At 37.9% G+C, this 129794-nt stretch overlaps 3 protein-coding genes and 2 long non-coding RNA genes across 12 annotated transcripts; 3 read left to right on the top strand and 2 right to left on the bottom strand.

Moving 5' to 3' along the window:
• Positions 1-4715: 4715 nt before the first annotated feature.
• Positions 4716-37898, top strand: Toy (paired box 6 protein twin of eyeless). Of its 5 annotated transcripts, none has more exons than XM_083096226.1 (11): positions 4716-5733; positions 11051-11336; positions 11816-11953; positions 18062-18314; positions 18880-19060; positions 22156-22432; positions 24224-24388; positions 24793-24875; positions 29210-29436; positions 29710-29972; positions 32813-37898. In XM_083096226.1, exons 2-11 carry the CDS (start codon positions 11324-11326, stop codon positions 32899-32901), a joined length of 1689 nt encoding a protein of 562 aa, XP_082952352.1. In that variant the 5' UTR covers positions 4716-5733; positions 11051-11323; the 3' UTR covers positions 32902-37898. The 5 variants fall into 5 exon arrangements, with proteins under 5 accessions (XP_082952352.1, XP_082952353.1, XP_082952354.1 ...); XM_083096227.1 differs by having other exon boundaries at positions 24793-24863; XM_083096228.1 differs by lacking the exon at positions 11816-11953.
• Positions 37899-38344: 446 nt separating this feature from the next.
• Positions 38345-44457, bottom strand: LOC145969905 (transmembrane 7 superfamily member 3). Its single transcript, XM_083096225.1, has 8 exons — positions 43618-44457; positions 42434-42775; positions 41717-41985; positions 40933-41101; positions 40402-40569; positions 40153-40290; positions 38927-39190; positions 38345-38857 (listed from the first exon to the last, which is right to left on the bottom strand). The coding sequence occupies exons 1-8, from the start codon at positions 43712-43714 to the stop codon at positions 38613-38615; spliced, it is 1692 nt and encodes a 563-aa protein (XP_082952351.1). The 5' UTR covers positions 43715-44457; the 3' UTR covers positions 38345-38612.
• LOC145969904 (ankyrin repeat and SAM domain-containing protein 1A) lies at positions 44021-91071 on the top strand. Of its 2 annotated transcripts, XM_083096223.1 has the most exons (18): positions 44021-44260; positions 52315-52395; positions 52539-52695; positions 52971-53116; positions 53273-53395; positions 56125-56351; positions 57281-57488; positions 59250-59459; positions 59829-60105; positions 60305-60988; positions 63917-64091; positions 77917-78237; positions 78517-78644; positions 78722-79102; positions 81575-81889; positions 82581-82736; positions 82821-82958; positions 83064-91071. In XM_083096223.1, exons 1-18 carry the CDS (start codon positions 44157-44159, stop codon positions 83667-83669), a joined length of 4437 nt encoding a protein of 1478 aa, XP_082952349.1. In that variant the 5' UTR covers positions 44021-44156; the 3' UTR covers positions 83670-91071. The 2 variants fall into 2 exon arrangements, with proteins under 2 accessions (XP_082952349.1, XP_082952350.1); XM_083096224.1 differs by lacking the exon at positions 59250-59459 and having other exon boundaries at positions 44022-44260.
• Positions 70826-72900, bottom strand: LOC145969907 (uncharacterized). The gene is made up of 2 exons (XR_014438264.1): positions 71554-72900; positions 70826-71139 (listed from the first exon to the last, which is right to left on the bottom strand). It is a non-coding gene; the product is annotated as an uncharacterized LOC145969907 (long non-coding RNA).
• Positions 91072-101391: 10320 nt separating the features above from the next.
• On the top strand, positions 101392-115354 carry LOC145970532 (uncharacterized). Of its 3 annotated transcripts, XR_014438523.1 has the most exons (5): positions 101392-101538; positions 101622-101911; positions 112150-112288; positions 112656-113053; positions 113573-115354. It is a non-coding gene; the product is annotated as an uncharacterized LOC145970532 (long non-coding RNA). The 3 variants fall into 3 exon arrangements; XR_014438521.1 differs by having other exon boundaries at positions 101392-101911; XR_014438522.1 differs by lacking the exons at positions 101392-101538; positions 101622-101911; positions 112150-112288 and adding an exon at positions 112335-112470.
• The last annotated feature ends 14440 nt before the right edge of the window (positions 115355-129794 follow it).

Raw genomic sequence — 129794 nt, forward strand, 5'->3', positions numbered from 1 at the left:
CTATTTCGGCAAAGTTGGCCATTGAAGAGCGCCGATATCGTTGGCGCAACTTATACTCGTGCATGAATAGCTGATTGACATTACGGTATTCGAATGTGTACATATATCCACGCTCGTTATCTCCTCGCTATTGTTTATACGAAATATCTCGTTATATATAACTTGCGTATTATTTATTTATATTTACATCATTGTATTCTTTTTTTCAAACGACGAGTGTGCGTACGCGATGAAAGCAGATATCGCGTTTGTAGTAAATTGCTCGATTGTTACCGCTGTTGTTATTATACGTACATGGCTAAATCAATTACTGGCAAATTGTAATTATTATTCTCGGCGGCGTATCTTTGTCCCGCGTAATTTTTTTTGTTTCGATAATCACATTGCGCCGATCTCTTTTTGTCGTGGAACGACACATTTAAAGCCCGCGAGTGCATAATCCATTGTTCACACGGATAATTTTATTAATGTACGTTAATCCGCGTGTTCCATGCGTTCAAATGCCCGTATTGCAGTTCGTTAACTTAATGGCGATTATCAGGATGAAATACAACTCGTAAATGCGCGAGGCGCAATCCGGATAAGCCGAAAGGCAATAAAGAGGAATTGTAAATGCTTCGGATGAAAATGCTGCCAACAATGCGACCTCGATAGTATTCTGTTCGTGTTAAACGTTCGAATAACACTGTTGCGTATGAAATCGGTTCGATTAAAAATACCGCTAAGCGTTTTAGTTGTTTTGTATAATATTCGATACAATAATAGGCAGAAATATATACGAAGTTCGCGTACATAAATTTGCGAACGATACTGCGAAAAATTGGCGAGGAAAGAATATAAGTTTGGAATAATATTACGATAATGGAGATAGAAAGAGAAAAAAAGATTCATTTATATTATTCCACTTTTTCACTGTTTTTAAATATATTTGGACAATCGTATCAATAAGAAAAAAACTATATAAATTCTAATTAACTTAGTTTTGCACCAACGACTATCCGAAATGTCAATGTTGTATATCGCGGACAAACGCACGTATACATGGGATTTGTCGCGTTTCGATTCCGACTTGATAAATCCAATTGTACGCGGTGGCTAAAGCCGAAAGATACACGAGAACCGTGTCGAAAGACACGCTACTGAACTTTGACAACGATTTGCTATCCCGTATTTCATGGTTATCAACCGGAGGCTACACCTATATTAGCTGCAGGAAATATTAGCGTAGCTATAGCACATAAAGACGTTATTATCCTAATGATTTTCGCATATTCACCGATCGATATCGTTCTTGCAATTTTCCGAATCCGATTGGAAAAAGTGCAGTACGTTAAAAATTTCTTGCTAAATGATTTCTCGGAATGTGATATAAATATTTATGTTATAAATAAATCGTACAAATTTTAAAGTATGACAAATTAAAATAAAATATATATTTTTAAATATCTTATACAAGAGTAGAAGTAAAATGTAAGCAGTAGTAAAATTAAGATGCAATTAAAACCTTCAGATTTGATTTAAGTCATTTTCAAAATAAAAGTAGCCACGCAAAAAGTGAAATTAACTAATAAATGTAGGAAGTTTTTTCGCTAAAAAATTCAGACATATTACTTTAAGGATTTAAAACCTTATCTCTTCCGCCTTAATTTTCCTATCATTCTATACTATATGTTCGTATCATTTCTGCATTTTTATTTTGCAACCTTCGCCGAATCGCTTATGTTGTCATCCCTCGTTAACTATAATCCTCTCTTTATCGGTTGCTTCGAAGGCCAGACAGGACAGAACTTTCGTTGAACGTTCTACGCACGACACATCGATTCTCGTGCTCCGGCTTCAATTAATTACGCCTGGCTGATTAATTGCATACTCGGTCGGATACACGTATTTAGTGTCGCGAGGGTAGCGAGATGACCTTGTCTGATAATTAAGTACCTATTCTTCGATTACATATTGTCCTTGCATATACGTATATTTGTAATATACGTAATATATTCGTAAATAACGCTTTAATTTTGAAAATTACTGCTACAAATGCATATAAATCCAGTAGATTCTACCACATTTAGATAACTTTGAGTTCTTCCTCTCATTGTTTTATTGTGTAATAATATATATAAAGAAAGAAAATTTACTTGTGAAAATTTAGAGATCTCTTGAAAATAGAAAATAATTGTGTGCGCGAATATTAAAAGAAATTTTCAATTTGAGAATAAGATCTCGTGCGATTTTCTTTTAATTTTTCCCCTGTACTTCAATTTATTTTATTATAAATATCAAATGCTTTTATCGACAGTTATATCAGGCTAATGCAGTTTTTTATTTCCATTCGTACATTACTAATGGCAGGAAACAACGTGTGGGATAAAATCGCATTGTAAAATCAATTTTCCGTCGTATAATACTGGCAATGTGAAGTTATGATTGGTACAAACAATCGGCAAACATATACATGCGCTTTTCGAATACAAAAATAATTGGTAGTCGACGAGAGATTTTTTTTGCGAGCGATGGGGGAGATTTTATACAGCGCGACGAATGATGAAATAATTTGCGCGTCGGCTGGGTGCAACTTTCTCGACAGCTCACATTGTATCTATGTTGCATTTTTTTGCTGAATTATTTCCCCCGAGCGCGTCGTTAATCGCGCCGATTGCCACGCTAGCGAGAAAGAGTTAGATACGCAGGTAATTGGCGCCTAATTGGATCCACCTGTTCCATCCGATCGAGCAAAGGAATCTCGACTTTCCTATGGTATTTATTTTAAGCAAAGGGGTTGATATCTCTCTCTCTCTCTCTCTCTCTCTCTCTCTCTCCACAATCTAGCACTCTCATCCCTTTGACGACAAATCTCAAATTCCATTTTTAATCGCGTATAGAAAAATGCCTATTGATTATTCATTTAATAAATTCACAGATTAGGAATAATGATTACATTTTTATTGTAATGTATTCCAAGTTTTACATTTTCAGAAAGACAATAAACACAATTCTTTTTATTTGCCTTATACTATAAATATTATAATGTCACAAATTATATACATACAGACACACACATACACACATACACACACACACACACACACACACACACACACACACACACACACACACACACACACACACACACACACACACACACACACACACACATATATATATATATATATATATATATATATATATATATATATATATATAATAGACATAAAAAATAGCTACTATAAAATAAATTAAAAAATAAATATTACCTTTCAACTCAACCATCAGCTTTAGCTGCTAAATATATATTACAAAAATGCATTTGTTTTAATTCCGCGCGACTGTTTCTTGCGACTTGCTTTGTATGCGAGGTAATCGTTTTAAAGCGCGCGCTAATTCTCAAAGAAAGAGCAAACGCTGGTTTTTACTCGCAGCTGCCATTATCTCTCATTAGAGTGGGTTCTTTTAGCAAAATCCTACCGCGTCTCTCTTATGTCAACCCGTATATATAGACGGAGAAAACGTAAAAGATAAAATAAAGACGAGAAAAACGGGGTGCGAAAAAAGGACTGGAGTTACATGTATTAGCACAAGTTACATGTACTAACACAATGGATATATGCGACTGTGTATACAGATAGACTCAGAGATAAAAAAAATTGGACAGATTGTGCCGAAAGCAGATAAATCAGAGAGTGGATTATGACGATGATTCCATGATGGACGCTACGTGTGAAAACGGCATCAGAATGTCAAATTCAATGTCTATCCATATCAAACTATTCTTTCCATCTTGTATTCAAAATATGTGAAGGGTAAAATCGTGAAGAAAATTAAGCTCAACAAAATTAACAAATTAAAATTCATTCATATTACTTATAATTATACAGAAATAAATTATTCAACACTGTGCAAATAATCTATCCGATAAAAAACTCATTTCAGACGTAATTCTTTATTGTTAAAGAAGATAATAACAATTTTCTTTATTAATTTAATAAATTATATAGTGGAATCAAATAATTAAATATCCAGTAAGAAATCAATAAGTGTTAAAATATTTCTCGATATTTCAAATGCATGATATCTACACATATTGCTACATCGATTTATGCTGATCAATAATTCTAATATCAAGCAGCTAAAAATGAATTAAAAATTTTCGAGTAAATGTTTCAATTACCCCTCTATAACATTATAATACGTCACTTTGACAAGAGCAATAGCAAAGGAGGAAAAAGTAAAGGAACCGGAGTCGCACGCGCGGAGAAAAGAAGAAATTTACGCGAGACTCAAGTAGCATCGTAATTTCGCATATTTTTCACACATTCACGCGTGTACACAACAACAGACTTACCTCGTCGACGTGAAAAATCCTGGTGGAACATCTCGGCGGAGATAGATAGAGAAAGAGACGGACGACGGGGACGACGGCGACGACGGGCGACGGCCGGCGACGGCGTTGCGTGCGAGAGTGGCGTCGCGACGCCGGGCGTCGGCGTGAACCTCGCACGCGCTGCGTTCCGCAGCATCCCGCGCCGAAAACAATGGCGTCGTCGAGGTTCCCCGATCCGACCGGGGAACGGAGCACCGCCCATGACAGGCGCCGCCTCCGGTAGAATGTCAGATCGTGGTGATCGGGCCGCATCAAAAGCGCCGCTCGGAGTTGCGCGACGCCGAGCCGAGTCGAGCTGCGCGGCACGATTGTAGTTTATCCCCACTGTCGGCGAGCACGACGAGCCGCGGCCACACCACCGCTGGTATGGCTCCACCCAGATACCAGCGCTGGTCCTGGTCGAGAAGCCTCGTCAGGGGCAACGTTGCCCGGAGGCAAGGCAACTGCCTGGTCGGCACTCGGCTCGCACAGGACGAAGAAGAGAGAAGGAGCGCGAACGGGGGAGGAAGGAGAAAGGATGAGGAACGGAGACGGCGTGAAGCGCAGCAGGGCAGAGAACAGGGACAACACCGGCCGAAGGGAGACGGTGTGTACGAGGGAACGCGCTTAGGGGTGGGGGCGCCGAAATCGTGCGGCAGGGATCTCCGCATGCGGGAAGGCAGACTCTGATGGTCAATCGGGCGCCGCGCACCGCAGCAGCGACGCGTCACTGCACCCCTGTTTTGGGAGTCGGGCACGTGCTTCTTTCCTCTCCACCGACGCCGCGCGTTCAACTGCACTCCGGCTCGCAGCGTCTCGTCCGCAGTCAGCCAGGCGCGATAAACTCCGATAAACCGCCGAGAAGAGCCGCGCTTCTTCACGCTCCTTGTATCCGGAAAGCGTTACCGTCAAGACACATCCTGGATATTCTTGTTTCTTTTGTACGGCGTTGATTCGAACGTTATTTCGCGCTTGACAAAGAATCTCGTGAGCACCTGCTACGCACCGTGATCTTGAGGGCGTGATCCCCATCTCTCGGATCTGTCATCGGTGCCTCGTTCATAATTGACAGCAATAATCCGCGTTTAATAGTCAACAGTGTGGATTCATCGACGTGGCGAGATTCGATGCACTCTCTGCGTTAAACTGTGCAATTCTAGTGTATCAGTGAGATCAGAAGTTGAGCCGCGGCATATCCACATTCGTCGGCAGCTGATTCCTTGAGGTTCCTTCATCGGCGCGGCAAACTGAGGAGCGCGAGAGCTCCGATCTACGGGAGCCGTGCCGAGAAAGTATCGTGAGCAGAGCAACGTCGTCGCGGATTGTGCTTTCAGCTGGTGGCTGGATCCGGCCTGACCACGGCCATTCTCGACACGGTACGTTCGCATTGAGTTTATAATAAAAAAATTCGAAATTTCTTAACATTTTAGCTCTGTGTAAATTTAAGATTCTTATTTATAAACATAGACTTTTCTTGAAGCATATGGTTAGTAAAATGTTAAGAACATAGCTTATATTACAGTTAGCTAATTGATCTATATTCGAATTTCATAAATTGTAGATATGATTATCCATTGTCAAGTGTAATACTTTATTTCTATTTATTAGTAATTGTATAATGATTCTATGAAAAAAGTGAGTCAAGAGTGGTTCTCTATATTTCCTTTTTTAATCATATTCTCGTTTTTAATGGGTGAATATTTCTCTTCATTTTTAAAGTACTTTATACTTGCAAGTAACCGTCGGACTTTCTATGTTATCGATATATCAATTTCTAACAACTGATTGCTGATATAATTAAATAATTACTTTTAGGAAAAAGAATTATAAATAAACCGCAATTTAATAAATTCATTTCAACGTTCAGGATTTTATATAATTAATATCACAGATAATGTATGATAAAAAAATTGAATATTAAACAATATTTATGATTTTTTAGTATATTACTTCATTATCGATGTAATATCCTAGTTATATTTTTATTTTATACATTCTTCGTATTATTTTACAATAATATAATTATTATTTTTTGTATTATTTTATATAATTTTTATTCGGTTTGATAATGGTTTTTTTAACGATATCTAAAGGATAAAATCTTCGAGAAGAGTGATGTACTACAAATTACATATGTAAATGTTATCATAATTGTTTTATACTTATAAACAAGTTTATAAGTAAATATGAGCTATTTTCAAGATTAATAATTTTTATCAAGTATGTTTTTTTTATTCAAGCAAGACTTGATTTATATAAAAAATTACGAGATTCTTTTATTTTATTTATATAATAAGTACAGAGGGAAATATATTTTGTTGCTCGAAAACGACAGCAAAGAAACGAATTGAATTTTCCTGCAGAATTGCCTCTTACTGTCTATAGAAAACTGTAATAAACCGAAATAGAGGTAATAACTTGGACGCGCGGCGCGATGCGACGGTTAGCTACAAATTGCGCGTGGCACAATGGCGTTGTTAACGCCCGAGTACCTCTTTATGATCGCGAAAAAAAGCTGTCGATTGCAAGCAGAATGCATCGTACTTGTTTACCGAAAGTGCGAGAGGCAATATTGCGGTGCCTTTTATGAAAGCTTCGATTTTTTAATATCCAAGAGACTCTATTTATGTTCTGATCTCGTTCTAGAATCAATTTGAATTTGAGTTATTGTGTAACTTGATGATAAAACAATGAAATTACGTTTTAGATAGAACGAAAAAACGAAAGAAAAATTCTTATTGTCATCTTCTTATTGTTATTCTCCCTCTTATATTTTTCGTCTTCTTTATCATTATATATAATTATATCTTAATCATTATATATTTTACAATTGTATACAGAATCTTATTTTTTATCGCAATTATATAAAAAATTTTATTATAAATGTGATTTTAGTATTTTGTGCAACTTTTAACATTTTGCATATTTTGCAGTCTCTCTCTTTCTCTTATTATTCTTTATATTTAAATTTCAATGAATAAATAATAACATTTTTATTATCTTCTTCGTAAACAGCACTTGTAATTTTTAAAGGGGAATTATAAAAGAAGATCGTTAAATTATTTTTCATCAAAAGTAATTTTATGTAGCTGTAGAATTCCACATGAAATGCAATATCTTTTTTACATCGTTTCAGCTTGTATATTTATTCGAGAGACATATTGTTGATATTATTTCTAGATGAAAGAAGCGAACACGTTTTGCTCATTGAAAATGATACAATCTCGGAAAATAACAGATGTCTCTCCTCGAGTGCTTGACAAAGAAAGCGTTCGCGTACTTCAGAGATTTCGTGAAAAGCCCTTTGTCGTGCCTAAAGCGCTGAAGGCCGAAGGGAAAAAGGATAAACCTGAGAAAAATCTTAATCTCAATTGTTTACTAATTTTGAGTCTCTTCTCTAGTAGTTTTTCTGTTAAATCGATTAAACCGATGTCAACGTTTCATGTTTTTTCGTGCGCAAAAGTGTCAAATTAATTTTCTCTTTAATTACGTGATGCATAATTATAAATCTTTATCTCATCAAAAATATATTTATAATATATATTGGATAGAATTTTGGGGTACACAGAATATTATTAATCAAAAGATATATATATTAATTTCAATAAATTGTCTTAATTTAAGACTTGCATTTCTTTTTTTCTCTCTGTCCAGAGAAAATCAAGTTATGTAGAGAAATGTGATATATTTGATAGAGTAATTGTAATGCACGTATGGAGTGCGTCGGAGAATTAAAAACGATTAACTTGCGTATCCGATTCGAATTAGTGCGAGGATACGCGCTCGCAGGGACTGCCGGCATTCTAATTGGCGCAAATTAATGCATCGTGCTTAAACTTTCGCTTTTCGCGCTCGACGGGACGCAGGTCGTCTGCGAGATATTCCGCTTTTGTGCCGAAAAGGTAGCGCGATGTCGTGTCGTTTTAACGAGACTAAACACAGCTCGTTCTTCAGATCTCCGTCGCGTTCTGCACGTCGCGTTCCCCAGCTGTCCGGATACTTCCGAGGCAGTAATTTCATCTTGCGCCTCGCTAGCTAAAAGTCCCGTAGCGCGCGTGTGAAATAGCCTACTATTCCTACATCCCCTTGTATTTTTTAATAATTGATAATTAAAAAATCTTGTAATTATAGTTGCCATCAGTCTTCGTTTTCGATACATATATTTGTTGACGAAAAAGAAAATATTTATTGTTGTTATTGAAACGTGCAAATTTTCTAAACGATGCTTATATCATTAATATTGTGTCTCAGAAAGAAATGCGAAATTTATTTAAATATCACAAATCAATCATTAATATATGATGTAGGATAAGTACATTTTATAACATGTATTTTGCGTGTTTGTTTACGATAATATTTATGCATTTTTTGCTATTTATTTTTATTCTTTCATCAAGTGACATAGATTGCTACCGCGAGGAAACATACTCGTAATATCAAATATGCATAATGTACGCATGTATATATACACATACAAGTATCAAAGATTAAATTATTTATCCTTCTGCCAATCGCGCGGAATCGCGTTTTGACAGCGGGATCCAATCGAGATCTCGTAACGAGTACGACTTCTCTCTCTCTTTCCATCCTAAGAAGTAGCATCTCGAGAATAAGTCGCGACGAGAAGCGGAATGATCTCGCGGTCGACCACGTTTAACGACCCTTGGCTCGCCGCTTTACAGCTTGCACTTTTCGATCCGGTCAGGCGCGGGTATTGATGTCCCCCGCTTTGCCGTCGGCCGTCGTGACGTTACCGCGACTGGGCTTGAAAGGAGCTAATGATCTACGAGCCGCGCCGAATGACAATTAACGCTCGTCTCGACACACGCCGGCGTGTGATGATTAACCGTGATGAGACGAGGGGCACGCAAGAATGCGCATAGATGCGCTGCGCTCGCGCGTACATGTCGGATTTCTCGATCGTCAGGATATTGTCTCGGTGGCACTATAGGTGCTATTCGATAATTCAGTGGTGAGATTAGATTATTTCTCTTCGTAGCGATTTGTTCGTGACACTTTTCGGGAATAATTTTAAATAATTTGCATTAATTATTTTTGTTTATGAAATATACATCGTTTTGTTTATGTAATACATCGTTTAATTATCGGAAAATTTTGCCTATTTTGACAAAACAGGTAGGAGTGCAGGTAAATTGTACTGCTATTCATTTCTCATATACATACGTACAATATAAAAATTTCCGGGTGCAGTTGCAAAAATAGAATAACTACTGATAATTATGCGTTATTTCCAAGTCAAAATATACATACAATTACTTTCAAGGAGCAATAATAATGTATATTTATTACTCTCTTATGAATACAGTGATTTATTGTTACAAAAAATATGAAATACTTTGCAACATGTCAATAATTTATTCGCGATTATGTTACTTCATTAATTATGTTGCAAGTGAAAAAAATAAGGGAATGAAAAACATTTGTTTTCGAAAAAAATATATTAAAATTTAATTCAAATTTTTCCGATTATATATCCTAATTGCGTTATTTTTATGATAACATGAAAAAAATCTTTCCGCCAGCATTTTGACACTGTACACATTCTCGTTAGATCTATCGTGCGTGAAGTAATACGGACAAATTTATGCGGGATGTAATCAACCTTGGAAAAATTCGAAAATTTACCGCCGACACGGCAATGTTTATTATTTGTTCGAGTGCTATTTATTTTTTGGCGCACTTTGAAATTTGCTTTTGGCGAACCAGTTTCGACGGCGCCAATATTTACCGCGTTTCGCAGGCGATAATCCCCCGAATTATGTTCTTTGAAGCCGCGTTATTTACGGGCACGCGTCGCGGAAAGGTACAGGAATCAATCGAGTTTCTGTAATTGTCATGAATTTATATAAAATCGTTGTAAAAACATACGTGAAATAATTTCGGCACGCGATTATCGTTAACAACGTTCCCTATGCTGTAGGCTAAGTGATTCGCCGTCGGGCGTCTGTTGGCGGGTGCCCCTTTCCTCACCAAGTAAAAATTTCATAATACGATTAAGAACGACGTGAAATCGAAACGCGTTCGCATCTGTTAATAATCCATGCTGTCGATACGTTATGTCGTTACGCTCGAAATTGGTTTTTGATCGCGCTCTGCACTAAATAATCATCGCGCCGCGATATATTCCCCATGAGAGTTACGGCATTATCGGTGATATTATCCAGTTCCGATAATACGATATCGGTGTTATAGCATGTTATACGTATTTTAACGTGTTTACGTGCAACATGTTTTTTTTTTTTTTTTTTGTGAAAACGATGATGGATTTTTCATCCTTTAGTTTTTGCTCTGAATAAAACGCGATTATTACATCCTCTTTTTTCATTTTTAAAATTTGGTTTGTATAATTATGTTAGTATATTGTGTACTATATACTCTTCATTTAATAAAATAAAATTGTGCATTTTTGGTTTAAGATAGTTAAAATAGATTGTGTAAAGCTATCCATAAAAAATATATCTATCAAATAGGTGTATTTAACGAATGATTATTAGCTCTTGATTTCTGCTGTATCATTATTTAAATAGTTACAACAGGTATACATCTATTTATACAAAAATGAATAACATTGTGTGCAAGTAATGCTTTGACGTAAATGTCAATAGTCAGTCTCGAGTTAGAAGCAAATTATACAGGAAAAATTTGACCGAGCCATCCGGAATATGATTTTAGCACTGTGTTAGCGTGGCCGGAGGTGGCGGCGGTGGAGACGGCGGCGGCGGAGGCAGCAGTGGCGGCGGTCGGCTGAGCCTGCACCTTCGTCCTTGCGGAGGTAGCGGTGGCGGCGGAATTGCCGAAAGTGACAGCGCTCCGGATTATCCGCCGAGCGCTGCGGCAGCGCGGAGCAGGGAGGCTGCGGCGGCGGCGCTGCACGCGGCAAGAACCCTGTTGGGCGCGGGGGTGGCCAACCCTTGCTCGCCTACCCCCGAGCCGCCCTTCTGGAAGATGCCGCATAAAGGTCGGTCGAATCAATTTACTTAATTTTACGCGAGCGGACGCGAGAAGAGACGGGATGTTTGGTGATTGTGATTTGGAATAGTACCGAGAGCGGATAATCGATAAGTTGACTTTTCAAAAGTTTGATCGGTAGTCGATGGATGTGCCTTTTGTCGAGAGAAACTCTTGTCGGACGGATGGAGTTATTTACAAGACCTATAATTGATTTATTCCGTGACAAAAAGATATCAATTAAAGTATTAATTATGAAATACTTTGTATATTAATTAGAGGTGTGAATAGAATGAAAAAGTAAAACTTGCGATCCTATAAATTGTAACAATCGAATAATTTCCTATTCCAATTGAAGAAGTATATTGTATTGAAACGAAACAGAATGTATAGATGAGCAAATTTTTCGATCTCTCTATTGCACAGGGTTTAATGATACTAGAATGTTTACTTTAACGACAAAAAATCGACTCTTTCTATAAATTCCAGAACTGCCGTATATTTTTGCGGATGCTCCAATTACCGCGGTTGCTTGCAAACTATCCGACTATCACTCGGCAAACCAGACGATTATAGAAAGAAGCAACTGTCAACACTGTCTACTCGCTGGTAATTTCGATGCGATCAGTACGTACAGGTCCAGCAACTAACTCGCAAGTACACGCACTTTATAGTCCCTAATTAAGTTAAAGATCTATAGCGTGTATTTTCAATAAGTTCAACAATAAGACAACAAACATGAATAATATAGCAGATTATGCTAAAAACTTTAAGAATCGTACATTATTGTGTAGATATTAAAAATGTTGTAATGTCATGTTTAATCATAATGTGTCAAATTTGGCAATTACAATAGTTTGGCTAATGGCTCTTTATTTTATAATAATAAATCTTGACGCATTATCGCTCCCGGTTCAAAGTTTTATTGAGCAGGTAGATGGTTTCATTAGAAACTCGCGGTTCTTCCAGTAAAGTAACGATCTCGCGATCAGTTATAGAGAAAGGAACAAGTAAATATACGTACGCTTATGGGCTTAGGTGGGCTCGCGGTTACCCTCGGGGGTTAGTCGGTAATTTGACACGCCTTTGGCCGGCTTCTGTCGGGCCAGTGGCCCCTTCGCTGGCGACTCCGAAGGGTGGCGAAGAGTGGAGGCCCTCTTGCACCTCGAAAGATTCGTCCGCGCGACCCGCCAGCACACCCGGTAACAATCGGTTCGAGCCTCCCTTTCGTAATAAGGGGTAAAGGAGGGGTTGGGCACGCTTACACTGCCAATTTGTCTCGATGCAACGTAATCTTTCTCCGTTCGAGAGCGGAGGCGCGGGATCGCGTTACGCAACTATGGCCCATGCAGGATTATAATGGGACTTGTAGAAGAATATAAGTGCTTCCCCCCTCACTCTTTCTCTCTCTTTCTCGCTTTCCATCGGTCCCCTCCTCGAAGTATTCATGTATAGCTCCAAGGCGGGCAATGCTTGCGTGGCACGAGCGCGCCCCTCTTTCATCTGTCCAACCACTAATCTACCCCCTCTGCGCTCTCTCTCTCTCTTTTTTATGCGTACTATATATATATCAGAAAACGAACTGCCTCTTCGATTCTCTATAAAATCCCCGGTAGCTATTTGAATCAAACGCCCGATTCATGAGAGCGCTGTATTTCGTTCTAGTCGTTACGCGAGATTTGTTAATGGTTATGGGCGCCAGGCCCTATGCGTTGGTTACGGGATCGGATCTCGCGCGTGCCAGGGTTCGGAGACTGCGGAGATTACCTGCTTCCGTTGCTCCAAGAGGATAATAAATGTCGGCGGTGCAGGATTATCCCCGCGACCAATCAATAGGCTATGGCTCTGCGATACGTCTGCGAGATTCACCGATAACTTTTGCTAGTAGATAGACATATGTGAAGGATTTGGAATATACCGATATTTCTTCGGATTGCATGGCTGCTATATCGGGAAGAAAAAATATGTACAAATTATTCAATCAGTTTGAAAGCAGCTGCATGTGAACTCTGGGATGCCTTACGCGAGACATTAATTAATCCTTTCGCAACATATTTGCGACATATTTCACAACCGGAGCATTAAACAGAGAATATTGCGTCAAAGATAACTTTATTTATATGTGCAAAAAATTTAAAGATCAATAAAATTTAATGGTGCGATTGAGAAACTGTATACGCAAACAATAAAATAGATTTATTTATTTTCATGATATTAAGAGGATTGCTGTTGTCTTTTTTTCGTTCATTGGTAATGGTTCGTTTAATATGATGAGCGTTAAGTATCAAGTCAGGATTTTGCGGTCCGTTACCTGACGCAAAATTACTGACGCAAAATTTATTTAATCGTACTGTGGCTGGGCCCGCGGCGTCGAGATTATCGTGTTATCTCGCGCATTCTCACGCAAAGCATCTTGTTATCCGTGAATAGTAACTAGCACGAATGAATAGTAACTAACTCCGCTGTGGTGCAATTTCAGTATTTACAGTAAAAAGCTGTGCGGAGAAAAAAGAGAGAGAAAGAGAAGGAGGGAGGGAGAAAATGATCTGCCTTACGCACGGTGTCAATAATAACGGGCGCGGTAATGAGTGTGCGCTGTCGGAGACGGTGGCTGCTAATACTGCGCCGCCGCCTCTTAACACCGTCCGTAATGAATTCGTCGCTCGGAAAGCAGCGAGAGCGTCCCCGCTCTTACCGCGATTCAACTCATTAGAGAGCGTATGCCTGGCATGCCATCTTTGATGTCGCTGAAGGGCCCCCACGAGATGAAGTTCTCTCTCGGCGGTGCCATGAGTTTATCACGAAACGCTCGGAGGCTATGTCGCGCGCAGGTTTGCTCATCCGTCGAGATCATCCTCACGTGATAATAACATTTAGCCAGTGATACTCGAACACGTCGATTTCAGAAGCGTCCTGCATCCGTTATGCCGCTCATAGATGCTCAACTGTTGCCGGAAATAAGCGGGATCGAACCATCGCAATCGTTAACGCGATGACAAGTCTGGAGTAAATATCTTGAAACTTCCCTTACATTATGAATTACTTAGATAAATAAATCATTTTGTCGTTTATCTTAATTTTCTACGTAAATGGTTTGCCAACTGAATTGTTAAATCGTTAATAATCAATTGCTGTGTGCTTGCAAGTTTGTCAAACTGGCTGACCCCATGTATCTTTTTTTCACTAGCAATGCAATAACACTTTATATACTTTTACAATCACACAATATTTTCTTTCGTAATTGTTTCTATTATATTAATGTTGGAAGTTGGATAGTTTATTCTATTGAATCTCACTAATGCGCGGTCGTATTATCAATGCTAAATATGGCGCACATAATTAAATTATTTAACGTACGCGCGACGCGACGACGACAGGTGAAAGTAATTTCAGCCGCGAAAGCGAGATATTTTTTATGGATGCCGACGAATAAACAGCAATTCGTTAAATGAATTCGGAACTGACACACTCTGTAACTGATTACGTTCGGCCGGTTTCGAGTCGCAACGCGGGACTAATTACCCGCAAACTATTATTACATCCCATTAAACAACTATTCCGCTGCAAACTTTCTGTCATCGTTGGAAATTGGAGTGGCGTATTAGCCGCTTCGCTGAGCTGTTTTGTTTCTATTATCGGGTAACGATCAATCGTTTCTTTCCAATGGGTTTAATGTTTGCTCGTCTAGGATATAAACGCAATGGCTCAAACAAAATTAATCAAGTGTTTCAAAAATTTTAATATCATAATACATATACTCTATTTCCGGTCATTATTAAATAGACTTTACAAAAATTCGATGAAAGATCCAATTGGTCCATAGGTTCACGTAAAACGTTTCTACATCGATTTTCATCGCGTTTATTCGCGCATCTTAAATACCGACGATTGTTTCTGCGCTTAAAGACTTTTGCTCAGAGCGCAGAGATTCGGGAGATGTTTGGCGAGGACGGTAAAGGATGGCTCGACCAAGCGGACTGAGCGAGCTGGCGCGGGTGGGAGGAAAGCGTCAGGGAGGACGAGGGTGTCGCGACGCCGTGCGCCGGGGTTGCACAGGATGGGATTTAATCTGTGTCCCGTTTCACGCTTAGCCAAGTGGAACCTTTTTGCCTCACTTTGCGGCGCGACTTGCTTTTACGCCGCACCGCCGCGTAGATTAACGCGAAATTATATATAAAGAATGTGTGCGGCCGGCGGTTGTGTGCACGAGTTGACGATATTCGAGCCCTCTCGCCGACATCATCCCCCTCTGTCGGGGGTGGCCGCCCTCCGGCATGAGGCGAAAGACGATGAACGTAAAGGGTGTATCTCGTGCGCGCGTACATGTGCAGCTAAGTCATGCACACTTGTCCCCTTTGTAACGAATTAAACTTGTGAAAAACAGCACAGACTCGTGCACCGTCCCTTCAAAGAACAGAACCGTCGACGACGCGTTCTCACTTTGACCGCCTATTTTTAAGATAAACCATTCAGCTGAAAGGATGAAGCGATTCGGAAGAATACCAAGCATCTTTGAATCAGATTTGTAATTTAGATAATTTTTAATTAAAATATGGCAAATATCATTTCAATGTATAAATCGATATATTGTTGCGAGGGGCTTTAGTTTTACGAATAATAAATACTGATAATATTGAGATAATTAATTACTCATGAGCGAAAAAATACTCATGAGCGAAAAAAAAAATATATATATATATATATATATATATATATATAATAAAACAAATTATAAAATAATCTATTTTGACATAATCTAATCGCACGTAACTCAAGACTTATTATACATATGATAATGCAACCACGATCTTATGCGTTCGCTAGTGCTCTTATTAATTTGAGCAGCACAAATATTTATTAATCATGAAAGAAATTGCCGAAAGTATCGTAAAGAAAAATTGACTCGAAGAAAATGTTTTCCCTCGTGATTGTCTACTTTATGTCGCGCGCATAATTAAGAAACGCATTAAGAAACTTTATAAACTCGTCGATATAAGTTTGCGGAAAGTGGCAACTATGATCAACAAATCGATAATGAGAATCAATCTTTGTTGTATAAAATTATATTAATTGTATCCCGATGTTCCTAATTCATGAACAATTAGATCGAATATTCCTTTAAATATTTTATAAGATATTTGTCAGTGTGTTTCATATAAAAGTTTCCATTATGAAACGAAATTAAAAATGCCTACAAGATCATGTTCTAAAAAGAGATCGAATTATTTGTTTCTTCTCGGATTCCCGAATTGCTATCGCTATAAAAAGATATAAGAAGCACCTCCTTGAAAATTTCTTCGGCGCCGTGGATTTACTTATAATAAGACTCTCAACTTCAATTTCTCGCTCCTCATTCTCTATCATTATATTTGTTATTTCTTTTACTCGGAGCTCGCTTAAAAAGCTTCGGTTATAATGTGATTGAAGCTAAAAAACTTTTTATGATAGACACAGAGTTGTATATTAAGGAACGAGTGATTATCAACTGATATCGCGGATAAAAAAAATATTTTTTTCTAGAGATAGATTTATAGAAATTAATTTTTGTTTCTCTCAGAATCTTAACTACCGTGTCCCAAAATTCGTTATAATTTTGTTTTGAAATAAATGTCATTAATTTAAAATTGATGATCGTGTAATAATAAGTGTTTCAACGCATTCGCGATGCACGAAATATTAAAAGTTACGTTAAAGATTAATTTTTGAATAGTCGCCATCTCTGTTCTTGATATTTTTATACGGAATATCGAATAATGGCGAGAGGAGTGTGAGATTTCATATCTTCTCGCGTCGGCGAAAACGAGGCACAACAGAAGTGGTGTAAGAACGGAAGAAAGCGACAAGCGGAGGAACAGCAAGCGAGAAAACCACTTCGTGTTGTTATACGAAGTGGTTTCGCACAGCGACGGAGGCGACGCGGACCATCCAAGATTACATTCCAATTATTTCTTGTCGCTTTGCGCGGTGCAAAAGCGGGAATTAATTAAATTTGTTAATTGCAAGATGCATTTAGCAACGCTGGCTCCCGTCGTCTGTGCGCCATCACGATGTCTTCTCGTTGGGAGAACTTCTCCTTTTGCCCACGATTCACCATAGAAATTTAACAAAGTGACAAGAGGAAAGCTGAGAGGTTCACTTTTGCATCAAGATACATGTATTAAAAAGCAAAAGAGCTTTTGTTCACCGTGAAATCTAATACTTTTCCAATTGCCTTCATTGACATTTTATCTCTTGAGCAAATTAACTTTCAATTTAGTACATTATAAGCTTTATCGCAAATATTACAGTTTCTCTTGCATAATTATTGAATGACACAATGTATTGTGTAGATATCTATTTGTTACACTTGCCATTGTGTCCCTTTGCGTCACAATTACCGCTATCGTCAATATCAGACGTATCTACACGATATATTTCCATTTCGGCGCTTCCTCCGCGCGTGATGCACCATACGCAATACATGTAACATATCGTAATAAGGCACACGGGAGCGAATTAATCGGCGCGCAAGGGTCAAACTGATCTTCGTTACGTGACATCCGCTGAGCGTCGAAGCGTGTGATCGCGACGCAAACATCTCCCTTGGTGTTCAATCTGACGCTTCGGATTCGTGCGACAGGCGCGAGCGCTAATTAGACTAATAAGAACGCGTTCAGCGCGCGTACTCTCTCCGCTGTTTACCAATCAGATGTTCTAGCGAAGTGACGTACACGTTGCGCGCGTTTTGATTCACAGAGGAAGACTTGATGCACGGGGGTGGTGCGGGTATTGGCGGGGGTTCTATGGTCGGACAGAACTCAATATTTGGATGCTCGGCTGCAGGACACAGCGGGGTTAACCAGCTCGGCGGCGTTTACGTCAATGGCCGACCGTTGCCGGACTCCACGAGGCAGAAGATCGTCGAGCTGGCCCACAGCGGGGCCAGACCGTGCGATATATCACGCATACTGCAAGTCAGCAATGGATGTGTCTCCAAGATCCTTGGCAGGTAAACATATTGATCTATCTCTCTCTATCTCTTTCTCTTTCTCTTTCGAAATCATGAGCGAGACCGTTCAAGAAATTAAGTCGTTATATATGACGTTTGAATAATAATAAAATGTATGATTGCTGTCTAAATCCAATTAGTCAGATTCAATAGTTATAAAACGCAACTGCTGCATTTTTTTGATACAATTAGTAATAAAGCCACTTGATACAATTGTGATAAAATTTATAATATAATGTAAATAATAAATAAATTTTTCTTCTATTTTTAATAATTTTGTTTTGATGTTGAGATTTTAAAATAATTGGATATGCGATAACAAGCTAATTTTATATTAATTTCAAGTTTTTACGTTACATTTTACGTTATATTTACATGATCGTCACGTCACGATCTCTCGCAGAAATTGCAGGATATTAATAAAGTTAGAGCTTTCATCCAATGAGATGTCCCCCTTTTATAAAGTTTCTCACATTTTTTTCAATAACCATATCATGTTCAAAAGGCTCGCCACGACGTAACGTTAACATGCATCAAGTGAAAATAACAATATCCTCTTTCGCAGGTATTACGAGACTGGCTCGATCAAGCCACGGGCGATCGGTGGTAGCAAGCCACGGGTGGCGACAACACCTGTGGTCAACAAAATCGCCGACTATAAACGAGAATGTCCCTCGATCTTTGCCTGGGAAATTCGCGATCGACTTTTGCAGGAGGGCGTATGCAATAACGACAATATACCCAGCGTAAGTGAAAATGTTGAATGAAGAAATTTGCTTAATCTAATTAAGTCCGATAGCTAATTAATATGCTAAATTTCTTTATATTAAATCCTTTGAGTAAATATCGATGGTAGAATCATATATTAGAACAAGTATAGAATCAGCTTAAACGCGCATGTTGCATAAATTCCAACTTTTCAAGATTGCGAGCCACGACTTGCATAGATTTATCGTACTTACCGTGATGCGTGCGAATAAATTTCCCTGTCGGCGTCATATTGGGCCATTGATTGGACACGGTATAAGTTTACGCGTAATCCGCCGTCGACTTATCGTGGCGTGCAGCCGGTCGGGTGTACTTACCCATCGGATCCGGCCACTCGACCCTAATCAAAGTCTCGTCAATGCGATCGGCTGGGTGGGGTAATCGGTCCATTACGCGGACCTCGGCATTGTCCACCCTCCCGGGCGCTGATCGCCCTTCTCCGAACTCGAAGAATCTTCTCCGGTCGTACGTCTATCCGTCTACCAAACATCCTGCCCAAACCCTGCGATCCCTTCTGTCGATCGACCTACGAGAATATTTCGCGCGGTCGATCGTCCTCGTCTGGCTTCTTCGAGAACATTCTCCCTCCCGGTAATACTCTCCCTATATCGGATACCGTCAGGAATACCGAGGGGGATGGCACGCGTACAAGTCGTTATCCATCGGCTCGTGGAGGAACCTCGCTCTTATCGGCGTGTTCCTAGGAACTGCCGAGTGAAGAAAGTTGGTGGGAGATGTAGGAGGTTCCAGGATGATCAATCAGAGCGTCTAGCACGTGTCGTTCTGTCGTCGAGCATGTAATGCATCGGCCAGTAGCGATGTTACATTTGAGAGAACATCATTCTATAGTATATCTTTATTTCTTATCACTTCACTAGATTTAATCTTTATCATTCTGTCATTATATTCTCTTTTTGGAACATGAGGCGCTATTTTATTAATAATAGTTTTGTAATTTTTAAATTTTCTACCGTGAGATCTAGTATCAAAAATCAATATACAAAACTTTCGGGATTATTGGTGGGCTAAGAATAACTTTAGAATTGTTCTCGAAACATTAACCGAAGATATGAGAAGGAGAAAAGACGTAATTTGACTGACAGCAATTTCTTTCAATTTCGTTTCGATCCTCTCTCGAGTACTAGTGGATCGCTGGTAGCATCGGCAGTGACGTTGGCTGTTGCGGCTGGTACACATCGCGCCGAGGGTGATGCCGAGGGTGCAGCGGGGGTTAGTCGGCGGCGAGAGCGAACGGGAGCGGGTAGAATCAGGGTGAATGGGATCAGTTAAGCGTGTTGCACAATTATTCGTGTCCGGTCGCGCGTGTAATGGCCTGCATCGACGCTGCGGCTGTTGTGCGGCGAGAGTAGAGCGGTGCGGAGCATGGAACCGGGATCTCTCTCTCTCTCTCTCTTTCTCTCTTTCTCTCGTTCTGTCTCGCTCTATCTCTCTCAGCATCCAGGCTGGATAGACGGTCTGATGACGGAGAGCCTGGTCTGGGTTAGCCGGGGCTAACTCATCCCGAAACGTCGCTTCCGCTATCCGCCTGTTATTATCTCACGGCGTCGGGACAAGCCGAGACGGTTGGAATTACGTATGCTCAATGAGCTACGGCATCGTAGATGTCGACCGATAAACTCATCGATATTTTGCAATACTCGAGAAATCGCATTCAAACGAAATCCTGTCTCTTCCCGAATCACTTAATCAACTTGGTCATGTTGTATGATGCGATCGTTGTGTTAAAGATTAAGAGCGTTTACGGAACTCCGATTCGCGACTTGTAACTACGATAGCGAATGCAATAATCAAAAATATATGCAATAACCGAGCATCGAATTCTGCGAAGTCAGGGTACCTCGTCTTTAATCCGGTTCTAATAGACAGCCGTGTCGCTTACTGTTCTAATGACGTTCTCTTGGCGTCACTCGGCCATTATTCCGTCGGTTTTAAGTCAAACTATGCGAGAAGGATCGGCTTTGCGCACACTCATGTCGCTCTTGTCGGAGTTCTCAGTCGACCTCGTAATTAAGAAGCTTCGCTCGATATCCGACATCCACTGCATTAACGGTTGTATATGTATATCTGGTGCATCAAGCTCAGCGCAGGAGGATGTGGAGAACGGATTTGGTGTGCGTATGGAGCGCGCCGAGGACCATTATGTGCAAGTCGAGAGTGCGATGCTTGGATCCCTATGTTATACGCGGGCTCGTTATAACTTTGGAGTTAGCCAGTGGCTCGGTCGTGGACGCAAGATGAAGACGATGACGACGACAAGCGTGCTCGGATTGGAAGGGGACAAAGAGCCGTGGAGACCGTTTTATGTAATAATAATTGGACGGCGGTGTCCTTTCATCTGGATCCCCGCTCCCATTCGCATCCCTCGACCGCGGGAGGACGAAAAAGAGGAAGAAGGATTCCGCGTGAGAGATGGCGAGGGGGTGGACAATCAGTACGCAGCTACGACGACGGAAATGATTCTGAGAGAGCGACGAGTGGCTGCGGTCGCGAGAGTTTACAAAGAGCCGTGTCCCGGCCCGTTTCGCTTCTATGTCTCTCTTTTCCTTGATCCGTCGCGAATGGATGACGGAGGTATTCTGCGCATAGGAATACATGCCGGTCATTAGTGTCAAAAAACAGTGTAAATTTTTCTTTCTAAGAGATATATTTTTTTTCTTTAAATTAAACTTATCGAAAATAAAAACTAGAAAGATAATATTTTATTGTTCCACGATTATATTGTTTCAGATCATTAGAATTATAAGTGATTAAAAATTAAAAAGTATTGATGATTTCAATTTTGATTATTAATCATACATAAATAAATTATAGAGATATTTATTATACGCAATTAAAAATTATGTTGTATACATAATCTATATACATTAAATCTTTACATTTTTTAAATTTATATAAAATTTAAATTAAATATGTTAATTATGTTGCAATAATAAAAAAAATAATTTAATGAAAAATACAGATATTTTACAGTTTTTTCTGGTCTTGATGTAGAATTAAATTAATAAATGATACGAATAATTGATTTTTAGCGGAAATTTCTTTTTCCTCGCAGGTGTCGTCCATTAACAGGGTACTCAGGAACCTGGCCTCGCAGAAGGAGCAACAGGCGGCTGCGGTGCAAGCGCATCAGGGCGCTGAGAGTGTCTACGATAAGCTGAGAATGTTTAACGGACAGGCAGCAGGCTGGCCGCCAGCGTGGTATTCGGCGACACCTTCTCATCATCCCTTGGCCACGGGAATTCCAACGGCGGCAACTCCTGGATCCGGTCAGTCGCTCTTGCCTGGTAGTCAACTTCACGGGCGCGATGATGCTTTATTGAAGCGGAGCGGTAAGTTCTCATTTGTTTTGCATCCATCGTAATAAAATGTAGAAATACTAAGATTAATTGTTAACGTGTTTTGACTATCATTTTTGCAATTATGCAACTTGACATTCATTTAGACAAAAATATTTGCTTTTAAAATATATACAATCTCAATTTTAGAGATATCTTCGAACTACTATATCTTTTTCTACGTATTATTTTATTTGAAATTTGTGTGCGGTTCCAAGTCCTTGACACCTCGTACAATGCATGTGTACATATGCGGTCGAATAGAAAAAAAAGATCCGTATAAGTCTAATAGGATCACAGAAATCGGGCCTGCGGCTTGGTTCTTATAGCCAGAATCAGTCCGCGAATGACAAATCCAGATGCCGTCACTCTCAATAGGTAGATTACGTGAACTGTAGTAAAGTGACAAGTAGAAAAGTGCTTTCATTGCGAACGTATTTTCTATGTACTCGAAAGTATTTCTAAAATCAATTCGATCAAAATATAAGATTTTCTTCAAATATTAATAAATAAATTTAAAATAGAATAATAACTTTTTTATCTTTGCAAATTAATGACATTTATATTTACTAATACATCAATTTAATAAGAATTAACGCTAATAAATAAAGACAAATGAGATAAAAATACATAATCTTAAAATTTATATTAATGAAAGAGCTTCGAACAACATTGCTACTTGTAGATAATGGTTTATACTTCATGCTATACATTCGTTAAATAACGTAGAGTGCACACTTGAATGCACAGGAATGCATCGAACGGTCGATTGCTGCCACTTTGGCCGGAGCGGGCGCATTAAGCGACCGGATCGTAGAGAGCATCGGCTAATCTCCTCTCTTTCTTCGCCGGGTGTGCGTCGTCACCTAGAAAATTAAAGCCAACGATCCGTCTGTAGCGAACCGCCGAGGATCGTTCCTGGTCTGGTCGTTATGCGCAGGGATATTCGCGAGGAGGTGGGTGAGTTCCGCGGGAAGAAGGCGAACAGGGCAGACGGTTAGGGTGACGAGGCAGGCAGGAAGAATGAAGGGGTGGGAGAGAAAGGAAGGGAAAGAAAGAGAAAGAGAGATAGATAGATAGATGCGTGTTTGGGGTGCCGGTATTTCTAGTCGAGGGAGTTTCGTCGGGCCGAGTCCAATTGGGGGTTGCGCGGGGGTTGAGATGAGCGAACGAGAAAGCGAGCAGCTGACGAGCGAATAATATATATATATATATATATGTACATGTATATACGCACACATACCTATGTATGCCAGCGTAAAGGCGTACATATATACGTACATCTCTCCATCGCGCGATACGGAGGGACGAACACAGACAGGAGCAGAGGTACGGAGAGACGTCGGGAAGGTATCGGGAGGAATGGAAAGAGACGAGGGTGCGATGCGCGGAGGCGGAAAGTAATCGCAGCCCACAGGGCTTGACGAGGGGCTACGTTCGCGGGCGTACGAACCGACGCACCAACACGAGATGCGACCTCGAAGACCGGTCACATACGCCTGGACGCGCGGCGGTATCTAGGAATTTCAAGAACGGCGGATCGTGTTACAAGATCGATCGATGATGCACCAAATAGCGGGACCTCCTAATTAGATCGCAATGTTTCTTATAATGGGAGAAAAATGTCAAAGATTTTTCGGTCATCTGTGCGAATGCGATTAATAATTATATTTAATAATCTGTATTGAGGTCAATATTAATTTAATTATAATCGCAAATGAGCGAAGCATATTTAAGACTAATGAAACAATAGGCTAAAATAGAAGCAATTAATTCTTGTTCCAGATACCGGTTCTCTATTGTCGCATCAGCAGGAGACAACTTCGGACGGTAATTCGGAGCACAATTCCTCCGGAGATGAGGACTCGCAGGTGCGGCTGAGGCTGAAAAGGAAATTGCAGCGCAACCGAACTTCCTTCTCTAACGAGCAGATAGACAGCCTCGAGAAAGGTTAGTACAAAATCCAATCAGAAAGTTATCAATCTTGACAATCTGTTCTTGTACAGGATTTCCCATAAATCACGTGTTTTTTTTTTCTATTGCAAATTCTTTATTTTGTCTGATTGATTTTTGCTTTTAATTAAACGTAATATATTTGCGAATAATTTTTTATCTTGCAGTATCTCTACTCAAGCTTCAGATTATAATTTTGTTATATATATACATGTATTATATTCGTTCGCAACATGAAGTCGATATCTCGACGTCAAGATTGTAGTCTTCTCGGTGCAATCTCTGATATTCGTCGGTTGAGAGAAAATGCGCGATGGCCGACAAGCTTCGTGTATCGCGATAATTAATGTCGACGATGCGGCTAAATAACGAGCACTTGTTGCAAACTGGTTTCGTTTCAGAATTCGAGCGGACACATTACCCGGACGTGTTTGCACGGGAGCGTCTCGCCGAGAAGATCGGATTACCTGAGGCACGTATCCAGGTGAGTGTGAATGTTCGAATGCGGCGTGTATGCGCTTCCTCCACCGACACTCGCTCCACCCAACTGTCCCCCTCTCTGCAACCCCTACATCTTCTCTCTCCTCTCTTCCCCGTTTTCCTCGTGGGTGCGTCTTTCTCTCTTCTTATTCCGTTCGTTCTTCCCGGGAGGGTCGACCGGCGTAAGTGCGACGACGCCCTTTCATTAAATGCTTTTAACGTGTGACCACGTGGTTGTACGTGGAGAACATTAAATACCTCCGACGGTAAGCTTGGAGCCGCTCGTGAGACTCCCAATGGGATTTCGTCACCTCTTTCGCTCGCTACTTTGCCATCATTTATGTATTCTTATATGGAATTTACACGCGCTACTTTTCCCATTGATTAACGCGATAGATAGTACGCGATTTATTTATTACGATTTAATTTAGGAAAATGCCAGAATATGTCGAGTACATATATTTCTTAGACAATACATTAATTAATTAATTAATTATAACAATAAGTATATTTCATTGGGTTATGTTTTATTTTTTCTACATCAAATCTGAAAAATACATTTTTCAATGATAATTTGATAAACGACAAAAATATGGAAATACAAATTTAAATGCTCTGGTGAATGGAACATCGTGAGAAGATAGTTAAAGGTCAATGTTCTGAAGAAGTTGGAAAGTTCGACAAATTCGAAGAACCTTTGATTGCATCGACAAAGTCAAGAATCACGGAGAATGAAAGACAGTCTTGATAGATCAGAATCACGTTCATTTAAATTATAAGATCGGAAAAACTCGTGAAACTTTAGTTCGCGTTTAAAGGAAGCGGTGCCACCACAATGATTCCTTGTTCGTATCTTTTCCGCAAATTCTCTATCACTTTTTTTTCATCGCGGAACAACTTCACATTCATATAACATGACAGAAACTGCGATTAACACACGTAAATTTCAATTTCCTGCGATATAAATATAAAACTAAACAGTCCAAGAATTCAAGATATTTCTAAAAAACATGTTTGAAGAGATATCTTTATGTCTTTACAATGTTTTTTATATTTATTTAAATCCTTGCCGAGTTATAATTATTCGCTCAATTGTTATATCATCAGTTCTCTTTTAATCTGCCGTTGTTCGCTGTATTTCGTTCAACAATTTAACAGCTACATCACAATTTTGTTAAAATTATACTCTCGTTACAGTAACCTATTCTAAACGATTATTAGAAATATCGAAATATCGTTATTTTCAATGCCATTAATTGAATATTACGTATGCAAACATTTGTACAATGTTTGTTGACACTTTCTGCTATTTAACAATTCCCATTTTGATAATATCCCTTTTACTTTTTAATCATAAGGGAGATGCAAAATATCATGTTGCATAATTATAATTATAATATCAACATTTTGAGCCGTTAATATATACGTAGCCTTATCGAATATTGTTTGACCGCGCTCACCCTCCTCTCACCTGGACCACCGCGATGAGGAGACGAGAGGGTCGGCGAAGTGGCCGGCGGGGTTCGGTGTGGTGGTAGTAACCGGGCGCGCTGAGCGTTATGTGGACGTACAAACAGTGCAAGACCATGTTGACGCATGTTTTCAAGCCTCGTTGGCTGGTATTGATCTTGCTAAGTGCAGGAAACCGGGAGTTCCGGCGCGAGAGGGAAAAGGAGAAGTTCGACGAGGAGAAGAGGGAGAGGAAAGAGGAATAGAGAGAATGAAGGAAGACCGAGTGAAATCGAAAGAGGGAGATGGTCGAGATAGAAAAAGATGCTCGAGCAAAAGGGAAGAATCGCGGTGATCGCCAAGTTAGACCAATCGTTGCGGACGATCCTCGAATGAAAGACGAAGAGCGAAATGCCCGATACTTTGAGATGGAGCCCAAAATGTAACGCGCGTCGCGGCTTGATATACGGGATGGCGTGGCATGTAAACGCAACCCGAGCCGCGAGGGATCGCGCGGAAGGCCTAAGAGGGTTCTCGGACGCAACCATGGCAACGTCGGGTCCCGAGGGAGGTCGCCCTCCGATTGGCCCTCGGTTTTCCACCTATATACCCCGACCACGGCCACGAGATTCGCCACGTCGTGCTGCTGGCACGTCCGTCGCCGGCCGATTATCGTCCTCGGCGTTCCCTAAGTCGACTTGTGCGAACGCGATGGCCGATACGCTACACGAGGATTAAACGGGGTTTTCCTTCGGCTTTCGAGGGCGCTGAGTAAAAACAAGCGCAAAAAATGAAGCATAAAGTCATTAGGATGTTGCGGGATGTACCTAATAGAGTCACGCCGAGACACTTTTTGAAGAAGAGAATTTTTGTTTCTAACTTCTCGTTTATATCCTTTCTTCCGATCGGAATGAGATACTTCTCGGAGCCGACGCGACAATGTCTTATGTTCCACTAATTTCTTAAAGTACCGGCGAGACGTGCAACCAAACGAATTTCTTGCGCTTCTAGTTGGCGCATCGCGAATATGTCCAAGGTCGGAGGATTCCAAGGTTGGAAACCGGCGTCGAGAACCGGTCCTTGCTACATTTCGGCCATTGACGATCGGCTCGGAGGAGAGACCGTGTTCTTTGAGTAACACCGAGCATGTTCGGATCACAGACTTTCGCACGGATCGATTCGGACGAGTTTTCGGAATGAGGGAGGATGAGTTTACGAGGGACGATGGTATTGGCCGGAAGAAACCCACTGCGGGCGAATGGTAGATATTTGACGGTGGGATGGTCGAACACGATTTGCTGCGCCAACGGGAGGACAGGAGGATGGAATTTATTTTTTGATTCAATCGAGGGACCCTCGTCATGTTCGTAGCGCGTGATGTTATACGTGAGATTGCGGAAGGCTTGTATTTCTACGTTGATGACATTTCTTTCCGTCGCGAAAAACATCCCCCTTTTTTCCGTATCGCACACGCGGTAATTCGTTACACCAAAATCGACAAGAATGGAAATTGCTGTTATTGCTTTGTCCTTTATTTTTAGCCGCGCACAGTAGCAAGCGAAAACATGTAAATTTCTTTTTCGAAAACTTGTGCGCCCCGGTTGTATTAAATATAATTTATTAGAATAGACCTTTCTCTCTCTTCTCTTCGATTGATTGCATGAATAACAGTTGTACGATATTCACCAATTAAATGCAATAATTATGGAATAAAAAATTATAACAATAATATGTTTGATAAAAAAAGTATAGTGTAATTATAGAGGATATTAAAATATTAAAATATTTTTTACACGTAAAAACAATTCGAGAGCGTAGCGAATTAATTGCCTGCCCATGAAATTGACTGCTACAGTATACACATAGAAAAAAGGTCTTACGAAAAAGCCAAATGCATGGTTCATGGATTGTCCTAAGCGCCGACGAGGGAAAACCTATATATCGAAGGGAACAAATCCTCTTATCGCTGAAGAGAATCACAAAAAATCAGAAAATCCGTGTAGGCGTTGCAAGGAATTTATAAGTCTCGATTTATTTTATGAATTTGTGTGTCGTGTCATTTGAGATATCACTATAAATAATAAGGGGATAAATATTGATGACATTATTAATTCTTTATTCTATTTTCATTATTTTTACACAAGTGCATTTATATAATTTTTTGACGTACTCTTTATCTTTTTTTAATTATAATTCTACAAACAGACAAGAAGTCGGTGGGACATGAATATTAAAGTTAATCGACGTTTAAAAGATCTGTAATAGCATTAAATATAGAATAATCAAATCTCTTTTCTAATCGATACGATTAATGTAAGACTCACGCGAGTACAACCGCGTGTTATCTGCAGTACACTTTTTCTCCAATATCGGATTTGATGCGGTTTGTAGTACAATCAAACGCTTGAAAAGAGATACGTATAAGTGTGCGACAGCGAAGGGGTGACAAACAGGAACATGTAGAAAGAATGTACGCGAGAAACTAGAGCGAATGGTGAATGGAAAGAGACCAAGCGAACAAGAGTAAATCAATTTCCTGTCTGACAACTGCTCAATCGCAATTAACAAATTGGAGCGCCTCGTAAACAGTAGCGCGGTCGTTCGTACGAGATATGGAAAAGAAGAGTGTCTAGATTTTCACGCTATCTCGAAAAGTGCACGAGAGATTCGCAGACAAAAAAACAGAGGAGAGAGAAGGAGAGAGCGAGAGACGGCGAGATGGTTCAGGGAGGATGTGAGGGTGTTCTCTTCGGGGAGGAAGCAGGAGAGAATCGTGAAGCGTGAACGAGAGCGAACGAGTGCGGATGATGCGAAATAACGTGTCGGCGGCGCCGAGTGTGCGACTGCACACTTATCGTGACAAAGGCACCGTCATTGTGTCGGTTGCAGGTGTGGTTCAGTAATCGCAGGGCGAAGTGGCGTCGAGAGGAGAAATTACGGAACCAGAGGAGAGCGGCCGTCGATCAGGTGGTGGCTGGCGGTAGCGGCGGAGGTAGCAGCGGCGCCGCGCCTCCCGCGGCCACCCCCGCAACACCACGATTGCCCTTAAACGCCGGATTCAACGCCATGTACTCGTCGATACCGCAACCAATCGCCACTATGCCCGACACGTATAGGTAGGAGAATTTCTATAAAGCATTTTGTTTCACAAATACAAAAATTATATGCAAGAATAGATATCGGACACACACTTGATAACTTGGATAAACGATATTTACTTTTCTTTCTGGAAATGTCAACTTTAAATATCTTGATAAGAGACTTTTCTTCATATTTTTAAGTTTCATTCGGTAAATTTAATTATACACGCGTTGTCGTGAATTAAAATTGATATGTATCAATGATAGCTTTGCGTTGTGTTATCCATCGTTTTCTTTTCTCGCCTGTAGTTCCATGTCAAGCAGCCTGGGCGGATCAATGGGTGGAAGCTGTCTTCAGCAACGCGCCGAAGGCTATCCGGCGTACGTGTTTCACGAGCCTCTTCATTCGCTTACGCAGTCCTATTCTCACGCGCATAGCGCGGCCGCGGCCGCGCACTCGCAACCTCATCGTGGCATCCCGACGTCTCACGGCGGCACCCCCGCGACACCGGGGGGACAACCTACCGGACCAGGTGGAGCACCCTATCAACCGACGACTTCGACCGCGACCGGTGAGTTCTCGATTAATTTATTCTGTACCTCGATTTCAAGGTTATTTAGGAAATAATCTAATATATTTGCGCAAAAAGAACGTTTATCTAATTTAGGGGATGTCCCGCAATATCGATGTATCGATTGTAAAATTATTATAAAAGAATGCATTTTTTATTTAACAAAGAGGTGATATTTTTAATCAAATCTTGTAAAAATATTTTTTCTTAACAAACTTTTCTTTCTGTAGATTAAATTTGTTCAACTATTTTTTATTCATTTTGTTATAGTTTTTTTTCTTAAGATTTTATAATTATCTAGTAAAAGAACTAGAGTGTTTTTTTTTATATACTAGAGCGTTTTTTATATATGAATATTAACGGAATATTTACTGCTAAGATTCTCTCTTATAATTAGCTCGTTAACTACTTATAAATTATATCTTTTGATTATATTTATATGAAATTATTTAAAAATTTTCCGTTTGGCCGTTTGAGAATACAAATACAGAGAGAGCAATAACAAAACGAACGAATCCACGCCGAAAACCGATAGAGGTTTTCGTTTCCAATTTTCGCTTGGCACGGCCGCAGTTTTCTTCCCGTGTTTCTAGTCGGCTCAAAGCGCGAAATAAAGCGTCGAGAATTACCTGGGAGCACCTCTTCACACGCAATCTACATAGTCTTGCTAACAGAAAGAGAGAGATAGAGAGAAAGAGAGAGAATGTAAGAGAGGGATGAAAGAGCGGGCAACGGCGCGGTCGCGGCTCCACGCTCGCCCACGGAATTGTAAAAGGATTTTAAAACAAATCTCGCATGGCGCCGCTGGGCTGAATCGAAGAATGGGATGTTCGGCGGTTTTCCAACCCCGCCGATGTAGCTGGTGAATTTTCCATTTTCTCAACTCCGCTACCCTCCCTCTTTTTACGTACGCTTGGCTCCTCCGCGCTCGGCTCTTTCTTTTCTCTCCCGACTCTCTTCCTCCCTCTCTCCCTATTATCTCTTTTCTTCGTCTATCTCCACGTCTCATCCCCTCGCTTTTCGTTTAGCGAAAGCCACGGAGGGTCGCGCCTCCTCTCGCAGCCTGCGCCGCCTCGTTCTCTCCCTTTCTCTCATCCCTTTCGTCTCTCTACACCCTTTCACCCTCGAGGGTGCATTCACTCTTTCGCGTCTATCCATCTATCCGTCCCTCTCGTCACCCTCCGGGCCCCTTTCGTCTCTTTCTCCGTTTCTCTCTCTCCCTTTCTCTCTCTTGCTTCCTCTCCCTCCTGAGGATATACAGGGGTGAACAGAGGATGTGGATGGGTTGGGTCTCGCCTCGGCTGGGCGAGCGCTCAATAACGTGCGAACCCAAAGGGGAGGAAATACGGGGTGCGCGGCGTATCTACAGGAACGGAGCGGAGCGCAAGCCGGAATGGTGGAATACTGCGAAACACGCGCGCAGCGTGTCCCACCCTCTCCGTCCCTCTCGTCGTTCCGCGCTCTCTTCTCTCGCCGCCTTTCTTCTTTTCCGCTCTTTCACCCTCGTCCCTCTCCTCCTCCCCCCCATGTCTCGCGTCGTTTTCTCACTGTTCCTCTCTACCGCCGCACGTTCTCGCTCCTTACGTGCGGAACGAGCCGCGGGTTATCCATCATAATCGCTTTACGTGCACGAGCGCCGTAAGGACTTTCACCGCGCTCGTTAGCGCCGCGCGGTGTCCCGATGACTCTAACGGCGCCGTTTTCATAGCTAAGTAGCCGTCCCCCGGTTCAACCGCGGAAACGAGCGTAATCGCGCGAGTTGTTCCGCAGCTGGCGGACGTGGACGGTTGAACGAGAGTCACGGATATTCGATTAATCCCTCGCCATCAAAGTGACAGCATTCGTCGGAAGCTGAAGATGAAATTCTGGAGATTATTAAGATGCGATAGAATGTTGTGCGAGGTATCCGGGAATTTAGTCGCGCGATTAAATACGAGTTATTTCGAGACTTTTGAATTAAACGTGATTCGATATTATATGGCGAATTAAATTTCAAAAGCGTAAATATTATAGATATCAAGATTACATCTTTCTTCCTGTTAACCTTATGTATCGATATTCGCGACATGTTAACATCGAATAAGGTAGGTTACGCGGTTAACGTGTAATGGCACGCATCCTCGTTGTAAGGCTCGCCAAATTGCCTGTTTTGCATTTATGTTATAATTATAGCCTACGCGAGGAATGAAGTTACGACGCGAGGTTGCATAGAGTGTAAATGTTTTCGCGGAAGTTTATATTGGTTTAGACGCAGCTCGTTAAGGTGTTTAATTCAAATTGCAGAAGTGTACGAAGCCGCTGTGCGCTATCATAACCGAATCCTATTTACGCAACCGTCGCTATGGACGATACTTGCGAGTGCGTTTTGCCGTCTTCCGTAAATACGTACTTGCTCGTTTTTAGCAAAATTAGTCTCATTGCGTTCCACGCGATTAACGATGCGCTTTATTCGCGGTTATCGCGAGTCGCTGAAATTGATGAATAAATTTCCTTAATCACAGAATGACGATCAACCAGCGATGTTACAAAGAAGAAATGAATTAAATCGTTAAATAGTAAAATACGGACAAGACGAGTGATACGTAATATTAAAGTACAAAGGGGTAATTATATTCCACGCTAGAATAAGGCATTAATTTTGCTAATGACAATATATGGTATATTAATAAAATTAGTAGTTTTTGCCTTTGTACGCCGTACGTTCGTGTCATTCGTTCTTGATACGTTCCACCCGCATTCAGAGGTGCTTCTTATCTCGTCGCTCTATTTCTCAAAGCCTCGATAGAGTTCCCGTTCCGTCGCAACGCGCGCTCAATCCTCCGACGGCTCGATTGTTTCAGGAGTGATATCGGCGGGAGTCTCGGTGCCGGTGCAGATACCCTCGCAGACTCCGGACCTGACGGGCAACTATTGGCCGAGGCTCCAGTGATCCCAGCTCTTCGGGTTCCCGCCCGCGAGTTTGCTCGTAGGCCAGGAGAGCCCGCCGCCACCGCCGAGCGTCACCCCGGGCGCAGTGCCCCGACCGCTCCTCGCCTCCCTCGGGATACCGACGCAGTCGACGCAGCATCAGGCCCCTAGCACCCCGGCGACCACTCCCGTGCACAATTCCGACACCAGTGAGTGAAACGACTGATTTCTCGTGACGTGCTGCGTCGCGCAGTGATCCTTGACAAGGTGTCCTTCTTGCGCTTGGTCACCGACGGCGATGATCGCCGTCGCGACGCCCACGATCAGACTAGTGGAAAGAGAGACGCTACGAAGGGAGGACTCGCTTGACAGTTCGCGCTTGACAGCGTGACGCCGATCGCATCGAAGGCGCGTAGTTAGTGTCGGTTGTGCGTGGAATAAACTTAATCCCGAATGATGACGCAACCGTCTGACATTTCTCTCCGTTGTCTCGTAAGTTGAAAAATTTCGTTTGTTCATTTTCGCGGAGATTTATTTATTAATGAATACTTTTAAATAATGTGGCAAAACAGTTTTATTAGGAACGTTATTAAAATGCATGTTTAATAAATAACTACTTTATGCTAGCATGCTCCGATTTTGGTCGGGGGAATATTTAATTGTTCGTAAAAATGATATTACTAATCGCGTAATTTCCTCGCAAATCGAATTAATAACTCGCGTCCTCGAATGTTTACGACCGTCAATTTTCTGAAAGGCAATACCTATCTATGAAACTATTCCATTAGATTAGGAGATAGAATAGATTCCTTTCCCTCTTGAACAATTTGTAAGTTTGCCAACACCCGCATTGACGATCGTAATGGAATATCACGAAATTTTTGCACGAAAGGAGCAGCAGCTCGTTGCAATTAACTTCTCTTTGAAATCGAACGAAAAGATTTTTTACTAACGATTCGATTACAGAGCGGAATTTTAGGGAGCACAATAAGTTTTATATAATTCGAGCTGGAACCAATCGACTTTTACCCACCTTCCACTTCGTGTCTGATCTAGATTTCGTAGATATATACGCATGACCCGGGTCACGCAGGGTACTTACCTATTCACGATAGTGTGTGTGATTTACGTTACGTTACCATCTTTATATTATGTCAAGGACTTTCGCGTGAAGAACCACCAACAACGGAAGAATCTTCTTAACAAGTATCATAATAATGAAAAATCATTTTTTTTTTTTTTATTTCGACGTGCGCAAATTCTCTTTTTCGTTTTCGAAAGCTCGATCGATGTCAAGAGCGTTCATTAAATTTACAGCCGTTCTCGTTTTTCGGCATCGGCGAGCTTTATTACCGGATTTATTGGATACCACCGAGCGCATATTGTTTGCCGCATGTTGTATCGGTTTCCGGCAAATATTTTCCTTCGTGTAAGGGCGGCCGCGAACCGCGTGGAAATTGAAAGGGAGCCGCAGACACGTAGGCGGGCTCCCGCCGAAATATATTCTCGCGAGAATTTAGGGTGGTAGTTTCCCGATGAGGCTGATTTCGTTGCGGGAGGGAACGGTTGCGAGGGTTGATAGCTGCCTGGAGGGTAGCTTTTTTCGGCGAGGCCGGCCATCGTGTCTGCCGGCAGATATGGCGTCGGAAGACACCACTCTCGAGAGGATGCCGTGGCCCTTGTCTACGTCCATTTGTGAACAGTATATCGATCGACGAACGGCTCGCGAAAATCCCAGAAAGATATATTCCCAGGAAACAATAGCATTTATATATATATTTACTTTGTAATATGTCTTATATATATTTTATTTATATTTTTTTCGAGAAAAACTAAATTTTCTTTTAAATTTTGTAGCTTATTTATTTATTGCACTTAGATATTATTATTGTTATTATTATTAATGTGAATGGTTCTTCACGTTGAGATTCAACGCGTTTTGCAAATGCAATTGGACACGCAAATGCATAAGAGTCGCCATGTGCGCGTTTTGAATTATATTATAAATATAGTGAAACTTCTCGCATTTCTCGAGATCTGTGTGCAGAATATGTCGAAAATAGCAATATTAAAGTTTCAGATCTCCTCGACGTAGCATTACGAATAGCATTTTTCTAAACCTCGCGTAAACTACTTGACAGATTTACGAGCAATTACAGCAAATTGAAATGTTCGATTTAAACTCCTCATTTATAATACATGTCTCTCCATAAGAATGTTTATCCCGATCCAAGATACAGAATTCTAGATTAAGACAATCCAATCCATAGCTTATATCATCGTTATTACCATAATGAAAGCACAGTGACGTATGAATTCATAAAAAATAAACCGACGTAACTATAGAGAGATTTCATAAGTGTCGAAATAACGCCCAAAGGAGGCAAGTAGCATGGACGTTCACGTCGGTATTTATTGTTATTAATGTAAATGTATTGCTGAACTAACGGACCGAAGAGGCAGATTCGTTCTCTCAAACGGATCGCGGAAAATTGGTGCTCGCAGTAACGAGAAATTTCATCGGCATCATACTCGTTAAACGTCGCCGCACACACGATCGAAGCCCATTCTTTCGATTATACTGTATAAAGATGATTGTAAGATAGCATTTGTTACTCTCTTTAGACCAGTACTGTAAATTAGAAATAATTATCGCTGTATATACACGTACGTAAGTCATACAAATTCCAGTTACGTTCGAACGTACCCGTCTTATAGATTATGCAATCTTATCCGTGTATTCAATGTTTTTCCTCATCGAAGTGACAAATCCGTTACTTACACCGTGAAGCAGCAGAACTTTAATAAAATCAAATAATCTGAGCCTACATTTATTCACCTATCATTTTGCGAAACACATTGTATGAATTTTTTATTTAAAAACGAATTTTGGAACGGATTTCAATATATGTATAGAAATGCATATCAACGAGAATGCCAAAAAAATTCAGGAATTTTACGCAATATATCATACATGTATTATTTAAAAGAATAATATAGAAAGTAATCGAATTATATAAGGAGGCAATTGTATTATTTGCTGTTATATAATTACAATTTTTTTACAAGCGACATATTATTCTATTATGAAATTTTTGCAGCAATAATTTTAATAATCAAATTAAATTTAACGATTCCATTATGCACGATAAATTAGATGACGGCATAATTTTGAATTATTAGAAGAGATACCAATCACTTGCGCGGTCTTATTGTATTTCGATAGCTATGTGTGAGCGATACATTTAATCGATGCATTTCGATCACCAGTTGCCAGGGATGTAGCACGTTTTTTAGTAATTGAGTCGCGCCGCACGATTGCGTTGAATAATTAGTCACTGATTCGTAAGTGTGAAAAAACGGCGTGAAAACAGCGAATGACTCGATATTTTCGAATTTTATCGTTCCAGAACTCGACAGGCTTTTTCAGGGGACAGCATTTCCGATATTTCTGTTGCAATGTGAATATTTGCAAGCATTTAATTTTTTTCGATAACGCATAACAATCGTTTTATCAACAATTCTCACGCGCACCGTAATAAATGTAGGTGACGAATTCTACGATTAAACAGCAGCCGACAGATAAACATGGATAATATACATTGTGTTAAACAGTAACGTGTGAAGTATGTAAAGTTACACCACCTAGAGAAGAGCACGGCTCGTTTTTATCGTTGTCGTTTACATGGCCACATAGAGCTCGTGTAAGTTTGTGTAACGTTTGTACGCGAAGAGCATTTAACGAGGAAAGGTGTGTGTACTGTATATTAGTAAATTTATATTTTTGGAAGAAAACGAAAACAAAGCAGCATGAAATTTAAAAGTGGAAAATCTTTGGTGTAGCTAGACGCCGCCGCTTTAAAATCTCGCGATGATAAATTTTCAGTCCGTAACAATTTTTATTTAAAATCTGCCGATGCCACTTCCTTATTATATACCAATTTATTCTCATGTAAAAGAAGTATTTGAAATAATTTTTTTAGTATTAAATTACATGTACAATTTTCTTTCATACGATCTTTTGTTAGATGTATAAAATATTTTATAATTTTGTTGTTTATACAAATTGTTGCTTGTACAACATTGTCACATTATATAACTTTGAAAAATGAGATAGAAAAAGAAAGAGAGAGATAAGAAAAGTGTCCAGTGTTCAGAGAATCCATAAAACGATGAAGGTCCACAGTAGTTGCAATATTTGACGTTTTTTTTTTTTAGAAATTTCGGTATTCTTGTGTTATAATTAATTTATATTATATATATTTAATTTTAAATTATATATATTTATTTCAGACTTTGATTAATTTTTTTCTGTCACTAAAAGCAAAAAATAAAATCTCTCAAACTTGAATATGTCGTATGCAAATATGCTATTTCACGACTTATAATTTTTTTTTTACTGAAATGGGATGAAATTATTAAATCTAAAAAATAAACTCTGAAAATATTAGTAACTTTCATCGACGTTTACTATCATTAGTAAAAAGTACTTTGAAATGAATTCAGTATGCATCTCCACGAATGGTCGCTTATCATACACGTTTTCATGAGGGATTCTCTACAAACAGGAGCTGCACTTGCAACAGGCTGTGCGTTTCGCGTAAAGTAGATTAAAGTGACTCTCATTTATTATGTTACCTTTATGATAGAACTTTTGCGAATTGAACGTTACCGCAATTTTATGCATGTAAAATGCGTTTCAGCGGAATTATGCTTTCATCGTTATGCAACAAACATTATGCGGAAGTGGTTACGCGACTTTCTTATTATCTGTAATAATACTACTCTAATAACAAATACAGTGTACGAGTATTAACAAATTTATTAATGAGAATAATATATTATTACGACAGTATAATCTATGTAAGTGTTGTGAATAATGAGATAATATTGTTGCTGTGATTAATTTTAAGATTGTAAGTAGTAGGAAATAGAGAACTGTTAGGTGTCACTATCTCGATTCAATAAATGTTATTTCATTTTAATGCCAAATCATTTCACTTATTTATTCATAACATTCATATATTCTTATCTATATTCTTATATATATTCTTTATCCTATACAAACATTATACAAACTCTTACATAATATTAACAAAAAGTTATTATAAGTATCTATATATATATATATATATATATATATATATATATATATATATAAAATATACATATTATATATATATATAATATTATATTATTATAATATTATATTATAAAAAAATATTTACAATGATGTACAACTTTATCTTTTACAATTGTCATTTTATTGTTGATTATCACAGTTGTTACTGTTTTAAAGTTATATAAAAAAACATACATTTTGCATATTAAAATGCGAATAAACATCACAATCACTAAACAAAAATAAATTAAAATAAATAAAAAATACAATTTATATGTTAAATGTAAATGTTGTACACATCATTGTTATACAAAATCTTACATTTTAATTAATATATATTACATTGTTTTGTATTTAGCACAAAATGATTTAAACATAGAACAGGTTTGTATTATATACTGATTTATACTTATACATTTATAAGTATTAACTGAAATATGATTTGAGATCAACAGTTAACGAGGATAAACAAAATTGCTACAAATATAATTATTTTTGGCAGCTAATGTAATAAATTTCAACAAATTCGAAAAACTTAAATCTTATAGTTTATATAAACAATATTGATGTGTATATTGTTATATACCATCTTGATTATTTGGTCGATAATATCATATATAAGATTTTTTTCCATGTTTTAACATATCTGACTCTAAGAAATCTGTTTCTGTAGAGTCCTCTGTAGATTCTACAGATATTCTTCTATTCCATAGTTTGGTGCTTCGTATAATTAATAATATATTGTATGTATTGCAGATTCTACCACAACACATACTTTCATTACACCATTTGGCGCACCCTTGTATAATAAACTGTGTTATTATCAGCATAAACCAGATAATTGTCAAGGTTACATCTGAAAATAATCGGTCTTAACAAAATACTGTCAATATCAAATATTTTTACATAAAAGAAAGCAACATACCTGCATCTTGATACGGTGGATATACAAATGCTAAGCGAAATTCAGATATAGTGATTCTTCTGATCAAAGTAAGAATAATATACTTTAAATTACTTCCAGTATAATAATCAATAGCGATAATCATGAAATAAGACCCAAAAACGACCCGCGTGAGTATTTTCGCGAAATAAGGCATCTTTGACAAAAGTATAGCAATCATAAGCATTAAGCTTGCGAACATAGGCCAGAATAACAAATTATTTTCCAGAACATAAAACATCCATGCTACAAAGAAATATATTCCAAATTATAAACTATAATATACTCGTGTTTATCATCATAATTTCAACGTATGCCAATATCGCGCGCGAAAATTTCGGCGATTAACCAACGAGCGGGTGCTTTCTGTTACAACATAATCGTGCGTTTTAACATTGGTCTGCCGAACGGTCGGCTCAAAGTAAACAACGATCGCGATCATCTGTCGACGGGCTAGATCGGCCTGTGCAGTTGCGTATGCACGCATCGTGTAATCTAAATAGGTCCCGGCGCAGAATAAATACGGGGACACAATTAGGTAAATGCGAATCTTCCAAGCTGGTTATACCCTGCCGTGGGAGTTCGCACCGTAGGAGGGAGAGACTGATGTGTGCGTGCAATTCCGCGCGCGGCGGTGAACGCATTTTTGCGTTCGTACTTGAGCGAGGGTGGCGAAGGGTAGTCGTGGCGTTATGGTGAGAAAGGTGGGAGGCAACGTGAATGCGCTATACCGCTTCTGCATGGGGGATTCGACGGGCGAGGTTTCCACATGAGCGGCCAGCATTGATAGAAGCTACGGGGAGAAACTGACTGTGCGCCTCTCATCCCTTCGCCAAACTCGAACTAACTTCGGGGTAGCGGCGGTGCTCCCACCCACGGTCGCGCGCTCTATCCCTCCGCTTTTAAGCCTGGCTTTCATTATTTTCCTATAATTCGCAACAGCCCTTCGCGAGCATCGCGGCGTGGAGAGGCTACGGTTTCCGCCTTCGCTTTTCACGTATGCTATATGCTGAATCATATTTCGTGAAGTTACAAGACTTGTAATATTGAACGATGGTTAAGAAATAAATTAACTATCGCGGAAAAAAAATGGTTCAATACGAAAACCGTCCCCTGGGATCGAGCGCGTAAAATAACTTATTCATTTAATGCTACAAACCTTGTAATCATCTTATGAGAAATACGGTTCTGTTTAAAATATAACTTACCTGGAGCGTAGAGGTATACGATGCATGCACACAGAAATCCTAATGGTAAATTGTACAGGAACGTACAGTTGCAAATTGAACATGAGTACGATAAGGTTACGGCAAGAATGGCAGATATTGAACCTATCAGCATGTTAACTGTAAAAGATAACAGCCATGAGAATGCGTGCACTTCGAGGTAAGTTATATAAATATATTTAATGTTATATTTTATTGAAATTTTTCATATAAAAGTTGATGTATAATTACTTGCAGTGCTGTAATCATTCATGCTTATCGCTAGAGTGTATCCAAAAATACCACCCATCATACAACTCGATATTAAGCGATCTGTGGAAGCATATTTATGTCCGATAATAATTGAGAGAAATCCTATGATTAGAACCAATGCGCAAATCGTCTTTGCAAACGTGTCATCTAAAAAAATGATGAAGCAAGAAACAATTTTACTTTAACAATTTATAGACATACACAATTTCACAATCTCACAGTGTTAATTGAAAATATTTTGTTAGAAAACTAGAGAAAAAATAAAGAAAATCTATTTCCAAAAATAAAGAAAATTTATCTCCCAAAATAATCCATCTATCTTACATTATTGATTTGTAAAAAAAATAATTTTAATTTTAATAATTTTAATTCATCATGAAATATATATGTATGTATACATGTCTCGTACACAGAAATATATAACATTTTAAATATGACTTACTATATTCATCATTATCATAAAAAATATTAATTTATAACTGACACAAAAATTCGTGAAATAAAACGTACTTAAAATTTGACATGTCTCCGGATATACTAATGGACTGCAAGCATATGTAAAAGTCGGAATGTAAGCTGAAGAATAATTGCCATGAGTAACAATTGCGGCATAAACAGATCCTGTACCAGTATATGCACTGTAAATATGTCTCATAGGGTTCATAAGAGCAAGCGGTACCTACCAAAAATATTTTTATTCATACATGTAATTCGATTTACTTAATTATAAAGTGTTTCTTTGAAAATAAAAACTAAGATTCTTTGAAAATAAAGACTAAGACTTGATAATTTTCATTATTAATTTTCTCTATCAGTTAATCGTTATTATATTGCAAATGTTCCCACACACATTTTACACGGAGAAAATATGTTTTACAGTACAAATTGTATGAAAAATTCTCTTTTACAATATTTATTATCGAAATATAACGACATTAAGATATAAAAATTGTAAATTATGTATTTATTTTATCATTTGTTAACGATTATACGTTTGTTTGTGCGTCAAAATATTTAAATAAATAGATATTTCTTTGTAAAATATAATATAATATATTAGTGGATAAAAATATCATAATTTATATAAATCAGTATATATGTGTATGTCTCACGATTACAAAAATTGTATAATAATTTTTACTATAATATTTTCTCCGCGTAATGTATGTAAATCGAAAGAAATTGAATGAGAGGAAATAACGATAACCGTGACGATAATGCTATATGAATTCTACGAATCTCTTAGGACTGAAATTTCATCTCCCCAGGTTAGTATCGTCATATCATGAGATACCTCGTCGCCATTCTGCAAAATGTTTTGCGTGGTCAGCATACTCGCGATCGCCTCGAAGTATGTTTCCGGGGTAAAATCCTGCCTAGGTAGATAAAGACGGTACATTTTGTGTTGCACCAGATTTATTTCGCAAAAAGTCGGCGACATGTTATCAGCGAGTATCGAAGCTGGCTGGGTATCGACTATTATCATTTCATTTTCTATATGCAGCTTTTGATACGGTGCAACCTCAATATCGAATTCCATGTTGCAGCCACCTGGTATCGGTGCTGTGGAGAACAATAATCGACCAATGAACGACATCGGTGAATTCTCTCGATACTCGACCAATTTTACCATTACGTTCACCGTTGAAAACGATTAGCTATTCAACTCATTTACACACGACTGATAATGGAAATGTATCGCAAATTAATCGAATATATATCTTGATATGATTTACGATTTACTCTATCGCATGATCAACATCACGTACACGGCTATTTAATTTACTATAATATGTAATTTTTCGATCTTTATTAAGCAGATAATATTCCCTTGTACACAATTATCTTATAATATAGCAATTAATTTTATATTATTTTAATTGACACCGTTTTATGCCATCGTTAGATTTAATTCGATTAAATGTTGCTCGGAAAAGGAAAATGTGAGAGGAAGATATTCACATATACACATATATATGATATTGAATTCATTAATATTATTTGTACTTACCATTTCGATCGTACGCGACAATCACGAGTAATGCATCGAGGTTGTATATATTATTGTGCTTCAAAAATACCTGTAGTGGGGTTGTTACATTATGTGTTTTTAAGTACAGACCAATGTTTGATCCGAATAAACTTTTGCTTGATACTTTATCAAGCAGCTTTTTGTCGTAAGCTATCGTAGCATTATATTGAAATGTATGAATTTGTAATATAATAAACCAAATATCCAATGGAATATCTGTCACAGTTATGTTTAAATGATTGAATGGAATTAAATTTATTCGTTGCTTGAATGCGTCATTCTTATTATGATTCCATAAAGATACTGTTATTCCAACACTATCTGTAACGCAATATATCAAATTCTATCTTTTTATTCTTATACAGAGAAAAAGAATATTCTTATTTTGAAAATATCTTTAGTTTCAACACAGAAATCTTGAAATGAGAATATATTGCGTTAATTGAACAAAACTTGCTTGAAATGAGCGATATATACAATGAAATATGTATTCTTGCGTATATATGAGAATATTTATATAATTATATAATTTTCTTAATTGAATTATATAAAGTAGTTCATACAAACAAGTTTTCTCCAGTGAATGCAATATAATTTCATCTCAAGCATACACATATATATACATATGTCACTCATTTCAAGCAAGTTTTCTTCAATTAATATATTCTCATTTCAAGATTTTCATATTGAAGTCAAAGATATTTTCAAAATAAGAATATTCTTTTTCTCTCTATGTAATATACGTATACTTTCCTTAATGAAGTAATTACATTATAAATATACTTTGTTATTATAAGACATTAAATCTTTTTTTCATATTTTTATATGTAATCTATATTATATAATCAGTCACTCGAGCGAATAATCTATAAATAATTCTACAGATAGATAGTACTAGATATAAAGTAAAAAATACAAAGAATCTATATATGCAATTATTAAACTGTTATATTTTGTAACAAATAAATCAAGACATTAATCACAAGACATATTCTGTCGAATAATAATTACGTATGACAGACGTATAGATTCATAAATCTGATCGAAACGATCGATTAATTATCATTTATTAAATGCAGTCAGGAATACATAATATAAAACATATGCGAAGAATGTTTACAAGTTGTCCGAGACACTCGCCGAACATTGAGGTTATAACTTACCCGAAGCAGATTCGTTGTACGTTGTCGTATTTTGTAACGTTGCATCATCGAGAAATAATGTCAGAGCCAAGAGAAAGGTAAGAACGATTCGTTGCATTTTGACTGATACGTGTCACGTACTTACTCGTTCAAATAACCACTGGGTTTAGAACCGGCGTTCTCGTCGCGACGAAAAATCAGTATGGCGCAACAGCTGTTACGCGAGACTCGGCTCCGTCCGGCCCCGCTCGGCTCCGCTCGGCTCTCCACGCTCGTTCACATTCGCGGCGCTTGTGCACGTCGCGGCGCTCGCGCGCACGTCACGTGCGAGACTCGCCGTCTCCCTCGCACCGTTCATTCAACGCTTTCCCGCTCGCGCTCACGTAGTCTCGTGAACCGTAGTCTCGTACGCCGCAGCCTCGCGAGGTCGCCGCGTGGCGGCGCGCCAGTTCATTCAAGATGGCTACGTTGGATCAATGAAACGCGAGTAATCGTAGTGAAAACACAAATTGACAAGTGTGCGGGCGAACATCGCGGCTTGATCGCGGTGTAAATGGACTATGGGCAAGGATCAGGAGCTGCTCGAGGCAGCGAGGAGCGGCAACGTCACCGTGGTCGAGAAGATCCTCGGCCAGCGAGCCAAGAGGAGTGGTCCACTGGCAAGGTGGGTGTCACTGTAGCAGCGGGCTTGACACTTTTCGCTCGCCGCCGCCTTTCCTCATTACCGAGATAATGTCCCTGTCCCCGATCCCGTACGTTGCCTCTCGGCCTTTCGGCGAGCCAACGATTTATCTTCGGTCTCGACCGGAATCGTCGACATGGGCACGAGACGTCGTCTCGCGCATTCCATTATCGAACCGTCGCCGCACATCTCGTGCTCCGTTTCGACGTATTCCGTTTCGTGTTTCGCCGATTAGCGAAAGGCTACCGCAAAGATACCTCTCGTCCTACGCACAATTCGCACGATTTCGTCATTTTCCTCGTGGCAACCGGTGAAGAAACTCGCGCGGTCGAGGTAAATGGACTCTCAGGATGAATGAGTACACGTACCTGGTTCTTTTCTTTTTTTTATATGTTGACGATATCTCATGCTCGATAGAACATATCGCATCGTTCGATTAATCCTGTCACGATTGACTACTCTCCAGGATTTTTGCCGTTAGTTCTATATTATCGTTAATTATATAATCACTGTGCCCGCTTTTCCAGCTTTAATCTCGGTCGTAAATATGACCGCGTTACCGAGGTTTCAATTTTACGTGTCAATTCGATAATGTTTTAATGTTAAATGTATTTGATATAATATAAACAAAATTTAATGTATCATGTTTAGTATAATAATTTTATTTAAATATTTTTTTATTTAATTCTCACGGAATTAATTTTAATTAATGTTATATCAATAATGAACGTAAAACATGAATATAGCGACTAAATTATATTCTAGGATAGTTATGTTGAAATATAATTGTGCTGAATGCCAATAGCAGTATTTTGTTTAACGGTCTCGTTCGCTATTTTCATCATAATGATGAATCATACTGGTGATGTTTCATGCAAATGCGTTGATATCGAGCAAGGACTTTGCTGTCAATTATCTGAAGCCATATGAATATATTTCCTTCTTTAGATTACTAAAGTAAAATAATTAGCACCATTTATCATTTATATTTTTTTTCTATATAATGTTAAGGAATTATATAATAACGCAAAAAAATATGGGGCAAGAGTCTAGGAATATGAAGTCTTATCTCTCTCGTGCGAAAATATATTATATCGCTCCTCTCTATCTCTGACTATTGCCTGCAACAGGCTTGTCGAGTCGCTCCATTTTCTATTTGCGGTGATAGATAGATGGATCTATTTAGCGAGCTATTTATTTTCAAGGGTCTGATAACGCGTCGTGTATGATAGGCCTTGCGAAGAAACGGAGCCTGGTGATCGGTTTCGTTTTACCTTTTCACGCGACGCAGGCACTATTAAATCCTTCGTGAATGAATTAACGCTAATTGCAAACGGTTTTGCGAGCGCATGTATTACCGTGGGAATGCCCCGTAATTTCGCGTTTATTCGCGAGAACGCGCTGACGAATAATCGGATAGACGTGAACGAGCGTTTCGAGCTCGACGAAAAAGTTTCGCGCGGAAATAAATTAACGACCGGTGTATACGCAATGTCGTCATTATCGTCAAAATCAGAGCAAAACAATCCTTCATTCATCTATCAAGCGCTGCTGTGCGTCCATCAAGCGATATTCGCATCAATTTGCGCGATACTAAGGCATTATCTATACTGCCCCATTTTCTTCATAATATCATTTCAAGCTTATATAATTATTTTGAAATGACAAAAAATTTAAGTTTCAAATCGATCATTGTGAGAATAAACTTAACAAGTTACTTCACATTTTATTTCACTAAATACTAGTCGGGGTTTATTTATTTAATATTGCTGTATATATTTTGTATGACTGATAATTGAATTTTTATATTAAGTCTCCCTAATTTTTATCTTTATTTTTAATAAATTTTTATAAATTTATTTCTAAATTTTTATCTTATATATAAAAACCAAACTATCGTAAGGCTTGTACATATTTATATTCTCAATGTGATCATATAATTTTTAAGACAGATAAATCTATTTAGGTAAAAAAAATTCAGAATTGTGAAAACCAAAAAGTTTTTTAATATGTTTGATACCAAAAAAATAAAATGTAAATATAATATAAATTAATAAATTAATAAATTAATAAATTAATAAATTAATAAATCTCTCTTTTTCTCTCTAATTAGATGTTATTTAAAAATTATATGATACAAAGAAACTTTAATGCTTATAAATCGCATATAAACAGACGATAATCACTAGATGTGTAAAACGGATCGATCGAACTTTGAGAAGCGAATCCGAATGAATTTATTATCGCGTCGCATCCTCGCTTCATTTAATTATACCGCGATTGCCGATCGTGTCGTTTCGAGCAAGCGATGTTCGCGTAATTAGTGAGACACCATCGTCGACTTGACGGCGCTCTTTATTGACCCAATGCCGCGAACTCCTCGACAAAGACTGACTTTGTCGATGCTCCTCGCCCTCCCATTAATTAAGTCATGCTGCGGCGGCAGCGCAAGAAGCTCATGGTTTGCTTTTTTTTTCTTTTTTTGAGAGACTCGTGCGTGCATGCGTGCGTGCGCACGTGCTACGAGCGTATTCACGCATTATAAAAGCGTCGCGCGACTGATGCAAAGAGGTAAGAAACGACAAATGAGAGAGAGAGAGAGAGAGAGAGAGAGAGAGAGAGAAATCTGTTTATTATTCTGGAGCAAACCTCTTGTCAAGATAAATACAAATAAAGTATATTGACAAATATACACTACTTGGCCTTATATTTATTTCTCTCTTAGACCAAGATGAATGCCAAAAAAATTTGATATGTTTAAAATAAGAAGACAAATTATAAAAATAGCAAATACATATCAAATATCAATTGCATTTTAGTTTGAATTAAATATTGAAATTGAACCATGATTCGTGACATTTAGCAAAAATATTTACTTACTGTTAAATCTCGATTATCAAGAAATCAATAATTTAAGCAAAATGTAACAGAATTTCATCATAATTAAATAATATATACTTATATAATTTAAATATAAAAAATTGAAGCGACGAAGAAAGATTTACAGTTTCTTTCCTTTAAGAGTTGGTAGAAGAGGGGAAATTCGCCGTCGGTGATTCTTAAATGTATCATGACAAACGCGCCGCTTCTCTAACGAATTGTCTCTCGTGTCTGTCGTCGGTGCTGTGCAACTTGTTCATAACTACAAAGTCAGCCTGCGGCAAGTTCTCCCGCGCGATCTCTCTTCGCTGCTCCGCGATCTCTTCACCGCCCGACGCGCGCTTGCCTTTTTGCCCTCCTCGTCGAGATCACAGAAAAGCAATATAAAACGCGACCGCCCTGAGAGAGCGTCCCCGAGCCCCTTGGCATCATTCCGGCGGGGGAGCCGAGAATATTTTGCGATGCTAATCGCGAAGTGGACGCACTACTTTTCATGTACGAACGCCCGCGAATGTGTTTATTCTTTGTTTCCTGCACGCTATTGACTTTGTGTGATCAGTGTGATAATTTTAATCATAGCTTCGTGAGAGAGGATCATGAGAATTTCTTTTTGTGTGCGGAAAACGTACGAAAATCAATATATATTAATTAAATTATACGTAATATGAAGATTTGTAGTTTACGTGCATAATGTAGTAAATTTGAATTTATTAGAAATATTTTTTGGTAGATCAATTATGTAAGTATGTATTATGATTGAAATTCCATGAATCCTAATCGATAGTATGATTATATAATAATATAATAATAATATGATTATATTATATAATATAATTAATAATATAATTATAATATAATATATATAATAATATGATTATATTACAGTGATTCACGTTTGATTGGCATAAATTGACATATTTTTATTGTAGAATCATAATATTTTATCAATTTTTTATTGAGGGAAAATCAAGTTCATATGTTCAAGACTATTATTCTACTTTAAAACACTCTCTCTATAATTGCATTAAATACAAATGCTTTGGTAATCTCTTTTTTTAAGGCACCTGTCGCGAAGTGTTCTCGAAGAAGGACATTCGGCTACGTCAGCACGTACAAGCTCTCTTCTTTGCCGGAGGAAACTATCGATTGATGCCCTAGCACCCCTCGCACGTATACACCCTCGCAGCTTCCCTCTCACGCTCTCGTTCCCTCTCCGTTCCTTTCCCATCTCTGTCTTTCTTTCTTCCTCCTCTTTATCCGCTCTTTCTCTTTCTTTTCTTCTCTCTTTCTCTCTCTCTGTCTTTCTCTCTCAGCCTAGTTTTCCTCTACGCTTTGCCTCTGGCAGAAGGGTGCGTTCGCGCTAAATACTCACGTTCAACGGCATCGAAAAGAGCTTTATAGAAGTTCGTTTATCCGTGTTTTATATTTGTCTTTCTCTATTCTTAAGATGTTTAACTTCATTAATATATTCTTAACTTCATTAATATATTATATCTGTATGTAAATATATTCGTTATCGCATCACGTTGTTCTTTATAATGCATAAATATATGTTCTATATATCTGTTCTTAATCCCTTCTAAAATGATATAGTAATTACAACAAGAACATTAAGATTCATGAAATTATTTTCTCACTATTTTTGAAACATTATTACACTTTATATTATTAGCATAAGTTCTTAGGAAATTTAAATTAAAGAGAGGATATAAAAAAGTATTGTATATAAAAGTTTTTTATAAAAGAATATTTTATAAATATATGTTTACAATTATTTAAATATTAAAATTACTTAAATATTTGCAATACTTTTTATATTTCTGATTTATACTATTAATATACTAAAAATATTGTGCTCATTGATATAATTATGTTATTCAGATAAATATCTGTTCCTTTTTTCTAAGTTGGAAAACCAATGCTTATGATTACATATACACATGTAAACAGTACTAAAAGTTAACCTACGATATTCATTTCGATTACGCAACTTCTTGATTAAGACCAACAAGAAATTACCATTATACGGTGTCCGACAGACGGTCTTTCCACCAATGATCGTCCTCCTGTCTGTCTATATTTCTCCTGTCCCTTCGTCGTTTCATTCGTAATGTTCAGAGACGGGGTACCAGGCGATGTCCTTTTTGCAGACAATCTTCAGGGTTTAATTAAGGAACTTGGGAGAGCGGATGAACTCGATGAATGGGGCGACCGAAAAGCGAAAGGGCAACGTAGGGAAGAAGAGGAGAGAAAAAGAAAGTAGAAAAAGAGAGTCGAATGTTCTTCACTAACCAGGGTCGGGCACGCGAGTGCTTCTTGGTCATTCCGATATAGTTCATGTATGTGCACTTTGTTCATGTATGTGTGTGGAAACGTGCACGCATGACGGTGCAGCATGTATGGCTTTAAGAATTGTGCGCCACCCTTGTTGTTGTTAGGGTGCGGAAAACAAACACCCATCTCAGCTCGATGGTATCGAGAGAGAAAGAGAAATAGTGACGCTATAAATAGAGAGAGAAAGAGAGAGAGGGAGAGGGAAGGAGGAGAGGGAAGAAGAGAGATGTGCAATCGAGGCTTAAAGCTTACATATTGCATCGCAAGAAAAAGAAGAAATTAACCACAGAGAAAAAATTAATCGTTGATAAACCGATAATCAAAGATGCATTCTGCGAGATAGTCGAAAACAAATCAAACACGCATACTTCTCTTGATGTCAGCGATGCTCGTTATTTTTCTTCATGCCGCGCGGTTTTTTTCTTTGAGCTGAATGGTGCGCCCGTTTTACCTTGTAATGTCGCTCTTGTACGATACAATTTTTTTTTGATCTCCATTACAATGGTATAAGAGTTTCTCGAGGAGCTGAGGGGAGAGCTTGAGCCTACGTCGATCGTCGTGTGCCGTACAGAAAGTCAACGATTTAAAGCGCGTATATCTTCGAGGGGTTAATGATGACGTTAGTTAATGACGACGCGCTTTGATGTACCGCTCGTAGTGGAAAAAATCTCCCGCTTACGTAATTGTTTTGTAAACTGAGCGCGATGCTTTGACGGCGACGTCACATGGGCGTGTGGGATTGAAATGTGTGTATACGCTCCCTTGACGAGGGAAAAGTCCCTTGCATTCTCTCATATACATGCGAGTTTGCGGTCGATAACGGATTCTAGCGATTTAGATCGCTTGGAACTAATACGAACAGTGATAGCAATCGGTGATTTAATTATAGATTGCGTTTTGAATTTAATTGTCAATTAAATTGATCGCCTGCACGATCACGTTTGATCAATTGCCCTGCATATCAAAGCATCCTAGAATATTTGAATATATTTTACCATATGTATATTACATACAAGTATATTTATTATATGTTAGATTCAATGAGAAAAAAACTCATTTATAATTCCTGATATTCGTAAGTTTGCTTTCTGAACGATAGATTGAGGGTACATATACGTATATGTATTTTCGCGCTTCACTCTTCATATCGAAGTTATATGAGAGCTGTGTAAATATCGTTCTCTCATGTGCTTGAGCTATGGCATTTATTAGTCACCTAAGGTCAACATTATTGCTGCTTATGACATTTCTCATTAAGACGTATGTCGATGCGATTATACTATAAAAATAATCGATTGTATATATTGTATATAGATTATTAATATTTTATTTTTTTAAAAGATATATGTCACGATATTATCAAAGTAAAGTCTCAATAACAATATATTTTTCTTATTAATATTCTTTAACAACAACTTTCTAAGGCTTGTAACATTAGAGTTTAATCCTTGCATACGTTCATAGAACCATGAGAAAATAATAAACAGTAAATTTAGCGGATTAGTTAAGTATTGATAATAATATTATTACAATAATAAGTGTACAATATTAAAATACTGTCAGATAATTATTTTTCGGCAGTTATTTGAATTTTATTGTGAAATGAAAATATTAAATGCAGCTTTTCATGTAAATCCATCATTATTGCTAAATATTTAGTTTACACAGCCAATGTTTCCAACAGTAAGCTTTTTAAAAATTGTTTTCGATTATGCGCTTAAATTTTTTTATGGCGGTTAATACTCTCTCATCTTTACGCTTCGTAAAAATAAAAAAGGAATTCACTTTTATATAAACTTTATTCGGCCCTTTTTCTGGATATTCTCGAAATCCAGTCAATTCGAGCGCCTTTGAACGCGGATACTCAACGCTTCGAGGGCGGCTGAATAGCTGCCGGCCCCGCTCTACCCTTCGTTCCTCCAATCAAATCTACTTGGAGAGAGATGGGATAACGAGAAATTCCTCTATGGGCAAAGCGTTGCAGGAATATCTGGATATCCGATTCAATAAAAGGAAGCAGGAAGGCGACGAGGGCGAGAGTCATAAGTCGCTGGAGAGCAGCGCGCTATATAACGTTTCTTCCGCTTTTCCCGAGGGAGCCGTCGTTTACACGGTGTTTGCGGGGGGCGCGACATTTATCTCCGCGCGAGCGCAACAAAGGCGCGTAATGAGAACATGTGTTGGACGCAGGAAGCTTCATTAGCGAGCCTGTTCCTATCTCGAAGCACATTGCACCATCTAATCGTTTACAATTCGCTGATATTTTTCGTCTAACGCGGCGCTGTAAATCTGTATACGATATTCCGAAAATCGCGCACTTTCTTCAAATCGCGAATATTAGGGGCAAAACAAAAAGAATCGCGACAATTAATGTATTCGACGTTGAGACAACTTTTAAATTACGAATTGATTTTTTCGTAAATTAATTTCCGCATTGAATCCACGCATAGAATTATTTTTAAAATATTCGAACCTACTCTCTAAAAGTGAATCAGTGTATTATCAGTGTAATCAGTGCTGTACTTATAACTGCTTGTAATCAGTGAGTATTTACTGTTTTTCAGTGATAATACACTGATTCACGCTAGTGAAAGTATAGTATATTATCAGTGAAAAGCAGTAAATACTCACTGATTACAAGCAGTTATAAGTACAGCACTGATTACACTGATAATACACTGATTCACTTTTAGAGAGTATCGTTATATATTTCGCATTTATGTAGTTTAGATATTTTGCAAAATTATTTAAGTTATTGCGAAGCAATCAAGACTTAAAAGATTTTTTTATCATATAATTGAGAGAAATATTTCTATTTGCAGTTTACGTCGAGGACCAGGAGCTAATGTGCAAGATGCCAGTGGATATTCAGCCCTTCATCACGCAGCTTTGAATGGGCACAGGTACAATATCTAGAATACTTTTAATAAAAAGAAATACTATATATAATGTTTTTTATATTATTAAGATCTTGATGCTTTTAATTATTAAATTATAAAACTGGTCTGTTATTTTGTCTAATGTTCTTTAAAACTTTTATTTACAGAGACGTGGTCAAATTACTGCTCCAATATGAGGCTTCCACCAATGTCGTTGACGCTAAGGGTTCCTCGCCGCTTCATTTGGCAGCTTGGGCGGGTGACGCGGAAATTGTACGATTAATTCTCAGCCAAGGTCCGTCGGTACCGAAAGTGAATCTTGCGGTTAGTAACAGTTAGCAACTATCGATCTTACAAAAGTTTTGTGACATAAGCGCGTAAATTGATCATGTCAGAGTATATTTCAAGAGTTTCAGGATGTTTCATTAAATATTATGTGAGAAATTATTTTATGCGCGTTAAAAGTAAAGTCTATTGTACTATTGTAATGTTTGAATACAATTTATAATTTTTAGTTTAATTTTTCAATGATAAATATTACTAATCAATAGGTATCACTTTTCTTAAAAAAAAAAAAGAACTAAATATTTTGATTACAGACGAAGGATAATGAAACCGCACTACATTGTGCCGCACAGTATGGGCATACGGAAGTGGTGGCACAGCTGTTGCAGTACGGATGTGACCCTAGTATCCGCAACAGTCGCGGAGAATCTGCGCTTGACCTGGCTGCACAATATGGCAGGTAAATTGCATATATAAATTATATCTTTCAGCTTTTTAGATATTTTTTTAATATACTTTAAATATTTTTAAATATTATTTCACGATCGATACAGCATATTTTCGATAAGAGTTTAATAGACATGTAATCGTAACATAATCATGGCATTTCTTACAGATTGGAAACGGTGGAATTACTCGTGCGAACGCATCCCGAATTAATCGAATCACTTCGTAATTCTTCCTCATCTTTGATCTTCCCGCATACACCTTTGCATTTAGCTTCACGCAATGGTCACAGGTAAGAGTTTATTTACTGACGTATGTAAGAGAATAATTTGTTATATAATCACTAAAAAGTTTTGTTAAAATTAACTTCTGTTACATTTGAGGGGACTTTTTTATAAAATAACTTTTTATAAAATAATCTCATTTCGAAAACGCATATCATTTTCCCTTTTTTTTTTTTGATAATTTACTTATATTTTATGACGATGATCATAATAGCAATGTCAGCGCCATTATTCGTGTACTCATTTGTGTTTATCTAAGGACCGTGTATCACTTCTTCCCGCGAAATGGTCACACTAATTACTGAATAATGCGCGACGTGTATTGTGTCCAAGTACAACAATGGACTCGTTCGAGCTAACCATAACGATGTCGAGCCATTTGCAGCGGTAGCCATTAGAGCCAATCAGAGAGCACCGCGTTGCGTAATCCCGTCGAATGCGATATATGCGTCCTTCGACTGGCATGATCCGATCCAACCCTCTACTGGTTACACGTTCCATATTACTATCCCGTCGATTGCCCTCTCGTCCCTCCTCGAGCCACGCGAATGCATCCGATCGCATCACGCCGGTAGCCGCTCTGTCCATCCGTGCGGATTGTTGACCGCCTCCCGATTACGAGAATCGTATTAATCACTACCGCCGAAACGTATCGACCTATATTAATCGCGACCGTAGCAACGAATGGTCGCGACTCTCCCTTTGGTAAAATACCATTCTTCTGTATCTCGAAAAAAGATCGATAAACTTCTATTATGCTGTTTATAGAAAATATATGACGGATATAAAATATTACGAGTAAAATAAGCCATACATCAGGTATTGAACTGGAGTGGAAGAAGCTTCTATATAGATAATGTCATAATCATAATCATATATCTTGTGTAATATTATTCAATTAATTGAGCCGCGTAATAGGGTGACAAAGAAGCAAGCGGATAATCGATTACGTCGACCTATGTGTGATCAGATGGTGAAGATTATATATAACCGCCGCTATATTCTTCGATAATTGTGAAAGATCATTAGTCTCTTAGGTTAGTAGCAAATTTTATTTTGGTATCACGCGCCATAACGTCTCCGTTACCTAGTCGTTTCGTGCCACGTGATACATTCTCGTTTAACAGGGCGATGTTAGTCTGTAATCCCGTTGAGCTTTTTATATAATCGACGCTATGGAGACGAAAGTGGCGGATAGCGAGAGGATGAACGGAGGTAACAGTCCGATTGGCGGTCGAATCGAATCGTGAATCGCCACGAAACGGCAGTCACATTGTAATCGGGTATAACGCCGGTTTTTCTATGCAGCCTCGCAGCCAGTAATCGCTTTAACCGGCGCTTGCCGCTTATAATGCGATCGTATCGCGATATACAGTCCGGTGGCTGCATTTTCAGTCGATGCCGGCGCGAGGGTGCAACAGAATTGGTCAGGGATGGGCGGTGTGGGGTTGGACGTGTGAGAGCGAGAGAGAGCGTGCGGAACGTGACATTTTATCGCTCGAATTTTGGTTAAATAACGGCGCGCGAGACGTTTGCGCCTATACGAGTGCGAACGCGTACGCACGAACTGTTTGAACGTTTGGGCTATATATGTATATATGTATATAGATCAGCGTTTCTCAAACTGCAACTATAGAAAACTCTTGAGGGATGACAAAAATTTCGATGCGTTAATAAAGATCTGTACGAATATACTTTTGTAACTGGTCGTGAATTATGGATCACAGGAAGTTATATATCTATATTAATAATGTTAAAGAAATGTATTATTTAAAAAAATCATATGTATCTTACATTTTTAGTGTATTTTACATTTTTCTTTTAGCTTTTATAATATTCTTGATTATTTAAACGATAATTCTTTTCCGTTCTAAATATTTATTAGTACATGTTATAAGATCTCGATAGATTTGAGAATCTCTGATGTGTATATGTGCGCACACGGCCACGTACGGGGAGTGCGTACATTGCGATGGTCGAACTCACGCACGCGTTTCACGCGCGCATCACGATATTTAGTGGATCTACCAACGTAGCTATATGGAGTTAGAATAGGAGGACAAGGGGGTTACTGGCAGAGAGGGATCAGTTTGGGGGAGGGAGACGGACGCGGAGTAATGTCTATTATCGGATTCAATATCGGTGCTCTCGGTAAGCCAGTATACAAATACCCCTATGCTACGGTAATAACAACATAGGTGCATACGAATCCGATCTTCAGCCGCCAATCCTATATGCGACGGACGGCTGCGGTCATCGTAGTCGGTGCATGGCATGCACTTAACCCGATGGAAGGAGGGCGTGCCATGCACGAAATCTGCATTTTAAGCTTTCTATTAAATGCTGATGGCAAATGCATTTTTTATAAAGTTTTGATAGCTTAGGATGGACAACTAGGATGGACAGCTCAAATCGCAGAATCGAAATGTTTCGATCACTGAATGTCGCTTAAAACTAGTGTCCTTAAAACTAGTGTCTATCTTATCTGAAAATTAGCGTAAACTTCAAATATTACAACCCCAACAGATTATTACTTTGTGTCGATATTTATATTTTTTATTTTATATTTTCAAAATAATAAAATGAAAAGTTATTTATATAGTGGCACACTTTTAATTTCTTTTTACATAAATATAGTCATTTTGAATAATTATGTGAAATTTTACGAGCTCTATCATATTTGTTATTCGAGATGTAAAGTAAAATGCAATGAGATGTTTGTACAATATTATTACAGAGCGGTCGTGGAGGTCCTTCTTGCCGCTGGAGTTGACGTCAATACGAGAACGTCAGCGGGCACCGCGATGCACGAGGCCGCGCTCTGCGGCAAAATGGAAGTTGTACGGGCACTTTTAGATCGTGGCGTGGATTTGGGCATTAGGGATTCTCGACAAAACACGGTGCTTGATCTTCTGGGACAGTTTCCGCCGCACGTCACTCAAGATATCACAGCGGTGATAAAAAGTAAGGTCGCGTTTGCATGCAATTTATTTTCGTAGCATAACCGATGTACAAGGAGTTATGTAATTAGCAGAGGGGACGTACATTTCTAGTTTACCGCAACGCATTTAATTAAATCGCTCTTGGCCACGTATAAAGATTTGCGTGTATTTGCATAACATTATGTTATGCGCAGCTGAAGATGCAATTAATCCCGAACTCTTTTTCTGCGCGAAACATATAAAATAACATGTTTCTGTAATTTATTATATCTTACGTTGTACAATAATTATGATCACGTAGATTTTTATTTCTGAAAATGTATTGAACAAAAGTGATATAATTTTTAAATATTTTTGTCATTTTGTCTCTTTTCATCCGTTGTATTGCGATTCTATTTTGCACTTATATATTTCTATTTTTCAAAAACACAAAGCAATAAAAGCAAAGAGCCCTAGACACAGGTGGAAGTGTGTAAAAGAGTTTTTTACCAAATTATAAAATGTATTAAATATATACAGTTATATACAACTCTTCGCATATTACAAATTTCCAATTCAACATACAAAATATTATTGTGATAAACGTTTCGACCTCATCCAGGTCTTTTTCAATGTCGACAAGTTAAATTGAAAAATTAAAAAAAATAAGAGCAAATTAAATCAAGAAGAAATGGAAAGCAGTATAAAGTATATTTTGAAAAGAATGATCAAGGTCGCAATACAAATAATGTCTAGAGTACAATTATTGGATGAGGTGGAAACGGTTGTCACAATAATATTTTGTACGTTGAATTGGAAATTTGTAACACGATTTGTAATCTCTTTGCCTTTATTGCTCTATGTTTTTGATTTATATCATACGAGCCTCTCATTGCACTCTCTTATTAATTTCTATTTTTGCACAAGCAAATTGTATATGCGATTATATGCGATTTTGTCAACTTCGAATAGGACATCGGTCTTCCTCCGGTGTGGAAAGCGACGCTGACAGCGAGAACTTGCCGCCAATTCCGGTGCAGGGTGGCGATTCATTGGGCAGCCCCTACGAAAATGTTCGTCCGGGGGATGATCTTTCCCCCGCGGAAGGGACATCACCTACTCAATGGCAATTCTATCATAAGCCTCGGGACGACGATCGTCGCGTTTCCGGCACTTCTTTGTAAGTACTTTTATTCAGTTTGAGTGTGTGTTGTGCATTGTAATATATCTTTTTTTATATTTAGTCTAGCATCATTTTACATTTACGTGTCGACTTTTATTTTCCCTTTATATATAATGTCATGATATACTGTGATAGATAATGTTTGCATAGAGTATATAGTATATGTTTGTAATCTCGTAGTGATTTAAATATTATACCAAGTGAAATATTGCGCGAATATTAGACACATAAACGATAAGACAGCATATTACCGTAATGCGCTGTAAACTTTTTTACAGATGCTAAAATATTAATTAATACCAATTCTAATAGTATATATGTGTATAATAATGTATATATGTATTCTTACGTATAATCACCCGAGCGTATTAAGATTTCGCATGTAGAGTGCAATGAGAAAGCATTCCTGTCATTTAGATCATCTTTATAGAAATTTTTTCTTCAAAAATAAAACTTGCGATGGTATTGCATTGAGTAAGCGCGGGCTTCGTAATATTTTGCAAAAAGACTCTCTTTCTCTCTCTCTCTCTTTCTCTTTCTACGCGCATACAGCGGTCGCGGCTATGCTTTAATATAGGAGATGTTGGACAAACAAAAGCGTAGAAACGTGGACGGAGCGCGGAGTGAATGAGTACCGGCCAAGCACCGGGATGATGACGGCTGGTGCTAGCGCTGTTGCTACCGCTGCCGCTCTTATTCGTAGAAAGTAGAGAAGGTTGGAGGTGGAGGTTCTCGGACCGAAAAGGGAACCTGGATATGGGATGGCGCCGGGGGTGAAACGCGAAGGTGGATGAAGAGGTTGGAGGAGGTGGCACGGCCGCATGTAGCCCCAGCGCGTTAAGCACCGCTTGGCTTGGTTTAATTTTCCTGATGTAGGCAGGCGAGATGGTGGGTCCGACCGCCTCGTTCGCCCCTAGGTCACCCCGTTGCATCACCCCATTGGTACTCTGTGCCAGCGTTACCGTTCTAGCTGCTAAGCCCGACTGGTTGGCTGGGTACAGCAAGCGAGAAAGAGAAAGATGAAGACGTAGGACGATAGAGAGATGCGGTTTTTAGAGGGAAAGTAAGAGAGAAAACGAAGGGGAAACAGAGATATGCGATTATATGTGATGAAGGGAGAAAAAGAGGGCGAGAGAACGTGAGAGCTGCCGTTGATGTTCCGCACTTCCACCATCAATGTTTGACGTCGGTAGCCCCAGTTTCGCCGCTTCGAAATGAATCCATCACGTTAAACAATGTAAATGTTAGCCCGTCTCAGCATAAAACTAATAACCATCGTTTTCTCCCTTTCGTGTTGCGAACGCGCGGTCTCCGAGGACCACTAGCTTCTTTTTCACTCCTTTTTCTCGTGTTGTTCGCGCCGCGTTCCATCTTCGTCAACGTGGTCTCATTAAAAATCAACACTTGCTCGTGAATGTCTTCAACTGAATCGTATTTTGTCAGATTTTTTATATTCTACAATTTACATTTATACCTTTACATAATGTGATGTACGCTCTTTGCTTTTGCGTATTTTAATCTAGGCAATAACTTTGTTATTTGCAAATCGTATGATTTTTAATATCGAATAAGTTAACATTATGAACGTTGGTGTGATATGAAGTATGATACGATCGTTTTTATAAACATTCGTTAAATTTTATGTTAGTGATGTCTAATTGATTAATTACTCCGGTTTGATCGATGTACGAGATTATGTTGCTTGGCTTTGAATGTGCGATTGATTGTTGGTAATCGATGACGGGATGCGCGTTTCAGTGAAGACGAGCAGAACGAGGAACCGGTGAACGGAGTACGGAGGGTCCTCCAGCAGACAGAGGATTCCGACCTCAGTTCCGTCTTCGACAGCGTCTTTATGTCTTTATCCGACACTCTCAACTCTATAAATACTCTCGAAAGTTCCGATCAAACCCCTGAAGATATACCACAAAACACTACCAAACGAACATTACCACTCGACACTACACGGTAATAATACATACAAACATTTTGCACCCTATAGTTGTATTAGAAATAACATTATTTCTTAACATTGAATTAATGTTGAGTTTAGCGGTAGCTTATATGCATGTATCTGTATATAGAACATTTGTTAAGAAATATTCACGCGTATTTAATGTTGCTAAAAAATCCTACAAAAAAAATGGCCCGTATTTTAAATAAAATTTAATTTCTCTGAGATATACTGTTAGAAAATAAACAACGAAAACGTGAGATCCTTCTATTTCTCACTGATTAATCGAGCAGAAGCGTACGCTTCCGACGTTTTTGATTTATCATCGATCAATGATAGATCGCCGATCGGTCCCATTGAGACCCCAACTTTTGATTGCACAGGGGCTCCGATAACGGACTGTACCAAACTCCACCCGTGCCACGCGGCACAATGGAGGGTAGTTTCGTGTCGGAGGACCTGTCCTTGACATTGCCCACGGGATACGGGGGCGGCAGAGAGTCCGACCAATTGAGCGTGTCGTCATCCTCGAGCGTCGGCGGACCTAGCCCACGGGATCGCCGTTGTTTGCCCAACGATTCCAGCGCTGCCGGGATTTACTTGCCGATGGCACCCCTGTCTAGCTCGCTACACAGTCCCGCTTCCAACAGTAAAGTCTCGGTAAGAATCTCAATTAATCTAAATTAACGTTACGGACGCAAAAAGATTCGTGACAGGGCATACATACGCATTCGGTGAAAATCACCAAAAAAAATGTTCTTACTTGTGCTTTTTCAAATAAATAAATTTTATTCCAAAATTTGGACATAAAGAGGTAAACCTGCGAGACTCGTGAAGAAATATTCGCTTTCTTTCGCAGCCGACACCGCCCAAGAAACCACCCAGGCGAAATCTTTCGGTATCCCCGACGCATCTGCAGACACAAATGTCTTTATCCGCTGACAGTTCGGTAGGACCGAGTAATTACGAATATTTATTCTTAGCGCGCAGCGGAGCGCGTAGTCACATCGATCTTGAGCAGTTGCAAAAACGACGCGAGCAGTTGCGACACGTTACTCGAAGCGTGGACCAGTACGTAGAAATGAGATCGCGGCTGGTCGGACCCGATGAAAAACGTGAGCCCAACGTGGAGCCGATAGCCATAACGTCTATTTACGAAAATCGGCCGATCAAGATGTTGAATCCGCGAAGAAAACTACGCAGACATGCCTACGAGAGCTACGAACCAGAGAGCAGCCCGTGTACCGACAAGTCACCTTGTAGCGACGGCGACGCAACTATTCAAGAGCAAACGTTCGTGTCGAATGCCTTTCTCACTCTGAAGTCTTCCCAAGAAAGTCTCCTTGATGAAAAGCGCGAGATGGTGGACGGACAATCCGTGCTGGAGAATCGCGAAGCCACCGACAAACGTCTCAAACGCGTGCAAATGATGCTACCGACCAGTCCTACGCATTATGTTCAGCCCCCAACTCCTGATCATCCGCCACCGTCCGCCATGCAAGCGGAAAAGTCAATTCACGAGCGCATTCGCCCACTCAGTCAGGTAAATACTAATTACCATATTACTAATTATTATTGTCAAGGTCGGCACGTTGACGCACGTACGACGCAAGAAAGGTAGGGGATAATTAATGACTCGTTATTATAACCACTGTTACATAATGATATCTTTTATTACAATCTTCCGTAGAATAATTCCCGAACGTGCTTATCACATTATCGAAAGAGAGAGAATAATTTTATTTTCTAATATTTTTCTACCAGATTTTTTGAAAAAAAATGTAATTTCTGCAATAAAGTTACCTCAGGAAATCACGTGGACGAGTTATGAGTGACGATTCATTAAGCAACTAATATCGTTTCCGATTTCCGTATTAAGTTGAGCGAGCATGTATGCAAGATTCTCAATTTCCCGCGAGAATTCCGCAGTTCGTTTCAAACGACAGGCAAATGGAAGCGTTTCTGCGATTTGTCGCGCGGTACCCGGCGAAGCATGCAACGGCGGCGTTCAATTTCGCATCCTCGGCTGCTCCTTGGAAGTACGGCAGACGTTTATATGTATATATCCGTTTCATATGTCAGGAATATCACAAGATATAGTTCCGCTAGTACGTCAGATTGCGGATATTCTGAACTACTTGATGGTTTATCCACGAAACCGCGGATATCTTTAAAATATTCGTCGACAACCGAAACTGTCCTTGAAGTCGCTCATGACACAAGTACTTGGTAACGTACGCTCGCTAAGGAACGTCATTAATGCTCTCACTTGACCTGGTGTCTTGGACAGTAGATAAGCAGTCAACATGGCATCTTACCAGGTTACGTTTAATATACAAGCTGTGTTTGATCTGTGATGCGATTTACAAGGAGTCGATCTGCCTCACTCCCACCGCCTTCGGCCTGTCTCGCTCGTTTGCTGCCGTTTGCGCGTTGCCCTATGATCGTTCTGCTGTGAGACCGACTACGTTCAGTTCCCATCCACAGCAAATGGATATCCATAGCATACCACACAGCTTCCAACACACTCTTGCCTCTCTCTCTTTCTCTTTCTCTCTCTCTCTCTCTCTCTCTCTCTCTCTCTCTCTCTCTCTCTCTGCTCTTTCCACGATATCTCTGCGCCATCCATCGTGGCTTCTCTCTGCCGTTCCCTATATGCATTCGCAATCCGTGTCTTTCAGTCGGCTGTACACGCTTGACGAAATATCTCACAGTGAATATATCCGGAAAGGAGTCCGCGAAAGGGGCGAACGCGACGAAGACGGTGAGCTCATATGCTACCGTATGACTTGTTTGAGATATGATCGATCTCTTCATCATGCGGATCATTTATTTGGTAAACATGCATATTTTTTTATGGCACATTTCATACATCTTTTTTAATGATTCGTAAATCCTTGGTATTCGTTGAGCGTAGAACGATCCTACACGCATGCATTTTCTGTCTCTAAATTTAAATTAATTCAAAAAATTAAGCTCTTTGAGTGAAGTTAAGCATATAACATATCGAAAATTGAAAAGGTATTTCGAAAAACCAGAAGTTAACTATATTGATTTGTACGGCCAATATCGCAACATCATTGGTCGACTCGCGATATATTCGAATAGCATATTGTCGATTTGTCGAGTGGTTGATATGATTCGATGACGAGATCGAACGGCATCCGAAGACAGCATAGGTCTCCGTGAATCTATCGGAGAACGTGAGGAAGGACGAAGAGACGGAGAACCATCCGTCTACGGATGGTTGCTTCTCACCCGTCAACTTCCGCGAATCCAGTAGAGCGGCAGAATGCAAGATGCCGACACCCTTTGAATAATGAAGCCCTCGGCTTCTATGCCTGTCTGACTTCGCCTCACGAACGCTCGTTCTCTGTTGCCATAAGAGAGAGAAATTCGCGAATTTGTAGCGACGGTTTCCGGCTGTCTCCTCGAGATGCTCTCGGCATTTTACAGATGATACCAGCGTCTGTCGAGCCTCCGACGTCAAATTTTAATTGCGTTAGAGCCTTTCTAGAACGTGCGATGAAATAGCAGGTTGCCGTCTCGCAGTTTACACTTAGTAAATCAAAACGCGAAGTCTCTTTGAGTGGCGTAATGTAATTCTCGGTGGTTTATTATACGCGTTGCTATTAAATATAAGAGGCTTTACGTTGACCATTTTGATTGCAGCTTGCTATTAATATCACAAAATATAAAAATACATACGCGTATGAGTGATCTGTATAAAATAAATCGAGTTGTAACTTTAATTATTTCAGTATTGAGGCTATTCACATACATATACACACACGTGCATACATATATCTTTCATCTTTTTTTATAAAAAAAAATTATTTTTTACGTATAAAATAATTCCGATGCATGTGGGTTGCATCAACAGTTGCACGGTAACAATTCTCTGCGGATCATAAAATTTCAGAATGCTGGAAAAAATCGTATTATATTTGTCATTTATGACTCGCCGTCAGCAGAATCGAAAGAATTAATGTCAAAAGGTATAGATTTTTATTCGAATAAATAAATATGCTTTAGGTTGACCACGCGTATTTATTTTTCCTTCGATTTACATGGCATATTTCTCGCGTGCCTGCGCGCGCGGACGTTTCGTTTCAATAAATTTTCATCGCGATAGGATTGGCTTCATTTTTCGTGCGCTTTGCTAACGCGATGCGACGCAACTCACGGGGGGGAATTTTTATATCGACTGTAAATATCCGTATATAAAATACGAATGTTAACAATTTCGCGATAACGGTGATACGCGCAGAGTAATAGCGGTCGCGGGCAAATTGTAAAACACAACTGTCATAAATTCAACATGATCGATACGATATGATCGATGGCAGATATTCACTGCTCGGAAATCGGAGCGTGATACCCTTTCTCGCAGTATTTACGCAATACTGTAGGCAACTTTAGGCGAAGAATCGCGCTTATTTCTCAAATGGCGCTGATTTGTCATCAATAGGTGTACAAACGAAGATCTCGTGACATGGAGACGGAAACGGACGAGGATCTGCTGCAGTTTCCCACCGCTGGATCTTTGGACGCGTCAAGCGGTTCGTTATCCAGCGTATCTCTGTCCGACAAGAGCATGTCCACTGACAATGTCGAGGAATACTTCGGCGATGTGCCGTTCGCAGGTAAACAGCAACGCACGCTTGGCTGCACCGCATGACGCTTCTTTCTGCCCACGTGTACATGCATAACCGTTGTGTTACGTTTCTGTCTTTTTATCGTCTGCCTCAAACACCGCTAGTGCGACGATTGGGACGTTTTTGGGGTTACGCACTCTAGAGCAAGTCTCTCGACCTCCCCTTTGAGTATATGATGTATCGTTCACTCGTATCATTGATATATATATAAAATGGAAGTAAGCTATGAGCCGAATTGTACATATGTATAGTGGTATTTTAAAAAATTATGGTGTTGATATTGCAATGATTTACGTATATATTAAGTTATTTTCGCCTTGACTCATTGTTATTGATATTAATATATTTATGGCGTGGTGTGAAGGCAGGGTAGCATCTTTGTGAAAAAGACTTTATTTTTACAAGAAAGACACTGAAATGTCGTAGCGCGTACAGGCCTTTTTCTTATCCGCCTAATGAAATATAAAATAAGCAGCTGGTTTTTCTGCGTGACTATGTATCTAAGAGATACATTATTAGAGCATTATGTACACATACCACTTGCAATTAGATTTATTCTATTAATTGCTTTGTCTATATAACTAGATTATCTAAATCTATATAAAACTATCTTACATTATCAGAGAAATTGAAATAGGATTTCATATAAGATAGATACTTTGCATATTATACGCAAATTGTGACATATGTATTAGAATTGTTCGCATGCTATATCCCTGTGATATTTAATCAACACAAATGATATTTATATTTCCCTTACCCTTTTAAAAAAGTATTATATTATACACTTGCCCTTTTATAATATTGTATCGAAGAAAAATCTTTCATGTTTTGTTCCCAAAAAAATAAATTAATTACGCAGAGCGATTTTTCTTTATAAAAGAATTTATTTTTCTTTATAAAAGAAAAAAAAACATTCCGTGCAATACGCGACGTAGATTTTTTTCGGTTTGATTGAACCGGCAATATTTTAATGCCAAAAAAAGCGAAACAAAAATCGAAACTCATAGTCATATTTTTTGTGATAGTTCGAAAGCAATTATACTTTTATCAAAATCTTGATTTTCTTTCTTCAAATTTGAGTAATGTCATGGAATATTAGTCGATGCATTTGTTCTTCGAAACGGTCTCAGTCTTTTTACAGTAATAAAATTCGTCGAATCTGAATTTCAATCTTTGCCGACGCAAAGCGAAAGACGTGCCGTGCAAGCACAATCGTTGCGCAAAAAAGCTAACGATCTGAGTTCGTTATTCGGACCAATTCGGTACTTCCGGTTATCGATAATTATTCCCGGCTAATCTAATGGATTAGGCCGAGTTCTTCGTAGCGAACGACAATTTGTAAAAATACCGGAAACAGAGTATTAATTTCACGTTCGTCGCGTAGAAATATTAGATGAATTAGGGATTTTGCACATGTTACGATTAGAGAATAAATAGTTCCTTTTAGATTAGTATTATCTCTTGTTTTGCAATTATCATTTATGAGATGTACCTACATATCCCGGTAGTATTACATATCTTTATTTTTATCTTCTTGCAAAACTATGCAAGACGAATTAGATTTCGATCGTATGTTACTTGATATAAGTGCTAAAAATATCATGGCTAGTCTATTAGAATCGTTGTCGCAAATAAAATCATATGTGAGATATTTAATATAATTCCAAAAATATTAATATTACATATATAAAGTTCATATAGTATTGCACAGTCTCTTAGAGATAAATCTGACACAACACTTCTCTCTTCTTTCTAATATTATATATACAAGATATTCAAATACAATATATATATATATATATATAATGCTCTCCGTAATATATTGTTAAAAATAAATATTGTATTTCTCTTCCATTTAGAGATATATAATACTATAAAAATATTAATATATAGTAATATATAAAATAATATTTGCACACATACTTTTTATTTTTATTATATATATATTAATTAATTGCAGCATTGTGTGATACAAGCATTGTATTTATTATACATCAAGCATGAATAAATGCAGTTCTTTAAAGAATAACTGCATAATTAAGACAGATTATTAAACTTATTGTGATCAATTTTATGATCTTTTAATTTAGGAAAGCAAAGCTAAAATAAAACAGAATTGTCATGTGATGCATTAAATTCGGTGTTTGTGATGACAATAGAATATTATTTTGCGATTAATATTTTATTTTACGTCAAATGTTTCGTCTGAATATATTAACAGAATTCAATGTCTATGTATACGTATACATATAAAATTATATAAATATGCGGGATATATTTACATTGTAAATTTAAAAAAAAATTATAGTATTTATTATAATATCTTTGATGTGCTAATAAACGTTATGCTGCTATTGTATGCGATGTCTTGAGTCATTTTGTCGCTTTTGTCTCTCCTTTGAGCTTTCGCAAAAACTACTAGGTTCTTAATAATATTGTAGCAGTTTGCAGATATTCGTTATTTATTTAATTTATTATAATCTTTATATATTCAATATATATATAATGATAGAATAATCACGACAGTAATTTATAATACACTTAACTCTTTTCTTTTTTTTAATAATTCCATCTTAAATACAACGAAATATAAGCAGGATTTTCAAGCAAGATTTTTTATTTTCAATAAGAGAAGTTTGAAAAAATTATTTAAATATTATAAATATTATTAATAATATTATTAATAATAAAGTTACTCTGTCATTATTTTATTATGAGAAATTACATTTGTAATTTCTTTGGATATATATAATATGTAAAAAACAATTAATAATATGTATAAGAAATACATTTTTGTGGTAAGTTTTAGCACTATATGATATTCGAATTTGAGTTCTAGCACTATATTATAATTGATATTTGAACTGTCACTTTTTCGATATATTCCCAATTATATAATATATAATGACGTTTCCAGATTATGTATATACGAGGTAGAAATAACGACGTATTTGTTAACTATGTTTGACAAAGGAATTGTGCAAACAGTCGCACTCTACGTATATACTTTATATATGCATGTTTTGCGATTTCATTGTTTAATTTGGCTGGATATTATTTTTGAATATTATATATGATTGTTATCAATGATTGTGATTTTTAGTGATCAATTGCGTGACAGTCTCATACATTGTGTACATAAGACAGTGAGACATGAGAGTGGCTGCAAAAGACGATATTATATATTATAATGAAAAGTCAAAATTGATGCAAGATGAATCTCTATGCATGTTTTATTTTATTTTATTATACTTACTTTATATGTATATACATAACAACAAATTATAGAACTTATGTATTTTATTTTATAAAATTATATCGATTCTTTTAAAAATAATTTTTTATTCATATAATGCATCTTCTATGAAGTTTACATAAATGATGTGACGTGATTATGTTACGTATTGTTTTTACATTTTACATGAATACGCAAAAATTCGAAGTAAATAAATATATGAGAGCAATGTCTATTATACTTTAATATTTTATTACTTTAATACTTTAATACTTTATTGGATATCAAATGTGCTTTTTCTCAATATCATACGTTATCAATGTGACTTTTTTAAGGATAAAAACGAACTGGGCTCTTATCACAATTTTATCAAGTGACTCAATTACCTTAGGTTATAAATTACTATTGAAGATTATTTTATTTAGGAACAACATTACACAATGTATTTTGATACGCGAATTGCGTTATACTGATGGCTGGAAAGTGGATAGTTAATATTATACATTGCTTATTTAAGGCGAACGACATTATGACATCCGGTAGGGTACGCATTACAAGTGAATACAAGTTGACCATACGTTTCCAACAGCGTTAACTCGTAATAATACAAATTGCATCGACATACGTATATAATCAGTTCGCATGTAGAGATTGAAACGTTGTGAGAAAATTAATCTAATATTAATCATTGGAATCATTCTCTAATTCTTTTTTAAAATCTTTTCGTGGCTTATTAAATATAAAAATATTGCTTAAAATGTTCTTTCCAGTTGCAATCAAGATAAACTTACATTTAATTATTTCTTTATTTTGCAATGAAAATGTATTTGATATGTTTTTTGTTAGCATAGCAAATAACAATATTGACAAGAATAATAAAACTGAACGATTTCAAATTTATTAGAAAATTATATATCAGACCGTCGGTTTTGTGTAAGTGAAGATTGATAATTATTACGATTTATTTAATGGTGAGAAAACTTAAATGTGGCTTTAATCACACATTTTATCGAAAGAAGCGGAACGGGAACACACTTTTAGGTAGCTAATTAATTTTTTCATTGTGTTCCGTTTATAACCATAACGGAAAATATATGGCTGCTTTTGTTGTCGGATCAGGAAAAACAATAAACTCCACGAAATTGTAAGAGTCCCTTTGCGTGATTATGGATTTAGCGCTGCGAAAATAAGCCACCATTGTTCTAAAATAACTGACTTTCTGTTTGTGACCTTGTTTGTCATGTGATAGCGTGATGCATTCGATAACGTTCAATGTCTGTCCCGCTTCTCGTCTATGAAGAAACGGTAGTTATTAGGGTCAAATTTTTTTACCTACAGTGAAAAATTATGTTGACATAATAAGCCACGTGCAACAAATTACTTTCTACCGGTCGCTACAAAAGGTCATACTTCATTAGTTACGTTCACTCGACATTAGCAGTTTCATAAATCATGGATGTTGCACATTTTGTCATTAGTGATGCTTTCCATTCGGGAAGAAATATCCTAATCATTGAACCGGTGATTACTTCATAATGATTATACTAAAATTTCTATCACTTAATTTAAATTACGATTAATTTAAATTGTCCTGTAATAGAATATAATTAGATAATTTATTTTAAAAGAAAGCTATATATAAAATACTCAAAATATTAATGTATATATGCTTTTCTTTAAAATAAATTATTTAATTTTGTGTGTGTGTGTGTGTGTGTATATATAAATTTTTGAAATCTCTTATTTCTAAAAGAAATATTATGAAATAATCTAAGAATAAAATAATTCAAGAATAAATAATTAAAAAATAGATTTCTATAATAATAACATCTTATACATTTCATATGTATTTTTAAATTTTTAAATTTAAATATAATTATTTTGTAATATATTATAGTTAGTATTACTAATATATTATATAATATATTATTATATAATTATTATATAATTCTTATATAATATATAATTATTAATATTATCTAAAAATGTATAAAAAAAATTCTACTTAAAAAACAGTATTTTTTAGAAAACACTGCTTCTTAATCACAATTTTTGATACTAATGAAATCACTTTCAATAGATGTCGCAAAGAAGATCAATGTTTCTGTGTTTGCTCTGCAGCTATCGTTAACGTGTCAACTATACCGCGCGTTTAGCAATAACGGTGACTCGTATCCAGGAAAAAAAATACTTTGCTCGGTTTATTTCCCGGCAGCCGCTTGACCATTGCAATGTGTGCGTGAGTGGTACATTATGACATCACGCAGGAATGTGTGGATCGTGGGATGTGACTCATCCGATACCAAGTCGCTTCGCTCTTTTGGCGGTAACGCTTCGGTTCGAAGCGATCTTTTGTCGCGTTAAGAATTCGTAATTAATCCAGTTGTATTCGCGCGTGTGAATACTCAATTGCAGTGGTAAGCATTTTGCGCCGTAATCATCAGCAAGCACAAGTGTTGGGACACCAAAAGTTATCTTGTGGCTTTAATCTGTAATTTGCCAATGGGTAATTAGCTTCCTCGTTACGTAAAATTTCCTGCTATTCGTGTATGATTTTCTGATAGTGTCGTGATTTTGAAAATATATGTTCGTGTGTATATATACATGTATGACTCATTACGTAAGTGAAAAATTTAAGGCGCGATAATTATCAACGCTTGTATACCTCTTTTTTAGATTAGTCCGTATGATTAAAGTTGTTGAGAAGATGAGAATTTAAGTGTGCGACTCTTAATTGTGGTGAGAAAAGAGAGAGTTTTTCGCGTCTACGGGGGGTACGCATTATACGCAGCATTTTGATGACCGTTTTATGTTATATTAGTCATGACCTCTAAGAAGTCTCCTAGAAAAGCGGATTAACTTGTCGACTGCTCGGCACCAACGTCTGCGAGAGATAACATTTTATTATATTGATATTTGCATGATAATTTGAAAGTATCTTGATATATCGAATTTAACATCTTTATATTATTATATGATAAAATCTGACGTTAGATAAATTAAATGCTTAACAAGACATAAAATATATCGATCGCATATTTTAATTTTGAATAACATGAGACTTAACCGTATGGGATTATATGTGACGTAATGGTGCGTATAAAATAATTAAATATATATACGAAAATAGGAATTACATATAACAGTTTTATTTTAAGTTAATTATATTTTCTTATAACAATTACAATAATTACATCTAATCAAAATCTGTGTGTATCTTCTATTTATAAACGTATTTAACATATGTAGTATTCATGCTATGTCATCTTAATTTTTTTTCAAAATTTTACAAAATGTTACAAGTTTCTAAAACTCATAATAGTATGTTTAATGAAATTTATACGAAATAGTATGTTTAAAATTTATTTATATATTTATTTATATTTATTATTAATAATGTCGCTAATGGAGAACGAATTTAAGTAAAATGTGAAATACCTTTGATTTGCATATACATATGCTCACATTCTGCAGATATTTTATCTAAAATATTTCACTGATTTATTCGTGAAGGAATGTGAGTTGTCACAATTATTGTCATTGATATCAAATCATATATACAAACATTTAATAATTACAATATAAATATAAAGTTAAGAGAGAAATCATTTTTTTTCTTTAAATTAATTGCTATAAACTATTTTGATAATTATAATAAAAAAAATACGAAGACACAGTTACACAATTAATTATATGAATATAATCAAGTTCGTTGCGACACGTCACGTCCGCATCGTGCATATTTCAGCAAGGCAGGTCATGTTCGTCGAATGTCGATGGAAGCCCCGGTAAGAGACACTTCAAATCGTAATAATTGTGCAGTTTTCAATATTTTAACTTATTAATTTTTTTAATGAATTTAATAGAAATTCATCGCGTACCTTCGAATGCTCGAATAAAACATCGGTCAGAAAAAGTTGATTACCATATTAGTATTGAAAATTGTGAAGTTATTAAGAGGCAATGATATTAGAACAAAATACATACATTTAATAATAAATACAAATTGAATAATTGTAAAATACTTTAATAAATTAATTTGATAAAAATAATCTTTTTCGATATTTTGTATTCTTTTGGAATACATCTGCATGAAAATAAATATTTTCAATAATTTTGCGTTGCGATTTAGCATCAATAATAAAGGCACAAGATGAATGATCGAGCACTGGTGGCCGGATAGTAGACAAGCAAGGTCAGAGAGATCCTCACCTCATCACTGACAAGTGCAGCAAGTGTCGCGTTTCGGCCCGGGGTCCCACAGAATGATAGTCCCATCTCTGAGGTCATCTTTCCATGTTACTAATACGCTGGGCCGTTGCACCAACACGACTATTACGGTCTCGCTCTCGGGGCTTCGGTCTCTTTCTTTTTTCTCTTCACGGGTTCCTCCTGCGTGCTTTCTCTCGCGTGTATTATTGTCAGATGAGAGTGTGTGCGGGTGGCGAGGATCGAGGTCCGTCCTCGTCTCCTCCCCGCCACCTTTTACATCGCCACCACTACCGCTGCCATCATGACCACCTCCTCCTTGTGGACCTAACACGTTCGAATTAGTCGTCTCGTTAACCAGACTCGTGACACACCGAGAAGTCCAGCGCATACACATCGCTTGACCGATTTACTGTAAGCGACACGAAACCACGAGTAAATCCGAAAGTGCGTGCAATTCCAAGCGTGCGTGATCTTCAGCATCTTCTTGTGTAATAGCCGCATAGAAGTTCACGATTTTAAACTTTGACATCGTTGATACAATGGTTTGTCAAGCACCGACCATACCGGTCAACGACCATCAGATGGCCTTCAGCAGGTCAGCTGACCTAACTGCAGTCGATTTCTAGTGAGTTAAGTCTTGTACCTGTTGACGTTTACAACTCAATCTTCACGAGGTATCAATCTGAAACTAAATTTGCGCACTTTATCGCGTGTGCCAAATACAAATTGAAGAGAACAGCGAACTGAAGCGAAGTCTCTAACGCGCGTTCCGAGGCGGAAGATACTGTTGACGACCAGTCGGGTGATTAACTTCGAGCACGTTCGTTGGCGTGAATTTCCAGACGACGAAGTTTTAGTTGGAATCCCGAAACTTGCTTGGAATTCGTCGCCGTTTCAGAAGCAGCGCGGTGCTCACGTGCTCGCGAGGCAGTGGGAGACGATCGTGATAGCTCGCGATCGAACAGCTCGATCGTTTTCTCAGTGTGGTGCCGATCGATCAGGCAGGTGGATCGTGCGTACCATCATCGATCAGGAAGCCGTTGCTGGACAATCGTTCATCGGTTGGTCAAAGTGAGAGGATTCTCCAAGGGGCGTATGTGCTTTAAAGAGACTGAGAAAGGGACGCGTGTTGAGGTTTATTTGGTGCGAGAGAGAAAGACAGAGAAAAAGAGAAAGACGACGTTGAGGGACGAGGAATGGACATCAAGCAGCGTCTGAAATAGGGGGACAGTCTTGTGTCTGTGGGTATGTATCTTCTGTGTATGTGTATATCTCCGAGCCGCCTGTATTTGTATATGTGTCATGCCGCGTGCACTCCGCAGAACACTATGTGTCCAAAGTTCCTGGCGTGCCTCGCAAGAAGCGCGATACTTGTTGCTCGTTATGTTGCTTGATGTTATAATAGTATGTTCTCGACAATTACGTCACGAAAGCCCGGTCAAGAAGAAAAGTTTAAAGCCAGTTTACGGAAGCAATAAAGTTTTTTTTTATTTTCTACTTGTTGAGACATCGGATTATTTACTACGACAAGTAAAATACGTACGGTCTCTTAAAATTTAATCTTTTATTTAAGGAAAATATAATAATTACACTGTGATATTTAATATTTATATAAATAATATTATATTTTATTGTTGGAACTACGACATATATCTCTTTAATTTTTAATATAACAATTTTTTGAATAAGGAAGATCTATTTTCACTCGATTTCACTCTGATTGTTTCAATTCTATTTAGAGATCCGAATGCACACACACTGCTTTATGCTTCCTATATGGAATGTGCATATAAAAAAAGAGAAAGGTAGACAAAGAAATTTTCACATGATGAAATAGATATGCTCATTTAGTTCATTGATCTGAAAAGAATTTAGCATATATATTAAAAAATACATACATATATTTGAATTTAACGAAATTGTATATATTTAGCTATTTGTACACAAATCAAGGGATTTTCGCTGAGTGTTAGTCGCCTCGTTTATTTTAGACTCGCTATTCTGTTATTCTTAGGTGGTATTCTATCTTTAGTTTTGGCACATGTCTTACTATGAGTGTTACGTTATAACACTAACTTACGAATATTAGATACATGTGATATTGAGAACAAACGCAACAGAAATTATGTCACAGCAGAAATATGAGCCGTTCTATTTTTACTAATTTATTCATTATATATATTTATAATCATTGGTAAAAATTCCAGCGTATGCTATATTTTGGTAAAACAATATAATTTTGCATGTTTTCACGGTTGAGGAAAAATATTTTGCTAGTCATATACGTGTGGCAAACATTATTGTTTCAAAATTCTGCTTTTTCATTGCTTAATGAATACGATGTAAAATAATGCTGCGGTGTAGGATGTGTATAAAAACAAAAGTTAGACGTGTCGCATAAATAAAGCGAATCTCGTTGCTGTTATCTACATAAAACCATGGCAGGTTGAGCTAACAAACCTTGATCGATAAATATCTGACTAAAATATTTGAGATAATGATTCAATACATTTTGTATCAATATGAAATATACAGAGAAATATGCACGTGTTTTGGTATACTATACATATACATTTGTTTTTTAATAATCTAACACAAAAAAAAGAAAGAAACGCGCGTCAAATTTAAACGATAAAATATTTTGGATCGCCCATTCTCGCGAAATTTCCATCATGAATAATTGAAGAGAGCGATATGAGGACGGAAACCATTAAAGGTTCTCAGTCAAATCCACATCAATCACGGGCATCATTTTCATTCGGCTCTCGTCTACTTTAGCATTAACACTTCCTATAACGAAGGTCTTCCACGAAATGCTTTTGCATGTTACATTCGTCTCAATGTCAATAGCATCGAATGCAATAATATCTTGGCTAAAAGGTCCAAGCAGCTAATTAACGATAACTGTATAATCGGCGGTTAACACCCAGAGAACTGATATAGCAATCACTCGCGATGCGGCACGCCTCTTGTTTGATGTAGATAATGATTATCTCTTTGAAAAATAATAATATAGTAAACCAGACAAGGAATCTTGGAATCCGATAAATATACGCGCGAATAGGTATTACATAAATAATAATTATAAAGTACTAATATTTTTTTATTATAATTAAATATTTTCATAATATTTATAATTATAATTAATTTAATTTTAATTTTAATTTTAATTTTATTTATAATTAATTTAATTTTAAAATGTTATATATTTTATATGTGAAATAATCTTTAATCTTTAATAATTTATAAAAAATACATGTGAATATTAGGTATATTTTTATTTCTTAAATATATATATATATATATATATATATATACATATATATATATATATATATATATATATATAATATTATATTATATTAAATATGTATACAAATTATCGACTAAAACACATAAAAACACATCACAAATACATGAAATTTGAAATAATATTTTCTACTATAATTTCAAACGAGGAATTTTCATATTATATTCTAATTATTACAAGGTTAATAATTATCTATTGGAACCGCTATTGCTTACGTAGATCACTGGTTTTATTACGAGAAACGATTTCACAAGAGTTGCAATTCATCTCAGAATTTGTCGCACCTACAGCCAATTGAGTTTAATTCAACTTAAATGATTATAATCTTTGATATGAGGCAATAGTGCATATTATCGTTCCTCGACATTTATATAGTCTCATAATAGGAGAATAATAGTAACATTAGGGAGTTTCTTTGTTACTTAATAAGCTAAATAAGTCATGCTGGCGGTTAATACTGCTAAGAACTAGATAAAAGCCGAAATAATTTATGCACATTTTTATAGTTTGTAGAATTTCATCCATGATCAAGCAATATTAAAAAATCCCAAAATTTATTCCAACATAAACGTTGAAGAAATGCAGCCTTAAAATCTTATGAGGAATTAAAACCGGTTTCTAATAAATTGCTATAAAACTGTGGCCAATATATGTCATTTCAGGATTTTCTAGAATATTATTTGTAATCTACCAGTATTTATCTAGGCAAAAGTTTGGTTGTTGCAATTCTTTATTGAGCGATTATGTGCAGTATAAGATTGAGTTTATTGCGAATTTTAATAACTTCTTCAATCGATCTAGTAGCGCACGAGTAGATTCAAAAAACGTAATGGCGCATCGTTTACGAGCCTCTTAACGGTTATACATTTTTAACATTCACTGAAATCCGGCTTCTCCTTTTCTTGATGGAATCCGGAACTCGCGCGGCACACGCACTTATTTACGCAAGAATTACTTTGATGTTTATAGTCTATGAGAATCGTAGCACAGATTGTCTCTTGCTTTAATGGAATATCTTGATGATGAAAAAGAAAATTAAAATGATGAACAGACGTTACACACATGTTTTTATTAGAAATTAATTATCGTTATTGAGACACAATTGAATTTTATGTGTATTAAAATATTGCAAATGACAAATGGACTAATTTTCTAATCGCTTATGTAATATTTTTAAAGTTGCCATCTTTTATTACGCAATTGTAATAATAAACTTTAATCGTTACGTTCACGTGATAATTTAAGTGATTTAAAGACAATTTTAAAAAACTTCTAAGAATAGAACTGTTAAGCTTATATTTCATTCATATTTCGCCAACTGTGATACTTTTCATATGCTTTTAAACTTTTATTTGAAACAAGAATTAAAAAAAAATATTTATTGATATTTCTAGTTGTTTTTGAAGATACTTACATACTATCCCACTTTTCGTGAAACTGAATAGATTAGTCAAATAAATTTCTCAGGCGATAACTAAAAAGAATGAGCAGTGAAAACTGGCAAGATGAGGATTTATGTAATAATTTGTATATATAAATTTGAATAACTCACTACATAATATGATGTGAGCGTATATGTGACTGAAGAGCAACAGCGGTAAGCAGACGACGCCCTCCGTGATGGGATTTTAATTAAAATTACGTACGTTTGCTTCTCGTAACGTATATACGTTACTCTCTCCCCTTCTTCTCGCTTCTGTTTAATATTTTTATGAGCTTTTCATTATGAATGCGCGTGTATGCCTATGTATATTTGAATATGCTTGTATGCTTGCTCCTGGGCGAATCTATATTCGCAATCTCGGAAAAGCACAAGACATTTTTGAATGAACATCCGTGATGACGGGTTAAATTGGTCCTTTTTTCTCTTATATCTTACTGGTGAATCCTCATTTGCGGAATTCGTATAAAAAAAAATTCTATGCTCTTTGCACGGAACGTCAATTGTCGCCAACAACGATACGTTTTTGAAGGGCTTACAACGCAGACTTGTAACAAGAGTCTTTTTTACGCGAGATATGTGTAGGGCCGTAATAAATGAGCGAAGGACCGTAGAAAAGAACGAGAAAAGGGAGAAATTGGGAAATTATTCACATTTATGTGATGCGAAGGAATGCAATGTCGTGTACGCGCGCGCGCTTGAGAGGAAATTATGAGAAGAGCTACAGATCGCATGTTGAATATCTTTTTACTGCACAGAGAGAAAGTATAGTATTCGCAAAGATGCGACTATTTTTCTTCCACGTTATTCAAAAGATTTTCTCTTTCTGGGTTTATCGTTAATTATATTTGAATAAACGTAAAATTTAATTTTCCATTCTGATATTTAGAGAGTTTTTAATTGAGATTTATTATTATTTTTTATCAATACTTTACTGCATGAAAAACAATATAGTTGTTCACAGATTAAAAACTACAAATTTGAAACTATAAAGTTTATTGCTTAAAACTTAATTATTTAAAAATCATATTGCAAAATATCGACTGTTGAATGTCTTAGCTCCAGGGGTTAGTTCTCGTCGAAGCGTTAAGCAATGAGGAATCTGCAATGAATATTCAACATATTTGTAAATCCATCGGTTTGTGCTGCATATGTATTATGAGAGAACTCATGGCAAATGATAGTTAATATGCGTTTGAAGGATGTCGAAATTGCAGAACGAAGAGCGGTCAGTAATCCTTGTAAACTTTGAAGTACATCAATCCGATTCTAGACTTTCGCAGAAATCTCAAGAACCGGAGCAATAAAATATGATGTTTGCATGATCCATAAGATTTCTTTTAATGTTTGCAGTTTTACGAAATTTTAATGAAATTTAAATTCTCTGACGAAAATGAGAGAACGATACAACGTTCGCACGCAAATATTTCATGCAATTACAAAAATAAGCAAATTATGAAAAGCAAGTATTCAATTTTTTTTCTTCATATAGTTCCGAACAAATGTATAATTTAAAATTCCTATTTAAGAGCAATGTAATAAAATTGTACATATGTAATGATATCAGAACGTGACAAAGAAGAGCGATAGTAATCTACCGGCATGCCGATAGGTTTGTTAAAGGGCTCCGTTACGGCTGAACGGCCGCGTACTTTGCGCCGCTTGCGGAACGTCTACGGTCAGACCGCATGCGGGATGGGAATTGGTAGCGACGGCGGGGGTGGAGATCGTCTCGAGGACGGTGAAGTCGCCTTTCGGCTTTCCGGCGACCGGGACCGCGACAGGGACGAGAAGTCCCTTAGCATAATGAGTCCCTTCGACGAGCAGGAGGAATGGGCGAAGATCTCGGAGATTATGGCATCGTTCGGAACTGGTCTTGTGCGAGAATCGGTGTTCGTCAGCGAGCTCGAGAAAGAGTTTCAAACGAGGCTAGGTAATCTTATCGCCGTGCACGATGATTTTTATTTCGCCGGCGATGACATCGATCTTGAACAACTTCTCAATCGTAGATCAATTTGCATAACTTATAGTAATATTTGTGTCAATTTTAGAGAAAGTATATATCCGCGTATATATATCCATATGTTAACATAATGTTTTCCTCTCCTTTTATGTTAAATTGCACTTTTTTATATTTCAATGTTTTGTTAAAATTTGTTAAAGTCCGGCAAATTTTTGACAAAGGGATATTCTTTAATTTTGTATATCTCAGGTTTAAGTTCAGACATTAGCAGCAGTCCTATCGTTTCCACGTCCGTGGGTCAATGGCTGTCCAGTTTAAGTCTGGCGGATTATGAATCTCTCTTCATCAACTATGGCTTCGACGATCTGGAGTTCATAGTGAGTAGGCATGCGTTTCACATGCTGCGATTGCGATCGTGAAACATGCAGAAAATCGTTTAATCGCGTGATTGCAGAACGGAGTGTTGGACGAGTCGGATTTACGCGATATGGGGATCAGCAGCGATCAAGAACGGGCGATGATCATGGACGCGGTCGGGTTGCTGAACAAACGAGTGGAAAAGCGAGGCGGCAGTCACGGACAATCGGTAGAGGAGTGGTTGAAAAGCATCCACCTGGAAAATTATGCGGAGACATTCAGAAAGCATCTGTACACTGACATGGATCGGGTCAAACGAATTTGGGAAGTCGAGCTGGCGGCAGTTTTGGAGATCCAGAAACCGGCGCATCGTAAACGTATTCTTGCGTCCGTGAATGGCCCGAATAGTGCACGCGCAGAAACTCGAAATGGCACGGGAACGAACTTGGAAGATTTAAATAAGGACCTCAATACGTTGGTAAGTGGAAGATTAAATTGCTTCTATTTTGATTATTATCTTACTATTAATGATCTTATTATAAATGTAAAGTTTAAAATCTCGACAGATATATCAATTTTCTATAAATAATTATAGAAATTAATGCGAGTTAAAAATATATAAAAAGCTCTCATACGCTTATAAATTAAGGGAAACATCAAGAAATAAAAATATATAAATAGTAAAACGATATAACGCCCTAAATATATTTTTCTTAAATTAATATAAAATATACTTATAATGAGATTTTACTGCTTTGGTTGGGAAAAGAGTGTTTTCCTTTGTGAAGAACGCCTCAAAACTATAATCAAGAGGAAAAAATTTTTTATTTGTGAATTATAAAATTCTTGGTGAGATATAAAAATTTATATTTTAACTCAATAAAAATATTTACAAGAATTGCATTTTTCTCTATTTCTTCCAGAAAAAATATCTATTAACATCATTTACAATGCCTTGAGCTTTGCTATTGCTTTTAGCATGTCTTTTCTGTTTTTCTTTTATACGTTTTATTATTTATAGTCTGCCAAATAAAATGATAAAAAAATTTTATAATAGAGATAGGACATATTACTCTTGAGATATACTTGCAGGTTGAAAGAAAAGTACATTATATCATATATGTATATTGAATAGAAAAAAAAAAACATTTGTATATGAGTGATATGGTAAGATACATATATAAATATAACGATAATTGTTTTTATGGAATGAAAAATGACTAAAAATAACAAATTTTACATCATGTTTTCCTTTAAACTTATTGATTTTGTAATTTTTTTTTTAATATAAAATCACATTTAAAGCAATTATGTACAGTTTTCTGATTAATTGTGTATTGCCATATATCGACTTCCGTTTCAATAACACTTATTGGTAAGTTCATTGTATCCGAGCAATGAATGGGGTATTTTTCCTGTTGAAGCATATTATACCATTTTTACCCGTTTTATATCGGGCAAAAAATTGAATTTTTTAATTATTAAATTATATAGTCCAAAATATTCAGTATATCATGTATCGAGATATAAAAAGAATCGGTAAATAACGCGTTCAACGAGGGTGTCTGACAAGAGTGAACACTTCGCTAGCGAGGGTAGGATGCACCAGCAATCGAGAACTGGGGATGGTGCGGCAAACCCGACGCATTTTGCTCGCTCGATCGCGTTATAATCTAAATATCGTGGCTAATTGGAGACTGGGTATTGTGATGCACGCGCGTACGTGTACTCTCTCTCGGCGATGATCGTTCGAGCGCCACTCGATGCTTTTTGTTCGGATGCCTCCACCGTGTTAGGCGTCGATAAGTACATCGCACTGTTCGTCCGTGTCTCCCCGCTCGTGTTCTCTTAATTAGCTCATTAAATCTCGTAAACGTCTCCGGCGACCGGATTCATTCGGCTCGCATCATTCTCGCGCTCGATAATCTCGACAAATTGGTCTCTTCTGCTCTTTCAGCTGGCCTCTTCCTCCCTTGATTTTTCGCAGCTATCGGATCCAACGAACCGTAGTTTGACTCCGGCATTCTCGTTGGTAACGCCAGCGGATTTTCGTTGTAGTCTATACGCTCTCCAACATTCGAATTTTACTCGTTCTCTCTCTCGAGTTTTTATTTCATCTCTGTTTCCCTCGAGTCTTCTGCAATTTGTCGCAATGGCGATACCCGGAATTATATTCAGAAGCCAGATGGAGCAAACGATACGGATTGTAATCCGAATTCGAGTGTCGCGCCTATCCGGTTCGAATCCAATTTATTTGCAATATCTGAAATATCGTGATATTGACGCTACACGATGTAGTGTTCTGGCATAGTTGGTAAAAGGTTTCTTTTTGGTATAGCATGAATGTAGTTTACAACGCAATGCGTTTACAAGGGTAATTGCACGCCGCACAAAGTAAACTCGGGATGAATTCGACTTGGTAATATGCCGTATAAAAGAATGGTGCAATTTTTTTTTACATTGCACATGTCCCAGCATTTCGTTAAAATCGATTAGTTCAACAGATTCTTGTCACTATAAAGCTATAAAAAAATATCTGTCAGAGAAATTGCAACCTCGGGGCAGACATGGCAGTTTCTATTTGGAATTGCGCAGAAATTGGGATTTATCTGTAAGAGTGTGTAAAAACAACTTTGTTTCGGTATGCAATTTTTTTGCGATGATTGAAGAGAAAGTAAATTTGGACAATTTAAATATTTTCCGCGTTAAAGGATTTTGAAGGCTAATATATATCTGCAATTCTCTAAAGAACACAAAAAATTATTACTATTTATTACGCATTTACTATACGTTACATTATACAATACTTACGGCATTAAAGATTACGTACATATTCCGTGAACGAACGACTTGAACCACATTTTCCTGGTATATTCGGGATTGCCGGTCGGATAATCCGCCGGCTGATGCGGGGCAGCTTTTAAATCTGGTCGCGCTGTTATTTCCGTAGAAGACGAACATACAGCAGCTGAAGGAGGAGATACGGGAGAAATTGCCGGAAGCAACGGTAGACGGTAACGGTGGCACGTCGATAACCAGTGGAACGAATTCGGCGACCACGGGTACATTAAGACACCGTAAAAACAGGCCGGCTCCCCAACCACCCCAACGACCTAGTTCGCATAATGGGGCGATCTCGGCGCCGGAACAGCTCGAGATCAGAGCTCCGTCCGAGCTGCTCTTTGGCGTGCCTTCCACCCTCAAGACGCAATGGAGGCACCAACCGAAGGCTCTAGTCACCGGCTGCGTCACGTATGTCGCTAATGTAAGTGCCTTTTATGTAGCTTATGTCTATTATCTTGTATCTTTGAAAGAAACTTCTTTATTCTCGTTTCTTATTCTCTAAATGTCATTACATTAGTTTACAATAGTAGTTTTCCATAGATATCAGATCGTTTAACTGTTAAAACGTTATTTTAAATTGCAAATCTTTTGCAATTATTACGTATGAAAAATTATATATGAATTTTCTTACTTTTCAAGATATAATTGTTTTATGTATCGTAATCTATGCGGATTTTGCATGTGAGGTGTTTCAATTAAAAAATATATATGTTGTGTAAAATAAGAATTACTATTAACGTTACAAAAAAAGATATTACAAACTTGTAGCATAAGTTATTATTGTATAATTGTACTATTTTGTTATAATTTTATCCGTCGTCTTTTTTGTTGATTATGTATGACAAGTACATTATGGCACTCGTTAAATCGCTTCAAGGCCGACGTTGTGATTATAGTTAATTCGTGAGATACGATAATAAGCTTCGTGCAGAAAATTGCTCTGTCTCTATTAATTCCTCGGAATATTCCAATTCAAGAGAAGATCCATTTGCATTCAAAACTGTTTAATGAGTTACAAAATTTGTGGTTAATCCTACAAAGCTTAAAGATCTTTTTTAAATTTTTGCTGTTGATTTTTAGAAAAAAGTTCTTTTTATTTTTAAATAAAATAGTATCTGGGCTCCACCGTCGTCAAGGAATTACGTGGTACTGAGTCGACGAAAAAGTCGATACAGAAGCTGAAGAAGACATTTCGAGAACCGAGAGTCCTTGACATTATGCTGGCGATTTCTTATCGTGGTGTTCGTTTTCTCAACACATTAACTAACGTAAGACTTTTTTTCTGGATGGACAATAATAAGCGTATAAAATGAAAATTTAGAAATATAATTTTTTTATGATTGCTACGACAGGAGCCAATTTGCGAGCACGAAATTCGCAATATTCACTGCGCCTGTCAGGATGCTGATGATCTTACTCACTTCGCGTATATCACAAAGGATCACGCCAGTAGCACACATTTCTGTCATGTATTTTGCGTCCCAACAATGGTAAATATCTATTTTAGGGAATTGTAGAGGAAAACTGCACTAATTTTTTATACTGCATATCTATTTAATTTATTGCGAATACGGAGCGCAACTATTCGATTACAGGATCAAGCGACAGAAGTCATATTGACTTTGGGTCAAGCTTTCGAGGTAGCTTATCAGATGGCATTAAAGGACAAGATCGGTGGCCACGCAATTCGATCTCAATCTGCTAATCAATTAACAACGCTCGCTGGATCGTCGAAGCCGACGACCAAAATGTCCGTGTCTCCTGATTCCGCATCCGATCCCATCAGTCGAGACACGGATCATGCTACGGTTCTCAATTCCACGGCGTGCGCGAATCCCAAGATGAAATCGCGATCAAAGTCCATACCGAATCCAAATCTCCATACCGTTAATCCAAATCCAACTCAGGACAGTAACTCCAATTCCAGTTCCAGCTCGACGACCACCGCGAATTGCAATCCAAGCTCGAATTCTGCCTCGAGTCCCAGCACGAACTCGATCACCAGCTCTAACTCGAACAGCACCACTAATCAGACTACTAAGCTCTTGGTCACCCATGGCCGTTCTCATTCCGTCAACGACATCAAGGTAAACGGTAATCAATTGAAGTTAGCGCCGGCACCGGTAGACGACATCGGTATCGGAGTGAAGGATATGAAGCCCGGTTCCAGAGCTCCGATCGCGCTTTCCGAGGAGCTCTAATCTCGGATTGAAATGCATCGCAATAACGTCATCGTGTAGCGTTTGGTATGACCGGAATGCATCGCTTTAACTTCGACAGGCAGAAATCTTTTATTTATAAATTCTCATTCGAGATTGCATACGCAATACAAGTGACTATCATAACGACTTTTCGACTCTTCAATTTAGCAACATATTCGATGATATTTACGATGAACGTGGGAGACGGTTACAATTCATTATTATTCGCAAAATTCGCGAAAGATGTTTAACAAAGTATCATTTATATAGATACGCGACTCGCGAGATTTTGAGATTAATAATGATTGCAAAAATGCGAGCGATATTCTCTTGATCGATTCCTGGTATTATATGATTATAGAATGGTTCCTTAACGCGTAAGAAGAAGTGTCTTTGTCAGAAATGTCTTTATCACTTTTTATTCGACTGAATTTGATTCTGTAACTTCTCCAGTGACATACATATGCATTACTCCAGTAACGTACATATGTATTTACATATGTATGTACATATGTGTACATGGATATACACATTCATCGCTGGAAGGGGAGGTATTCAGTTGTTATGGGATTTAACGAATGACACATATGGCCTCGAGAATGACGAAGGTAAGTAGCATCGTCGCTATATTCTGCACCTGCAGATTGATATTCGACTGATTTTACAACAATGACACTGTGATCTTGAACTATGCGAAGTGTGCATTGGCCAAAGTGATTCATCGAGGCAACTAATCGATTGTTCGCCGCACATACTTCTGGCGGATGATACAAAACGCATTAGATCTTTCTTCCTTACGACGCATCGTCATAGTAAACAGTATTATTATGTCACGATTTAATGAACGTAGATACGTTCACCATGATATTATCTAGCGAGGCGTGAAATCGCTATAATAATGGATGTGCAATTCTCAATGTGCAGCTTTAATCTGTCGCGATTACACTCGGCGGTTTGTAGGTATCCGATTTTCGTCCGATATACGAATCGATTGTTTTATTTATCTCGAAAATGCTATTCGTAGCGTTGATATTTGTTAGCGGACCACAGGAAACACGCGAAGGAAAAAGTGCGACGTGCTAACACATATGCTCAATATTGATCCCTCGTAAAACGTAAACGGTGACCAACGAATCCGTTCCGTACTCCCCCCGTGTTCTCTCCGTGATTTTCTCATTCCCCGATCCCAAGTTCCGATTTCGAGTTACAATCGTTTCATTCTTCAAGACTGAGGGTCCTTATCTCGTTTTTATATTTTTAGTGTAATCTACAATATAGAAGAGAAAAATTGAATCGAAAAGAGAGGGATTTTAATATATTTATTCGGCGAGGCTCGTGTGTGCGAATACAGGAAATATATACGAGCGTAACATCAAATATTTATCATAACTTCTATTTGATACTTGAATGTTACTCGTTGAAAAACAAGAAACACAAAAAAAACGCTCTTAAATACATCGCAATTGATTGTGATTTAAAAAAAAAATGTCAACTATATATACGTCACTAGTTAGCAAAAAAGCATGGTTAACTGACTTCTCTTCTCTCTCTTCACCTATGATATAATTAAAATTATATAATCTAGAAAAGATAGAGAATCGATAGAGTCGAACCTAGTTAATTAAGGTTCGCGCGAAACTGACATAATATGACATTATATTGATAACGTTGTGCGTAATAGGGATATTATTCTGTTTCTACAACATATGTGGGCCTAAAAAAATTGAACAATTATCTTACAAGAATCTATTCAACGATATATCCCATTTATTCGACAGCACATAACGAAAAGAAACTACAGCGAAATTTTATATAGATTTATAATTAGACACATTCTCTTTGTTTCTTTCACCTACACCAAAGAAACATAATATATATAGATACATATTTATATATTTGTGAAAGATACTATATGAAAGACGGAACGACAGATAATAACGGAAATTAAGGATGATCCAGAGCCATCAGAGAGGGAAAGAAAAACGACAAACTGCCAAAACGATACACCATCATCACCTCGATAGCTATACGCACACTTTGTCACGTTTACAACATAATTCATTATACGTTAATAATTAAGATATATACAAGATAGATGTGGACATCGACGATTTGGAATTTCCTTTTTCGCGAGGTATAATTAAGTATTCTATGCATTTGATGTATTCATGTAGCAGCTATGTTTAGTGAGTAGTGTCGGTAGAGAGCATGTTGTATCGATGTGTCGATAGGTACCATTTAATATATACTGTATAAGAAACAAGGAAAAGAAGCAGGTACGTAGCATATAAATTGTCATTAATGGTGGCACGATAATTTCTTCGCGACAGCGAACGAATAATTGATCTGTTCATGTGTGAATTCGCGCAATGCAATTAAGAGTGCCAATGCGCGAGCCTATATCGCGTATATTTTCAATTCGATCTCACTGTTTGTCTTCCGGGAAAATATTTCGAAGAGGAAAAATCATAATAATAGAATAAATATATGGATTTTCCTTTTTCTCATTTTTTTTTAGATATAACATATTGATAAATGCATGCTATTTTAAGAAATATAAGCCGCCGATATTAATATACAAAATAAGAAATATTATGAAGAATAAGAAACACATATTAATGGCGTGAATTATTAAATAATATAAATATTACAAAATTCGTACATATATATTTGTGAATGGCGGATTATTCCTTGCCTTATTCTTTTTTTAATATACACGATTTAATTGTAGCGATTTATCCGGAAGGCAAACTCATTGAGATCGATATTGATTTTTTTGGGTATCGAGATGAATTTTAAGAAATGTGAAAATGCAAATTTCTCGCACAAAAAGAAAAGATTGATTCTCGGACCAAGCAAGAACAAGCAAGAACATTTTGCTCGTTACGGATTATCGTTAGAATATTAGGGCCAGTGCATCTCGCCACTGCGCTTTTTCACAAAGGCATGGAGTTTAACCTTGTGCCCATTGGTACCGATAGCGGTATAAGATATTTGTGCTGTCGATATTATATAGTACGATTTTTAGAATATATATGTACATATATACATACATATAGAAAATTACACGGCCACCGTGAATCAGTTTCTCCCATTAATACCAAAGAGATTGTAAGTGATCATTTATATCATTGTGATTTATATATTTAATGATTATCGTAATTTATAACAATTATTCTTTATGATTTATTGTTAGATACATTTTGTCATGATTTGTAACTTGCATATAAAGTTTTGTCGCACATAATTTTAACACGATTGACGCAATAATGATTAGTCATAGCGCTATTTTTGAAGTTCATATATACTAATTTTAAATGGATGTGGTATTGTATATAATTACATAATCGAATGTATTTATCGCATGCATGTCAATAAACGTGAGTTTCGTTTGCTTTACGCCAATCAAATTTGCATAGCAAATGCATTTTGACGCGTCGTCGGTTAACTCTACAAAGGTCCTGCAACAGTGCAATTCGCTGAAATGTATTTAGAATCCTCTCTCTCTTTTTGAATATAGAGGTTTAGATATAAATAATATCACATAGAACGACATTCTAATAATTATATATCATAAACTTGTATCCTGTATAACTTATATATATATATTGTTATGTGTTATTTATGAACTTATTATTTCTGTATATTTTTTGTTATTCACCGAACGCTGACAATAAAACATGATTTTTTTGTTATAACGTTGTTATTTTACAGATGGGTATATATAATTAGACCGATTCTAAAAACGATTATACAACACGCTGTTGACAATAGCGATTTAATTCTATACATAAATGTGCATCGTTGTAAACTGATTCCGGTGGTAGCGTATCCGCGGTCCTTTGTATGGTTGTTGAAAAAAAAAATCTGTATACAGTTGTCGATATTACCTTCGTTTCGGTCGCGAGCGCGAATTTGCGCTTTTAAGGCCGTAGTAGTAGTTGGGTGCATTTCGCGGATCGTTACACACGAAATGCAACTGTTCCTGATTTTCGCGCAACCAGGGATATTAAAGCCGGGAGTTAATATTTCGGAGCACGAACTTCTGTACTTTTTAATATACGAAATCTACGAGTCGATCTAGTCCCGGAAAGTTATTAATTCCGAAAAATATGATATATTCCCCGGTATTAACCGCGTACCTGCGCCAGTAAGAGTTCGTGAAGCGAGATGAATGTATAGGATAATACGCGCACACACAAGATGTGGCTCGGTAAAAAGAGCGGCATTCCACGAGACACACATACACGCACAAACATACGTACATAAATAGATGTTTTCACATTTTTCACGAACGCTCATTTTCTTTGTTCTTTGGTCGTTTTCCGCTCATGTAACGGCTAGCTGGAAACTGAACTTTAATTCCGCATAGTCGACGGCGCGTTATCAAGAGGGAGAGTACGTCGTTAATTATTAACTAACAGGGATAATTGTGTACGTATGTACTCGCGTCTGGCGCTTTGTATCAAGCGCACAAATATCGAACGATCCAGGAATTGAAACAGATGTAATTTTGATAAGTTTATATTTCATAATTTGTGGAGTTTGTCTACAGCTAATCTGTAGTTTGATTATTCTAATCCTCATTGTCATTAATTTTTAAGAAAATCATATGTTGATTTTACCTCCATTTAATCCCAATAGTATATCGATCTTCTACTTCACTCTTAAGATATAGGAAAAATAAAGGCTCAAGGCGGAGGATTTAATTAATGCTTTTAAGAATCGTATTCATCTTCGTTAATGTAACGTACTATTGTTCGTTCAATATTTGATAAATATTTTCTTCGATTCTAATTCAAATTGTGATTACTCATATGTAGATTTACAATATTAAATCCATCGGTAAAATTGGAGTTGTGCGCGTAGCTCTCGATCGCAATTATTGTCCTTGCAATAAAATTGGCGACAAGTTAATAATATTTTGCACTGCCGAAATAAATAAACAATTACATTTACTAATACAGTATTAAAATTAGTAATTATTACTTTTTCCACTTCTTTTGAAATGATATTTAATCGACTATGACAATAGTTGTATTGCGTTTTTAAATCGGTATCTTAAGACTTATATATTCATCGCATGAAACACGTGATCTATCTATCTGTAATCACCTAGATCGTTGCACATGTACATGTTGAAACAACTTTTCATTAGCGCTATTCTCTGTTAGTGTTAAGCTATACTCTGTAAATTTCTCATCTTTGATAGAATCTCTCGTTAGAAAAATCAGGCGATTTGCAGTGATTTGTGTCTTCTAAATATGTTCAAGAATGTATTAAAGAAACACCGAGACGGAATGAAATTGTATTTACTCGAAAGCGTACGGAATAATGGGCCACAGAGAAACCAAAATATGGAAGATGAATCTTTACATATACACATATGTAGAAGTGTACATAGCGGGAGCGAGAGTAAATGTAAAATAAGTGAACCAGAAGCGATTTAAAAGTCGAAATGTCATAGTGCGAAATGCTATGATCGTTGGAATGGAAGAGTAGATAAATCTCTGGCATCGAATGGTCACGCTTTTTCGATCGAATGTTGTGCGGATAGGACATTCGGAAAAAATGGAATATAACTTTGCTTTGTATCTCACACACAATGATTCTCATAAATATTAGTTTTAGTTAATTGAAATTTAAGCGACTCCTCTCTTCTTTTTTCTCTCTATTTATTTCCTTCTCTCTCTTTCTCTTTTTAAATATAGAATTTGAAAAAGACAGGAAATCAGTAACCTCACAATTTTTCAACTTAATTAATTTAATTAAAATAATTTTAATGAGAACGATCCATTTTATAGCAACTTATTATTCGTATTCGTATATTCGTGAATGAATAAGCGTAATGCTTACTATGAAGAGGAAGGTAGTTAACAGCTATACAGATATATATAGGATATATGTATCTATTAGACATAAGAGCTAAATTAAAATCATATATCTTGCTTCGCCACTTATTACGCGCCGTTGACATACTCTCTAAAAGTGAATCAGTGTATTATCACTGATTTACAGTGCTGTACTTATAACTGCTTGTAATCAGTGACTATTTACTGTTTTTCAGTGATAATACACTGATTCACTCTAGTGAAAGTAGTTTTCACTAGATTCACTGATTACGAGCAGTTATAAGTACAGCACTGTAAATCAGTGATAATACACTGATTCACTTTTAGAGAGTAATAAGTTTTTCACAAGTCATCCGTGTATCATTATGCAATAGTGCTCATATATGATTAGGTAATGATATATGTAATCGTAATCATTTGCGGGATAAAATTTTGACAAATTGTCAAAATTTGAATTTATAATAAAGATTCTTCGAAGAGCAACGATTATGTCGCTTATCATCGTTAAAACTGTCGAATTCTTATATAGCATAGTAGATTTTTCTTATCTTTAATATTCTTTATCGAGAATAATTTATTATCGTCTATTGAGGCTTCGCGATAAAATTGATAGAAGAATAAAAAGAATATGAGATAATAAAATAGAAACTTGTGTGTGAGATACTAAGGCGTATATATAATCTAGGTTTATGAAAGTATATAATTTTCAAATGTGTAATTAATGATTAATTATATGTAATTTGCATTTATATCGCAAGAAAATGCAAATAGATCTCAAAATATCTAATTTTAAATTAAATCAAATAAGACTAAGTATATAATAATTAATAATTATATTTCCTTTCCCTTTTCATTATAAATGCTAAAATATTTACGGTGCTCGATCTCGGGTTATTTATGATTTGACGTGGCAGGAAATAGGAGCTTGATCGTTGTATATTCTCAAGATTCACGATGGAGCAATAAAGCGGAGAGTGTACTCGCTAGTCGTGGAACCGTACGATACGCGACTCCGACGACGTCGGTTCTCCTTGACGTCGACCCGACAAAGCCTTAGACTCTCAGATGGTGCGACCGAAGTGAATAGGATATTCGTCGGGAAAACTTCGCGCTATGAATATTTATGTATGCTTTACGATCTTGCGCGCACATCCGAGAAGTCCGGCGAGTCGGCGACGAGTCAAGAACATAGGATTTGTGCGGTTGAGTGTAAGTACGTACTCAAATATATAAAAAAAAAGATAGAGCGAGAGTGAGAGCGAAAGAGCGAGAGGGAGAGAGAGAAAGAGAGAAAAGACATGTAAACTGTCGGTGTCTTTTGAAATCAAAAGGAACAAATCCGTATGGAGCTGTTGCCGAGGATGCCATATAATAAATGCGCTATTTTATACCGAGCAGCCTGATTAGAAGCAAACTTCTTATATACGTTCTTGTATACATTATATTTATTATTGTTCATGTTTACTAGAATGATATATATATGAGACAGAGATTATTCCCTGGATATCTATAACGCCTTGAAGAAAATAAAACAGATACTTTGCGGGAGATCATTGATGATTTATTTGAGCCTGGGCGCATCTCTTTTCCCAATCCTATTTTACCTACTTGTTTATATAAGTCTATTTAATTAAATTAGTTAATTCAAATATTTATTCTATTATCTCATACCAACATCTTGCGCTAAATCTATTTGTCGTATATTAAGAAAATTCATTTGCGATTCTCACTAATTAATATAGGATAAAGTTTATTTTCTTCGAAGAATATGTACAGCCGTGTTATAAGCGACCTCAACTTTTCCTAAGTGAAATTGGTATTGTTAGTCGCCGAATCGATAATGCAGCTTGTACTTTGTATAATTTCTTCTTTCCTCTTCCGACCAACGAAGCGGGTCCGCAAGGTAAGCAGGCAGTTCGGCAAAGATGCTAATTAACCAAGTTTCAGTCTTAACAAAGTTTTTCGATTAGCCAGTAAATTGTTATACGATGCGGGCCTCTCTTGCTGTGGCGGCGGGCAAGCTTGCCTATTATCTTCCCAAACAAACCTAAAATCGTACCGGTGAAACGCAGCAAAATAATAGAAAGCCTGGAAGTTTCGTCGTTAAAATTTGTCGAGAAAGTGCTGAGAATCAATTGGCAAGCGGGCACGTTTTCAGGAAGTTAGTCCGCACAAGTCTTGACATCTGAAACTGCATGCGAAACTTTCCGTGGTTCTCAGTGGAAAACGCAATTACAGGCCGCGTTGTGAAAACAAAACTCGGGAATTTTCTTGGAGTACAACAATTGTTTGAACTGAGCTTTAGAAATATTATCTTGAGGCGTATTATTATCGAAGCGACGGAATATAGTGTGGCAAAAATGTTCTAGAATAACAAAAATCAGCCTAGCTATTATAAATTATGTATAGTTAATGTGAAATACAAAATACTCAACAATGGAATTAAAAGAAAAATACTAGACGAGATATTATTTAAGAAGAAACTTATATCTTTCTTTTCTCCTTAAGAATATTTTTCTCGAGAATATCTCCACGTCAACGTGGCAGGATAAAGAAGGCAAAATTTGAATTGTTGAAATAAAGAAAAATGGAGATACAATTTGCAGGATTTCGGTTTGACAAATCGCTTTGGTAACGAACTCGACGCTATTATAACGCGTTTCATATCCTTGACTTTCGACCCGCTTATTGCCGCGATCTGACACATCTCTCCGACTGTCGGAACCACCCCCACCCTTTTAGGCAAGCACCCCTAGCTACGGGGCGGAACAAAAGAAATAAACGAACGCGCGGTGTGTGCGTGACGTTGTTATATATACGCAGGTGCGTGCAAACAAGCGCGTGACGGCTTCGACGCGCAAGTCGGTCGAGAGAATCCCAAAAACCTTGGATCCGCAAAGAACGACGTGCTTGGCAAGAGAAAATCGCCGATTTCAGTGACGAGATCGTGCTCCGTTCTGTCGACAGGCCTATTCTTTCGACAAATCGTACTTCTTCCCCTTTTTGTATCCCATATCTCTGCTTCTGCCTTTCCGAGAGCGATCCAATTTACTCGAGAAAATGTCATCCGCTCGTTGTTCCATCGATCATCTCGCCGTCTCGACCACGCAGAGACGTTGAACATCTTCGATCGTATACTGCCGTCCTTATTTATAATTAGAAATTTTATTTTAATTGTTACAATCATAAGCACATTTAATATTTTCCTTTCTCTCATTTATAATTTTAAATTATATATTACATATACATAACACACTTGAAAAGAAAATTCATAAATAATCGTAAATTTCTAGAATCTTACTTTATCAGATCAAAAAATGTTTAATTATTACTATCGAGACGCTAAAATTACGTCCTTCAATGTAATCAATTCTATGGTCAAAGAAAGAAAATCGATACTATATATTAGTATTAATATTAACACATTTATTTTTTCTGCGCAATAAAGAGAATTGAGCATTTGATTGATTAACGCGGAAAAATGTCGATGCTTATGGGCGTGTAGCACGAATCACTGTACCGAAAGTTTCCCGAAAGACGAGCGACGCAGAGTAATCGGAGAGACTGATGAGACGTGCAAATTAATTAACGCGCTTTTGCCGCGGCCTTGTTCGTTTCGCGTGCCCCGGTGAAGCGTAAAAAGGTCATCGGGCATGAGTTATATGTCAATCCTTACGGATCCGCGGCAAGGCGTAATATACGCGGTGGCTGCGGATAAAACGAATGGGGTCCTCGACGGTGACGCGAGCCGCGATACGTTATCTGCTGCGAGGGGCTCTCGGGCCTTCCGTCCCGCCCCATCCGTGCCACCTCACTGTGGTGGACCCGGGTCAACGCGAGGGAGATATATCCAGGAGGTCAGATAAATTTGCCCCGGATTACGCGCCCGTCACTTTCATATTCATTGAAATACTTCATTCGAACGAGCGACCGTATTTTTCCTATCAGACCGTCCGGTCGCGCGCTCTCGATCTCTCGCTCTTTCTCCTTCGTCGTTTATTTTGTCCATCGATGGAACGGCCATTCGTCGATAAGCGGAGAAAAAAATGCGTAGATATATATACGTCAACCATTTCGAAATAGAGTGTGATCGCGTTTGGATCTTAATTAATTCAAGAGAATTCGTCTATTTAGATTTATAAAGAGAATCGATTACAAAGCCTTTGCAAAGAAAAACAAATGCGCGATTCTTGCATATTTATAATAAATTATTATTATTAATATTGATAAATCACGAAAGCTTCATAAAAATCTATATTTCGGTCAGTAAATTTCCAGAAACGACATGATTCAATTTTTCTATGATAGTATTTATATAAGACATTACATTTTTTGTCGTTCCATTAAACCCCATTTTACAAAATAGAAATAAATAATTTCAGTATTATTTCAGCATTATTAATACGATACTGTTCGGTATTTAAAGAATCATTATATCATAAAGAGAAGCAAAGAGAAGCAAAAACCAATCGTGTATCAAAGCTCCTTGGTTGCATCCTTTTAATAGCGACGATACATATTCCCCCCCGGCTCGAGCCATGACGAATGCTTGTACAAACTCCGAGACAAACGGTGCGTGGCCAGATTTGTTACGTGTCGCCGCGATGAATCGGCATTGTGTCGCGCGGCCACGTGGCCGAAAAACGACGGAATTGTGTTTTTCGCCGCGCTTGGCACACGTAAAGAGGAGAGGGGGAGAGGAGGATTGACCTTATTCGAACGAGAGATTGTTGAGATGTAGGGGAGGGCGTTCGACGAGAAAAAACATCCACCGGGATCGGCAGAGCGAGGTCCTCGACGACGAGGACACCCGGGGACACGCCTGCACAGAAACGTCAGTCAGGCTTAGGACAAGCGGGATCTAGATGTTATCTAAGAGATGCGGCACGGTGCACGCACACGACGGGGCACGATGCGACGCGACACACTCGTGCGTGTATATGCACACGTACGTGCGTGCCGTTAACTAATTATTCCGCAACGAGGCAGAGAACGGAGGATGAAACGCGTCGAACTGCGCCCGATTTTCGACCGTTGGTCTGAACCGGCGAGTCTGGCGAGGTCGGTCGGTCCTTCCGCACTGATGCTCACGATGAGAGTAAATCTTTCGGGATAACGGTGACCCCCGCAACCTAGACGATGAGCGAAAAATGCGCCTCTAGGTAAGTAATTGGATTCCACGACGGAAAGTAGTTGAATTCTTACCGTCGATATTTCATTACTAAAATAGAATTATATCGAACATTTTATTTCTCTCGCGTGACAATCTCTTTTGAATAATGTATGCCAATATGAAACGTTTATATCATCTAATTTGCTTAGAATTGCGAATAAGAAGGATCTTTGCAACGTTTGGATAATAAATTTATTCGCAAGGAATTATATCTGGCATCCTATTTTAATAAAAACACTTAATATTAATTAATACATGTATATAAAAAACATCTTTTTTATTGAATTTATTATATTCATTTAATAATCTGTCTTTTTATACATATATATAAATACAGACATTACGCGAATTATTTAATTTGCATCGTAACTACAAGATTTATCAAATATTGTTATTAAATATTGTTATCTATATCAGATTCATGATAATTCAAAGAAATTTTGAGGAATTATATACATATATATATATTACTTGCGAATTAGTTTAAACGACGATGTTTGATATAAATAGCACGATATGTACATATTTGGCAATGAATGTAGCATTGCTGATATTTAGTTGCGCGTATTAGCTATCCGATGTATCATAGAGATCCCTGGAAAGTTTTCATTAATAAAGCAGTATAGATAGACAATTACTATACGACATGAAAACAGATTACAAACGTTCTAGTAATATATTTTACAAATAATTACAATTTTATCCTCGTTGGAATAATTTTCTGAAATGGTACTACTTAATTTATTATTAAAATCTCTCTGTGAATAGGAAGATTTGCCAAAATATAAGTCATAAAAATATCTGTATAAAAAAGCAAAAAATTATTAGATCAAATTTTAATTTCTACGTATTTTTATATGTATATATCCTTATGTAGTTATTAATGAAGAAAGATGATAAATTATTTCTTTCTTAACTTTGTAATGTAATCATAGATTGATCGTTTGATCATTACCGGTATTGACATTCACCGTTAGGATTGATGCTACGCTTTTCCGTGTGGACCAGCCTGCATACGCCATATTGGTAGTATTCCTCTCTGTTTCGCTCCTCGTTTCATTCTCCCTTTGGCAATTCATCGCTGTCTCGCAATGGCTATGGCTGATACCAAGCATCGATGAAGAGATTGGTAGAGAGGAACAGAGAAAGAGAAGAACAGAGAGCGAGAGAGCGAGAGAGAGAGAGAGAGAGAGAGAGAGAGAGAGAGAGAGAGAGACCTCCCGGGTATCTATCGGATAATTAGCCGGTGATTACGTGGCAGTCATTTGGGCGAATATCAGTGCCTTCGGCCTTCGACCTCACCCCCAGTTTCATACCCTCAGGGAAAAGGGTGGATGCCGGAGTTTACTAGTCAACTTGTATTGTCCCTCTCATGTGTATGTGTGTATATGTATATATCTCTCTCTCTTTCTTCTCTTCGTTTCTCTCTTTCGTTACTCTCTTGATCTTCGATCTCATCCTTTTATTCTCTTTGCTCCTTTTCTCCTTTATACTCCTTTTCTCTGATATAATCCTCTCTCTTCCTCTCTACTCTCTTTCGAACTTTTCTCTTTCTGTATTCTATTGTTCCGTTCTATTTTCATCATTCTCTCTCTCTCTCTCTCTCTCTCTCTCTCTTTCAATATGCTGCTACGTCGATGAACTACCTACGCCCGCACTTCCTGCATCTCGTTATTGACGCCCGATGCATCGCTGACTCGCATTATAGTTTGTGGATAGGGTGTGTGTGCGTCCATGTGCGCGCGTTCGCACAGGTGCACGTAGGGAGAGTAGCAGGCGATTGGAGGTAGATATGTAGGTATACTATGCGAGCCGCGGGTAGTTCGAGAATAGTAGCCGCCGGCGATGATCGAGAGAGAAGACCGGCTGAGGCGAGAGCATCCGACGCCGTCCAACAATCTCATTATCATTCGATTCATGGTAATAGAGAGAGCCGATATTCTCTGGTGACTAAAGGTTGACGCTTACATCGCCAATGTCCTCTCACGTCGTCACTTCCGGTATATCGAGTAGCGCATCTCATTAATAAGGAAAAGACGCGTTTACTTTAGTGACGGCACATATCTTTAATAATGTAATAATAATGTGAATATGATTGAGGAGCATAAAAATTAGATAAACAAGATGTAGCAGATGTGATCAATTATTTGTTGAATACTTTTATGACAGAATTTTCTTGTGAAAATCAATAAAATTTTTTTTCTTTTTCTTTACGTTATTAAATTTTTAAAGCTATTATATTTTTAATTATCTCGCTTTTCTAGTGATTTTAAAATTGCTTTCCAAATGTTTGCTAATTATATCCATAATGTATTAATTATTTTTTAGTTATTAAAGTAGTGCAAAGACGTTATAACATGATATGTTAAAATTATTTAATTTTTAAACTATAAAAGGGCAGTTTATATATGATAATAATAATAATTTTATATATATATATATATAAATCAAATGCAAAATTTAATAGGAGTAACGACAAAGAATGGTTGTCCCATGTAAATATTGTCACAAGGATGGTTCGAATGGAACTGCCTCTGGGAATTTGCGACTAAAATAGAAATTTGTAGAAAATGTTTTCACAGTGAACGATTCATTCAGCGCTACAACAGTTATTACAGACTTCCGTTTACACACCGTACACGATATGTAGGTAAAAACATATCATATATTTAATCGCGTCGTCAACAGTAGTATCGATCGACGCTATCATTAATTCACTTTTACTATTTATTCATCTCGATTGCAGACCCAAAGTACCAGACGGTTAAGTCTGTTTGAACGCTGCTTGGCAAGCACAAAGAAAGCGCGAAAGCCGTATTGGAGTGGGAAGTAACGCGCGGCGCAATTAAATAATTTAAGAGCCGAGCGAGGGAGAGAGAGAAAAAGCGCGACCGGGCGCACGCGACGAGGATTTCAAGAGTGCCACCACATGTGGGCACGATGTAATCAGGGAAGTTAATTGAAGGTTCCTCGTTCCTTTCTCTCCTCGTCTCATTCTTCTCTATCCGGCTCGCGCCGACGAGCCAGGGCCCGTGCGTCGGTCTCGATGATATGCGCCCTCAAGTGTTCTCCCATTGGGGGCACGCGCGCCTCTACGCGCACTTATGCTACGCGGTCTCAAAGTCGAACCGATTGAGTCATATATTCACCGGGAATAAAAACACAACAAACTTCATCGGGTTCGAGGAAGCGGGGTCGAAACGCTTGGCGACGCGAAACGCGAGAGAGATCGACAGGAGCAGAGAGAGGGAACGAGAGAGGCATCCAAGAACGGCAGAGTAATCGCCCGGTTCTGCGTGACGTCACGAGCAGAAGGCATTCAGATTGAAGAGCGCTCGATGACTCTCGAGATTTGTATTGCCATTAATAACGAGGCGGGGGTGCACCACACTCGCTCGTTCTGTCGCACGCCCAACGTCCGCACTATAGACGTTGCGCACCAAATATATGGTGCCGCGAAATAAGTTGGATAAAGTACCTTTAAAATGCCGCATCTTTTAGAAGAATCTTGTATGTGATCATTGGTATCGAGATAGCATCGGAAACGCGCGATTTTTGTATCATTCGCGTCGGATGAATTATTCGGTGCACGTAGAACAATGTCGACGGTACATTTTCCAGCCGTCTTTTCATTGTCAACTCGCAGCCTCTCGCTATCCAGCCGACACTCACCCGCAAATATAATTACTGCCGTTTAAGCCGTTTCCATTGTGTGCGGAACGCTTGACTTACTCGACGTCGCGCACAACCGCCGTAGGATGCACGGAGGGAACACGACTACGGCTAGGGGTGGCGCGACGGGGGTGGAACGAAGTTTCGGCGCGGGAGAGCGAGGGGCTTTTCTCGTTTCTGGGCACTCGTAGCCACGTACATTGTTCGCCGGAGTTGAAATCGATGCCGTCACGGGCGCACAGTCGATTCTCACGTCGGCATCTATGGACGGGCGCCGATCAACCGAGAAACGCTTTCGTTTTGCGAGAAAAGGGATTACCAAGATTATGCTTCGAGTCCCTCCATCTCAGAGAAATGTGCCGGAGAAATATCTCGTACTCTCTAAATTTCTTAGAGTGAAGCTTGCACTCGAAAAATTGAGTGACTCGTCAAATCACTCTAGTTAGAGTGATTTTTCACTCCTATGAGTGAAAAATCACTCTAACTAGAGTGATTTGACGAGTCACTCAATTTTTCGAGTGCAAGCTTCACTCTAAGAAATTTAGAGAGTATTATATAATCATTATATGTCGAAGCAACTGAGATTTTTATTATTAAACTGATTGCAACTCATGGCCCTTATCTTCGTTATCTTAATTATTTATAGGCAAAGATATATTTTTTAATTATTATGCTGTATTCTGAACATTTTGTATTTAAAGAATAGGGAAAAATAATAAAATAATATATTTCAATCGAATAATTTTGAGATAGACATATTCGTTTAAAAAACTTACGAAAGTCTCTGCTAAAATCAAAGCATAGATTTCTTCTTAGAAATGCCAAATTGTTTTTGCGGAAATCCACAGCCGTCATTTCGCACGTTTCCTGGTTACATCGTTCGCGCATATCTCCCTGCATCCCATTTTTGACGCATGCGTGAATATGGTGTGTCATTTCGCAGCCTAGGCGCGGAACAATACGATGCCAAAAGGGTGGAAGAAGCGCGATGTCACGTCGACAGCAAAATTATGTCATTATCGTTATCGTCGAAAGCTTTGACAACGTAGAAATATCATTAATTTTTCATCGGATATTTTGTGGTGACTGCACTCGCGATTCACACATTTCTCTCGCGTTTATTGTTATAAAAAGAAATTGTAAATGCAGAATTTTTGTATGAAACAATTCATGGTACAATAAATATTCGCTCTTGTGTGTTGCTGACCTATAAAATATTTACAAAAGATACACGAGTAATATTTTTATATAATTCGCATTACTTTATTAATAATCAGTTTCTAAAACATTTTATTATTAAATTTTTTCGAGTTTTTTCATTTACATTTTTAGACGAGCTTCATTCACTAACTGTCAGAGATTAGGTGGGGAAAAAACTTTCTGTCAAGAGAGAACTTAGTCGTGCTTCCGCAGTCAGTTATTGCAGGGGTTGGCTTGAAGGGGGTGAAGTCGGGCAACAGGAATGCAGGCATCTGTTTCTGTATCCAGGTTTCTCATCCGCCTTATTGCCACCGCTATCCTTTTTCCCTCGACATCGTTCTCTCTCTTGTCTCCCTTTTTGGTTCTTCACTGTTCTTTTGTTTCGAAGCTACGAAGTTGCAGCCTTTGTTTCCTCAATGAAGAATAAAGCAATGACCGCGTACTGCGCCATTATATTATTAAAAAGAACATTTATAGAAAAGATGGATAAAAAATTTTCATATGTTATTTTTATATAAAAGAGAATTAGATTAATATTTTTTATTAAGTACTTTTACAAAATACATTTAGTATTTAAAGTGCAAAACATATATTATACATATACATATATATATTATTTCTTTCACATATACAATACATTTCCTATTTATTATTTATATTATATTTTGTATATCTCATCTTTTGTTTAATCAATTTTGATAAATAGCAAAAAAGAACGTACACATTTGATAGGAATGTAGCGATAGTATTGTTCATGGGAGACATCACAGATGCCCAATTCGATATCAGTGAAAGAGCGATTTACGAGTATTGCAATAGTAAACAAAATTGTGTGAGAATAATGACATAATTACTCACATATTCCTAATGGGATTTTGATTTAAATTTCGTCTAAAATATCAATGAGGAATGTTTGATTTAATCTACCGAGTACAATTACGCCGCGCAATTTAACGGCGTTTTACAATATGATATAAAGCAGTGATTCAAAAGCAGTCGGGCGTTGAGTACTCGAGAGATTGATGAAATACGGGTTAAATAATTAATAGAATTGTCCAATTCACTGGCGTCATTTTATATCATATTACGGCGATTGATTATCGGGACAACAAAATTACACGATTTGTTACATTGTTTCGGTCGTAATGCATACGATTTTATACATTAGACAAACTTAAACTATAAATATTTAATTCCGGCATTTTGCTTGCTATTTTCCGTTTTCCGTTTGCTCCAATCTAATAATAATAAATGCGGAGGAAATAATTGTATCTGTGTTATACTATTTCAACAATGCTTATCTCCAATTATTTTTTTTATTCTCACTAATTGCGCAAACTTTTACAAGCTTAAATTTATTTATCAGTATTCCGCAATATAGTACATATTTATCCGTTGTTCTCTTCTCGTTAACGTCGTACAAATCGCAAGTAACGTGTTCTACAATGTTAGAAATTTGTTTGCAAAATTGAACGCAAGGAACGCCCTCCAGCGTTTGTAAGTCGTTCGGGACATTCTGATCGGTATAACGTCGGGGTGATCGGTCAGGTGAACGAAATGCCTATACACAGTTACACACAGGGACCCCAGGAAACGAGTTTACTGGTGCATTCTGGGTCCGCTCTTTGGCGAAGGCAGGCGAAGGTTCCTCTCGTGCGCGTGCAGCGGCTCCCGCGCGTTCGTTCGTCTGATGCTTAATACCGGTTTCACGGCTTGATAAGCCGGAGCGTGTAATTTTGCAGCGGCTCCAGAGTCGGATAAGCACCAGGTTTTCTAGTTAAGTGGACCACAAAATTTGGGGAAACCTATATAAGGCTTTTCGAGGTAAACGGCGATCAGTTGAGCCGCGGAACTCCGCGGTACAGCATCGACGGATTTGAAATTCGGATATTTCGGAATCTTCTTATTTAGATTTTAAGCTTCGTTATTTAAGCACGAACGTTATTGGTGATTACAATATTTTCTGATTTAGGTACACATTTATTATTAAAAAGAACTCTTCTAATTTTATATTGATTATGATGTACTAAAGATAAAAATATATGATGCCGAGAGACGGAGAGTAGAAAGAACAGAAGAGGAGGCTAGGAAGTAGAGACGCGCGGGGCAAAAGCATTCCACCGATTCAGGGATGTAGACAGGAAGGATGTTCGTCGAGTGCCATCAACTTAGCTTGTGTCATGGCAGAACGAGCACGCTGCCGGAGCTCCTTGGACGAAGAGAGCCGAGCCGGCATAATAAGCTTTGTGCACCGACTACCGAGAGAGAGATCCCTCTCACTGGAAGGATTGAAGAGATAGCAGAAGCATCAGCGTCGGCAGCGACAGCGACAACGTCGAGGAGCGGTAATAGAAGAAGCCTTTACCTCCTTTTCGTGCTTATGCTTGCATTCGTGCCTACATACGAGCAATCGAAGGATCAAGAGTCCTTAGATGAACTCTGTGCGTGCATTCTCTGAATACTTGACTATTGCGCGCGCTGTCATCACGGTGCATGTCATCGAAAGAAAGTTAATTACGATCTTTCTCTTATATTACGCGTGGCCGACGCACTTTTCGCTACGTCTCTGCTTTTTGGCTCGGCCTTTTCAAGTCGGTGACGATGATGCTCTCTTCAATCACTACGTGCGAGCTTGTTGTATCTCGTAAAAGTATCCTTTTTGTGCGCACATCTACAAAGAGAATATCTCTTTTGGTCTAATATCATCTTTATTGCCATTCTCTTAGATTATTAAAATTATAAAAAGTCATTATGATACCAAAATGACGCTTGTTTATCATATGTTACTATTATCAAGAAATCTTAAAAAATATTTAAATATTATAAATCCGGCGTATTTTATTCAAGTTTATATATTTATTTAAAATTTTGTAAATTTAATTGTGATGGATATAATTTTCAATAAAATTATGCATCGTCAATCACGATTCAATCAATATTATGTGTATAATTAACTCTATAGCAGAGTGTGGAATAAAAAAAAATGTTCTAGGAACTCTGACATAAGAGATTATCATTCTGCATCATGATATTATGGGAATATGCTCCTCTTATAACTTTCCGCGTTCATATATATGGTGTGCATGTTATGTACGAGGATGTGGTGAAATGATGCGAAGGACTCCGATATCCGATATACCTCTGGCTAATCGAATTTTTTATTCATGTGCATATTTTTTGCATGTGCATTCTTTTTAACTCGTGCGGATAAATTACTTTACTTATGTGGGACATGTATTTGTTCGCATAATTTTACATTGTATAATCGAAATTGAATATTACATTTGCTGTTCTATCATCTAAATTTGGATTGATTGACTTGAACAGACTTTAGTCGTGAATATCTGTTTACAACATGTTGGGGCTGTAAGTGGGTTAAAGGCACTAGTAGTTGTTCAGGGGATAAAGTGCATAGTTTGCTTGTGCTTTGGAAACAACGGGAAGTAAATCGCCTAACGAAGTGGGTTCGAGCCTTTGTAAACGAGACTAAGTACAAAGAAGGCATAATCTGAATAAATCATTGATATAATTGATATGCATTATCTGTTTTAGAATTAGATTTAGAATAAAGAAAAAACAATTTAAATTCAGATTAAAATTAATTAATATTGTGATGAAGTTATTCTGTATTTAAAAATGTGTGTGTTCAACTATTTTTAATATGAAATCTTCAGTCGCGAATTTTGTGGATATAAAAGGATATAAAACAAAGAGATTGGAATACTAGTGCGCGCGGTTCTACACAAACGCTTTTCGAGGAAAAGATCTATCTATTCGGTCTGTGGTCCTATCGAGTCGCGCGTTTATTGTACTTCATCATATTGTCAAGATCTCCGATGCTCGAACATGATATCGATATTTTCCTATTGTCCTTTCTCTCGCTCCACCTTTCGTTCCTGCTATCGTTCCTACTTAATTCGACAAAGTGCCGAACCGGCGGAAATGTCGATTCGAATTGGTGGCATCGAGACGACTGAAGCACTCGTTAATTTTCCGTTTTCATATTTGATATGATCTGCCGCGGCATTGTATTCATTGAAAACGAGTCAACCGCACGCAAGATTAGAAACCGGGCGCTATAAACGAGAGTGGATCATGGAGGCTTCGGCTCGTTCGCGACGATGCCATGTTGGTAGTGGTGGTGGTGAATAGGTCGTTGCGGTGGTTGGATGTATGGTTAGTTGGCAGGTAGGTAGGTAGGTTGGTTGGTTGGCTGGTTGGTTGGCTGATTGGTTTGGTTGGATGGTTTCCCACTTCAACTAATGAAAGGAGATTCGTAGCAAGGTCTGAAGGTTGCCCGTTTGCCCGAGGTTTAAAGTCGATGTGTCCTCTTTATCGTGAATCACGACGAAGATACGTAACACGAGGCAGAGAATGGGACGAGTTGTGAAATTATCCATGCTTCTTTAAATTAGAATATTTATAAAAGAAGATTCGAGTATCATTCTCGTAATTACAATTTTCGTGAACTCCATTTGCATTTGTGTTTTTACTTATTTTAATTAAATGTGTGCAAAAAAAATATGTATAAGAATTATTAAATGTAATACTCGCAATGTGCCATCAAATATTTAATCTAAGGTAGATTAATCTAAGATAGAATAATTTAAGATAGATAAACTGTAAAATGAAATGTCTACGTACATTTATGTAACAATTACTTGAATAATTTTATCAGTAGCACTCCGTTTCGACAAACGTTAGCAGATTGCAAGATCTCTGCATATAATATTCGAAGATGGTTTCTGCTACCGATGTACTACGAATATGATGTGAAAGTTTAAAGCTCAAAAACATACTTCAGCAATATGCAAATTAATGCCTCGGGAAAATTTGCATCAGGGTAAATACCCAATTCACGGAGACGCGAGTTAATGTATTAGATGAACAATATCGAATGAAAATGATATAGAAATATCATATACATAAAACAAAAATATTGCAAGAAATTCTATCGGCAAGTAATTGTAATATCTCGTAATATATCAGGTAATGGAAACATGTTTATATTAATTAATTAAAAATTTTTATCTCTAAAAAGTTTTATCTCTCATCCATTTACTTTAATGTTTGTCTCATTACATTTCATTTTTTAATTATGAATAACGAAATAACAATACGTAAAATTATAAAAACATTAAAAAATGAATTGAAACTAGCAATATATTTAGTTTATTTTTATGAAAAAATTAATATGTATCTTAGTTGAATTATATATAATATTTATTATTGAAAAAGTCTCTATTACATTTTTATTATAATTAAAGATGTTTTAATTAACATTTAATATCTAATTTGGACATATCTAATTTGGAGGTGTGTTTTGTAGATTTTTTTTTAGATCATACATTTAATTACGTGTTATTATAATATTAAAAAGTCCAATTATATATATTTAATAATATATGATGTTTCTTAACTTATAAAAATATTGCACAACAATAATTTACTGTTTATGACATAAGTTTTATTGCTTCTTGTGCATCTAAGTGTTTAGATGTAATTGATTAAATATAATGTAGAAAGAATTACTTTGTTTTAATCACGATAAGCGTAAGCCACGCTTCTCCGTAATCAGGCCAAACATCTAACAAACGACGAAAGAAGAAATCCTCGAAATCTTCTTCTACTATTCTCTAGTCACGCTGAGTATAAATTTGAATATAAATAAAAATAGTCCTGCCTTATGCATATATATGTGTTTGTGAATACACGACTTGGTAAACAAAGAAACAAGTAACATTGTGATGCCGGAAAAATGAAAACTACAGACGAAGGTTGAAAGTTTCGAGAAGGAAGAGACGGGAGATCGAGAAGAGGAGCATCCGCGAGAAGTTAGTGTCGTTGATTTGGAAACGACGAGAGTCCGCATCTGCCGCGGCGAATGAGATGGATGGCGCGGAATGTGGATCGTCGAGAGGGATGCGGATGGACGGACGGACGGACGGACGGACGGATGGACGGACGGTCGAGCGCATCGTTGAAGGGTTGCACGGAGTGAAAAGGGATGCCGGCGGATCCCGATGGCGTTGCACCGACCGGGGTTGCAACCCCATAGGCGACTATACGCGCCAGACGTCTATCGGGGTGCAACAAGAGTGGTGGCAAGAGGCGGAGCGACGTCGATAGGAGGGTTGCTACCGGTCGCTCTCGTGGTGCTTTTGACGGAGGGTTGGATCGGCGCGCGATTCCATGCGCGTAGAAGCACATGGACCGCGTGCGGCATGGGACGCGCGCGCGAGTTTTATGCTCTTGCGTTCGGCATTTCCTCTCTCATCTATTCCTTGATTCGCGAAATTGACATCGTGACTCTTGGCTTTTAAGATTCCGCGGAGTTCGGAAAAGATCGCTAATTGTTACGATTTTTAATTGGAAATTGTTTCACGAGAAACTTTAAGTCTTTGCCGTTATGGTGAAGCGTAAACTTCTGACGATGCAAATATTTTATAAATCCCCAGGAGGAATACGCCATTTATCCTCAATTTGCTGTTTTTTTAATTATACATATTTCTTCACTATTTTTATATTGTAGCTCGATAATCATCATAATATAAATCATAATTTCATTATGGTAATTTTTTACGATTACATCATTATCTCATTAATTATTACGTAAAATTACAAGAAGGTATTTCATAATCGTATGTTATATCATCGAATAATCATGCTTTCAAATAAACGAATACGTAGCATTGGAGTGCCTTTTGACGGCATTAATGAAAGAAGAGGGCGTGCGTAATTTACTGACGAGGAGAACAGGTAAAGAGGGAGAACAAAGAGAAGACCTGTAATAGGCAACAGGCACACTATACACCCAATATACGCTGGGGTGTCGCAGAGCAATTTAATTTGTCGTTTAAGTACATATATTACCTACACCGTGATGCTCACTGCAATGCGGCAGCTAATGTCGCAATGTTTTGATACCTTTTGTTACCATATTGAGGATTAATGACCAATTTTCTTATAATGGAGAAAATACATTAGTGCTGATTAATATTACAATAGTATAATAATAATTTGTACGAATGTAATAATATTATATAGTTATATGCAAATTAAAAGAATAACCAACACGAATCTTATGAGCAATAATTTATTTAACAAACTATTAAATTATTTTTTCAATATTTTAAATATTCTATAAAATTAATTATTTTTATTATTTATATCAATTAAGAAATACTATAAGATCTATGATATTTATAACTGTTACATGTATAATATATTCTCTTTATATAAATGATAAGTATGTGCGAAAAGTTGTTTATCTAGAAGAAATTTGATTCAATGCGAATACGTTTTTGTGCAAAAATCAAAAGTGGACGTATAGAAGTTGCGTTATTTAAAACATTGCGATTTATGTAAATCAGATCATGTACTAGATGCAATTGTAAAAATACTAAAATAGAGGATGATGCTTTTAAGGGATACAATCTTAGGAAAAAATATTAGATTTAGAAAAATTTATTAAATTAAAAGCTATCTGTATTTATATAAATCTGTATTTATATAAATCGTGTAAAAATGTTTTGGAATGGTTTATTCCTTCAGCTAGTGAACGTGCCGGGATGTCATAGCCGGCGTTGACGTGGATGTCGCGACGTCGCGTTTCTTCCTAGTGAAAGAGAACCGTGCACTTCGCTTCCGCTCGCTGCGAATCGTGTTCCCGCGCGGAATCAACCACGAGAGAGATAGGGAGAGAAAGAAAGAAAGAGAGAGCAAGAGAGAGAGACAGAGAAAGAGAAAGAGAAAGAGAGAGAGAGAGAGAGAGAGACGCGCATCATCCCCTGAGTATATACGCATGTAAATGACAGTGGAGGGGTGTACGAGTTGGTAGCAGGCGATGATGAGCAGGAGAGAAAGAGAAGTGTCAGAGAGAAACAGAGAGCGCGTAGAGCGAAGGAGGGTGGCAGCAGCGAGATAGACAGCAGGAGAGCGAGACGGAGACGTGTTGTAGGCAGTAGTCGCGTTACTTCCGGTCGAGCGGGCGCTGCGCCTGGCAGCTGCGGAGTTTGCAGGAGGCTGAGGGGTTGTTGTTGCACATCCACGCGCCCCTTTTGCGTGCCCATCCGTACACCCCCTCGTCTCTGTCCCAAAGCCCTTCCTCCCTTCGTCCCGTATCCGAGTCTCAGCTACCCTTTCCCCGCACCGCCCGCCCGTCCTACCTCCCGCCCAGTTCTTTTTTATCGTGCCGTATCGTCACATCGGTTCGTTCTCTAATTCGATTAGTTTAAATGGCATTAAAACAATCCTGTTGCGAGTCCATCTGATGTGCTCTCTCAAGTGAGAACTGGCATGCTCGCAGCTGTTCGCTTTCCTGACCAGAGCGTCCCTCGCGAGACGAATCTTGGCCTGCGCCCTCGATTTTTGCAATCTTGATTCTCTCGATTCTATGTTTAATGTGAACTAGTTTCTGACGAGAGCATAGAATATTGTTCTCTTGAACTATATTTTTAAATATTTTATTCAATAATTAAAAATAATTATTGTTGGAATAATAATATTTTGCATGCGCATTATTTATCTAGAACTTTTCTGTAAGTTTTCCGTGTAAAATAAGTTCATATTTATGTCTTATATAAAGAAGAATAAAAACAAGTTTGTATCAACTAAAAATTCAAGCCCGATACCTGCACTCTGTGATAACTATCTACACTTTTAAGCTGCCGAAAAACAATAAAGTGAAAGGAAAAAAAAATAAGAACGCGTTCGTGGCAGACAAAGTGCAGAGCGGCAGACCGACATATATCCTCCGCCGCGTCAAAGGCAATACGCAGCGCAGCGCCGAATCGCTGGGTCAGAGGCCATTAGGTCCGTGAGTTATGAGACAAGTTCTAATACTCCAATAATCCGGCTGTCGATCGCTTAGCTCGCCTGCTATATATACGAAACGCGCGTGTGCGTGGCGCGGGCACGCGCGCGGAGCGCGACCCAAACTTTATTCGAGCCGATCAGCCGCACGCCTCCCTTCCATTTTGCCGTTTCCCCTCCGAATCTTTTCCCTTCCTGCCGGCCCTCGATTTCACTCCGCTCGTCCCTTCGGATCTCCGGGCCGCTACTCGGGGGTGGTATTGCCGCCGCGAAAAACTTTCCCCCGGCCCGACTCCGTCAAGTCAGTGTGAAATTCGGCAGCCCTTATTAAAGCTCGCAACCACCCTCCTGACGCCGACACCGTTCCCGATGAACACGAACAACACCCGGATCATTGGCTTCCTAGCGACGTTATCCTACAGGGCTGGACAGTGCGTCAAATGCATGAGTGTCGGAATATGTGAAATGCAAAATATATCTCTTTACTTTGCGTATCCGAAAATTAAATTTTCGGAATAAAACTCTTCCGCACATTTATGTATTTTATTTCTTGAATGACAGGTTTTTTTTATAGCAAAATATATATCTTATATTTTCTATTTTGAAATATTTTTAAGTTATTTTATATTTTTATTTGAAAGATATTTTTTACAATATTTTGTCAGTTCTGCCTCGTATAAAATTATTATCATTCTCGTTGCGCAATCGCTACGATTACTATCCTCGCTGACTCATCCTGTTCCACCATACATTCGCGGGATTCGTAAACCGCCGAGAACGAACGTCAGGCGATGCCGAGTCGGGGTCGCGCGCGAGCTGTAACTAAATTTAAAATTTTTACTTACTTCCAGGCTACTGCACACCCCTCGGCTCCCGTCATTACTCGCTGCAATCAGCGAACCCCCGCTCTATCCGCCCCCGAAGCATCCCGCTTTTCTCCGCCTGCGATTTCCCGCCGCCGTCTTCGGCCGACTCGCGCGCGACCACCCATAACCGGATTAACTGCAGCTATTTGATAAACGGCCGATACAATGGGTCGAGAAAACAATGGCACATCCGAACACTTCGCACGAATTTTTCTGACGAAGTGCCCGTGAAAGCACACGGGTCCCGTTGATTTCGCGAATCAGCGCGTGCTGACAGCTGAGAGCGGGACTTAGGTAAACTCCTTGTTGTTGGAAAGGCGCGTGCCTCGGAAACTAAGATGCTTTACTGGAAACTGAACATTTTCACGTTTCGCGATACAATGTACTCTACTAGGATGCTCTCAAATAAAGGGACAAATTTGAAGAATGATATTTTTGCAACGTCAACTACAAACCTGCGAAGAATAAATAAATTTTTTAATAGCGTATCAATTTTAATCGATTATAGACAATGTAAAAAGAGTAAAAGAAAAGAAATAAAAAATGCGAGCACCATTTATGATGTTAACGGACTGCGAAGGATAGGAAAAATACGTTTTACATGGCATACGTTTTACAATTGCGTTGTCATTGCGATTAGGCCGGTCACGAAGGCCGATCGTAACGATTTTTCGTTGAACCAGGAAATTGCACAAGCGCTTCGTCATGCTCGATCGACGACCGTCAGAGCGATTTCCTTCCGACGGACGCTGCGGAGTATGCAGATCGACCTTTTCCGCACAGCTGGTACACCGATGGCGAGGATTCGTTATAGAGAGAAGAAGGAAATTATTCTGCGAACGTTCTCGATTACCATACGCGTAACCGGAGATTTTTGCATTCATGCCTGCTCGTGTAATGAGCTTGCGAAATGCACTCTTCATGGTGTACGGTCATCATTCTTCATTTTTGAAATACGAATATTACTTTCACAAGCGCCGCATTCGATAATACGCCAACAATTTGTTCGGTAATTTGCGCTTCTCATTTTGTACGCATTTTAATCTAGAGAGCATTTTGTAGAATTGTTTTATCGTGACCAGCGATCCTGATTTGTGCAGTACTCTCCCACCATCGCGATGCATCGCAATCATTCGGCGTTTTTTCCCCGCAATTCGATTTAGCGGGTGATATTATTATGTTCCATTTATACGAAAATTATTAATTTTTTCATGCTTTACGGCTTATTAACTAACAATTAGGCGAAAATATTTATCTGAATATGGAGATTGAAACGAAATGCAATGGAAAAAGTGGTCAGTATCGGGGGTTTGCACATAATTTATTAATTCACGTCACGTAACCTGCGGGTATTAAAAAACAAAACGTTCTGTTCACTAACATTTTTTTACATCGGCCCCTTAAATGAGAGACTGATCATTGATATTGTGTTGGCGCAAGTAAAATGTAGTAAAAATATATTTTTTCGCATAACTATAAAACGATTCATTTTTTATATTAAATATTGTGACAAAATTTTAATTAAGATGAAGAAAAGATATCTTTCTACTTTGCTAAATAATTTAAATATTGTTTAGGTGAACGCAATTCTTTCGCGATCGTGATCTATCAAAATTTAACATCTTATCTTATAAAAGTTTGTCATAGTTATCTAAGAAACAGAATGCACGTTCCAAATGCTTCTTTTTAGCTCAAAAACTTTGCCGGAAAGAGAGACAAAAAAGAAAAGTAAAGCCAAGACACGCTTGGGATTGAAGCAGGAGGACTGAGCAATCGCCAGATTCTCTTATGGCATAGAAAACTTTATCCTTTTGTTCTGGTCAGACAGACAAGTTTTTGCGACTGCAATTTCTTTACTGATTGGCTTAGCCAAAAGAAATATAAAATAAACATATTTCTGAAAAATAGTAACATCAATGATTGATCATCCGCCGCTGATTGAAATGCAATTTAATATCATTGTAATAGTTATGATTACTCGAAAAAGATCTTTTGCTTATTTTAAAGAAAAAAGTAGAAATATAACATGTCTGTTATGTTTATGTTTATGCTTATATTTTCTAACTAACTTATTTATAAAAGATTTATAAAATATCTAATTATCTAAATATCTACGATAAATGCAATTTATATATATATATATATATATATATATATATATATATATATATATATATATCTGTGTGTGAATAAAATTACTCAAAGTCATTATATTTGTTAGGAAAAAATGTTTGTTTCAATAATATTAAGATAAAGAATTTTATTCTTGTAAGCAATATACAAATATTGCTACAATAATCAGTAGCATTTTTAATAAAGAATGCAGTACCTGAACGATGCAACTCTTATTCTGTATAATTTATGAAACGCGGTCATGCGGCGGTCAGGAGCTTTATTTATTATCCTGGCAGATTCAACGGCTTTGCAAGGAACAATTGTCATCTAATTCTTTAGCATTAATCACCGACGTAAGAACAATAAGATTTAATGTGCTTTTGTTTCGAAGACGGAAAAATGAGGGATTGTCGCACAGGCCAATGGTATAATTACAGACAAACGGACCGAGTATTATTTTATATTGAGTGAATGAAAAGTCAGAAACCAAGATTGCAGGTGCATATAGAATGTACGTTTCACAAGCGTGTAGTGCGCAAAAAAAATCTCTCTGCGATTAAGAGTGTTTTTTCATAAAATATATTATTCTCAAATATGAATCTGTCTTCAATATTCCATATTTCATACATTCTTAATAGTTCTTTATAATATTAAAATTAATATTATAATATTTATTATAATAATTCTTTAGTTTTAATTATAAATTTACGATATATAACATTTCGCGTTTATATAATTGAATCGAAGATGCATCACATAATCGAACTACTGTACGCCATTTTTAACAGGGGACAGAGACGATCGGGGGAGATTCCCGATGGCACGATCGAAACTTCCGGCTCGACTCATCAGCACGCGTCATTCCGTATTACGGATAACTACTCTTTCCGCTCGTTGCGGATCTCCATTGTGAAGGGGACCCTTCGCGTAAGCGATACAGTTTCAAAGCCCCCTATGTAGACCCCCTTGTGTTTCGTAAAAAAGACGCTCTCTGCTTATTCTTTTTTTGTCATTTCTCTCTTTTCTCTTACTTCGTACTATTTTCTGTCGTGTTAGATACTTATACAAATATCTCGTAAACTTTTTTTTCGGTATTTTTAATATATAAGGTAAGGACTTCTTACTTTGTCGATATTTATTATTGAGAGAAACTTATAATGACTTGAAAATTTTGGATTAAAATTGTAAAAATAACTCATATATTATCTCATGCTCGTTGTGATTAATTTAAAGTGTGCAAAACTAGTTGTGTAGTTTCGATATTATCGAACATATTGTATTCTATAATTTTTAGGAAGCACCAGACAATAAAAGAAGAAGACGAAAGAACGGAAGGAAAGCGTAACGGAAAAGAAAGACGAGAGACATGGACAAGGGGGCAAATCTTCCTGCGATCCCGGGGTTCCAGATTAAACTTTAATTGATTCAAGTCCGTGGTCTGTAGCCAGCGAGGCGCGTAAAAGAGGAGGGAGGCGCTGTCTCTCCCTTAGCGGGGATTCTGGCGTAAGGCCGATCCTCCTCTTCTTCTATTCAACGTCCTGCAGCAGGATGCGCCCATTATTCCCTTCCGTGGTAGACCGATACGTTGGAACGTATCAACGTGGACAAGAAGAATATAATAATCCTGAAGAAGGGTAAAGAGAGGGTAAAGCGACCGTGACAGCAATTGTCGTTCGTCTTCAACGAATAGGGGTTAGTAATTTTTATTGACATGAATTCGGTCGAAAGGATAGTGTTTTATTTGTTCTATCATTCGTCGAATTTAATTAGAGCTTATATATATAGTGATGTTTAATGATTTAATTACGGACTCGTATATCATAATTTATATTTTAAAAATTAATTTCCTGACAATTTTTATTATTTGATCAGACTAGATGCTGTTATAAAAGTAACAATTGCAATATTGAAATATATAAAATAATACTCGTCAATTACTTTCATTAGTTCTTTTTGTAATTATAAATATTTTAACATCTTTTATTGTATATCTTTATTTCTTCAGAGAAAGAAATTTTTAAAGATATGTAACAAATATTTTTTTTCTATCTGTTTGTATGTGTATTTATTATATAACATTGATTCATTTGAATAATTTTTTTCTTACATTTTTTTCTCTCAAATGTACATAATACTATCTCATTACAAAAATTAAGATATACGCAGGTGGACATTTCTCCTTAACTTCTACCCTTGTTCAACGACGTGTAGGGTGCGCCAGACTCCGCCTATGAGATATTTTACTCAAGAACAATGTCATAAAGTTCTCGAGTAACGGTACGATGAAGAGGCCAAGAGTCTCGAGAACCAAAAAGATTAGGGGAGGGGAATAGAAAAAGAGAAAGAGGGAAGGAACGAGATAAAACTAGGAAGAACAAGAAATAAAAAAAGGAGGAGGAGAAGAAGAAGAAGAAGAAGGAGAAAAAGAAAAACAGGAGTTGTAGGGTCGAAAACGAGGGTCTATTCCCTGCGTGCTCTTTTATTTGGATATAATTGGAAGGACCGCACAGAAAACAAAAGGCAGGGCCAGTTCATGGCGGCCATGCCTTCGGAGGGCTAGTTGGTTGCAACCATGGCACAACATCAGAGACGGTCACGGGAATCGCATTATGCGCACCCTGCGAAATAAGTGAGAAAGAGCGGTAGACCCGGTTAACTTGATTCCTCCCTTACTACGTCGACCTTCTGCCTTCTCAAAGCATCCCCACTTTTCCTTCTGCCACCTTCTTCTTTCTCTCTCTCTCTTTTTCTCTCTCTCTCTTTCTTCTTCTCATCGCGTTTTCCTGCATTTTCTCGTCGTCCTTGTTTCGCTTACTTTGCGCGCAGAATCCCGAGAGAGAAGGGAAGTGATGAAGGGTCGGCGCGCGGCTAGGCAACGTCGACGTTGATTGGATTTTATAGCTAATAAGAAAATTATATTCGAGATTGGGTAGGTAATCGTGCGAGGCACATCGTGGGTTGCGCGAGTAGATGCTTCTCTCTCTTTTTTGTAGTCATTTTAATATCGGATCGAAAGGGTAGTTTTGCCTTAGGCTAGGAAACCGGAAAAGAAAGATCGAATATGCGGGAAAATCTGGGTAATAAGCCGTAAATATGGGTACATTAATTTAAAAAGTTTTTAAACGAAAAATAGAAAGTTTTCTTTACAACAAAAGTTAAGAAAATTTTTCATAAAAATAATCGTTCAAATTTTGCTAGACAATTATTGTTCAACATATTTTTCCTCGATTTTATCCAATGCGATAGAGCACAAACAACTCATCTTATTTTTAACATTTTTATGAAAGTAAATAGATTCCATTATACTTTTTTGTTTATACAATACTCAAAGCTACTTGTTTAATATAATTTAATGTAATATAAATTAATAATATATATTTATTCGCAACATTATATAGATTCTATAATTTACAGACAAACGCACGACTTTACATGTAACATAGATAATCATATCTGATCATCCATACGTGAAAGTCGCAATATCTCGAGAAAGTCCCGCCAAAGGAGTCATCAAACGGATGCAGGGGTTGCAGCCATTTCGATCGCGAGGGAAGAGCTTATGCGGGACTATAAAGCCACGCGACCGGAGACGCCCGGCAGGCGCGTCGCGCTGCCGGAGACGTTAGCTCTTCCGGCTTTCCAGGAATAACTAAGTTCTCAGTGTGTACTCTCTCCTAACGGACGCCCTGTATACTGTAGTTGCGCCGCGGCGGCGTACCCGGGTCACAGGCCATTAAGTCTCAGGTTCACCGCAATAAGGACCACGTTCCGCTTCATGTAACGGGTAACCGCTATTACCGAGCCAATGAACCGATTTCACCAGATTTTTCCTATTCCCGGATGTAGGAATTCGTTCCGTCCTCACTCGCACCTAACTAGCAGCCATTTCATCCCCTTAATTGTCTCAACAGAAGAATATTGACTAGCAATTCTTACATATTTTACACTTATCCAAAAAATATTTCTTGTATGAATCCTTAACTTAAAAGATTACTTTGGAAGATAATTAAATGTAATGTTAAATTTGTCTCTTCTAAAGATGTCTCTTATTTTACTTATAATTTCTACGAAAGTACATCTAAAATTATAATAAAAATATATAGCGAGAATATAAGTTACAAATTATATGAAAAAAATTCAAATTTTTTTATATCATTCTGTTATTTTAATTTTAATTTCTCGTTATTTTAATTCTTCATTCTCGTTATTTTAATTTTAATAGTTGTACAATGTTTTTGCTCTTCAAGCCTAATTTACATAAAGTATTTAATTTTTTTTTAAATATTTTGACCAAGTTGGAGAATTTAAAATAAACTTATTAGGAAGAAGGATGATGGTTAATCTACATCCATGTAAAGTCGATGAAAATTTTTGCACATTGTATAGTTGTTTGTTTTCGAAGCTGGATATCGCGTTATCGATATTCGATACTCCGTATTAGACTACGTTACACCTCATACATGCTGTACTACGCGATGTAACCTGCATGCGCAGAACAAGTTACAATACGTATTAATCCAATTTAAATTCGTTTTAACGTAAATTGCCGTATACTATTATCGTCGAGTATGTTTATAGCTTGGAATCATATACGAAACGATTTATTCGATGATGATCGTTGCATATAGATATTAACAATTCTGAAATATATTCAAAAATTTTTTGATGCAATAAATTTTACAATCTACAACTTTGATGCTCCTATTATCTATTTAATTGTTTCGCAAACATTCTATGAACGCAGATGAACTTTATATTTGTGAAACCGAGAGAATATCTCATCGTTTAGGTCAAACGTGACTGGTCACTTTGAGATACTGATCTAAGATCAAGCAGATATCTGTCTCTCAAGTTGCGTGGAAGAGATTCTCACTGAGGACAGACGCCGTTTTCAACCACGAAATGGTCCACGTGTATATGGGGTGGAGGTCGAGGGAGGGCCGTTGGAGGGGTGGTCTCGGGGTATATTACCAGCGTTACGGCGGTAGCGACCCGGCTGTCGCTATAATCTGTTTATAAAACAATTTGCGGAGCAAGTGATGCGTGAGACGCAATATATCTGCAAACATTGTTAGCATCGGCTCGATGAGGATTGCGGAGGTAAGGGAGGAGGTGGGGGAGGGCGGTATAGAAGTCGAGTGGTTGTCGAGCGGTCCCTTCCATCTTTCTGAGGACGATGATCGCGGGGAGAATCGCCTTTTTCTGTGATTCATCGTGATCTAATAACCGCGAGGACCGAAACACGTGCTCGCTTGGACGTCACATTTTCCCCCCTCGCGATTATCGCAACGATGCTATCATGCTTCATGTTTCTACTTTAGGCGTTTGCGAGATGTCTGTAGGAAATAGCATCAATACTGTCATCAAATTTATTTTTGAGGATGGGCCATTTAATATTTGATCAGATAATCACACGTGTTTGTAACAATGTGAAGAGAGAAGGCAGATTATATATAGTTATAGGAAATTATATTTCTATGATTTGTCTTTTTCTATTTATAGTGACATAAAAGAGATTAGATAGCTAATTTATTAAAAACTGATGGAAACTTATGTCAGCTTGGTTATATCGTAGTGACGAATTGAAAAATATTTACTTCTGATTTACTTCAATTATGTTTTATAATCAAATTGGATTTTTCGCGCGAGGCCATCAATGCTATTAATACACAATAATACAAATTTCACTCTCGCAATTTACCACGTATAAAGAAAATTAATTTTATGTTCGACAAACATTTTTGTATTTATTCCGAAACGGCACCCTCTCTCCGGAGAAAATGAGAGTAAAAGGAGGAAAAGAGAATGATTGGGAGGATCGTATGAAGCGCAGCAGAAGATATATGCGCTATTGATGCGCACGCGCGCACACATATATATTTATATTATATATATATATATACAGGGTGACCCATTTTAACTTAGGCAGCCAAATAACTCGAAAAATAAGCAAGATAGAGAAAAATGTTTTAGACAAAAGTTGTATGGTTTCGAGGGGGCCATAAGATGGTATCATTGGTTTGACCTTGAAGAGTCATTTGAAGGTCACGTGAAGGTCACTTCAATTTTTTTAAATGGAATATTCTATATATTTTTGTACATTCTTGTAGCTTATTTCGAGAGCTTTCCATAACACTATAATTAAGTACCTTTCCGTTAAGTACTTTTTGAGTTATGATGCTTGAAATAATTTCTTAATTTTACATAAACCGTAAAATATCTTGTAAAATATTCATTTTTCGATTATCTTACCTTAATACTTTTATGTACAAAATAATGAGAGGAATCAATTGGTGTAAAGAAAACACATAGTTGTTTTTAAGAAAAAATATGGAATTGTTAATTGCAAATTACATATTTTTTCTTCGAAACAACTATGTGTTTTCTTTACACCAATTGATTCCTCTCATTATTTTGTACATAAAACTATTAAGGTAAGGTAATCGAAAAATGAATATTTTACAAGATATTTTACGGTTTATGTAAAATTAAGAAATTATTTCAAGCCTCATAACTCAAAAAGTACTTAACGAAAATGTACTTAATTATAGTGTTTTGGAAAGCTCTCGAGATGAGCTACAAGAATGTACAAAAATATATAGGATGTTCCATTTAAAAAAATTGAAGTGACCTTCACGTGACCTTCAAATGACTCTTCAAGGTCAAACCAATGATACCATCTTATGGCCCCCTCGAAACCATACAACTTTTGTCTAAAACATTTTTCTCTATCTTGCTTATTTTTCGAGTTATTTGGCTGCCTAAGTTAAAATGGGTCACCCTGTATATATTTCATATATTACATATGTATATCCGGAAGAATTCGAAGAGTTCGTTTTCTCGAGCTCCGGTGCCGCGTGTCCGCCGTTTTAATTAATCGGACCCGAGATTCCGTTATTACCACCGATTAGCTCACGTGCCAGTGCGCATATTTTTTCGAACGTGAAACGCGAGCGCAGACTAAAACATCGACGCCCCGATGGTCCGGTAGCCGATGACGGACAGAACGCACGTCACGGCACCCCTTGCGCAACGCTGCGCCAACCCGTGTCTCATCCCCTCGGTGGCCGATCCCGCTCCCCCCTTTACCCCTCGCACCGCCGCTCCGAATAGCCGTCATCCTTTCGCGCGCGATGCAACGCCGGTGCATCGGTGTCCTGTATGACGCTACACTTCACGCAACAGTAATTTCATCGTTATTTTTATAAATTGGGCGCCCGAGGTTAACGCTCCAGGTAGCTTGCTCGCCGGATTACAGCTTTTTGTAATATTAAAGTTCAACGATGCTGGTCGGCGCGCCCGGCTACTGTATCGTGTACATTTTCGCATTGTCGTCTCATCCGTTGACGCTTGTGCAAACGACGCGCGACGGCGAAACTGCAAGCGACGTAACGATCGGGATGATACCTTTCGTCAAACGAGCCCGAAACAAACTCTATCCGAACGATCCTCATCAAGTTGATCTTTCCACGTGAATTTTCGACGTCCACGTCTTTTAATACTTGAATAAAGATAAGAGAAGTTTACTCTCCGCTTTTGTTTTTCACGAGGATGCGGCGACTCTTGTTTGAGCGCCACAAGATTTGCAATGTTTCCGATAACGAGTGATTTTAGAAACCTATTGCAGTGTCACGGTAGCAACAATTCATCGATATCTAAATTGAAGTGTTTCGTTAAAAAATATTATTTGCCATGAGATCAAGTTATTATCATCCTACAGACATTAGATAATATAAATTTGAGAAAATTCTTGTGTGCGAGATTTATTATTATCTTTCTTAATTTATTCATTTATGTAATTATATGTATATGTGAAATTAGAAGAGATCATTGAACATTGTGCGATATCATCCGTGATAATATAATACGCTAGAGCAAACGACATGTGAAATGTCGGCATCTTCACTCGCGACGCGCATATCGGGGGAAGGTAAGTAGGTTTTTATTAAAGCGACGTACGCGCGCGTTACATCGGCGAGGGAACGATGAGAGATGCCGAAAAGAGACCGAGAGAACGTGAAGGCGAACGAAAAAGCTCGTCGCGGAAGTGACGAGGGTAGGTCGGACCGGGGCGCTCTCAGGGGTGTCTAAAGTGGGTGGCTCGGTGACAGGGTGACCGGGGTGGGCGGGGGTGGGTTACCGGAGGCACGTGACCGCTCGTGTCGGGCAGCGATCGGAGAGCGATGTGTAAAAAGAACGAGCCGGTGTACGCACACACGCACATACGCACACGCACACGTCGAGAGGCGATCGGTCGACGATCAACGGCGGCTGCAGCGGCGCGAAAACACATTATCGTTCGACGCGCGTGCACTCGCGTGTAATGTACGCGTGCAAAGACGCCCCGGCGGTCCACTCTTGCTCGACTAACTCGAGACTCATCCGGCCAACGATCGCCGTGTAATTCGATTCGATATATCGAAGCCCGTTATGATTCCGTAGGAATAATATACGAGCAGGTCTTACTGTGATACGCGCGTCCGCTGCTCCGACACGTGCCGTACCAGCGTCCCAATTATAATGCGCGATTTGATACACTCTGTCCCGAAACTGGCAACGGACGATGACGACTCAATCCGCTGAGATTTTCCTACCCCGTTCCCTATCCAACTCAGAGCTTATGAGTGCAAGCAACGATGAGTGTGCTTGGATGATAGTCGCATATGTCTCTTCTTGCAGAAAGATACCAGGACATTCCCTCCCCCTTCACGTTCTCCTTATAAATAAAAATATTAAACTTGATTTTCTTTATACAAGATTATATATTTTTACCATCATTCTCTTAGAATTCTAGATTTCATTACTACAAAGCATTGTCCCCAAATTAAAGAGCGAAATTATGGTATCTAATGAAGTTATTTCCTATTATCCTTCTAGAGTTGGAATTCGACTCGAAATCAAACTATCTCCAACCAGCGGAATGGTTGTCGTGCCACGTCGTTCTTTCAACCAGAGTATTTTAATAGATTCTATTAAGGAATCTGTCCCTCGATGTTGGATTTAATGCGACATTAGCTCGCTTGGATCGCTACGAAGTTGCCGCGAAGTTGTTCCCTCGTGTGTATTACTTCTTCTGGATATTATAAACGCTGATAAGCGCGTCGACGCCCACGTGAAAGGAGGGTCGTTACGTGGCATGGTTATTAAAATGCGACGAGGAGGAAAAAAAAGAACCTGATCGACACGACGGGCAACGAGGCGCGTGTCGAGCCGGGTGGCGGCCGATTCTCACCCCGTTGAAGCGTCACGAACCCCTAAACGGTTAAACGGCGTTACGCACGCCGCACGTTGCTTGCTTGCTCGTTCGCTCGCTCGTTCAGTCGTGGGACACCGTGCAAACTCATCGATCGCACTACGCTATGATTTGCATTCAGTAATGACCAGGCTTGTCGTCGTTGCTCCTCGCCCATCGTCGGTGACGACATTGAGAGTAGACCGATCGATGCTGTCACGCACGCCGACTAACCCTGGATTAACTCGCGGAAAATCGAAACTAAACGAAGCAAGAACGGCGAATTCATAAATCGCCTATGAATATCGCACACATTTGTTATCATATTTAATTGCGCGACAAGAATACATCTGACTTCAACGTACGGATATCATTAGAGGAATATAATAGTTTATTCTGTTAAAATTACACTATTTGTCAGAATATAATGAAGCATTTCGTCGTAAGAAATTACGTAAAATTGAAAACAAAAAAAACAATGTATACTACACGAACATAAAATTGAGCTTGATTAACGTACAGCTGTCGCTTATTAAGAGAGTAATTTTATTTTGCGCTCACGACGAGGGCCGTTTCAATTTTTATACGTACAGCAGTTTGAAACAATGAATGAATGGTATTCACGGCAGTGTCTCATCTTATTAGCATTCCATTGGTTTCTAAAGGACGCTGTTCGCCCTGTTGCGACTTGCTTCGCGATTTATAAGAAAAAAAGAAAAAAAAGATGGACAAGAGTGAAGAGCGTCGTGGAAACAAAGAGGGAAAAGAAGGCGAGGTGGACAGAGAGGCAGCGGGTCCGCGTAATATAATTCAGTAAGTTTATGACTGGCCCGGAGGGAACGATGGCGGTTTGCATATAACCAGGGGTAAGTTCGCTACGGGGGTAAAGGAACGATGAGGAAAGAGAGAGAAAGAGAGAGAGAGAGAGAGGAGAGAGAGAGAGACCGTGAAAAGAGACAGAGAAAGAGAGGGTGAAACGGAGGGAGAGAGGTCGGTTGGTTGGCCGTATTTCTTGTCTGGTGAGCTTTACGGTGCCGGGCTCTGCGTTATGACCGCCGAATGGATTATCATTTCTCTCTCTTCCTCTCTGTCGCTCTTCCTCTCCGCCATTCCCCTTCTTGTCTCCGGTATCCCTCCGGTCGCCCCTCTGTATCCTGCAAGAAAGCTTACCCCGGCCGAGTCTTTTTCTCTGCAAAGACATGCAAAGTAGAACGGTGGAATTTTCGACGTGCGAGAAGAGGACGGAATAACGGGATGTATAAACAAGAGTGAGGGAGAAAGAAGAAGCGAGCTCGAGAAAATTCTCCTCTTTCCGAAGCTTCTTCTCGGGAACGTTGTTACCAACACGGTCCCGACTCTTCCTGTCGTATATGAAACTGGAAGATAGGTGGATGGTCGCGCGGCGGGGCGAACGACTGGCGGAAAGGAAAAACGAGGGGGAAAAAAAGAAGGAAGCGGCGGCGGGAGAAAAGGGAACGCCGATATACGACGGCGAAAGGGGTCAGGGGGCTGGTCTTCGGCGCATATACACCGCGGATACGTACACGACAGGTACATCGATGTACGTACGCACGTACGTGTACATGTACATATACATAGTCGAGGATGCGGGGGATCACGCGTGTGCACGCGCATACGTGCGCGCGTCGTACGTGAGGAGTTTCTACTACTCGCGCACGCCGGGATCTCGTCTTATGTTGCACAACATTGGCCGCCATCATTGGAGCAAGCCGGGTGGAATTAATTTGAATGTTTTTTGAGCGGCACGGCCCGGGGGCCTTCGTCTCGCAAGAAGCGCCGTCGACCATCGTCTCCCCGAGCCTCACCGCCGCCACCGCCTTTCTCAATCCTCCCCCTCCTCCCCTTTCTGCTCCGCCGCGATCCGCCACGGCACCCACGGCTCGTAAATATACACCGATATTGCGTCCGTGCTATCCAAGAATACCGCAATTTATCTTTCCCTGCACCGATCCGCGGGAATCTCGTTTTATTGGCCGACGACGCGAGTGTCTCCGGCTGCGCGTACGATCGCCCGATGAAATTCCGGCTGATGGAACAGCGTCTTGGCTTCCTCCTTTAAATAGTTCGGCGAAGTAGGAAGTTGTTTGAAGGGCTGCGAATTATTATTTTATTAAGTCATGATCGCGACTTGAATCAGTTTCATTCGTATTTTAGCTATGCATTTTAATTGTATTAAAATAGTGTTTCTGCAGTATTTTTTATCATTCTCTTTTTATTGTTATATTTATATATTAATAAGTTTAAGGCGATAATCACATGCATATATATGTATATTAAATATATGAGACAAAATGTTAAGTTTAATATTGTAACGTAGAAAATATATTTAAGACAATCGCTAATATAATAATAAGTGTATCTATCTATCTATTCACTATACTCGATAAAATCTAATTATCTGTTTGATATTATGAGAAATTAAACTATCGATATACAGCTTATAATTGCTAATTTTAAATAATCATAAATCGATGTTTTGGAGTTAACTGTTACTATAATAAAGTAAAATATATATAATTATAAAAGCTCTATAAAATGTAATAAAATATGAAATATATTTACTATGACATTTGACAAAACGTGTTGCATGTTTCTCTTAGCATGCGATCGAGACGTCTCGCTAACGATACGGTAATAAAGGAATCTATCGAATAGTAACGTCATTCGATAAACCGTTCATCTCGAACGAGCACCGTGCGCTATTCACGAGTTTATCTCCTCTCTTTCTCCGTCTCTCGTTCTCTCGTCCCGATACGCGCTGTCGTGGTTTCGCGCGCGACCACCACCGGCGTCACCACCCCGGGGTGAGCACACACGGCTATACGGGTTTATGTACCAGAAGTGATGGGTACATTTGTTCGTTATTTCGTCGTGTTTTTGTTTTTACCGGGACTTTATTTACGACCGGATAGCAGAGCCACAAATATGCGACGAGATCGGCTGATGCGTTTTGTTCGCCGGTGCACGTATGTACGTTTGCACCTACGTCTGTCCATTCGCTTGTCTGTTCGTTCGCCGGACCCGTTCGTTCGTTCGTTCAGTAGCATCATTTCGTGGCACTTTTATATCTACTATAATTTGCGGGGGTAGTCGCGTTGTCATCCACTATGCTACTATTTTGCCGTGCGTTGCGTTACGCGAACCGCGAGTAATGATAATGAACTTCCGACCACTGACTGATGGTTGATTTGTACGCGTTCTTTTTTTTGTACCTGAAGGACTCTTTTTTTATTTTTGACTGGAAAATAATTACGTTATACTAGAGTACTCGCACTGCTTTTTTGTAGTCAGCTCTTAATTTAATGAACTTCCGACCACTGACTGATGGTTGATTTGTACGCGTTCTTTTTTTTGTACCTGAAGGACTCTTTTTTTATTTTTGACTGGAAAATAATTACGTTATACTAGAGTACTCGCACTGCTTTTTTGTAGTCAGCTCTTAATTTAATATTAGGTATACTCGAAACAATTATTACATCCAGATAACATTAATGATTTTTAATATCGATACATGAAAGCTTGGCTTCTTTAGTAGTATAAGCAATTAACATTAATATTATTAATAAGAATGATTTAAATTATTATAATAACATTAGTAACTTTATGTTAAAAATATTTAATTAATTAATTTTTTAATTAAGAAAATTTATTTTTAAATTATTAAAAACTGTTTGAATTATCTTTGATTATTTGTTTGATTTATCTCAAGTAGCAAATATGGATTGTATACAACGTGATAAAAAGAAGAATCCGATTCCTAAGTAAAATTCATTATCAGATTTGTCGTGAATTTGAAAAACCAGCCGCCTTTCTCGTAGCGTGTCTGCCACTCTCACGCACGAGTGCGCAAGAAAGAACGCCAATTTTTTGCTCTCGAAACTTTCAGGAACGTAGCCGTCGCGTGGCGAGGCCAGGGTGGTTTCGCATAATAAATCTAGGAGATATTTGTTAGGGTGGGTAGGAAGCATTTGTCTATGTTAAGGGGGTGGAAAGGGCGCCGACAACATGGGCGCCTCCATCTATCAGCGACTCCAGCAAACACATCAATCCACGACTCACGCCACGATGGACAATTTTAAGGGTGAGATAAAAATAAATGTCGATCAGCCAAACCGATCGCCTTCCCGAAATGCCGACCATTTTTCAAATTATTCGAGCGATCCAACGGAAACGTAGATAAAGATCGATGTATTATTACTTACGTTCTAAAAAAGAGACTCAGTGTATAATAAATAGTAATAATAAAAATTCTTAGTATACTAGTATCATAAATATTCTCTTAATTCTCTATTATTATAATATATTCTTAATTCTCTATTGATTTATTTCAATTTTGAATATATACATATATATATTATAGTGACAAAATTAATATTTATTTTTGTAATTGCTGATAACGGATGAGCGAAATTACATGAAAATGAAAATAAATTTTTGGAATCGACATTATGCAGAAATACTATTAAATAATGTCATTTGGAACATATCAAGAGTCAGACTCTGGTTTAGGCCGCTGATCGTTTTGACCGCGAAACCGTGGACAATAGGCAATTTCGCATTTCAAGGGACGGTATAGATAGTCACTATGATCAGCATGTAATTAGGCAGCGGTACGTGGGTAGACACGTGCGGACAATTCATCAAGGGGCTTTTCCCCTCAGCGCTGTTCGACCTACACTATGCCATTTACGGGTGTTACAAGCACGCGGCATTTTGCGTACGTTACCCAATATTAATGCCACGATTTCACAATTGGCAACGCATTAGTTACACTCTATTGCATTCACGAGCGGCGAGAAAAGTACAATGGTATCAAATAACAAAAAAGAAAAAAAACTTTAATTTTTAAAGCCATGTATAAATAGAGAATGTAACAGAGTATTAGAAATACTTAATGAAATAAAAATACTATTAATCTATGATATTTAAAGTTATACGAGTATATATTTCAGACACTAAATTTATATATTTCTGTTATTTTATTCATATTATCTTTATTATATTAATTTATTTTGCTTTACTTTTGCTTGTTTAGGTTTAGGCAGAGTTCTTAATCAAAACGGATTTTTTTTTTACAAAGCATGTGAATTACGCAAATCAAGAAGTGTTTATATTACATATACCCCAAGAAGGCATTCACGTAATTATAAAATTTATTTCTGAATATTCACGATTTTCTAGAATTACGCAACAAAAATGTTGGCTTTATATTTTTTTTATAACAACTATGTATGTACGTATTATATATATATATATATATATATATATATATATATATATATAATACGTACATACATAGTTGTTATATATAAAATAATCTAATTGAAGAAATCATTGCAAAAACAAACAAAGCCAAAAATACAATACATATACATACATACATATACATACATATACATATACATATATATATATATACACACATATATATATGTATATATAGATTCACATACATATAGTATGCTTCTAACTACACGTATATGGAAAGTCGCTCTCTTGTCTGTCTATGGGGGTTGCTATAGAGATACGTAGATATCCAGCATATATAGGGGTTAGAATGGCGATGAAAAAGACAGCGGAGAGAGAAGCGAAAGAAGCAATTGGTTTATCTGGAAAACGATAAAAATATTATTTTTCCATCGAGACACAATGCAATCTAATTCAAAAGCAATTGTGTAACATGTAATAGATTGTAAAGATAAAATTTCTATAAATCGATATCTCTATTATTACGAGAAGTTTAAATAAAATATTGTTATACTCATGCACGAAATGTCTAAACAGAATAAACATAGTATTATTAGTGCTGGCCTTTAGATGACAATGTTAACAATGGAGATAAAAGAGCGCTGGTACGTAACCTGAGAGCAGCCCTGTATATCTACTTTACGTTACATTTCTAAAACCATCCCTTCGAAACGGCTCGCTTACGCAGAAACGGAACACCCGCTGCCACTTATCGATGGCCTCGTTACGACGGCTTCGTTGGCAACAAGTCATTAGACAAACTCAGCGCAGCTTCGCTTGCTCTTTCAAGCCCCTGTCGTTACTTTCTCTTCTTTCTCGTCGACTATCGTCACAAGCTTGTCGACCCGCCGTCCCTTCTATGTTCACATCGTTGCCTCTTATGCGTGCTAACTCTTTCCCACTGGAGATATTATAAAATGCCACAAGTGTTCGCGGAATATCATCAGCTAACTTGCCCTTGAGAAATCAGTTTATAACCTACTAGACCTACGTCGTCTATTTTCAGTCAGAAATATCATTGAAGAAAAGAATACTAAAAATAAATTTTGCACATAATTTTAGACGATTTGCAAATAATTATCTATAAAATTCATACAATTTAATAAATTTTTATTAATCTAATATATATGTTTATATTTGTGGGGGAAATTGCGTGAAGTAGAATATACAAAAAAATAAGCATTATATAATGCATAAATATATTTAGTGCCTGTACCTATTTTTAATTATAAAAAAAATAGTTTTTTTTTTAATTTGTTCAAACTTCAAAAAATTACGTAATTTACGGATACTATTAATAGAATTTTGATATTTTTGTGATAATACGGATATATACTCTGTAAAATGATCATATAGACACATATTGCGTTAAATAATAGTATCTTAGTGCTGCATCAATGTAAAGTTACTACCGTCTAAGAAGATTTTGAAGCTGCGTGCTTCCCACAGGGCTTTTCCTGCAGACTATTCGTCTCTTTTCCCTCCGACGACGCGCCGTCTCTTGGAAAACCAAAATAACTCAATTAAAGAATTTCCATGAATTTAAGGAATACGAGCAGATACATATTTATGATTCGATCGTGTTCCCATGCAGGAAATTTGAATTGAGCGGAGAGAGCTCGCTTTCCAGCTTTATCCTGTGAAGTAACTGTCGACTTTTATTGATACGCGACGACGACGATGATAAAACTTGGTGAATCTCCGTGAGATTTTTTTCAGGTAATCGAATTACAAACCGAAAATTTGAAGGGAATGTTACGCCATGGAATGACTTCTTAACAGGTATGCGAGATTTCCGCGCGAGTGCTGTTTCCGGAAGTTTGCGGTCAAAGCAGTGTATTTCGAATCAATACCTACAAAAACGATATCAATTTAGTTATTCGACAACGCGCTTTCCAATTAATATTATTACAATAACGGTAAAATCGGAGTACAAGCGACTTGTAAAAGAATATACTAACGTTGCTTCCTTTAAAATATATATAAAAGAAGTCTTTTTTTAAATGTTTAAACTTTAATCCGCGTCCTGCTGTTTGTCGACATTTATAATAAAGAGAGCTCGCACGTTTCTCAACGGTCAAAAGTAGGAACATGCGATTAATTACTCTACTTTACATGCCATCGCAAAAAAATGTGAGCGGCGCCTTAGAGACGACGACGTTGAAGTTGCGAGAGGGATGATGCTCGCGCTTACCTCCTTTTCTCTTAAAAGGTTTCAACCCCATCCCTGCCCGCGCTCTCTCTGGTCTTACCCTTGCTTCCTCCGCCCCTTTTGCCCGTTCACACTGGCTTAGAGTCGGAACGGATATGAAGTACCTAGACGGTATGCGAGAAGGAGAGAGAAGGAGAGAGAAAAGAAGGGTGAAGAGATAAAAAAGAAAGAAACCGCGTCGCACGGGGCGAAGACTCTGAGGAAAGGGGAAGCGAATAAAGGAACGGGGACGAGGACACGAGGAGAGAAGATTCTCCGTGCGGGGTGGCGACGGTTGGATTTCATTTCGTCTTGTCGCTTTGATGTCCCTGATGCGTGCCGCTGGCCCGCTTCTGCCTTTTTAACAAACTCATCTCCTCGGCGACCCTTAATCTCCGCCCTTCGGCCTGCTCCTGTACCCATCTTTATTTCTCTGCCCCTCCACTGCGCTCATCTATTTAACCGCGCGCAGACGAGAGCGTGTGTGCGCGCGAATGTAAGTATACGGTGAAGTTATACGAACTCCTCTTCGAATTGTCGCGGAATATCTGAAAATGGCGGCCGTTATTCGCCATTTCTATGGCCGTGGACCGCGATAAAGGCCACTATCTTCCGCGTAATTCGCGATATGTTCCCGGCACTTAGCTCTATTCATGAGATTATTCCTGTCACGAGCAATACAATGCATTATCCGTAGAACGGATAAAAGTTTCGGCTGATTTTCTTGCTCTCCTCTGTAAGTAGGTTAATACAATAGTAATTTCTGGTAACTCTACGCAAAAGACATTTGAGCTGGAACTGGCTTTCCAGCGGGAGACGTCATTAAGGAGAAAAGTACGACGATGTAAAGTTCAAATAAAATATTCGTAAAACTGGGTAACATAATATCATGGAAAATATATTGCACGAGTAATATAAACATTTTCTCCGCTTAATAAATGCTTAAAATATTAGATAATATTGTCTACTCAAAGGGACTTATTTTCAAACACGCTATTAGCGATTTGTCGCGTAACCTGGTTTCTCTTGAGCGGGTCCGTATATCGGTCGTTTAAAAGACCGTCATTACGAGACTTTATTATTTCGTAATGATCAACATCCCTCCGGCTGGATCGTCGTTCGTAGAAAGGGGTCGCGTCTCGAGCTCATGAAAATTAAGTGGCTCCCCTCGCTTAGAAAACCCCCGTCACCGATGATCGCCGTAAATCGTCGCGGTTCGTCAACGACCATTATGCGACTAAAGGAACGAGAGCGCGAAGTTACATTTTAGTACGACGCGATTATGTCGCGGAACGACATCGTCCGTGGACATAAGTCATATCGTGGGAGGAGAGAAAGTGTTGTAAAAAGGGGTGAATAAAGGGTGTGACGAACACGTGGGGCAGGAATGCGGGATCGTGGCGACGTATAGAGGGATATATAATAAGAGAAAAGTAGAGAAGAACGGGGGTTTTTCGGTTCGATCGGGCTGTGGGAGCAGCCGCGTGTTGCTCGTACTATCAACGCGTTATTAGCATTGAGGTGAGACCGTTTTCTACGATCATCGATACGAACGCAAGGGTGCTAGGACAAGGGGTTGGCGTAGGCGAGCCAGGGGTGGTCGTGAGGACGAGGGGGGGGGGGTAGCGGGGATGATTCGTGGCCGCTTCTACACGCAACGGGGGGCCTTGTTAGAACGAGGTACGATGGCACGCACTCCCCAGGGTCTTTTTCTCGTCCTCCGACAATGGTTATAGCCTCAC

This window comes from Camponotus vicinus, unplaced genomic scaffold (genome assembly GCF_025532165.1).
Source record: "Camponotus vicinus isolate PSW18456_S1 unplaced genomic scaffold, iyCamVici1.0 SCAF_4, whole genome shotgun sequence".
Classification (NCBI taxonomy): Eukaryota; Metazoa; Arthropoda; class Insecta; order Hymenoptera; family Formicidae; genus Camponotus; species Camponotus vicinus.

Excerpts from the sequence above, each read along its gene's own strand:
- Toy (XM_083096226.1), top strand. Across the intron at positions 24,389-24,792 it reads GATAGACAGCCTCGAGAAAG|AATTCGAGCGGACACATTAC; the intron begins GTTAGTACAAAA and ends GTTTCGTTTCAG. Across the intron at positions 24,876-29,209 it reads TACCTGAGGCACGTATCCAG|GTGTGGTTCAGTAATCGCAG; the intron begins GTGAGTGTGAAT and ends TGTCGGTTGCAG.
- LOC145969905 (XM_083096225.1), bottom strand. The coding sequence starts at position 43,714 with ATGCAACGAATCGTTCTTACCTTTCTCTTGGCTCTGACATTATTTCTC. Across the intron at positions 40,291-40,401 it reads GAATGATTACAGCACTGCAA|TTAACATGCTGATAGGTTCA; the intron begins GTAATTATACAT and ends TATCTTTTACAG. Across the intron at positions 38,858-38,926 it reads TCCACCGTATCAAGATGCAG|ATGTAACCTTGACAATTATC; the intron begins GTATGTTGCTTT and ends GATTATTTTCAG.
- LOC145969904 (XM_083096223.1), top strand. The coding sequence starts at position 44,157 with ATGGGCAAGGATCAGGAGCTGCTCGAGGCAGCGAGGAGCGGCAACGTC. Across the intron at positions 59,460-59,828 it reads TTACCACTCGACACTACACG|GGGCTCCGATAACGGACTGT; the intron begins GTAATAATACAT and ends TTGATTGCACAG. Across the intron at positions 60,989-63,916 it reads GCATTCGCCCACTCAGTCAG|GTGTACAAACGAAGATCTCG; the intron begins GTAAATACTAAT and ends TGTCATCAATAG.